The sequence below is a fragment of the Pelobates fuscus genome, chromosome 11 (genome assembly GCF_036172605.1).
Source record: "Pelobates fuscus isolate aPelFus1 chromosome 11, aPelFus1.pri, whole genome shotgun sequence".
Taxonomy (NCBI): domain Eukaryota; kingdom Metazoa; phylum Chordata; class Amphibia; order Anura; family Pelobatidae; genus Pelobates; species Pelobates fuscus.
This window is the reverse complement of record NC_086327.1, coordinates 121,788,711-121,904,268: the sequence shown is the minus strand read 5'-3', so window position 1 is coordinate 121,904,268 and position 115,558 is coordinate 121,788,711. Positions and strand designations below refer to the sequence as shown.

The following is a 115,558-nucleotide window of genomic DNA, read 5'->3' as shown; positions in this document are numbered from 1 at the left end:
GTGTATGTGCCAGTGTGTATCAGTGTGTTTGTATGTGCCAATGTTTATATGTGTGTGTGTGTGTGTGTAGTCAGTGTGTGTGTATCTGATTGTGTGCCAGTGTGTGTATCTGTGTGTCAAGTTGTGTGTATGCGTCAATGTGTGTTTCTGAGTGTGTGTATGTGCCAGTGTGTGTATCTGTGGGGGCAAGTGTGTGTATGTGTAACTGTGTGTATCTGAGTGTGTTTGTATTTGTGTGTCAAAGTGTATGTACATGTCACTGTGTGCATCTGAGTGTGTGTATGTGCCAGTATCTGTATCTGAGTGTGTGTGTGTGTGTGTGTGTGTGTGTATGTGTGTCAAGGTGTGTGTATGTGTGTGTATATGTCAGTATGTGTGTATCAGTGTGTTTGTAAAGGGCCGGTGTGGGTGTCTGTGGGTCAAGGTATGTGTATGTGTCACTGTGTACCTAAGTGTGTGTGTGTGTGTGTGTGTGTGTGTGCATTTATGTGACAGAGATAGAGAAAAAAAAAAAAAGAGCCTTAACGGCGAAACGTGCGTCGGGACATTATTTGTATGGTGTGGCTTCTATGATAAGGGAAGACACGCTTTAATATATTCAGACTATACCACGCATACAAGATTTATTATTTTATTTTATTTTCTTTAATTCTTTATTCCAGTTTTAGTTCTGTGATTTCTAAACATCCTGCATTTACTCTACTTAGAGGAGGGCAGGGCCGGACTGGCCCACCGGGATACTGGGAAATTTCCCGGTGGGCCGTCGGCTCCTGGGGCCGGGCAGACACCTGGGTCTGCTGGCGGCCGCTGGCTGGGGAAGGTCTTCTGGCGGCCGCTGGCTGGGGGGGGGGGTCTTCTGGAGGCTGCATGTTGGGAGCAGGCTGTTCTGTCTCTGCTCCCCAGCGCGCATCTTAATGAGACTGGGGCCGGAATATGGGTCATATTCCGGCCCCGGTCTCATTAAACTGCGCGCGAGGGCGAGGGAGCAGAGACAGAACAGCCTGCTCCCCCATGCGGCTGCCAGAAGACCTCCCCCAGCCAGCGGCCGCCAGAAGACCTCCCCCTGCGGCCCACAGGTAATATGTGTAATTCTGTCAGTGTGAGTGTATGTGTGTGTGTGTGTGTCATGGTGTCATGCTGTCATGGTGTGTGTCTGTGTCCTGGTGTGTGTGTCTGTGTCCTGGTGTGTGTGTCTGTGTCATGGTGTGTGTCTGTGTCATGGTGTGTGTGTCTGTGTCATGGTGTGTGTGTCTGTGCCATGGTGTGTGTCTGTGTCATGGTGTGTCTGTGTCATGGTGTGTGTGTGTCTGTGTCATGGTCTGTGTGTCTGTGTCCTGGTGTGTGTGTCTGTGTCATGGTGTGCATGTCTGTGTCATGGTGTGCATGTCTGTGTCATGGTCTGCGTCTGTGTCATGGTGTGCGTCTGTGTCATGGTGTGAGTCTGTGTCATGGTGTGTGTCTGTGTCATGGTGTGTGTGTCTGTGTCATGGTTTGCGTGTGTGTGTCATGGTGTGTGTATGTGTCATGGTGTGTGTGTCTGTGTCATGGTGTGTGTCTGTGTCATGGTGTGCATGTCTGTGTCATGGTGTGCATCTGTGTCATGGTGTGTGTGTCTGTGTCATGGTGTGTGTGTCTGTGTCATGGTTTGCGTGTGTGTGTCATGGTGTGTGTGTCTGTGTCATGGTGTGTGTGTGTGTCATGGTGTGTGTGTATGTGTCATGGACTCATGGTGTGTGTGTGTATGCGTCATGGTGTGCGTGTTTGTGTCATGGTGTGCGTGTCTGTGTCATGGTGTGCGTGTCTGTGTCATGGTGTGTGTGTATGTCTCATGGTGTGTGTGTGTGTATGTGTCATGGTGTGTGTGGCATGGTGTGTCTGTCATGGTGTGTAAGTCAGTGTCATGGTGTGTGTCTGTGTCATAATATGCAAACAGACATTTTATGGATAATTAAGTATATTTAAACATATTGGAATTTTTAACAAGACATGTTCAGGTAAAAATTACATTGAATTAAATTTTCAATGGCATTGCCTTCTCATAGCACCACGAATACACATTTAAGAATTGCATTTTATTGAATTTGCTTTAAATAAAATGTTATTAGAAGATGCATAGACAGCCTGACAGGAGGTTGGGAGGCACAGAGATAATTTTACTAACTCACTCAATGGGAACCAGTCAGCCTTGAGGGCATTCAATATAGTATAACACATGCTAGCATCACACATTACTGAAACCTTAAAGCTATTAACTAGCTTGCATACATACCGAAATCAACCGGTCTCCCCTCGACTGGCCCTGCCTCTATGGCTGAGATCATCAAGCTTTATGATCTCAGCCAATCCAATGCTCTGCCATAGGATTGGCTGCAAAGGCCCTGAATGTAGGTGCTGCACACTGTGCAATCAAACTGTGCAGCACTGACACAGGAATCACCTCTAGTGTCTGTCTGAGTGACTGTCACTAGAGGTGTCACTAGGAAGCAATGTAAACACTGCATGTGAGTATGCTTAATGCATAATTAAAAGTTTTCCTCTGAAAGACCAATATTATATATTAGAAAAAGCAATATATATATATATAAAACTCATAACTCAACCATCTGGGGTGGCAAGACATTGCCTTACATATTACATAGGGCAATATATGGCACAATGACTTATGGGGCTGGCAGAGATTTTTTTTTCCAGGGCTGCTTTGTATCCCCAGTCTGGCCCTGGAGGAGAGGAGATGGTTACTAGTATTTTTTAAGTGGTGCCCTCGAAGGAACAGCAGAGTAGGGAAGCTAGTCTCTCCACTTTTAGCTTTCTCTCCTGCCTATATATACGATCTTCTGCAGGGCTTGCCGCTCTGCTAGTATTCAAACCGCATTTATCTGTTTCCCTCCTCTCTATTTACTAGACTAGCAACATTTGTTACTTTTGCTAGCAGTTACATTTGCTGTTATTCTGTATCTACTTCTTGCAGTATTTCCTCTTACTTCTAACTACCACTGACTCACAGAGTGATATTATTGAACTCTTATTATTTATTTCTTTATGTTATTTCTTTATGTTATCCAAATAATAGGGTTATATTTCTATATTACTTTATTTATTTATTCCTTATGGGATTTAGGAGTTTTATTTACTACTATCTAAGCAGAAGCTTTATTCACTCTGCTTATTTTTTTTATTACATCAATTTTTTATACTATATTAATGAAAAGTTACGTTTTATCTGGGTTACTTGTCTCTCAGAAGGGTTCACCTACTAAATGGTTCACCCTTTTTGTACCTTCTCTCTATTCTTTCATTTATGTGACAGTGTGTGCATCTGTGTGTCAAGGTGTGTGTATGTCCCAGTGTGTGTATCGGTGTGTTTTTTGTACCAATGTGCGTATCTCTGTGTGTATGTCAGTGTGTGTATCTATCTGTCAAAGATTGTGTAGGTGTCATTGTGTGTATCTGAGTGTGTGTGTATGCCAGTATGTGTGTATGTATGCTAGCGCTACCTACAGTCCTGATAATTATTGTTTGCTTGCAAAAAAACATATGAACAATAATTTGCAAACGTGCATTCTTCTGACACAGTTTTAGCCAGTTTTTAACCAGACACCAAATGCATCTGGCTGAATGGTGCAGAATCAGTCAGTAGTACCGAATTCTGACCAGATTTCACTTTAGTAAATCTGACAATTGAACTTTTTACCATATTTTGCCCTTCTGTACAAAATGTGCTGTTTAGTGAAAAACCCTGTTAGGCTTTAAAATAAGAATGGTAGTTTATTTGGGTGAGTTTATATTATCAATAATATAAACCCACCTGGTAAAACTAACTTTAAAGGGACACTATAGTCACCAGAACAACTTTAGCTTAATGAAGCAGTTTTGGTGTATAGAACATGCCCCTGCAGCCTCACTGCGCAATCCTCTGCCATTTAGGAGTTAAATCCCTTTGTTTATGAACCCTAGTCACACCTCCCTGCATGTGACTTGCACAGCCTTCCATAAACACTTCCTGTAAAGAGAGCCCTATTTAGGCTTTCTTTATTGCAAGTTCTGTTTATTTAAGATTTTCTTATCCCCTGCTATGTTAATAGCTTGCTAGATCCTGCAAGAGCCTTCTGTATGTGATTAAAGTTCAATTTAGAGATTGAGATACAATTATTTAAAGTAAATTACATCTGTTTGAAAGTGAAACCAGTTGTTTTTTTTTTCATGCAGGCTCTGTCAATCATAGCCAGAGGAGGTGTGGCTAGGGCTGCATAAACAGAAACAAAGTGATTTAACTCCTAAATGGCAGTGAATTGAGCAGTGAAATTGCAGGGGAATGATCTATACACTAAAACTGCTTTATTTAGCTAAAGTAATTTAGGTGACTATAGTGTCCCTTTAACCTAACCTACACAGTGTCTAATGTGTTGAAGCCTGGAGTGTCCTGTTAATAATATAAACCCACCCAGTATAACTAACTACATTTACACTTCACTCCCAAAACACTGTCCCCCACACACACTTCCCCACACGCATAATGCACCCCCCCCCACACCCACACACTGCCCTCCCCCACATATACAATGCCCCCACGCACATACTGCCCCACACACATACACACTGTGCAACCCTCCACATGCACACTGCCCCCACACACAATGCCCCTCCCCCCCACACACTTCCCCCTCGCACGCACACATGGCCCCCTCACACACACTGCATTCCTCACACTCACACTCAGGGCCGGTGCTAGGATTTTTGACTACACAGATGAAGATGCATTTTGACGCCCCCCTCCCAACCCCCCCCCCCAAAAAAAATAAACAATGCATCTTCACATCTGTGTCTCGTAGCCCCCTTTTGAATTTCTTACCCCCATTAGTGTGGCATATCCACTCTCTTGAATGTCTTACCCCTTTGGCCCCTTTGTGCCTTACACCCCCCCCCCTTTAGTGTGTCTCCTACAACCCCTCTTATGTATTTCTTACTTCCCCGCCAGCCCCTTTCTGTCTCTTTCTTCCCCCCAGCCCCTATCTATCTCTCTTTTTCTCCCACATAGACATAGGTACAGGCAAAAATACATACATGCACAAATACACAAACATACAGACACACAACCATACAAGCACACAGACATAATTATCCAGGCACACAGTCACAAAGATATACAGACACACAGTCATAAATGGCATACAATCAAACAAACACAGTCATACAATCTACACATACAGGTACATTGTCATACAAACACAAACATACATTCATACAGACAAAGGCACACAGAAATACAGACACAGACATAAAGAAACATAGAGATAGGCATATAGAGACATACATACACAATGATACAGAGACATACATACACAGACAGTCATAAAGAGACATATAGACAAGGCATACAGAGACATATATACACAGACAAACAAAGAACCCTGCACACTGATACCGTGTAAATGCTCCGGCCATCCACAGTGGTGGATGCTCCGTGTCAGGCGGACGTAGCTGGATCCACCAGTAAAGTCTTCAAAAGGAATAAATGCAGGCAACACTCCAATAGTAAGGATGGTATATTTATTGGTAGGTGAACCACCCCTACCAAAGTGTGACGTTTCAGCTCATGCAATAAGGCTCTGCTGAGCCGAAACGTCGCACTTTCTTTGGGGTGGTTCACCTATCAATAAATATACCATCCTTACTATTGGAGTGTTGCCTGCGTTTATTCCTTTTGAATACATACACAGACAGTCATACAGAGACATACAGACTGCATGTCTCTGTATGACGGTCTGTGTATGTACTCAGGATGGCTAAAAGATAGATCCCCATCTGTCGTGCAACTTCAACAATGCTTTGAAAGCTGGGGCTCTACCGATTCCCCATGCTTGCTGGATTGTATTTAGCACGGAGCAGTATTTGTGTGTTTGACTGTAAGCATGTGTTTATATGGAGTATGTTTGTATGATTGTAGGGGTGTGTTTGTATGTAGTGTTTGCGTTTGAATGCAAGCATGCATTTATGTGTAGTGTTGGTTTTTGAACGCAGGTGTGTGTTTATGTATAATTTTGGTGTCTGATACAGAGGTGTGTTTGTATGTAGTGTTGACATTTGAATGCAGGGGTGTGTTTGTATGTTGTGACACACAGATATACACACACATATACAGATACACACAAACACTGACAGACATACAGACACACTGACAGACACATAGATACACACTGACAGACATACAGATAAACACATACACAATGATAGGCAAACACAAACACACAAAGACAAACTAACAGACAGACATACACAGACACACTGACAGACAGACATACACACACACAGACACACTGACAGACAGACATATACACACACAGACAGACATATACACACACAGACACACTGACAGACAGACATATACACACACTGACACACTGACAGACAGACATATACACACACAGACAGACATATACACACACAGACACACTGACAGACAGACATATACACACACTGACACACTGACAGACAGACATATACACACTGACAGACAGACATATACACACACAGACACACTGACAGACAGACATACACACTGACAGACAGACATATACATACACAGACACACTGACAGACAGACATATACACACACAGACAAACATATACACACGCAGAACACACTGACAGACAGACATATACACACACTGACACACTGACAGACAGACATATACACACACTGACACGCTGACACACTGACAGACATATGCACACACAGACACACTGACAGACAGACATATACACACACAGACACACTGACAGACAGACATATACACACACTGACAGATCCCTTACCTGGGATCCAAAGTGCTGCCTGAGGTAGTTGGGAGTTGGAGGAGCTGGTCCTGCCCAGCTCCCCTCCTCTCTGCCTTCTCCTGTTTCAGTCTTCTTGGGAGGAAGTCCTCCCATGCTGACTTGAATGTGGCCGGCTGTTGCTCCGCCCCTGCTGGGCGCCAGCCGCGCTGTGTGCTACAGAGGGAGCAGGGATATGACGTATACATATCACCGCCCCCTCCACACAGTCCGCGGCACTGCATTTGGCGCTTGGCCACACTACAAGAAGTGACCGGCAGGAGAGGGGAGCTGTGCGCTTCCCTCCTGCCGGTCACCCGGACTTTTGCAACCCCGGGCCGGTGCTCCCTAAGGCGGCCGCCTGTGCCGCCTTATGGACGCGCCGGCCCTGCTCACACTGCACGCACATATACACTGTAGGCCTCACACATACTGCCCCTCATACACACACACTGCCACCACACATACTACACCTCTCTCACACACACACACTGACCCCCATACACACACTGTTCCCCCATACTTTCGCACTTCCCCCTCACACACATACACTGCACCCCTTACACATACTGTGCCCCTCACACACACTGCACCCCTCACACACACTGCACACCTCACACACACACTGCACCCCTCACACATTCATTACTGTAGTAGTGTGTGTGAATGTGTATGGATGTATTAAGTGTGTGGGTAGCCTTAATCATACACTTTATGTCTTTAGCCTTCCTTATTGCACAGTGTGTTTAATTTGTGATTTCTTATCTCTTGCTCCCTTAATTATCTGATAGAGCCCACATCGGCCTCCTGTGTGTGCTAAAAGGGCTAGACTAGGGCTGCATATACACAGCGATTAAACTAGTAAATTGTGTGAAAAGAGCAATGAACCTGCAGGGGCATTAAGCTAACGTTGTTTTGGTGCTTAGAGATTCCCTTTATTATTCTGATCTCTAATTATTCTGACATTCCTGGCACAGCTCTTATAGTGTATACAAATACACAAAAATAAGTCCAGCGCTCAAACTCTCATTACTCTTGGGCTGCAACAATGATCACAGCACACATCAGCCCCAATACATGCAATAAGAAACAAAGTAAGAGTTACCTGCACACTAGTCCCGATCCCTATGTATATTTAAATAAACTGAGGTTATTTAGTAACTCCAATGGCCATTAGATGTAAGAAGCCCACCTCTTAGGTGGGTCCTACACTAGCAATTCACCTTGCTTGTTTCATCTTCAGGCAAAGAAATCGCTAATGAGGCAGAGAGGGGTCCTTTTCTAAACCCCTACATACTTATTAACCCTTAATAGGGAACATATGGGATGGGCGGCAGCATTGTAACACGGCTATGTGATACAAAAAGTGAATACAAATATACAAAAATAAGTCCTGCACTCAAACTCCCACTACTCTTGGGCGGCAGCAACGACCATAGTACACATCAGCCCCAATACATACAGTAAAAACCAAAGAAGAAGAAAAAAAAGTTACCTGTGCTCTTCCCAAATCCCTATGCATATTTAAATAAACGGAGGTTATTTAGTAACTCCAATGGCCGTTAGATGCAAGCCCACCTGCCACAGTTTTTGTTACTGGGTATACTCTAGATAAGGATATGTCATGTTAGAAGCAAGAATGTAAAAATAAAAGTAATAAGATAAATTATGTTAAAAATAAATTCTTGTTTTGCTTTCTTCTCCTTTCAGCTTGTCATATTTGATGAAGAACTAGCAGAATAAGGAACAAGCAACAGAATTTATTGACTGGAAGGGTTAAAGGATGGGCATCTGACCTTGATTGACCTTGGATGGAATAAAATGGAATTTAAATATATTTAAGTCACAATCAAATGATATGAAGTAAATTAGGTTGTGACCTATTTTTTTGCCTCAAATGAATTGGTGTAATTTTATTTTTTTTACCTGAAGTTTTGCAAAATACAATGTCCGTATTGCTTTGCCAATTGAGAGGAGCCCACCACTGCCTTTCATTTTATGACCCCCACTCTCTATATTTTATTTCCTATTTCCACAATCCTCCGTTTCCCTATGCATGTCATCATTTCAGTTCTGTTTAATGGCCCTAACTAACCTGTTACCAGTTCTTCCTCTTCCACAGATCTCTGACATTAATGAGGAACCGTGCTGTGTACGTAAGTGAGCAGAGCTCCTGTGAGTGGAAAAGACTGACAGTGTAAATGGTCTGTGTGTACGCACATGCTACACGTTCTTGGATGACTTGATAGGGAAGCTAGACTTCCAGTGTGATTTCAGTGGGAAGGGAGCGAAGTCCAGGTGCTGGTAAAGAACAACAAAAGTGGTGTGGCGTTAAAGGACGAGCTTTCACGGAGAGCTTCCTATTAAAATAAGTTGTACTAGTTATGTTATACAAAATTAAGCCCTGCGCTCAAACTCCCATTACTCCTGGGTGGCAGCAATGACTATAGTACACATCAGCCCCAACATATACAATAAACACAGAAGAAAAATGTTATGTTGTGCACTATCCCTAATCGCTATGCACCTATAAATAATGGGAGTTTTTTTAGTATCACTTCAATGGCAATTTAAGTGTAAGCTCACCTGCCGACACATCAAGGCAAAACCTCTTAGGTGAGTCCTACACTCCAGTCATTTAAATGTGCATACGGATTTGAGGTAGTATGCAGTAAACTTTTGTCCTGGGTTTTTATTGTACTGGTTATGGTACGTGAACTGTCCCTTTAAACTTTATTGCTTCTTTAAACTTTTCATAAATTTGGGCTGAGTACATACAGTAGTCAGCCTGTGAGTAATGTAGAAAATAAATATTAGGTTATTTGACCAGGAACGGCATCATAATTGTAATTTTCTCTTAATAATGTTCTCACGTGTATGAATATGAATATAATGAATAATGTTTGTTTTTTTGCTTTTATTATCATACCCAACAGAATCAAGCCCATAGAATTCCAAATAAACACGGCTCTGTTTTACATTAATTTCATGATTTTCAAACCTCCCAGACAATGATTTTTTTCTGCTGACGCCTACGAATAACATTTTACATAAACATATAGTATCCAGATACAGAAACATTGATTGAGATAGTTTAGTAAGTTTTATTTTATTATTCTGTGTTTTTGTTTCAGTGGTTTTCTGGTCATTGTCATACGTTTTCAGAAATTAAACAAAACATTAGAGAACGCCAGATTCTGGTTCTGCTTTCTGAGTGGATAATTACCTTGGAATCCTGATGAGATCTCTCCCACGCAGCCCTGCGTTACTTAACGCTCTTTGTTGCAAGTACCATGCACATGGCATACCTACTTCCTCAATAATTGAATTTGTCAGGCATTAAGAAAACGTGGCAATGTACTGCACATTAAACCCATTAAGTTTGCTGTGTGCACTCGATTGGGAATATTAACTCCTTGCTTAACTGTGCATATTCCTGGAAGTGACAGAGAAATAAAAACAAAATCTATATGGTGTGATCAATAAACTGTTTCAGTAAATAGATATGGTTATTAACGTAACAGCGAAAGCGAATCTGTAAATCAATTCTTTAACCCCTTTATCCAAGTGTCTCTGAAAGCCTTGCATTCCAAAATTACAAATTACACTTAGTGTTAGAAGGTACAGGAAAAGTGCTGCCCTTCAGAGGAAATTTTATAACAAGACACGGAGGCTCATATTGCATATCCCTTTCTTTACTGTTCACAAATAGCAGCAAAGGAAACAAACAGAATGAAAAAAGAATGAACATGTGATAACATAGGCCCCTCCCCCTCAGGTCCCAGTATAACAGGCAGCACTTCCCTTCCATTTCCCTCTTTCTTTGCTGCTCTGACACAAAGATAAGTACATGCCATATTTTTTCTCCTCATATTCTCTTAATATACTGATTTTGTTCATTGATATTTTATCTTATTTACTTGTATTTATTTATCCACTTATTTATTCGGTTATTTATTTATTCTTTTATTTCTAAAGTTAGTATTTGTCTCATTGTACACTAGCCTCAGGGCCCAGACCTCCCCTGCCTATGTAGTCTTGTCTCCTGTCTGTTTCTTCTGCTCGGGCGCCTTTCTGCGCATTCTCTCCTTCTTGTTTGGTAGTTTTACCGCGTATCTCGCGGGTGCCGCGAATCCCGCGAGATTCCCGGCGGCCATTTTCTGACATCCTGTCCCTACATCTTAGTGTGTCACTGGTCTGGGCCCTGGTGAGAGCGTTTTTTCCTTGCTACTTGCTTAGCTGTTTGGGTGACTAACCCATACGTTCTTTATTTTCCTATTACTCCTGCTAGTTTCCCATCATGCCTAAACCCAGACTATCTGCTGGGTCCGCTCACTCTGGGGAGTCGGATACCCCACTAATTAGAACTGAGGCCCCTGTCACCTCAGATATCTCGCCTTCTATGGCGGATGGAAATACCCACCCCGGTGGGTCACAGTTTCTAACGCTACAGCGCTCAGTAACAGACGCCATTATGGCAGCTATGGGGTCTATGTCCTCCACCCTCTCCCACACCATTTCACAGGCCCTCTTGCCCCGTCCTTCAGACGAGCAACTCTCGGGCCCATTGACACCCCAGGGAGAGGTGTCTAAAGAGGGTTTCAAAAAGGCTACCCGTAAGTCCAAACATTCCTCTGCCTCCAGAAACACCATGACTGGCGTACCTTCGGTCGCCCCAGAAAGCGTGTCCCATCCACGCAAAAGAGCCTTTCCGCGCCAGGTAGAACGGGCGCGGCTATGGAAATGTGCCAGAGCACAGATTGAGAGCGACACCGACTCAGAAATCGGGTCAAATGAGGAGGCTATGAACGAGTCGGATACCGACTCTGATGCGGATTCCGCCGATGGCGCTCTTGACCTCCTTTCCTCTGCTCAGGCAGAGATGCCCGGAGGCGAGACAGGGACCAGGAACCCCGCGGCTGCGGGGCCCTCCCTCGTGGATCCTTCGGGGGTCCCACTCTTCGACCCGGATAACCTACACCATCCGAGGTCGGCGGAGTGGCTCCCGGCCGACCACGTTGCCTCATACCTAGAAAATTGGGTCAGAAAACCCTTAAGCAAGGCGGCCCGCAACAAATTGAGGGCGGAGTGTCCTAGGCCTATGGTGCCCAACAAGGTGTGTGACACCCCAGAGGTTGACCCCAAAATGACTCAGTTCCTCACTAAAATGGGCTGGAATCCCCGTAAAGGACTGGAGTCCGCTTTGAAGTCCTGCCAGGACAAGCACCTGGACATATTCGGACCTTTGGCCAAATTATTTGACTTGGCGGAAGACGCCAGAGCGGAGAACCGCATGGTCGACCCTGAAGACCTTAGAGGTTGGGTCCAGAGAGCAATTTGTATTGCTGGGAGCGTAAATACCTCCCTATCTATAGAAAGGCGTAAAGCCATATTATTCAAAATTGAGCCCAAACTGGCCAACCTCGCCCTTACGGAAGCGGGCAAAGACGCCCAAGGACTCCTCTTCGGAGATTCCTTCATTAAAGATTTAGGGCGCTTTGTGGGAGCATTCACGGCTCTAGACAAGGCCCAAGCCTCCATGAGGCGAGTATTCCAGGGGCGGGTCTCTACCAGGGCCGGCAGACTCAGGAGCCGTCTGTCCGGCCGCAGCTACCCCCAATCCCGTGGCACGGGAAGAGGCTCCTTTCAACACCATAACCAATACCAAGAGGCCTCCCGCCCCATGTTTTTTCCATCCCGCGGACGTCAATGGCGATCCAGAGGCCTTCGGGGTAACCCAAGCTCAAGACGACCATACGGTGAGTTACCTCATACCACACATTTCTTCTCCGGGTTACATAGGGGGCAGACTCCAACATTTTTTCCCAGCCTGGTCACAAATCACTTCAGATCCCTGGGTACTGAACACTATTCGGGGTTTCAATGTAGAACTCACCAGCCACCCCATACACATTCCCCCTCCTCGACCGATCCGCTTTTCCCTCCAGGATCGCGGTCGGATCGACGAAGAACTTTCAACCCTCCAGTTCAAAGGGGCTATAGAACTAGCACCCCCCAACCCTGCGGGCGTAATAAGCAATATCTTCCTATTAGAAAAGAAAGGCGGCCAATTGAGGCCAGTCATAAATTTGCGCCCCCTCAATGCCGTAGTCAGGTACCGCCATTTCAAGATGGAGGGTATTCACCTGCTAAGGGATCTCCTCCTCCACGGAGACTGGCTAGCAAAACTAGACCTAAAAGACGCGTACCTGACAGTGCCAATAGCGGAGGCCTCTCGGGACCTCCTACGCTTTTACTGGCGGCACGAAACATGGCGGTTCACCTGCCTGCCCTTTGGCCTATCCTCAGCCCCGTGGTGTTTCACAAAGCTTCTACGGCCTGTTATGGCCTGGCTACGCAGTCAAGGAGTTCGGCTAATCGTCTACCTAGACGATATTCTCCTCATGGCTCAGGAGCGTTCCACCCTCCTCACACATCTACGGCTAGCCATAAACCTCCTGTCACGCTTAGGTTTCATAATCAACTGGGAGAAGTCATGCCTGACCCCCGCCACCCGCTTGGAATTCCTAGGATTCCAAGTGGATTCGGGGGCAGCAACGCTGAGCCTCCCGATATCCAAAATTCGATCCATCCGCAAAGAGTTACGCAGGGCCCTTATCCGGCCCCAGCTCACCTTACGCCAACTGGCACGCCTCATAGGCCTGCTGGCCTCCTCAATCCAGGCCGTGTTCCCAGGCCCACTCCATTACCGAGCGCTACAGCGCCTAAAGATCGCTCACCTAAGAGCCGGGGCATCCTACGCGGATCTGGTATCTTGGACAACGAGACGAAAGACGAGTTGCGATGGTGGATTCTCAACCTGTCCGCATGGAATGGAAAAGCCATCTTCGGCTCAATGCCAGAATTCACGATCGACTCGGATGCGAGTCTACACGGTTGGGGAGCCCACTGCGAGGGAATCTCAACTGGGGGCCGGTGGTCGGAGTCCGAATCCCGACTACACATCAATGCCCTGGAGCTTCTGGCAGGCTCCTTCGCCATCCGCAGCTTCGCCAAGGACCGTGCCCTATCATGTATTCGGCTCCGCATGGACAATGTTTCGGCGGTGAGATATGTCAACCACCTGGGTGGTACACAGTCGGCGGTCCTGGCCAGATTGGCGAAAGACTTTTGGGAATTCTGCCTGGAACGGAACCTGATGGTCTACGCGGAGTACCTACCTGGTCTGCACAACGTCCAGGCGGACTGGGGTTCACATTATCTCTCAGACACCAGCGACTGGAGATTGGCCAGGAAGGTGTTCTCCAATATATCATATCTCTGGGGACCATTTACCATAGACCTTTTCGCCTCCCGGCTCAATGCCCAACTCCCACGCTTCTTCAGCTGGAGGCCGGACCCAATGGCGGAGGCAGTGGATGCCTTCCTACAAGATTGGAAGGGAGGCCTCCTTTATGCCTTCCCCCCGTTTTCCATGATCCCTCGCTCACTCCTGCAGGCCCGCAAACACCGGGCGGAACTAGTCATGGTCACCCCATTCTGGGAAACGCAGTCTTGGTTTCCCCAAATGCTCGAGATGACGTTGGACTACCCTCGACTCCTGCCGGGACACCACGACCTGCTGCAAGACCCGACGGGACGCTATCATCCCCTCCGGCTAGAGGGCTCTCTCCCACTTCTGGCATGGCGAATCTCCGGGGACCCTGGGAAATCCAAGGAGTTTCAGACGCCACTAGACACTTATTGGCAGCAGCATGGGCTCCCGGCACTAGACGGGCATATGGGTCAGCTTGGCGAGCTTGGGCTGGCTGGTGCATGGCTCGGAACGAGGATCCCGTTTCGGCCTCTGTAACAACGATCCTGCAGTTCCTGACGTCTCTCTTCGAGGCCGGTAAGGCTTACAGGACTATTAACCTTTACCGTTCCGCTATCTCAGCGATTCACCAAGGTTTCGGGGGCCGCCCCGCGGGACAACACCCACTAGTGTGCCGACTCGTCAAGGGTTCTAGATTTTCAAGGCCACCCAGGCCCCGCTACTCCACGACCTGGGATGTTTCCGTTGTATTGGCTTTCCTCTCCTCCTGGCCCGCTAACGCAGGACTCTCCCTCAAACAGCTGTCCGCCAAATTGGTTTGCCTGCTCTGTCTCATCTCATGCAAGAGAGTCTCGGATGTCAGTGCACTGGACGTCGATGCCAAGTCATACACCCCGGACGGGGTAACTTTTAACATCAGCAGGCGCACTAAGACTTCCATCAAAGCGGTATCATACCCTAGTTTCCCTGCCTCTCCTTCACTATGCCCAGTGACCTGCCTTCGCGAATATGAAACTCGCACCGAACCACACCGCTCTACTGTCTCTCCTCAGTTGTTCTTATCTTTCCGTCCTCCTTTTCATCCAGTTTCCAGCACTACCTTGTCACGCTGGGTGAAATGGCTGCTGGCCCAAGCAGGCATTGATACTACAGTATTTGGCGCCCATTCAGTACGGGGGGCATCAGCCTCTTCTATGATGTCGGCAGGCGCCCGCCTAGAAGACATTATGAGGACAGCTGATTGGTCTAGGGAGTCTACCTTCCGAGAATTCTACTTTCGGCCGGCCCCACACACATTCGCTGTGGTAATGGATCAGCTTTAAACTTGCAATATGAGCCTCCGTGTCTTGTTATAAAATTGCATGATTTTGCTATTACATGACGAAAAGTCATGATTTTATTAAAGACACGGAGGCGAGTATTGTCCCACCCTTTCTTGTTGTTCTTACACACTGGTAAGTATATATCTCCCCACCCAAATTACTCATACCACGACACGCCGCATAGTATGGTTTGATACGGTAAGTGGGGCCGTCCTTAGACTTTGTTGTTTTCAATAATACTGGATATATTAATTGTTTTGTGGGACTGTACATACGGGGGTCTTTGTTCTCACTGGTGTAACCTTGAAACTAGTTGCAAGTATCGACTTTAACCTGTTGGCTCCTGTCCTTTATATCTTCACAGCTTAATCCGGCAAGACATCTAGCAATGGTCCGGTTTATTGGTCTCCTCCCGCTGTTCTCCATCGGTCCTATGGATTCTACGGTCACACTTCCCAGTTTTTGATGTTCTACCTTCTTCGGTTTATGCTATTACCTTGGGACTTTATTCTCACACTACTCTAGTTATGGACATTGTTCTTTGGTCGCATCTGCAGAAAGAGGGAAATGGAAGGGAAGTGCTGCCTGTTATACTGGGACCTGAGTGGGGAGGGGCCTATGTTATCACATGTTCATTCTTTTTTCATTCTGTTTGTTTCCTTTGCTGCTATTTGTGAACAGTAAAGAAAGGGATATGCAATACTCGCCTCCGTGTCTTTAATAAAATCATGACTTTTCGTCATGTAATAGCAAAATCATGCAATCAATGACTATGGCAATTCTTTCTGCCTAGTTTGCAAAGACAGGGAAATCCACTATTGGGGGTAATGATTTTATCTATATGCAATATTAATTGATACATTTTTGGTGAAAGAATTGCGTTATCTGATTTCCTTAATGTGAATTACACATTCTCCTGGATGACAGTATTTGCGTTGAAAACACTTCATTACAAGGGGTTATGCAAATGTATTTATCTATACTGCTTTTCATTTGTACCTTCCAACTGTCCTGAATTTGGTGAACAGTCCTGAAAATTTAACAATATGCATAGAGTGAGTGTATCATCAGACATGGTTGTGCAGAGTTCTTCAGAAATGCTCTGTGGCATAGGCTGCTGTGTGTATTGGCATTATCCAAGACACAGTAACAATGACTAGCAGTAGGCATGTGCATGGGGAACATTTTCGGTTCGGTTCGGCATTCCGAAATTCAGGATTTTTGCAATTCGTGACTTCGGCTATTCGGCACTTCAAGACTTCGGAACTTCGGCAACTTCAGAACTTCTGCACTTCGGGAATTCGGCAACTTCGGAACTTCGGCACTTCAGCACTTCAGAACTTCGACACTTCGGAAATTCGGCAACTTCGACACTTTGGAATTTCGGAACGTCGGCATTTCGGAATTTCGGGACTTCGGCACCTCGGGACTTCCCACGGTATTAGGGAGTTATCTACCAAAAGGCTGAAATACCTAAATTGGTCTTTCAGCCAAATTTACTAATACTAAGTAAAAATTACTTAGTTTTAGTACATTTTGCCCCTACTCGCTATACCGCGAGTAGGGGCATGTCTAGTAAACAGTGAGCAGCCTGTGACTGCTCACTGTTTTAAAAAAAAAATAGTACCCCCCCAGCCCCCACCCCTGAGCGGCTGCTGGGGGCCCTAATGTAAAATGATGGGGGGGGACCTATTGTCCTCCCCCCTGGCCCCACCCCTGAGCGGCGGGTGGGGGCCCTAAATCAGAATAAGGGGGGGGCTAATGTCCTCCCCCTGGCCCCCACCCCTGAGCGGTGGGTGGGGGCCCTACAGTAAAATAAGGGGGGGACCTAATGTCCTCCCCCTGGCCCCCACCCCTGAGCGGTGGGTGGGGGCCCTAAATACTAATAAGGGGGTGAACTAGTGTCCTCCCCCTGGCACCCACTCCTCAGCAGCGGATGGGGGCCCTAATGTCATACTAATAAGGGGGGACCTAATGTCCTCCCCCCTGGCCCCCACCCCAGAGCGGCGGGTGGGGGCCCTAAATTGTAATAAGGGATGGGGGGGACCTAGTGTCCTCCCCCCTGGCCCCCACCCCTCAGCGGCAGGTGGGGGCCCTAAATACTAATAAGGGGGGGACCTAATGTCCTCCCCCCTGGTCCCCACCCCTGAGCGGCAGGTGGGGGCCCTAAATTGTAATAAGGGGGGGACCTAGTGTCCTCCCCCCTGACCCCCACCCCTCAGCAGCGGGTAGGGGCCCTAAATACTAATAAGGGGGGGACCTAATGTCCTCCCCCCTGGCCCCCACCCCTGAGCGGTGGGTTCAGGCCCTAAAAAATATGTTCCCCCCAGGTGACTAGGGGTCCCCAAACCTCAATAAAAATTATCCCCCTACCTACCCCCCTCACCTTAAAAACTAATGAGGGGGGACCTTTAACTAAGTACCTGTAAAAAATAAAACTTACCATTTGATGTTTTCTTTCTTCTAAAATCTTCTTTTTTCAGCCCCCAAAAAGGGCAAATAAAAAACCATAATAACCGACGCAATCATAAAAAAAAAAAATCCTTCTTCACCCATGGAGGGCTCCGCGCAGACTGAGCTCTGCAGGGCGGGGGAAGGTTTATAAAGCCTTGCCCCGCCCTGCAATTAGGCTCAGAGCACTCTGATTGGTGGGATTAAGCCATCCAATCAGAGTGCTCTGACAGGTGAATGAAGAGACTGACAGGTAAGTCTCTACATTTACCTGTCACAGCACTCTGATTGGTTGGTTTGAAATCCACCAATCAGAGTGCTCTGTGTCATTTTACACAACGTGGGAAAGTTCTTTGGAATTTTCTCACGCTGTGTAATTTGACTCATAACTCTCTGATTGGTTACTTAATCCACCACAGAAAGCAGCCCCTAGGCTATCCTATTCCACACACATACTGAATCCACTACACAAACGCACACTGCACAGGGCCGTCTTAGCAGCATTAGAGACCCTCCAGGCAAAGCAGTGCAGTGAACTGCTGAATACACACACAGACTGCTGAATACGTACAGACAGACAGCTGAATACACACACACAGACTGCTGAGTACATAAAGACAAACTGGTGAATGTACACATACAGACAGCTGAATACACACACACAGACTTCTGAATACACACACAGACTGACTGCTGAACACACACATAGACTGCTGAATACACACAGACTGACTGCTGAATACACACACACAGACTGCTGAATACACACACACAGACTGCTGAATACGCACAGACAGACTGGCTACTGAACACACACACAGACTACTGAATATACACAGACATATTGCACTGTGTGTGTGGGGATGTAGTGTGTGTGTGGGATGCAATGTGTATGTTGGGTGCAGTGTGTATGTGTGAGGGGTGCAGTGTGTGAGGATTGCATAGAGTCTATAGTATGTGTGAGGGGGTGATAAGGGAGTAAATGGATATCTGTTATGTTGATTAAAAAGAAAAAAAAAACTTGTCCCCCACCCTTCTTACATTTGGTCACGAAGGGGGGGGGGGGGGGGCCGTGCAAGCCCTGGAGGTGCGGTGCAGCTCCTCTGGCTGCAGGTCATGGTAACGCACGGCAACGATCCGAGCCTTACAGCCTTCAAGTACTTTCCTCCCTCTCCTCCAGAGATGTTTGATGGCAGACAGCGAGGCCTTTTTTTTTTATCCCTGGCAGCTCTGACCCAGTCACCTAAATGATGACAAGGGCACTATAGCAGTAGGAATACATATTTGTATTACTAACACTACACTGTTAATTTAACAGGTTAAACCCAAATACAAATGAGGTACTTTCTATTAAATTACTCCCACTGCATGTCAATCTTTCCAGAACACACAAGTTGTCGGTTCTATATTACAGAATGGAATGCAATCAATTTGTTTTACAGAGAATTGCCATATATTTTACATCTTCACTGCATCTCTAATAATGAAAGGAACACTACAGACCCCCTTAAGCACTTTAGCTTACTGAACAGCTTTATGTGTGAAGTGTGTCCTCTTTTTTCAGTTTTGAAAAAGTGCAGATTTCATGAGAAATTTATATTTTATAATTTTACCTGGTTACACCCCCTGGCTTTTCAAGCAGAACACAGGTCCTGTTACTTCCTGGTTTGGTTAGCTTAGTTGCACTGAGCTCAAGAGGCAGCAACTGCCCAGTGCACCTGCCTTGCAAAGACTTCTCATTGAGCTGCATTGAGAAGAGTGTGATTGGACAGCCACAGTAAGTCTGGGCGGGATAAGAAGAGGAGGGCTTGCAAAGGCAGTAGACAAGAGAACTGCATCTGTTGCAAGCTGTTTTCAGATATAACTCCAATGAAAAAATGCATACTTAAATGCGTGCATGTTTTAATTTGGGATATATTTACTAAACAGTGATTTTTATTTAATTTGTGTTTGGCCAGTGCAGTGTTCCTTTAAGAGTTTTTTTTTTTTTTTTTTTTTACATTTTAAAAACTAATTTCACCAAACATATTCAGATTTCAGTTCTCAGATCTATGTTATAGGTTATTTTAAACATTGTTAACACATTTTTTTTTTTAAAATGATTGGCTTTTATTTTATAATATGCTACTTCCATTAACCTTTCTAATGTATAGTATTTTAAGTTATATATATAACAATCTAAATGTTCCACGTGCATAAAGTCATTTCAAAAGCAAAAAGGGCAAATGAAAAAGAATAATTTTCATGGCTTGTTTGACATAATACACATCCATTATATCATCGACACAGCTTGAGGGCGTAGGCAGTTAAAATACAGGCAGCTGGGTGAATGGTTAGTTAGGCATTAACAATAAAATGCTAGCAGGGTGCAGTGGTGGGTGCAAATAAAATACAGAGTGGGTTTCTATAAAAATTGACATTGATTTAAAACAAAGTACATTTATTAAACAACAAGTGGAAACCAAACTGTGAAATTCAAGGTAAATTAGCAAAGTTGTCGCTATAGTGGAGTTGCATATTTTTTCCAAATCGGCTATTTTGGCCTGAATTTACCATTTTATCGGGTTTTCCTACAAGTAGTTTGTTTTGAGAGTATTTGCATGCCGATACTAACTGCCCCAGTGACCAACCCCAAAGCGAGTATTTGCATGCCGATACTAACTGCCCCAATAACCAACCCCAAAGCAATCAGAATCACCATTTAATGACGTCGCGAAAAAAATAATGTTTTTATTTCGTAACATTAAGGTTAACTTCATGACACCAAAAGTGCCAGAATTAATGTAATTATTATAATAAAGTTTGCAATTCAGTTTTTATTTCACTAGGGAAAAAAACAAAAAAACATGTTTATATTCCTTCACCCCCCCCCCCCCCCCCCCCACCCTCCCCGATATGGTTACCCATATAAATAATACACAGTATTCCAGCAATGTAACATCAAGATAGCGAAGCATTAAGTTCGGACAGAGAGGACAAGATATTTTTGACGATCAGATAACTGTTTGGCATATTGAATATACAAACATCAGCTCCCTAGGGATGGAATCTAGAGAGTAAAAGATGATATTTTGCTAAATTGTGTTTGTTGTTTTTTTTTGGTTATGGAGGGGTCAGCCGCTGAACACGGTAATGGTTTTTCTTTGTTTATTATTATTATTGTGCATTATTTTTTATCTCTTTTTCTATATAATGCTTCCAGAAATCAACAGTCTCTCTAAATTCTACACTGCTCTTATATTTAAGAGGCACTGTCACCAAAAAGATAGAATCTTAACAAAATACTCATTTTGACTGTGTTGGAATTACATTGATATTCCAAACCAATAAAGAGGTATACTAAGTCAAAGTAGGGACTAATTTGTCTCTGTATTTCTCAGGCACTAAATGGAGCTATAGAGTCAAACCCGACAGTGACGGCTGCAGGGAATTGGCTCTGACTATGGAGGTTCCCACAATCTTGGGGGAATCTTCCATAGACCTCTCGGCTGCAGTGACGTCGAAGCTGAAGAACCCCTAACAGCGATGTCACCATCAGAGATCTTTGCGTTTTCAGCAAATTCTCCAGACGATGACAGTGCCGCTTTAAAACAGTGCTCACAATCTTACATTGGACGTGTTCTACAGATAGATTATCTTGCATTTTCACAAATGAATTACTTACATTAAGACACATAGATTTAACTAAATTGTCCAATATGTTTAGGTCCATTTTAGCTGTGATTTGGAGCATGTAATAACCTCATGTAGAAGCTGGGTGACCGGTTTTGTTTTTTAAAATATGCATTGAATTATTTGAATCTCTCTTTTATATTTAGATATTTGCAACTTTTTCTTTTAGTTAATCTTATTTTATTAACATATCTCTCTTTTTTTATTATTACCCCCAAAAAAAAGAAAAGGGGAAGAGAAAGAAAGAAATATATTTAATTTTTTCATATATAGTTCCCCTGCCTTCTTAAATTGAGGATTTTCGCATTCCTTAAGAAGCTAATGTAATCATTCGTCCGTTTTGAGTTAATGTCTACCATAATTTCATTAGCAGCATCCCACCTAAAATGTTTTAGCAAAGTTGTTAAACCTAATCATAGAAAAGCCTTCTGACCACATATATTTTATAAATAGAAAGATTCTGTAGGGTATTTCTCATTCGTTCATTGGGAACGCCAGCGCTAGTACAAGGTCACTAGATGTATTGGAGAAGGGCACGAAGGATAGGATTCTGTATCTTATGAAAAGATCTAAACATCAGATCAGATTCCAGTGCTAATCCCATGAACGGCTTCTGCCAAAGATCAGAGACCAAAGATACACAACACTTTGTATCATGTGCTGAAATGAAAACCGTTATTGCAAACATGACCTCTAAGTCAGGGTACAGTAGCGTATAGTGGTGATATTGGTCTGCAGAGAACAGGACACTATTGGAACACCCTGTGTTGTGGGACGTGAGTCCTGGATTAGGACTATTCTGTAGACTGACTGTGTTTTAGGAGTGTCTGCGGGAAACCATACAAATCCTGGAAGATCATTTCTGTCATAGTAACAGTTCTTTGACTATTACCATAAGACAGTAAAAATCGAATGCCCTAAGCGTTATTATATTATTTATTAAAAATACGCCAAAAAAAAATAAATACAGTACAGCTACTCTGTGGATAAGTGACATCTACTAACAATCTATCATAGCTCCTTCAAAGATTAAATGCTGTAACTCAGTGGTTCCCAAACTTTTTAGGTTCAAGGCGCCCTTAATATTTCAATATTTTTCCAAGGCGCCCCAAGTTAAAATAATTTCTTTGGTTGTATATATGTACAGCGTAGCGAAATATACTGGGCCCCTGTTCAGCAGAAATGCTTGCCGTTCAAGCCCAGATCCAGAACCTAATCTAGGGAGGGGCACTGGTAGATTATTTAAAGAAACAATCCAGGCACAATAACCACTAGAGCACTTTGTAGTGGTTATGGTGCCAGTAGTGCTGTAGTGCCCTCCCAGAGTAAGTAGTCAAACTGTTTAAGAACTTACCTGGGATCTGCCAAGATAGGAGCTGTAGTAGGGGATAGGGGCAGTAGTGTGGGGTGCAATATGTGTGTGTCTAAGGGGTGCAATATGTGTGTGTGTCTGAGGGGTGCAATATGTGTGTGTGTGAGGGGTGCAGTGTGCGTGCATGTGTGGGGTGCAGTGAGTGTACGGGGTGAATTGTGTTTGTGAAGGATGTAGTGTGTCTGTGAAAGACATAGTATGTGTGTGTGAGGGTTGCAGTGTGTGTGTATGTGGGGCAGTTTGTGTGTGAGGGGTACAGTGTGTGTGTGTGGCAGGTTGTGTGAGGGGTACAGTGTGAGTGTGGGGCAGTGTGTGTGTGGGGGGCACAGTGGGTGTGAAGGGTACTGTTTGTGTGCATCTAGGGACAGTGTGTGTGTATGGGGGGGTAATGTGTGTGTGTGGTGGCGGCAGTGTGTGCATATGGGGGGTAATTGTGTGTATAGGGGGAGTTATTGTGGGTCAGTGGGGGTCGGAGGGCAAATATATATATACTTTTTTATTTTAATTAATAAAAAGTTTTAAAATTTTAATTTAAAAAAAAATTATTATTTTAATATCCTCCCTCCCTGCTTACCTTTGCCTGGGAGTGGATACATTTCCTGCAGTCCCTGGTTGTCCCAGTGGTGAGAGCACCTGTGTTCCCACAGTTTGGGAACTGCTGCCGTAACTGGGATCAGCTCATTCTCAGCCAATGGCTGTCAGAACGTTCAGACTAAAATTGTACGTATCTGCAATTGTCTGTTTTACTGTACTAGTATTCATGGTGCAAGCAATACCGTAAAAATAAAAGCATGTGAAATAAGAAGCACGATATCTCATAATCAGATACTGCAAAACAAGCAAAAATTGCCAAAAGCAGGTTTTAATAATTTATGAATTAATATGGTATACTCATTACCTTCCCCATGTTGCTAATATATTTATCCCTGAGTGAGTTGAACAAAACATTCCGGTGCCTATGCACTAAACACCGTATTGTAATAAAAACGAAATTGCAAAAATAAAAAAAAAGGTCTAACTTTTCTCGTTTTCAATTCAGTAACATTCAATGTTTCAAAAATTAATTTTTTTAGGTCAAAGTAGTAATAATGTTTTTCCAAGCAATTTTCAAATGTGTCAGGCATATTTAATCAAGATTTCGAAATGAATTTCAAATTTAAGGACAGAGTCACCAAACTCAAAGCATAGTTGTCAGATATTTTTTTCCAGTTTGGCTATTTTGACTTTAAAGGGACACTATAGTCAGCAAAACAACTTTAGCTTAATAAAGCAGTTTTGGTGTATAGATCATGCCCCTGCAGTCTTACTGCTCAATTCTCTGCCATTTAGGAGTTAAATAGCTTTTCTATACTGTCCTAGTCACACCTTGCATGTGACTTACACAGCCATCCTAAACACTTCCTGTCAAGAGTCATCTAATGTATACACTTCCTTTATAGCAAATGATGTTTCATTTAGTAATTCTTATCTCCTGCTCTGTTAATAGCTTGCAAGACCCTGCAAGAACCTTGTGTGTGTAATTAAAGTTCAATTTACAGAGCAGGAGATACAAACTTTAAAGTAAGATACATCTGACTGAAAGTGAAACTATTTTGTTTTCGTGCAGGCTGTGTCGGTCACAGCCAGGGGAGGTGTGGCTAGTGCTGCATAAACAGAAACAAAAGTGATTTGATTCCCAAATGGCAACAAATTGAGCAGTAAAACTTGAGGCATGAATTTTACAGCCAAACTGCTTCATTAAACTAAATCTGCCTTGGTGGCTATAGTATCCCTTTAAATTTGAAATTCACTTTGAATTCTCAGTTCAGTGAATGACCTTGTGTGTGTCCCCAGGAAAAATTGTTGGGTCTAGCAGTCCTAAACCCAGAAGGATAACAAATGAAAATGAGTAGCTTTGGTGAGATGAACCACAATTTAAGACACAAATTCATAAAACGCCTATTAAAATTAATTGCAGAATTTGAGATGATCGTAAAGAAACCATTGTGCTGCGCATGCTTTGACACAAATAATGTCAGATCTTTTCTCATCTTAAACCGATATCATCAAACACAATTCTAAACTTTACAAATTATAATGAAATGACCCAAGATGGGTTCAGGTTAGTAGGTAATAAACTGCCAAAATAGCCACACAGCAAAGTGATTATACACAACATGAGAACGCACTTTAACTTTTGTAGAAATGTTTTGGCTTTGTGAGTTTGAAAGAACATAACAGACGCACAGTGGTATTAATGTATTGCATTATCTAGGTATTATGTGATTTATTAATACTGGCTTGGTTTCCATGGAAACATCAGTGAAGCTGTGAAAATCAGCAAAGGCTTTATAGAATTGAATCCAACTCCTTTATAGATAGGAATCCAAATCTTTATTCTGCTTTCTTACTTAATGAATGTTTTTAACCCACCTTTGACCTCAGCAGCCTCTAAACTACTTTCAATTATTTCCTCCATCAGGCTATCACAGTGGGTCAATTCTCCCATCCATGTAGCTGGCAATACCCTCAACCTCATTTTCTCTTACGCATGTAAAGTACCTAATATCTGCAACACTCCATTTTATCGCCCTGCTGTGGCCATCCCCCAAACTAACCTTACAGCCGATAGCTTTGCATGCTACTTTACCGACAAGATTGAACAGCTAAGGAAAGAATTCTCCCCACCTTGCTGTTCTCTTTCGCAACCACATGTTGATCATGCCTTTCTTACCCTTGAGACTTTCTCCCCGGCTACTGAAAAAGAGGTGACAGCTCTTCTCCTTTCCTCTCACCCCACCACTTGCTCGCTCGATCCTGTCTCATCTCACCTTATCAGATCTCTCTCCCCCTGTCTTGTGCCTTCCCTAACACACCCCACCACAACTGCTCTCTCTCTTCTGGTGTTGTCCCTGCTGACCTTAAACATGCCACTGTACCTATCCTGAAAAAAAAAAATCTCTTGACCCGTCCTCCCCCTCTATCGTCCCATATGCTTGCTCCCTTTTTCCTTGAAGCTTCTGGAAAGACTTGTCTTTACTGTATGTCTCACTTCCTCAATTCCAACTCTTTCCTTGACCCTCTTCAATCTGGCCTCCACCCTCTCCACTCTACTGAGACTGCTCTTATCAAAGTTACTAACGACCTAATCGCAGCTAAATCCAAAGACCACTACTACCTACTAATTCTTCTTGACCTCTCTGCTGCCTTTGACACAGTTGATCATGCTCTCCTTCTTCAAACTCTTCAATCACTCGTTCTCTGTGACTCTGTCCTCTCGTGGTTTTCCTCTCATCTCTCCCAAAGCTCATTCAGTGTCTCCTTTTCTAATGACTCCTCCTCCCCTCGTCCTGTCTCGGTTAGAGTCCCTCAAGGCTCTGTCCTTGGTCACCTTCTATTTTCTCTTTATACTACCTCTCTTGGCAAACTTATTACCTCATTTGGATTCAACTACAACCTGTACGCTGATGACACCCAGATATATCTCTCCTCCCCGGAACTCTTCCCTGCCGTCCTGCAACATGTCACTATTTGCCTTTTTTCCATTTCTGACTGGATGTCCTCCCACTTTCTGAAACTCAATCTCTCCAAAAATGAGCTCCTTGTCTTTCCTCCTCCTAATCCTGATGCTCCTCTTTTGCACTCCCTTCAAGTTAGTGGTATCCACATAATCTATCCTTGCAAGCGTGCTGTCTTGGTGTCATACTTGATTCTGGCCTCACATCCAGTATGTTGCCAAATCCTGTAGATTCCATCTTAAAAACATAGCCCGCATTCATCACTTTCTTATGCAAGATGCTACCAAGGAGCTTGTCCATGCTCTAGTAATTTCCCGCATGGATTATTGTAACCCTCTCCTAATTGGTCTTCCCAAAAGCCGTATTGCCCCGCTACAGTCTGTAATGAATGCTGCCGCAAGATTGATTTTCCTCTCTACTCGGTCCTCTCACACCTCGCCCTTCTGTCAGTCCTTACATTGGCTTTCTGAATCCTATAGGAGTCAATTCAAAGTGCTTACCCATACCTATAAAGCACTGAACAATTCTAGCCCCTCTTGTATCTCTTCACAGATCCATAGGTTGCCCCTTCTTGGTCTCTCCGTCTCCGCTCTGCCCGTGACCTTCTCCTGTCCGTTGCTCACACAGTACAGCCAACTCACGCTTGCAGGATTTTTCGCGGGTGACTCCCTTCCTACCACCATTAGACTCTCCCCTGGTCTTCAATTGTTTAAGAAGCTCTGCTTCACTCCCACCTTATTTGATTGTTATTCCTGTCCTATTGTGTTTTATACCCCACTTCCTATAGACTGTAAGCTCGTTTGAATAGGGTCCTCTTCAACCTATTGTTCCTCTAAGTTTTCTTGTAATTGTCCTACTTATAGTTAAATCGCCCCTCTCATAATATTGTAAAGCGCTACGGAATCTGTTGGTGCTATATAAATTATATAAATGGCAATAATAAATTATGTTGGAATAAATTGGCAGGATGACCATCAATAAATTAAAATAAGAAAATCTGTTGAATCGGGAATATTAAATTAAAAAAAATTTAAGAAAAGATGCAGGAAATTTGCTGGGTTATGGGGAGATTTGAAACAAATACAATGTCTACAACTGGGAGCAGTGACAACTAATGTAAGGGGAAAAAATTAATACAGCAAGCACTGGTTCATTTAACCCCTTAAGGACACATGACGTGTGTGTGTGTGACACGTCATGATTCCCTTTTATTCCAGAAGTTTGGTCCTTAAGGGGTTAAGCACAAGTTGTGTTTAGGAGTGTCAGCACTCCAGAAGCAATCGCAAGGCAAGGTTGCATTCTTATTTTGCTCCAGTGTCCAATATTATTTGTAGCAGCTGGCTAACAATTTATTACAAAATTACTGTGAATAGTAAATACAACTCAATTGCACATTTGAGCTAAAACCAAAGGGGACTTTAATATTCATTGAATAAATCTTATTTACATATTTTACATTTTCATCTGTATCACAATGGACAGTAGGATGTGATTTCAAAAGGGTTCGTAGATGCCCTAGAAATAAATTTAGCACCGTGGCAATATCCTGTATCGTATCTCAACTTTTTATTAAGTGTGATGGATAACGCAAAGCAATGATAAACATCTGCATTTTAAGTGTTAAACTTGTCCACCCTGAACTGGTTGTTTGATTTAGAGTGCTGGGAGAGGGTTGCGGTAAGAGGTTTAATTCACGTATCATTAAAACAGAAAATTTGCTTCATACTTACCGTAATTTTCTTTTCCTGATCATTATTCATGGCAGCATTTACTAATGGGTTAGCTCCTCCACGTACAGCAGAAAGGACAGGAAATAGAACTCTGAAACTGGTATATATAGATCCTCCCCCTTCCCATCAAGCAGTCTTTGTAACTAGCTTCACAACTCCTACAGTATATGGGTGGGAACGTAATGCTGCCATGAATAATGATCAGGAAAATAAAATTACGGTAAGTATGAAACAATTTTCTGTTTTCCTGACCATTATTCATGGCAGCATTAACTCTTGGGTAATACCCAAGCAATATATATATATATATATATATATATATAGGGAGGGACAGAGTTCAAAAACAGCTAATAACTATAAAACCATTATACTGAACCGTTGCAGGCCTGTGTTTCAGCGGCAAAATGGGGATTTGAACAACTGACAGCCTAAACTGTTTAAACTATAGGCTTCCATCTGTAGCCCATATACCATCCATCATCACCATACAAGGTGGAATACATAGAATAGGTATACCCCGGTAGTCACAACTCTGTTGGGCGTCATGTATGCAGTGTACCGCTGTCATCCCCTCAGGGAGAGAGATAGGTTAGACTCCTGATTGCTGAAGGAGGTACCCAGGCTGGCAACTCTTACCGGTATGCTGTTTGCAGGGTCTTCAGGGGTAAGAGGCTGAACCCTGGCCTGGCTTCATGTAGGCAGTATATCACATCCATCCCCTGGGGGGGTACCCAAGCTGGCCTGTTGCTGGGTCTTCAGGGATAAACCCTGAAGACCCTGGGCATGCAGTGGACCATTGTCATCCCTTCAGGGAGAGGTTGGGTCCAACCCCCGGTCACTAAAGGGGGTAGTCTACCAGTGCTTTCCATGGGCCAACCTTCTTCCAATGAGACGGAACTTTGCCACAGAGTGCGTAGTGCTGCAGGATGTAAGGTAAGTAAACTCACCTTTTAAGAAATCACAGGGGAGAGGCACATACAGGCAGAGTAACACTAAAGCAAATACATGTTTCAATTCAAAACGCTGAAGGGTTCCTTTAATATTGCACAAAATGTTGAAGACACTACAAATTTTTTTTTTTTATAAAGTATATTTATAGATAAGCATAAAACATATTGTAAACCTAAACAGAACAGTAATATATCTTTTTACAAAAATAGGTTATTTTTAAATAACGGAACACATGCTATTTTAAAAACACAAAAGTACAAGTAAAAAAAAAAAAATTTGGTTAGCTAGACAAGTTTTATTGTATTGTACACAAAGGATTTTGATGATCTGAGGATTAATTTTAGAAAAGCATGTATGTGGTAACTTTAATGATTGCGTGTTCTATTTTTACAGGCAACGCACACTTTGTTAAAGACTTCATAAAAATATGCATTTACACAATGAAAGCACACAAAATAAAATTCTTCATCACAGATATAAAAAGCATTTGCTATATTTATTCCTGTAGGGAGTGAGGTTGAGTTAGGGCCAGTAAGGAATGTCGTACTAAACATAGAAATTGTAAAATCTCAGTTTCGGAAAGCAAGATCGTGATATCCATATGAAGCTTGATAGGCACACATCTCACATGTAACAAATATGGAAAATACTTAATAACTAAAAAGTGAAAAACTTAAAAAAAAAACACAAACATGTATTCTTAGCACTATAGCAGTAAAATCACTATTTAGCTTCCTGGCCATCCTCTCTTTACATTACAAAGATGTTGTTACTCAACTTTTTTTCCCAGCATCGTGCCGGTCTAGCTGCGGCGGCGGAGATCGTCATATTCCATGATCCCATAGGAAACCACTGGGAGGCTATTGCGCATGTACTGCAAAAGCCACACTGCACCAATAAACTTATCCTCATAGAGATGCAATGAATCAATGCATCGCTATGTGGAACATTCAGCGTCTCCATGCAGAGGGTAGAGACGCTACGCGAGCACTGGCCCAGGAAGCACCTCTATTGGCAGTCTGAGTGACTGCCATTTAGAGGTGTTACTAGGTTGCAATTAAATCCCTTCGTTTTAAATTAGAGATTGACATTTCAACTACCTGTCCTTACTAAAACTGCTAGAAGATGAATCTTGCATATTATCAATTCATGTATAACATGGTGGGAGCCTTAAAACACACTGTATCCACATGTTTTCCGATACAGATATAACCTAAATTTAAATGAAAACTCCATGAAAACAAACCACTATAGCCTGCTAAAGTGGGTTATGGTGGTGGGGTGCCCTGACGCCCTCCAGAGTATGCAGTCAAACCGTTTAACCCCTTAAGGACCAAACTTCTGGAATAAAAGGGAATCATGACATGTCACACATGTCATGTATCCTTAAGGGGTTAAGAATGGTTTGACAATTTACCTGGTTTTTACTGGTCAACTGCTATCGCCTACGCTGCTGCCAGAAGACCTTCCATTTACATTCACGGAGCTAAGCCCTGCCGTGCAGGGCAGTTCTGATTGGCTGTAAGTGTCAACAGCTGGGTGCTCACACCAATGAGTGCATGACCCGAGTTAGCTCGGTAGAAGAGGCTTACAGCAACAGCAAGCATCTAGTGGGACATAAAACATTTTCACTTCTTCTTCTGGGAGGACAACGTGACATTCTGGGCACCAGAACCACTACAGCAGAATATATTATGAGTGTGTTGCTTGGATTGTTCCTTTAAGAGCATTTTAATAACATTTTTCCTCCTCAGCCACAAGTCCAAAGAAAAATTACAGAAATTGACATTAAAATGACACACACACAAAAAAAGCAAAAAACAAAACCGGGAAGTTTAATTAAAAAAATACTTTTCTTTGTGTGGCATCCTTAGAAAATACCCCTTAAATAGGGAGTTAGCATTATATTTTAATACAATATGTTGCTCAGTAAAAGTATATAATTTCATGCTGCAGCAATATCCATAAATATTGATCAGATATCAAACAATCCCTCCACACTGAAAGAATGCGCTATGATTTGCTTTCGTACATTGAATTGTGGGACTCCGGGATCTGTTTACGGTTTTCTCATGTACGTGTAGACTTCACAGTTGGTGCGTGAATCTTCATAGCAGGTTTAAAAAGCACCATTTGCTGAAGACAGTCATCATTGTCAACAGTCATCATCATAATCTGTTCCCTGCAAGTTAAAGAAGGGTTTAGAAATCCTCATTTAATGTGCATCGTGCTGGGACCAAAAATTATACAATTGCTCAAAGTCCATCTGATCTGTTTGCAGTAATAAGAAATATTTTAAACAAATAGAAAAATTATTCTTTCATTTTGATGTTTCTTCAATACAATTGCACCTTAGAAGGCTACAAAACGATAGGTAGGTGCTGACCCACAACATTTTGGAGGCGATTAAGTTGAATAGATAGATTACTATTTTGCAATATAATTGGAACTTTCACTATGAATCAAGATGGATTATTTATAAGCAGCAGTAGAAATGTTTAAGACTTCTGTTGGAATATTACTCCTCGTATCAATGCATTCACACAGCATCCCCCTTCACATGCACCCCTGCAATACGTTTTTTGTCTTTTTGTTTGTATAGTATCTAAGGATTGTAACCTTTATATGTTTATAAGGGCTCGCATATGCAAATTTGTCCTGGTCCCCTGCAAAAGTAACCATGCAAAGAATTTCACCCTTGTATTTATACATGTTGATGTTCCTCACAAACATATTTCTGTATTCACTCAAATACAGAGATTGCAAGTGACCTTCAGGCCTGGTTTGTAAGTTAGGACTTAAAATAAGCCCGAGCTATAGCACATCATCAAGGAACACCAAGACTTTATGTGATAGGAGAATATATTCTATTTAACGACCAACAAGGCAGTGTATATCAGGACCAACCATTTTCCAATAATATTTAACACCGAGGTAGTATTAACATTTAAATAACAAATAAATCAAGAGGGAGTAATTCCTCTCCGATAGGAAGGAAGAGATTATGGTCTAAAAGAGGTGTGTATCCACTAAATAACTGTTATTAACAGCCCCCTGCCCAGGCTGAATATTAAGAAAAAAATAGTAATAAAAGAAGCATACTGATACATTGTACACTTTTTTTTTTATTAATTACTTGATTATTCTTTGTATCCATTTTTATCTTGATATTTGATTCAATTGTTTTTCTACAGTTATCCATTTCTATCAACTCACTGTTTAGTAGATCTACATTTTATTTTTTTGCGTACATATTCAGTTATCGTTCTATATTTATATTTAGACTTGCACTTAGCGATTATTTATTTAGGTGTTTTGTATCTGCTCCTGGTTGGGGCACTAGATTGTTTTCTTTTCGCTTCTTTTGTTAGAATTAACATTTAAGACCATCCTCCCTTTTTCATTAGCTCTATGTGTACTTAGCAGACGCCAGTTAATGGATAAGTTATTGACCTAAACATTCTCCCCTGCACTTTCCAATCTTTGTAAAGATTCACTTCAGCTTCAAAGCAGAACAGATAAAGCTACACAGGACTCTGTTTAAGTGTTGTGAATTATACAGAGGTTTATGGACTACACACACACACACAAACACATTATTTCAAACCATGCCTTAATACCCCATGTCGCACAGTGAGAACATGATTTGTGCATTATTGTCTGTAATGTGTTGATGGCCACCATGCAGTGTGCGGTCTCACCAGATGACATGAAGTCTTATGGAGATTTACTCTCCTGAACAGCATTTGATATTTGCAGTTGCTGCCATTAACTCAGGTTAGTGGAAGGCTGGATTCAAATTGTGGCATAATCAATGGGATGGAATAATCTTTTATACAAGAATCTGAGGCAGATGACATAGACCGTACAAGTTTCCCAGTAAGGATGTTTCCCATACCAGAAAGAACATAAACTTAGTTTGTTGTAATATCTGAAATAGCCTTTAACTGGAGGGGCACACATTGTTTTAAAGAAATTGTCACCATAATAAGAAGTAATACCTAAACCAGCATGTAGTCAAAAAGGTATAAAAAAAAATTAAAAAATCATAAAAGCAAAATAAACTTACCACGAAACGGACACAGCACTGCCACAAGTTATTAGGAGTCTGATCTAATGATGCATTGGGAAGAAGAGGGGATGAGCTGCCACAACTGTGGAAAAGATAGCAAAAAAAAAAATATATCAGTGAAGAGAGAGATTGGGAACAAAATAGACTGGTTATAAAGGATTTTTTTTATACAAGTCAAAACAGTGATCTCTAATTCCACAACAACTACATGATATTACGGTCAGTACTGGTTGTATTGGTTCTTGAGCAAATTACAGGACGGGTGCTATAATTAGTAGAAGAGTTGTGTGTTTTTTTAATAAATACTTAAACAGTCTTCATTCAGTCCTCATATAGTATATCAAGGACTGATATCTCTGTTTTACTGTTATTTAAATGGAGAGCAACTGATACCAAAGCTATTTTGTCTGATTTCAAAAAGCCAAGTGTGGAGAGAGTGGGCAATATCTGTCTTCAGTTACATAAGGTTTAAAGAGACACTATAAGAAGCCAGACCACATTATCTCATTGAAGTTATCCGTGTGCAGTGTCCCTGTCCGTTTAACCCTTTCAATGGGGAAAGTGTGACCTATGACATAGGGGACAAGGCACACTATCACATTAGGAATTAAGGTTTGTATTTCAAACGCTACAGTGTTCCTTTAATGATTCGTCAGGTTAGAACGACAAATTCTCTGGATTGGTTTTTAGAATCTTTAATAGATCTAGATAAGGAAAGTAACAGTAAAAAGGTTTCCCGAAATAATACATTAAAAGATGAGGAATGTAGGATACTAAAAAAATAAATAAAAGAGTAGTCCGCAATCCAAAAAATGATCACATGATCAACACAAGTCAATGGTCTCATAATCATACAATTCAGCACGTGAAACACTTGACAGGAAAGGACTGAAATGATACAACAGGGTTTTTTATACACCTATAGCACTGTAATAAACATACAATACACAAAGAATGCAACCAAAGATAAAAAACGTGACACAGCAAGTCATCACTCACTCTTGGGCTTCAATGGGACATTTCTTTAATTTCTGGTCTTTAGATCTACCCCTCTTGATTGCATATCTCATCCTGATCAGCAAGACTAAAGTAACCAGAAATGCAGGGATGAATACCATACCGGAGAGAAGAATGACCGAGGTGAACTTGAAGTGGAGGCCTGGTGGATACACAGAACACAACATTACTACTACTGAAACGTGTTTCTACAGAGGAGGGGAAAATTTACAGGGATAAGGTTCTCCTCAGCAGGAAAATGACACTATTTAAGAAATATGGACAAAAGGAAGCTATATTTTGATACTACACTGGATACACAAAATGGATAGCCAAACACACTTCCTTTGGAAGATGCTGAGGCAGTCATACGTACTCTCCACAGTTACAGTGAGCTTGGTCTGAGGGACATTTCCATGGACATCTGGTGGATTTCGTACAGTGCAGGAGAATGTTCCATTATCTGTGAGTTTCAGGTCAATCAGTGATATTGAGGCATCTCCTCTTTTCATATCTCCCTCCCACTTCACCCGATCCTTGAAAGCTCCCTGTAGAATGGGGTATGCCTTGGACTGGTAGTGTAAAATCTGGAGGACAGAAAGGAGGGTTTGAGATAGGTTGTTCTCTGTATAAGGACACCTTTTATTAGAAATATTGTTTAAACAAGCAGTGACCAAATGACAGCTGTTGTATAGCTACTACTATTCACATGATATTTTGCCAGTCTCAAGGGGATCTACCAATTCCCTGGTTTCTAGTTTTAAAGATGCAAATTGAATAAAATCAATAAAGCCCTACATCGATATTAGTCTATTAAATATGAAGTAGTTCTGGACCTCTGACAATTCAAATGCAAAAAAACATATTTCATGAAAATCAAGTTGTTAAATATTAAAGGAACAACCCAGGCCCATTAAAGAGACATTATGCACCAAAACCACTTCAGCGTAATGAAGTGGTTTTGGCGCAAATACCCAGTCCCTGCAGTCTCACTAATGATCATTGTACATGCAATCTTCCTCATGAGAAAGATTTGATCGGACAGTGCTCAGCACGAACAAGGAAGTTCAGGTTAGGCAAAAAGAAGGAGGGGCATCATAGCTGTAGAAGTCATTTCTACAGCTATGAACAGGTAGAATCTTTGAGACTTTTAAAGGAATGTAGGGGGAAAAAAATAGCACATGCATATTTTATTTTAACTGTTTTGTTCAAGAGCATTAAAAAAAAAAAGATCTTAATTTGGTAAGTGTATGAGAACTAGGTTAACCCACCTCAGCGTTGTCAGCCAACCCTAACACCCGAAGTTGGACAAGCTAATGCTAAGCCACAGCAGGGAAGCCAGGCTGCAGATGTAATGAGAGCCGTGGGTTCTGTCAAACAGCTTAAAAATGGTTTCACACAAAACAGGAGGATGGCACCCATTGACCGTATGGACCATAAGCTTTACAATGAACTGCAGCGATTATGGTTATTATAGTTCTCCTTTAAAGGAAGTAGTTTTGGTATATAGAGCACCTCTACAGTGTAACCGCACAATTCTCTGCCATTTACCAGTGAAATAGATTATGAACTTCTAATACAGAAATAACCCAATAAATATATAGATTGCAATGTAAAAAGATTCCCATATCATAATTTATTTTTTTGTATTCAAAAGATATTGCAATCCAAAAAATTATTTTTCCCATAATAGGAAATGTAGATAATTCACAAGGGGTTACATTGAGAATTTCCATTGCAAATTCCTTAGAATTTCAGGTTTAATGAATGATCCCTATGTAATTTACATATCTCCTTCCCAGCCATGTCCGCTACTCACAGTGTCAGTGGGACCACCTTCTGGAAGTCGATAGCTCCAGTCCACGGTGACAAAGTCAGAAGTGGGGTAGTTCGAGGAGAAGCTGCACCATAACTTAACTGTTCCTCCTACAATGCCATACACAGCTGTTTCCATTTTAACCTGTATACAGAACACTCCCTGCATGCCTGAAAAAGATATGGAGGAGCAGGGGGTGAAAACGGGGACAAACACAGCTTCATATAGAGTAATAGAAAAAAAGACCAAAAAGTGAAGACAAGTCAGAAAAATGCAGGTGTTTTAATCATCAGCAATTTATCTTATAGGAATACTGCAAGCATTACTGCAAAAAGTTGGTTACATCAGAGTCCATACAGATGTTTAAACTGCAATTGGATAAATACTTCCAAAAACATAACATACAGGGATATAATTTCTAATTAGTGGGGTAATAGCTGCTTGATCCAAGGAAACATCTGACTGCTATTTTGGGGTCAAGAAGGAATTTTTTCCTAGTTTGTGGCAAAATTGGAAGCGCTTCAGACTAGTTTTTTTTGCCTTCTTTTGGATCAACAGCAAAAACATATGTGAGGAAGGCTGGACTTGATGGACACAAGTCTCTTTTCAGCTATGTAACTATGTAACGTCCACATTTAGTGCAATATGCAAGGAAGTTAAACTTAGTAATGCTGGGTGACATTTTGCATTAGTTGTTTCTGATTAACTTTGCCTTTTATGCTCACACTCTATCAGCCTCAGGCATAAGCATGTAAATAAAAGTGGCTTGTGTGCATCAAAAACTACTACTGTTCACAATGTCCTGACTTATGTTTATAGAAGTTGTAGTTCAGCTATCTTCTACAGAGGAAAACGGATACAATTAAACTACAAATCCCAGAAATCCTTGTTGGGTCCATGAAACATTATGTCTGGCATTAGTTGAGCAGTGCTATATAAAGGTAGGTGAGCATCATGAACTGGTTGAGTCACTTCCTAGTTTGCGTAGAGCTCAATGAAAGTAGTCAAACTGCTGCTGCCCACCTCCACTACTTCTTACAGTCAGCTTAGCTTTGAACTCTGCACTTCAGGGCTAGTTTATTGTTCTCACCTTAGCTCAGACATACAGCTTCTGGCTCTGAGTTGGAAGTAATGGAGTTGGAAAGCAGCATCCAGTGGACCCCAGGCAAGTGGACCCCAGGCAAGGAAGTACCAGTTTAACTACTTGCAACAGAGGAGCGTCAAGGCACACCTGGCACCATAACCACTGCAGTGTGCTGTAGTGGTTACATTATTTGAAATGTTCCTTTAACATCCACCAAGCTGGTTATAGTTTTTAATTTTAAGATCAAATAGACAAACGGCAAACAAATCAGTATATTTAATAAAGGAAATTTGTATTTCATAAAATTGCAAAGATATCTCTAAGCAAAATTCCATCGATTAAAACAGGAAGGTCGTGCTCACCAACTCAGCTGTGGACTAGACTAAGTCCAGAAAAAGATCACCCGAGGTCGGTGTAGTAGCCAGCGCTGAACTTGGGTGGCATCCATCGTGAAAACCAACATTTCAAGGATAGAAACTTCTCTTTTATTTAAACTCCATTAGAAAGCATTTCATGATGAGAACATCGAAAACAGTGCACACAAATGTATCAAAATAACTTTATCCTGACGACAACGTGCCTTACGCGTTTCGTGCTACTCACTTATTGATAAGCTGAGTTTGAGTAGCATGAAATGCATAAAGCATGTGGGGTTCTCAGAGTTATGTTATTTTGATACATTATTGTGCACTTTTTTCTATATCCTCATTATGATATACTTTTTAACCCCTTAAGGACACATGACATGTCTGACATGTCATGATTCCCTTTTATGCCAGAAGTTTGGTCCTTAAGGGCTTAATGGATTTTCAATAAAGGAGAAGTTTTTATAAGTAAAAATCAATATACACTTCAACCACACCACTGAAGTCATTTAATATATGTAGTAAAAAAGCTTACATATATTTCTTGTAATGTATAAATACATTATAAAATACGTATAATATATATTTTTTCTATTTATAAAATTAGAATAGCCGTACCATTGTTTTTCCGTTTCATAATCCAGACAATAACTCAGATAGACAAATCACAATGGTTTTACAATCAATATTGCAGTTATGTTGGTAAATAACTATTCCTTGGTGGAAATCACTAAATTGTAGTAAATACAACATTTCTCTGTGTGTCACCATTTCATCTTTAAACTAAGTCAACACAGGGAGATGGGTAGAACACAACACAGCCTAAAAAGCGGTTTGAGGTAAACAAATCCAAGTAAGGATGAACAAAGGAAAGAAGCGAAGTAATGGATTGCATGATCAGTGCAAGAGCATTGGGGACAGGATGACAAAGAATGGGGTGGGGGAAAGGCCACATCAGGGGGAGGAACAGTCAGAGATAGATGAGCCATAGCAAGGGAATAGGAGAATGTTGAGCTAAGGTAGATCAGCCGCAACAGGTGGAGAGGAGGAGGAAGCGCCAAGTGCAGTGAGGCCAGAACCATTATACAGGAACATGAAAATCCATGAATGAGAGCAACGTGGGGGGACGAGGAGGAATAGAAATCAATATGAGTGAAAGTGACAAGGAAAAAGCACGAATAGTGAACCCACAAACAGGGGACATAGCTCCCAAGTGTCCGTATTTTGGAAGGACCATCACTTTTGTGGGTGCATATCCCTCTGTCCCTCTTTTTTTATCCTAATGTCCCTCTTTTCTAGGTGTTCCAGATTGCTGGTGTGTCCAAGTGTATCACAGAGGTCCACAGCCATAATACTCCCAGTAATGTGTCTTTAAATTACAATAAATGTGTTTAAAAGTCGGTCTGTGTAAGTAAGATACATTATTCTTCTTTTAAAATGAAAGTGTCCCTCTTTATCCAATTGAGGAATACCCGGGGATAGCAAGACGACTAATAGGGTGGGGACAAGATAGTGATAGTGAGGCCACTGGGTGGGGGAAAAGACTGAAGGGTCACTGATGATGGGATTAGGATTAGTGGAACAAGGTAGGCGGAGGTGCTGGGCATAGCTTGGTCAATGCAACGGGGGAGGAGTAGGTGGAGGTGAAAAGAGCAACGCAATCACAAGGACACAGTGAAACCACTGAGTAGGGGGGGGGGGGGGGGGTGCAAGATGAGATAAGGATACTGCCAGTAATTGACAGAATGAGCCAGGGGTGCTGGGGACAGAATAAATAAGGGGGCTAGGGGCAGGGATAGTGTGTTGGGACAGCATGTTCCAGCAATGGTTCAGCTCTGTGGGACAGTAGAAGGAGTCAATACAGGGATCGTAAGAGTATTACTATGGAGGATAGGGTTCAAAATTTTCACTCAGCCTCATGTCTCTGAAATGCAGAGATTTAGTCTTGGCGAGTGCCCAATTTGTCCAGTTAAGCAGCCCATATTGCTGTAAGTGAATAATTACTTGGTAAAAAAAATTTCCTACTGCACATACCTTTATTAAATGGACAGTATGCACTAAACCACCACATCTTAATGTAGTGGTTTTGGTGTACAGATGATGTCCCTTTACTTGGATAATATAAACACTGCTGGTTTTAACAAATTACAATGTTTACACTGAGAACATGCATGTCAGACAGACAGCCATTGATAATTAAAATTGGTTATATAGCGCCAACATATACCGCAGCGCTGTATTCAAAAGATTTTCATGTTCACCTTCATCATACGCCATATGCTGCTAACCAGCAGTGTCTATTTTGGATGACATTAACACTAATATTGCATTAGTGTAAACACCATATTAGGTGCCTGTCTGATGTATGCATAGAGAGACAAATGGTTTAGATGATAAAGGGATATTCTGAGCACTCTAAACACTTTCTCTCTTTGAAGTGGTTATAGTTCCTTGACGCTGTCCCTCCTTTCTGTTTTATCAAAACCAACTTTGGAGGTACAATGGGTACAGCTAGAGAGGCTAGTTGGTGATCAATTAGCTATGTTACATTTACTTTTATGTTGAATATAATTTAAGATTTTCATGCAGTGGGGGAGGATTAAGGATGCCCGACCCCACATTTATTTTTGAATGCATTTCCATCCTACTCTTCATGTCAGTTCATGAAAAGTGCTCCACCACAGAACCTAGAATTAACATTATATAAAGAAGGGATTCTGCAGCATATGAAGGCTACAAACGGCAGGTCAGCACTTTTCATGTACCACCCTAAAGGACGGTGCAGTAATACATATACAGGTAAACATGGTGAATCTGTAAAACAAAACATTACATAGACTGTAAGATGTATAATATATAGAACATAGAATGTATAACATATACCATGGAATGTATTGTACAGAATATAAACATATAGAATCTATTACACAGACTATAGACTGTATTATAAAGAATGCATTGCACACAATATAGAATTTATTACACAGAACATATACTGTATTACATAGAATGTATTACACAGAACATATACTGTATTACATAGAATATATTACACAGAATATAGATTGCATTATATAGAATGTATTGCACACAATATAGAAAGTATTACATAGAACATGGAATATCACATTGTTTTAAAGTTTCTGGGACATTACAATAACCCAGATACAGATGGACTGTATGAGCATCAAACTGTCTAAACGTGGGTGGAATGATAAATGACATTAAAAAAAATAAAAAAAAAAATAAAAAAATAAAAATTATATATATATATAAATTTCAAAGGAAAATGTAAAGTGAAGGTGAATTCCAATAAGGCCAGTTTAGAGAATATCAGCTCTGTTTTTATTCTGTTTTGGTAAACAATCTAAACTCACTGAGTTGACACATTAGTAAATCCCGGTATAAACAAGCCAGACCCAGCACAGAGAGGCCGGGGTGTCCCCAGCCCGGGAGATAATGGGTTAATACACTCTGTGCACTCACCGATCAGCAGCGCTAAGAGCCGAGTCCACAGCCCCCCCATCCCAGCGCCCTGTCCGTCCAGCTCGCCGCTTCCTGTCTGCTGGCCAGGTGAGAAGCTCAGGTGAGAGGGCGGAAGTGACACACTGCGTGACGTCAGTGTGCCCAAACCTGTTCGTCCAGGTAGCCCAGAGAGATGGGAACTGGCTAAGCATCATGAGAAATGCAGCTCAAATCCTGGGTACCAAGGCAAGTCACTCCCTACTGTTATAAGATCTATGTTACCAGGTACAAGGAGCCCTGGACTACCAAGGTAAGTCACCCCTATAGGATCTGTGTTACCAGGTACAAGGAGCCCTGGACTACCAAGGTAAGTCACCCCTATAGGATCTGTGTTACCAGGTACAAGGAGCCCTGGACTACCAATGTAGGTCACTCCTATAGGATCTGTGTTACCAGGTACAAGAATCCCTGGACTACCAAGGTAAGTCACCCCTATATGATCTGTGTTACCAGGTACAAGGAGCCCTGGACTACCAAGGTAAGTCACCCCTATAGGATCTGTGCTACCAGGTACAAGGAGCCCTGGACTACCAAGGTAAGTCACCCCTATAAGATCTGTGTTACCAGGTACAAGGAGCCCTGGACTACCAAGGTAAGTCACCCCTATAAGATCTATGTTACCAGGTACAAGGAGCCCTGGACTACCAAGGTAAGTCACCCCTATAGGATCTGTGTTACCAGGTACAAGGAGCCCTGGACTACCAAGGTAAGTCACCCCTATAGGATCTGTGTTACCAGGTACAAGGAGCCCTGGACTACCAAGGTAAGTCACCCCTATAGGATCTGTGCTACCAGGTACAAGGAGCCCTGGACTACCAAGGTAAGTCACCCCTATAAGATCTGTGTTACCAGGTACAAGGAGCCCTGGACTACCAAGGTAAGTCACCCCTATAAGATCTATGTTACCAGGTACAAGGAGCCCTGGACTACCAAGGTAAGTCACCCCTATAGGATCTGTGCTACCAGGTACAAGGAGCCCTGGACTACCAAGGTAAGTCACCCCTATAAGATCTGTGTTACCAGGTACAAGGAGCCCTGGACTACCAAGGTAAGTCACCCCTATAAGATCTATGTTACCAGGTACAAGGAGCCCTGGACTACTAAGGTAAGTCACCCCTATAGGATCTGTGCTACCAGGTACAAGGAGCCCTGGACTACCAAGGTAAGTCACCCCTATTAGATCTGTGTTACCAGGTACAAGGAGCCCTGGACTACCAAGGTAAGTCACCCCTATAGGATCTGTGTTACCAGGTACAAGGAGCCCTGGACTACCAAGGTAAGTCACCCCTATAGGATCTGTGCTACCAGGTACAAGGAGCCCTGGACTACCAAGGTAAGTCACCCCTATTAGATCTGTGTTACCAGGTACAAGGAGCCCTGGACTACCAAGGTAAGTCACCCCTATAAGATCTATGTTACCAGGTACAAGGAGCCCTGGACTACCAAGGTAAGTCACCCCTATAGGATCTGTGTTACCAGGTACAAGGAGCCCTGGACTACCAAGGTAAGTCACCCCTATAGGATCTGTGTTACCAGGTACAAGGAGCCCTGGACTACCAAGGTAAGTCACCCCTATAGGATCTGTGTTACCAGGTACAAGGAGCCCTGGACTACCAAGGTAAGTCACCCCTATAGGATCTGTGCTACCAGGTACAAGGAGCCCTGGACTACCAAGGTAAGTCACCCCTATAGGATCTGTGCTACCAGATACAAGGAGCCCTGGACTACCAAGGTAAGTCACCCCTATTAGATCTGTGTTACCAGGTACAAGGAGCCCTGGACTACCAAGGTAAGTCACCCCTATAGGATCTGTGCTACCAGGTACAAGGAGCCCTGGACTACCAAGGTAAGTCACCCCTATTAGATCTGTGTTACCAGGTACAAGGAGCCCTGGACTACCAAGGTAAGTCACCCCTATAAGATCTATGTTACCAGGTACAAGGAGCCCTGGACTACCAAGGTAAGTCACCCCTATAGGATCTGTGTTACCAGGTACAAGGAGCCCTGGACTACCAAGGTAAGTCACCCCTATAGGATCTGTGTTACCAGGTACAAGGAGCCCTGGACTACCAAGGTAAGTCACCCCTAAAGGATCTGTGTTACCAGGTACAAGGAGCCCTGGACTACCAGGGTAAGTCACCCCTATAGGATCTGTGTTGCCAGGTACAAAGAGCCCTGGACTACCAAGGTAAGTCACCCCTATAGGATCTGTGTTACCAGGTACAAAGAGCCCTGGACTACCAAGGTAAGTCACCCCTATAGGATCTGTGTTACCAGGTACAAGGAGCCCTGGACTACCAAGGTAAGTCACCCCTATAGGATCTGTGTTACCAGGTACAAGGAGCCCTGGACTTCCAAGGTAAGTCACCCCTATAGGATGTGTGTTACCAGGTGCAAGGAGCCCTGGACTACCAAGGTAAGTCACCCCTATAGGATCTATGTTACCAGGTACAAGGAGATCTGGACTACCAAGGTAAGTCACCCCTATAGGATCTGTGTTACCAGGTACAAGGAGATCTGGACTACCAAGGTAAGTCACTCCTATAGGATCTGTTCTTACAGGATCTGTGCTGCCAGGTACAAGGAGCCCTGGGCTGTCGATGTAAGTAACCAATGTTATAAGATCTGTGTTACTAGGTACATATTATGCACTGCTTTCCTGAAATTATTTATTGGACATACAAAGGTTTCCCTACAGCTGATATGATATTACAACTCTCAAAAAGCCTTGCTAGATATCAGTAAATGGCTGGTTTTGTCCAGCATAACACTGAGCCCATCCTATATAGCAGTAAGACTATCTGCATGACATTTACTATACATTCAGGTACTGTGGAATAGGTTGATGTGTTATAAATAATAATAATAATGTGTATATCTGACCATGCAGCATTCCAATCTCTCCTGTGTGGCACAGCACTATAGAAATCCAGTGACTGGCGCCTATGCCTCTGCTACAATAATAAATCACAATAAACTTTTCCATATTTTGGAATTCCTCCCACATCAAGCCCAAACGATACCCTGTAATCATAATGCAGCCAGTAGCAAAAGATGCTGCAGTCATGGTTTATATGAATATTTAGGGAGTTGTGGCTGCAGGGTGCGGATCATTCACATACACCCCCCTTAAAAATGTTCTGTTCAGCTCTTGGCACAGAGTCGCTCAGTTTAACCCCTTAAGGACCAAACTTCTGGAATAAAAGGGAATCATGACATGTCACACATGTCATGTGTCCTTAACCCCTTAAGGACACATGACATGTGTGACCTGTCATGATTCCCTTTTATTCCAGAAGTTTGGTCCTTAAGGGGTTAAGGGGTTAAACAGAACGCTTTGTGATTGTGAAGGAATTATGTAATCACTAGCTGCCCAAGTCCTATTCTTGAATATCTCAGCTTGGGCAAAGCAAACGGACTTGTTTTATCGCTTCTAAATATATACACAGCTCAATATCCACTCAGCACATTTCTCGTATTTTGATACAATTTTATTTCAGACTCTAGGAATACTTAACAACATGTTCAAATCCTGCAAGATACTCCGGGTTTTGGGTTCTATGGGATCTTGTTCCACCATCCTGAGTTTTCTCTATTGTCCTGTTTCTGGGAAAAGAAAAGCCCCCTTAATGCGCAGAGCGATATTAAATGCTCACACTGTACAAGCCTTTTCTGGGGCCTTTTTTGTCCAATCGGGAAAGTGGCAGCCACATTCTGCGTACAGGAAACTCTGGAGAGCTATTATTCCATTTCGATAACGTACCTCTTCCACAGATGTGATCATGTGAGTATCCTTGGTGACCGACGATGGACATGCCTAACCTTTCTCTTCTTAAGGGATGATTTGCATGCTGGTGTCAGACAATGAAATTGCACAGAAATCAGATTGGTCACCCGGAATCCTTGTTGACGCCTCTTTTATCTTTAGACTGTTTAGCAGTTGACTTAACTATTTGCTATCTTTACGTGGGATTGCCATATTTAAGGTCCCCAAATCTGCTGAACAGCAATCTATTTTGGTATCCTTAAATATGGAAATCCTACATAGGGAGTTATCTACTAAACAGCTGAAAGATCAAAACAAAGAATCTTTTTTTAATTTTTATATTTTAGTTGTTTAGTAGATAACTCCCTTATTTGCTATCCTTATAGGGGATTGCTATACTTAAACAAACACTATAGCATTAGGGGTACAAAAGTGTATTCCTAACACTGTCATGTCCCTTAGGCTTGGAAGTTGAAAGAGTAAAAAAAAAAAAAAAAAGTTTTTTTTAAACCTCTTGGCAATGGGTAGAAGTTAATGTACATGCGCAGCAAGGGCCATGCACATGCATTGGAGATTATCCTCCTGAAAGCATTGAATACTGCTTTCCTATGGGGATTTTAAAGATGCCGGACGTAATCATTGAAAGCTTCCAGCGTCCATTCACGGAGTTAAAGGATCACTCCACAATCAAAACATGAGGAAACAAAAAAATAGTAGATATACCCCCAATGAATACATGCATGAATACTTGGGGGTGTAACTTAAAAGAGCTTACAAAAGGTGCAGTTCTTATACAAAGCAGCCTATGCAAGCCCTTCCCAATCAAAGGCTTCTAATTGAGAAGTGAACTTAGAAGTGAAACATGTGAGGAAGGCTGAACTTTTCAACTTTTTCTTTTCAACTATGTAACTTAAAGGGACACTCCAGGCACCCAGACCACTTCTGCCCATTGGAGTGGTCTGGGTGCCAACTTCCACTACTCTTAACCCTGCAAGCGTAATTATTGCAGTTTTTTTTTATAAACTGCAATAATTACCTTGCAGGGTTAACTCCACCTTTAGTGGCTGTCTACTAGACATCCACTAGAGGGCACTTCCTGGTTTATAGAACAGGAAACCTGTGCTAGAGCGTCACTAGACGTCCTCACACTGTGTGAGGACCTCCAGCGCCGATCATTTCCCCATAGGAAAGCATTTTCAATGCTTTCCTATGGGGAGCTCTAATGCGCATGCGCGGCATTGCAGCGCATGCGCATTAGGTCTCCCCGGCCGGTGGGCGGGATCAGTCGCCCACCGGCCGACGCAATCACTGGGAGGAGCGGTGGCGGAGGAAGCAGCAGCGACGTGGGACATAGTCACTGCCTCTGATAAGTTACTGAAGGGGTTTTCACCTGGGGGGTGGGAGGGAGAGGGGACCTGCAGTGCCAGGAAAACTGATTGTTTTCCTGGCACTGGAGTTTCCCCTTTAACCCCTTAAGGACCAAACTTCTGGAATAAAAGGGAATCATGACGTGTCAGACATGTCATGTGTCCTTAAGGGGTTAATGTAGTTGTTCTGGTGTCTACACCCTGTCCTTGCAGACTTGATTAAATGCATCTTTATAAGGAGATGTTGACTGGTGCAATGTTTTGCCTCCCAATGCTTTCCAATGGGAAAGCATTGGATTGGATGAGATCACTAAAACTGATGATCTCAGCCAAGGAGGTGGAGTGTGGCAGAGCCGGCTGTGATGAGACCGCCCGGCGCTGGAAAACAAATTGGTAAATCAACTTTTTAACCGGAGGCAGGGGGGCTGGTGACCTAAACAGCACTTTTAGAACTATAGTGTCAGGAATACATGTTTGTATTCCTGACACTATCATGTTCCTTTAAGAGTTGCAATGGTTTTATTTTCCTTATTCAGTTTTGAGTAAAACTATATCCACAGCAAGAATCCATACAGCACTCATTAGCGTGTTCCCATAGTATTATAACAGCATTGTGGCTCTCACCCAGTGCTTCAGAACAGATTTTTATGAGATCTCATCTGCAGAGCAGGAAGCTAAATTATTTAGAAGCAATTTATACTGTTATTACAGAAACCTATACCAATCCACCTTTTTCAATATCAGCAACTTTCTAATCACCGTAACTATCCACACGTATTGTAATGGTTATAGTGCAAGAAAACTTCGATTGCAGTCCATTAGTATTATCTAAATTATTTGTCTGCTGTTTGATATTAGCAGGGGTCTGCCAAACCCCGTCACTCTGCTTCCACTACTATAACTGCAGAGGAGTGTTTACTGTAGCCACTACACAAAGTTGCAGTGATTATAGTGTGAAGTCTCTACTAGAGGGTCCTTATAAAACCAGAATTATAACTAGGGTCCGATCTTAAAGAAGCGACACAAGGATAACAGAGGTGAAACGGTTTAATGGGTAGAATGTGATAGGAGTTTTGGGCAATTACTTCCTGTTAAACTCCAAGTATGAACCGTAACATCTCATGAGTTATGTCATAATTTGGGACGCTTGTTACCAAACTTTATGGAGTTTTCCACAAATTGTCTGTGGGAACAAGAAGAACTTGATTTTCCAATGACAGCATCTGCCTGATTAAGCATTTGAAAAAAATAGATGTGCGCAAGAATCTCTACATACTTATTACTACTTAATTGATGCATGCACACACCCAAGATGTTATATTTATCCAGGAAGGAGTACAGTGTATTTTCTACTGCATTTTTTTGTCCATCGCATTGTATTTGGAAGATGACGCCCCTGCACAGTTGGTACCCAGAGAATTAATGATATACCAAGCAGCATGTACCCAGAGATTGCATAAAAGTAACATTTGAATGTGTTTGGGGCCCAGGGATTTTCAGATTCTTAATACGTTTTATATTATATATATTCAAAGTGAATTTAAACTGGTTTATTCGTATACTTTTAAAAATCAGAAGACCAACAAGTTATAAACCACATATTAATGCCTTAATTGTAATTTATTTTTAATGCACTTGCAAATCATATCTGATGCAGTTTTAAAGATGGAGTTGTGTTATTGCCAATTTTGGTTCAAAACGAAGTGCAGTATCTGATTTTCTTGCATTTTGTCCCCCCTCCCCCAATGCATATTTTTAAAATAAATTAAATGTAGAATACGAACACAACACACACAAATTAAACAAAAAAACAGTCATAATTATACATCATTGATGTCCAAGCCTGGCCCTTCTAGTTGTTTTGTTTCTATATTTCCCATGATGCTGTGTTTTATGAGAAGTATTGATTAAGATGCTATGTTTTATGAGAAGTATTGATTAAGATCACCTGGGGTCAAGGTTAGCCTCCACTGGTATAGGCTTTTTTTTTTTTTATAAAGGGCCAACACATTGTACAGCATTGCCCAATGACTAGAAATGGCATACAAGTAGTTTATTATTATATAAAGAGCCAACGTATTCTGGAGCTCTGCAAAATAATTGGACTATAAAACAAGTAGTTACATCAAGACAATTTGGATGCACAGCTTAAAATCTAAGAAGTGCAGTATAATGACAAAAAGATAAAAGGTGTAATGCATTTCATATATAGTGAAAGTTGTTTGCTCAGAGAATTTATAATACAATGAGATCAGTTGTTTTGCGTAATTTCTTTCAATTGGTTTTAATTCATGAAAATCTGGAACGGAGTGAATTACTCTGAGTAGCTCCAAATGCATGCAGACTATGGCTCAGATTGGTAACAGCTGTACAATGGTAATCCTGGCACCATAACCAATAAAGCATATTCTCGTGCTTATGGAGCTTGTGCTTGGTGTGTCTCTTGTGAGCCCCCAAGATGCTTGACATACATTCAGGAATACAATTGTAGGGAATTGCTCAGGTCAGAGAGGCTTATTGTCCATAGTAGAAGAACGTTGTTCTACTTGCATCAGCATCTGAATACATGCAGTTCATTAACATTCTGTTGCACATTTAACACCCAAGTAGACTGTCAATGCTCAAGAAGGACTGTTCAGTCTGTGAGGAGACACTGGTTGTTTAAGAAATTTCAAGACACCCCGAAACATTGACATGTGCCCAGATGTTCTACCGGTCTATCCCCATACTGTATAACCACTCAGGGTCATTTACAGCAGAGTGTCCTCATGCACGTATAACTGGCCCAATCAGCACTCAATCCTTGTGAGCAATTCACTTGTAGCACGCAAGCTTTTTGTTTTGTAATTTTTTTCAACTTCTGCAGAAGGCATGGAGAATGGTCCTCACGTAACCTTAGCAGTGTGAAATATTAGAGTATTCTTAGGTAACTTTCTCAAGTAGCTATCAGATGAGATCATATGCTTCTTTATAAGCAATACTTAAAATTATTATGTTATATTTCCATCTGGACTAGTCTCCCATTTTTTTCAAGCTTTGAGTCTTCAACAGTGTTTTGTAGTAAGAAGTCGTGACATAGATATTATTTATAAGCTTTAAACATGAACCATTTGTGAGGATAAAAGAATTGTGGAGAAAGCCCCAAGCCAGTCTTGTCATTGAAATGTATACAGTATTGTCCATCCTCCTATTGGCAAGATGTATAGTACTGCATGTAAAAATATTTAAAGTTTTCCCTAAGCAGGATAACATGCTGTTATTCCAATCCAACCACAACAGCTATTTATGTAAAATTGAAATAAAAGTAGAATAAATCTTTTATTTACAATAAAAATCATTTTACAGTTTCTACAACACAATTTTTAATACAAAATGGAAAGACATTAAAAAAAAACAAAAAACACACACACACACTTTCAGTCTTCAAGATTGGATCCAAATACATATTTACAAATAACGTTTGCACCAGAAAAACTGCAGGTCTCTTGTCTTTGCTATGGAGCAGGCAGTACAGTAACAGCATTACTCCTGAAATAACTACAAATAGGAAGTAGAATCGATTCAGTATCTTAAAATAACACTAATGGAGTATGGAACCTCTAGATAAGGGTTCATAAAGTATCTGGCAGTGCTACTGGTTTGTTATACTGAATAAAACAAATAAAACACATACAAAACACATATCTTTAGACCATGTTCTCCAATCCATCTAATAGGTCCTTTCTCTGGACATCACAATGTAAGGCAGGCTGAAGGAAAGATCCACGGCCTCTGAAAAGACTGAGGAGTCCTAAAGAGAATGAACACAGAAATGGAAACGTTAAAGATCTCAGTCATGATCCAACCCTCTCCCGGATAAACTGTATAGAAAATAAAACCCCTTCTGTAAGCAGCTTCACAACTCTCATGGTGTGGGGATGTAATGCTGACATGTTAATTGATCAGAAAAATACAATTACGGTAAATGAAACAATATATTTACTAAAAGAGAAAAACAAAAACAGTTTGTGTGAATAAAGTGGGGGCTTTTTCTTTTGTAAAAACAACTGAAATTGATCACACAAGAATTATATATAAAAACCAATTACTTAAGTGTTTAGGTGATGTTACTTACTCGTGATCAAAATATGATCCCATCAAAGAGAACCTGTAATGCGCCAACCTCTACCTACGCTCTTTTAAGACCATACATTTCATCTATACATTGTGCGTTAACTAGCAAATGCGTAGATTGAGAGAAAAAAAAATATTTAAAAATAGGTTATCTTCCCACTTGTTAATCAATTCTTCAGCACAGACTCAATGCCGAGAAATTGATTGATAAAGGAGACCACCCACAGACAGGCCTTCTGCTCTCCACCCATAGCAACCACAGCACGTGAACGGTGGTTGCTATGGCAATGCCTTAGTTGGTGCTGCCAACGGTGGGTAGAGAGTATCACAACATCACTACGTCCAGATGCTGGCATATGGCAATGAGGAAGTTTGCTCTGCTTGGGGAAATAAGTGACGAGACCAGGTGGTGTGCAGGCAGACAGACTGGAGGTGGGGGTTACAGAAATGTAACAACCGCCTCTGTAATGCGAACAGAGCAGGTTTCCTTTAACAATGGCCAGTTCAAACAAACCCTTGTTATAATAAGGGAACAATCAAAATGGTTATAACATTTGAAAACAATCCGAGGAAATGGTAGCTATTAAGAGGCTGTAATTAAACCCAATGCCCCATCACTTTTGACCTTTGCACTATCTACTGCAATTGTAGTTTCTGTTGTCTAAAGCAGGATTAACCAAATCTGGCTCCTTGCTTAATCTGGGTAGATTATCACTTAGGCATTTGTTTTGTTTTTTTATTATGGAGGATTAGGAAAGTCAACAACACACTCTGGGTAAAGATAAGGCGAGTTAGAGGGGAACTAAAGGCTATTGAATGATGATTAACAAAATATGCATATTTAAAGGGTAAAACAAAATCTAATCACTGTTCTTAAGATTTTTTGACACCCTCAGAGTTTTCAACTATAAGTGCCAGAAATTTAAAGTGATTTTCAATGTATTTATTCCACAGTCAAACTGGAAACATCCATGTCTACAGTTTTCACTTTGGCCAACTTGAATGTTGGAATTTACTCGACATATACTTTAACCTCATAAAATCGATGTTCACGAGTACCTTAAGTCTACAAAGCTCGGGAAGAGGAAAAGTCACTCTGTTCAATCAGCCGCAAATACATCATTCTCGTGTGCCGTGATGGATGTTATAATTTCTTTCAGGAGTTAATATAATCCATCACTGGAGACATGATGATGATCTATACCACTTACAGTCTTTATAGTAGTTTGGCTAAAGATAGACACAATCATCATATCCAAACATTAATACTTCATATATCATTCCGTTCCCAAGTGCAGGATATTTTGCATCTTCTTTGGACGCCTAACCCAATGATTGACCACACTATTGCCTATTGGAACACTGAAGCCACTTTTTGATTTCTAGAAGATAAATGGCTTACATGACAAATTAGAAGTCACATAAAATTCAAAATTTTTAGTTTTAATAAGGATTTTTGATGTTACTATGGGAATTCCGAAAGATCAGCTTTTTTCCCCCAGTTAATTTATCTTCCAGGTGTGGTCAGGAGTTTTCACTAAAGGGAACATTATTAGGAATTCAACGGGAATTTCACATTTATGGCCAATGTAGCTATACTGGAAAAAATCCCCAAGTCTGTCACTTCCCTAGGTCCAGCTCCGATGTCCCTCGGCACTGATTCGGGTCCGCATTCACTCCTGGCGCCGGTGGGGGAGACCTCATGCGCATGCGCGGCAATGGCTGCTCTCACATTAGGATTTCCCCATGGAAAATCATTATTCAGTGCTTTCCTATGGGTATTCCGGTGACGCTGGAAGTCCTCATGCATAGCGTGAAGATGTCCAGCATCATTTACAAAGTCCCCCTAGTGGCTGTCTTGTAGACAGCCACTAGGGGAGGAGTTAACAGTTGTATTATAAACTGCAATAATTACATGTTCAGTGTGATGGGACACTGCACCCAGATGACTTCAGTGAGCTGAAGTGGTCTGGGTGCCTACAGTGTCCCTTTAATAACTGGACTTACACAGAGCAATTAAAATTAAAATACCTTTAGCAGGAGTCTCTTAATTAGGCTGTGGTTTCCGGAAGCTGAACAGGTTAATGCCACTACCACTCCCTGTCTAAATGCAGTCACAGCTTACACCTTGAGTGATGCATCAGCCTTTGGTACAAGCCTGCCACCTGCTGGCCATTGGTAATACACCCTCACCCACTGTCAACCTTTATAGTAAGTTAAATGGTTCAGTTAAAGGGACACTATTATATGAGAACTAATAACATCTATGTTACACATAGGAAAGCATTGATTCCTATAGAGAAAATTGAAGGCATACATGGTGCTCGCTACACTTTAGGTCCCACCATCTTCGTGATGTTGATAGAGGACGAGAGCTAGCCAGCAGTGAGGAGCATCGGTGCTGTAGAGAGGCAAGCTAAAAAAGGGGGGGGCTTGAAAACTAGGGAACTATAGTGTTCCTTTAAGAATTTTTCGATAGCCAGCAGCTTGAAACGAAACACACTCCATTTCACTATTGGTTTTTATTTACTAAAATAATCAAGTTGTAACTATGCCTGTACTTTTTGATGATGTTTTATGTAGTTATAACAATCTATATTCTTTAATCCCATTAGGACAATATAGGTTAGGTACTAGGTAGTCCTATGATAGAGGACAGTCCAGGCAGGGCATGGCAGGGTTAAGGACCCTATGCAGTGAGAGAACATCCTACCCATTTAGTGATGTCAATAGCCTGTGTGTCTGATTTTGTCTTATAAAATATAACTGGCTATTTAGCCGATGGTGAGCTATGATTTACATAGACTAGATTGTCAGAACCCCAAGGAATTTTACTGATCCATACGGGGTTAAAAGGAACATTATAGCAATACATGGGAAGTTTTGTCAGCAGTTTATGCAGTGAGTACTGCAGTTAGCATGTTAATCTCATGTTAAAATTAGTGTAGGACTCACTGATATTGGGGTACTGTGACATATGGTGACCGGGCCGGTGCAAGGATTTTTGCCGCCCCATTCGCTCCACAGTGGTCCTGTAGGTTTAATCCCACAAGATAAAACATTGCCTTACAAGACTCTAGTAGCGATCACACTGACAGCCACTAGAAACAGCTCCTCTACAATGCCATGTAACTATGAGAAGTATTGGAAGTGCATAGTGCTTGCCACTTATGCGCTTCAGGTCCCCAATACTCCTGTATGAGGAACATTGGACTGGATCAGCGTTGCCCCATCAGTGACATTGATCGATTAAGGAGCCAAGCAGTGCAGAGAGAGTAATTTTTATGGCGGGGCGGGGCAGGTGGGGAGAACTTGAATCTATGTAGACGTAGGGACAAGGAAACTATAGTATTCGGAATACAGGTTTAGATTCCTAACACTATAGTGTTCCTTTAAATGTATTGACTTTTATACATATACATACACACACACACACACACACAAAAAACACACACATATTCACAGACAAATGGTCCACACAATTACAATCAGTGACCAATGCACACACAAAATCACGACTCACCCAGAGTGACACGTACATACTGACCCAAGCAGGCAGGCAGGCAGGCAAACACACACACACACTCTGATCTAGACTACCACACTGATCCATGCATAGACACACACACTGACTGTTGCAGACTGATACACAAACTGACCTAAGCAGACAACACAGACCCAAGCACGCTCACACACACACACACTAACTCAAGCAGATACACACACGGACTGTGATCTAGACACACACAAACACATACTGACCCAAACACATTCACACTGACCCAAGTACACACACACACACACACACACACTGACCCAAGCGCGCGCGCACACACATACGGACTGAAACTGGCTTACACACAGACATACACACTGATCCAATCATACAAACACACACACACACACACTGACTGAAACAGACTGAGACACACACCATGAAGTCCCCAACTGGTCTTTATTTAATATGGTCTCTCTGTAGGTCCCAGTTCAGGCCTGGCTGCCTTCATTCTCTTTAAGCTCCGCCCCCTCTGTACTCCTGCCCACTTGACCCCGAGTGCAAGGGGAGGGGCTGAGCAATCATACGATGCACCCGTTCGCTGCGACATTGGAGGTGTGTAGGGGCGGGCGGCTCTGTGTTTCTGGCTGATTGAGGATGATGGCACTGGGCGCTATTCTGGAGCCATCACCCGTGGCACGCCATCACCCGTGGGGCTGCCAAAACCAGCAGTAAAGCGGCTGCTGGCACCCCCCCCCCTTAAGTTGCGCCCTAGGGGGGCGCCTAATCAGCCAATAGGACGCACCGGCCTGAGTGGTGAGCTTAACGCAATATGACCATATGGTGTAGCTGAATCCCCATATTTCTGTGCCAAGATAGGTGATCGTGCACTGTTCCTTAACCCTTCAAGTTAAACATTGCTCTTACTGCAAAAACCAAAACATTTTAACTTGCAGGGTTAAAATGACAGGACCTGCCTACCCAGGCCAGCCTGTGTTACTTAATGGTCCTTTAAGCACTAATAATGTTGATAAAAATAGCTCAGATGTAAAAGGAATTCCTGGATTTACAAACAGCTGTATCTTTTAAGATGTGTCATAGATTCATTTTTAATGTATTGCTCATCATATTCCTGGGACTTAACTGACAGCTCATAATTAATATTTCACATAAAATTACCTAAATGCACATTGTTAAAGATTCACCACTTAAGGAGGTATATATATATATATATATATATATATATATATATATATATATATATATATATACGCAGTGAGTATTAGTGGTCTATGTGCAAAATCTTTATATAAATAGTCGGGTTGATGAATGATCTCAGCTATCTTAGCTTTTTTGACAGCATGCTGCACTGTAGGGCAATGGGCAGTGCAAGGGAGTATTGACATTGGGCCAGAATGTGTTTAGTTGCCACTCTTCCCATGGAGTGCTGGGAGACAGGTTCCCCTGATCTTTTCAGAAGGTCGGACTTCACCTCAATACACAGCTGGGTACTGGTGCAATTCACAACTGCTGGCAGTAACCAGTAGAGATGCACTGCCACTTATTGCATCTCTGAGTAGTGGAGAGTTGGTCACATCTCACCACTCGATTACTTGTAATCTGAAAGGCTGGCATGGAATCCCAATAATTGAAACAATCTGGATCCATTATTATAGATAGAATGTGATAACATTCTCCATAACAGTCATGTCTCTTTTTAGCAATTTCTAGGAAGGTCCACAAAAATGTGTTTAGCCGTTTGCTATTTTAGGGAAGTTGAAAATGTGAGCATTAAAAATGGCGTTGGTGTCTACGTATGTCAGGTAGACATGATGGAAGGCTTGAGTACAGTGAGAAAAGAATTTTATATATATATATATATATATATATATATATATATATATATATATATATATATATATGTCTTTAGGGGAATAACCCGAGAATTCAAATACTGAAGGAAAGACCCAGAGAGAGGTAAGTTAAAAAAATGAAAGTTTACCGAGATATGGGAAAAGAAGGACTGAAAGAATGTCAGAGACAGATGAGATGGAAAAAAAAATTAAAAAAAAAAAAAAATTCTATGCAGAAGAAGCCCAGAATCAGGAAAAGTTGGAAAAACAGACTGAAACAGACAGAATGTGGAGGTGGCTTTTTATTACTGAAATATAATGTTGCCAGTTTCTCATAGCAATGCAGATACTAATCATTTACTTTGTAACCCTAATCTACCCTTTTAGGATGGAAATGGACCTTACCTGACCATCTGAAGTGTCTCCTCCGGTTGTTATGAGATGACTTCAGTTGGGTCTTGTGGTTTCTCAGTTAACTTCTCCGTACTGATAATGAAAATGATAACAGCATTAGAGAAAACAAGTAGTATGTTCTTTCTTCTTCATATGTTTCACCAACGTTCGCTATCTTTCAATTTACAGAACTGCCACCCAGCCCAGTCCTCAAGGCAAACTGACAGTCTACATTTTGTCAGTATTCACATGGGAACAGAATTAGGATTTAATTAAATGCTATACTGTTTGAGTGTATCGAGGCCTGGGTTAGGAACCTCAGCCTGCAGTATTCTTCCATACTCCGTCTTTCATCTACTCTCTTCCAGTACTATTATGTAGTGCATCACTTTACTTATTACCGTTGCACTATGCGTACTTTCCATTATTTTCCTACACTCATTAAGAATATAACAGTAGTCTCAAAAGAGTGGATATTTATTTTTAATTCTTCACAAAGGAACACCATAATTTACAGCAAACCAGGCTTCAAGGCTTTATCCTCGATTTGTGTTCTCTGAATTAAAGTGGTTTAACATCCTGCGACAGGGAAGATTTGCATTTCTATTTAAAAGCTTTCCACAATCAAGTGCTAGAAGTAATTATTCCTTCTTACCATTCCAGATTAGAGACAGGAGTGCTCCTTTCATTTCGATTCCTATAGTACCGGAACAGAACTATAGCCAAGACCAACAAGATTATAAAGGCACTGCCAACGCCAATTATCAGCATTAAAATATGAATTTCTGAGAACTTTGCTGTAAAAAAACGGCAACAGAGTAACTCAACCAAGTCACAAAATTACTGAGATGACGACAATCACGGAAACAAGACTAAAGAGTAACAACAGAGGTATAAATGATACAACGTTGATGCATTTATTTAAGGAGAAAACATTGTTGATTGCTGTATATTGAAGCCTTTGTTATTGGCACTCCAAGCTACCTTTGTTGACCACTCTGAGCATGATCTCGCCCATCTGTCCATGCACATCTGGTGGGTTCTTGACTTGACATAGGTAAGTTCCATTGTCCATTTCTTGAACATTTCTTAGCATTATAGAGGCATCACCACGGTTCAGGTTCCCATCCCAGAAAGCACGGCTCTTAAATCGACCCGGAGGTGGAGGATATGGTTCCCTGTGATAATAGAACACCTGGAGAGATGAAGAAAATGTAACTTCTTGGGATCATAAATAAATAAAAGTGAATTCAGTTGATCTTGGGTCAAGATTACAACTGTGAAATTTCACTGTGAATCTGAGATGATCAGTCTAAAGACTTTGGGCTACTTTGTGAGGATATTTATTTTACTTTCAGATACCCTACTTTGTCAAATCTTTCATCTCCACAATTTATTCAAACATAACTACTTATAAATGTCTTGGCGTAGGCAATGGTCGGCTTCCTCATACTATATCACATCTTCATGGTTTCCTTTAGCCATCTCTTCCACAGTAGGTGATGCACATGGCACAGTCTGACTGGTCTGCGACTATACAGCACCATAGGCAGCAAACTGGGGTGGACTGGCCTTTGCATCATGGCCAGCATTAAGTTTTCAGCAATTTGTACTACAGTAGCTCTTCTACATGATCAGATCAGACAGGTTAGCCTTTGCTCCCCTCGTGCATCAATGAGCCTTGCACACTTGAAAATCAGGTGAAAAATGAGGGGCTGAGATAAAAATAAACATTTAACACAGCATATGGTTTTTATTGAAAGATGACCAATGCTGCCCTTTCGATAGGTACTAACTACTGCACCCCACAAGTCTTGACTCTTTGGAGAGGCTCTGACCCAGTTGACTAGCCATCACTATTTGGCCCATGTCAAAGTCACTCAGATCTTTTTGCTTGCCCATTTTTTCCTTCTTTCCAACATATGAAATTCAAGAACTGACTGTTCACTTGTTGCCCAATATATCCCAACCTTTGACAGGTGTCATTGTAACGATATAATGAATGTTATTCACTTCACCTGTCAGTGATTTAAATGTGGCTGATCAGTGAAGGTTACAGATACATGTTAAATATACCTTAACACACAATTCTAACATAATGTGTGTGATGGCTTTACCACCCTGGGCACACACACACACACACACACACACGTCATGGGGGCAACAGAGATAAGTTAATGCTCCGGCAGAGCAGACCTAGACCATCACTTTGGATCTTTAATGACAACTAGAAGCTGCCAACCACGTGTGGGTCACTTGTGGTCTAGTCACCTACAGCAGTAACAAGTAGGAAGCATCAAAGACCACCTAACTAGCCTTCGAAGGCTACCTTGCAACAATCCACAGCAGGCAACTTGTATTTTTAACAGCAGAGGTATGTGACTAGAGAATAGCTCTGCTAACATGAATGCATTCACATCTAGAATTCCCCTAAAAAGAAAAGGCATTTTTTCCTTATATTTAAAAAGGTATGTGCGAGAACTTGACAATCAGGCGAGAAATGAAGGGCTGATCTAAAAAAAAAAAAATTATTAGTATGGTTTTTATTGTAAGATGCAGCACATAGAGGAAGTGATCTACACACAATTCCACAAGCAGCCCTCATACACAGCCCACATTCATAGGTATCATACAAAATACCATAAACTACTGATGAACACATGCAATAGAATAGCTCATATACGCACAAATACTACAATACAAAGCAACTGCAGTATAATAACACAAGCAGAATACAGCAACATGCACACCTCAATTTAACAAACAAAGGACAGGCACGCTACAGGACATCACAATCTTATTTCGGCACAATGCTGCTGAACGGTTGCCTACCCCTGGTGTAAACCATGAATCACATGCATGTAATAATAATAATAATAATAATAATAATACAGGGAGGTGCTAAAAAAAAACAACACAATCCCAGTTATATTTACTGCCAGCTGTCTGCATCCACTCATTGTACAGAAACAAGTATTATGGGATTTATATATTATACTGTGAGTTGGGATGAAGTGAAAACAGATTTCGAACATTCAGGGTAGCACTGCCAAATTACAGAGTTTTTACAAGTCAGCTACATTGTCCTTAATTTTTGTCTCTGTCTGGAGTGAGGGGGGGCGTGGCTACAGAGACAGATTTAAGGTGCATATTCTGCAAAATATTTATTTTTATTTGAGCATGCAAAAATTACAATATTTCATGAATCCAAAACCCATCAAATGCATTAAAGTTGTACTGGTGCAAGGCGTGTCCCATTAAGGTTTTATATTAAAGCAGACAGAAGTGAGCTCTTTTTAAAACATTTTTTATTGTTTTAAATTTGTTCTAAAAGGGGGCGGGGCCGGGCGGCCATGCCGACAGGCTGCAAATCCCTTGGGCTCCCGAGGAAAACCTAAACACTGGGGTATATACCCAACCTACCCGACTTGTACCAACCCGGGGGTCCATGGCACGAAGCTCTGGAGTGTCCCGGTGCAGCTGGAGCACCCGTCCACGGGTGGCTCTGGGTCCTGGTGAGAGACTCTGGGGATCGGAGATGGAGGCCTACCCGAGCGGGGAGTGGGGCGGACGGCCGCTGCCTTGCTCTCCGTCCCGATCTATTAATGCCGGCCTGGCTCCTGCCCGGTCCCGTTTCCCCCCCCTGTGGGCCGGGGGGGTCATCCCGGTCCCCATCAGGTGGGCTAACGCCTTGCACGTGTTGCCTGGGCGGCCTGAAGCCGCAGAAGAAAAGCTCCCACGCGGTGGCACCAAAATGGCCGACGGCCGCGCTGGAACAAGCCTTGGAACGAAGACAGGCAGAAAACCCTACAGCCCACACCTACTCCACCTGCCCATGCCAAAGCGATAACCTCCGACTGAGCACGCCTTACCACCAATCGGGGCTGGAAGAAAACACAGGGACAACATCCTCATCCACCGACCACGCAGGGCTACAACCCTTGTCTGAAAACGAGGGTCTGTGAAGCTAGACTCCTCGACGCACACAGCAACCGGGAGGCTATGAAGAGAGCTCAGGGGACCTGCAGGGACTCTCCCCACAACTAAGCACAGACTGCATTCCCATTGCCTCTCACTTTGTGCCCGGTTGGAGCTGGTGGTGACCCTAGCCATCCGCACTAAAGCCTCTGTGCACACTCCAGAGCAGTTATTCACGGTCGTAAGTTAATAGACCCTGACATGACCCACCAGGTTGGACATGCTAATACAGCCTGCACCCATTCTCCATCTTGTCAAGCATGTTTATTGTACTAGGCTTGCCCTTAAAACGCACAGTCAGGGTAATCAGTAACTATTTGCATATAAGAGTGGAACCTAGTTGGTGGCAACCTGTTTATCACGTAGATAGTCACATATGACAGCAATGGCAAGAATGTATGTTTAAAGGTGTGAGGCGCTATCTTACTGCTTAGGCCAGCGACAGATAACTTTGCAGGTGAACCCGTGGGCCGCACACCTGGTGGCTTAATTCAGCTTGAGAAACTCATGATATGTATATCTAACTAGCATGCTTTAAACTTGAAAACCCTGCATTTAAAAAAAAAATTAGTGCACTGTTATGACATACCCCACTGTTCATATTGTTCTGTTAACATTGTGCTGAAATATGCATGCGGACTGCCTTTGGGGTACCGCTCGCTTGTATGTTACCCTCATATGCACTGCAAAAATAAAAAATTCAAAAAAAAAAAAAATTTGTTCTAAAAGAACATAATTCTACTGGAGGAATTTTTATTTATTTTTTTACTTGAGAAAAACACACCCTGTACTTTATATGCCGATTGAAAAGGGTGTGCCGCAGTAGAGTGTCTGAATCATGAAAACTGTATGCACATTACACACCAGATATCCACAACTACTTTAGAATCCCTGATTATTTGTCATTCTGAAGGCTGGCAAAGCATCATGGGAAATGTAGTTTTAGACTTTCTGGGGATCTAGATTTGGGCGCCCCTGCTATACAGTGTACTGTGAGAGCACTTACAGCACTTACCTGTTCACACAGGCATGCGGTGATCAATTCCATGTGCAAGCAATAAGTACTCACATTGACAGCTAAATGTTAGGTGTTGGTTTCATGCACCACACAGAATGGCCCTCGTGTCATAGAGATAAGAACCTCCAAATGTTGAAAAGTAGATCAATTAGGCAAATTTTGTTGCTAAAACATTTGTTAATGGGCTCTAAAATGGCTCCTAACAGGGCAACTATTTGGACAATTGCTCTACATTGTAAATGTTGTGACTTCTAGCTGTGGAGGGAAATGTCGGGGCTCTGGGTGTAGGAAGTTTTTTACCATTCAAGAAATATGAGAAAAACAGGGGGCGGGGCCTGACTGCTGAGCCGAGAGGATGCAGAACAGCACTGCTCCTGCTTCTCCAGGCAATAATCGCCACACACCAGCCACAAACAGCTACTAAACGACCCAAAAGGGTCATTGATCGAGAGGTGAACTTGCAGGGCACACACCGATACCAAGCATGCTACCACCCCTGCAAAAATCACAGGTGCAGCGATTGTGGCCTACAAACCTGGTCGGCGCAGGGGAGACGGCCGCTCCCCGGTGGCACCCAAGGGCAAACGGCTGGCGACTGGACCCTCCTCCCCCCGCCCCCCCTGGATCGGTGGGGGTTATCCCGGTCCCAGCCAGACCTCGGGGGAAGCATCACCAAGTGGAACTAATCGTACTCACAATGGCGGCGGACGCTGCTGGGCCACGAGACACAGCACAGAGGCCCGATTTCCTCACACGGCTGGATGCCATATTCGCAGCCTTCTGGAGGAAATTAGCACAACGGCAAGCAGGGGCACACGCTCCAGGAAAGCACCTGCGGAAGGCACGCTCCCGGCCACGAGGTACATCTCACGGAGGGAAGCGAATGAGAAGATGGCGCCGCTGACAGCAACCCTTACAGCAAGGATACATACCCAAATGGCTATGACTACGAAAGGGCACTCTCTTACGGAGGAACATTTAAGCACACCACCATCTTGTGGTTCCAAACGAGATCCACAGACTTGGGAGACGGCTATCTAAGCTGCACGCCAACATACAAGCATGGCATCCCTCATCCTGCTACACTACGGCAGAACCAAGCCTACACTCTCCCACTCACCATCTGCCCTTGGGGGCGTCGGGGATTGGCTGATCTACCACTTGAGCACACAATCAGAACATTGGTCTGTACAGGGAGACGGCAGATGGAGTCAAGCTGTTGCAGCATAAATATTTTTCTGTTGACCAGTTTGCACTATGAGTTATTTGTTATTTCCATGTTAATCTGAGGACTGTGAGGAGTCCTTATCTACAATACTTCAGTACAAGGGTAATTGTTTTTAGAGTTCTATTTACCCACTAAGTGTGTGTCTTTTTTTATCCACGCTCTGGTGTATCTGGACATTTCTGTATTTACTATGAGTTATTTGCCTGATATAACATATCGATCCCAGCCTTATGCTTAGCACATTAGGGTGGAGCGTCTCACCACCAGTTCGATGCCTGTAAGGCTAGACATATAACACCTGGTTTAGTAAATCAGCACACTACTAAACTACATCAGTCACGTAAACTTATTGATATGGTTATTCATACTTACTAATCGCCTGACTTAATCAGCATTACTTTTACAGTTTAAAAATGTGATATGTGGGATAGTTTTCTCTATGCAATTAGCACTCAGTGGTTTTAGTTCTCACTCTTCTTGTCACCTTATGCCTGCAACATGTTTTCACTCTATCACCACTTGTGTGTCAAAGTACATTGCTAAGCTCCTGCCTTGTCTCTCATGCAGACATGAATGTTTCAGCATTTACTAGACTGCAGTACCCTGTAGCATCGTAACTTTCAACCTATATATATATATATATATATATATATTAACTTCATAGCAGTACCTCATAAGGTATTATTATTGTTTATATTTAAAAATGTGCACACACTCTTGCCAATGTTAAGCCTGTATGTCTTTTTATGTACGTTGTGGCGTTTGGCAAAGTAATGTAACTACCTGCACAACAAAAAAAAGAATAAAAAAAAAAAAGAGAGAAATATGAGTTTAATGCATTCTTCCCTAAGGGGGCACATATTTGTTATGAAATTCTGTCCTTTGCGGTCTTACATTGGCTCCTACACCAATGCTCCTAACTGTGGGGAGCCAGGCGTGAGAATGGTACGACTCCCAGCCGTGGTGGGGCCAGGCGTGAGAATGGTACGACTCCCAGCCGTGGTGGGGCCAGGCGTGAGAATGGTACGACTCCCAGCCGTGGTGGGGCCAGGCGTGAGAATGGTACGACTCCCAGCCGTGGTGGGGCCAGGCGTGAGAATGGTACGACTCCCAGCCGTGGTGGGGCCAGGCGTGAGAATGGTACGACTCCCAGCCGTGGTGGGGCCAGGCGTGAGAATGGTACGACTCCCAGCCGTGGTGGGGCCAGGCGTGAGAATGGTACGACTCCCAGCCGTGGTGGGGCCAGGCGTGAGAATGGTACGACTCCCAGCCGTGGTGGGGCCAGGCGTGAGAATGGTACGACTCCCAGCCGTGGTGGGGCCAGGCGTGAGAATGGTACGACTCCCAGCCGTGGTGGGGCCAGGCGTGAGAATGGTACGACTCCCAGCCGTGGTGGGGCCAGGCGTGAGAATGGTACGACTCCCAGCCGTGGTGGGGCCAGGCGTGAGAATGGTACGACTCCCAGCCGTGGTGGGGCCAGGCGTGAGAATGGTACGACTCCCAGCCGTGGTGGGGCCAGGCGTGAGAATGGTACGACTCCCAGCCGTGGTGGGGCCAGGCGTGAGAATGGTACGACTCCCAGCCGTGGTGGGGCCAGGCGTGAGAATGGTACGACTCCCAGCCGTGGTGGGGCCAGGCGTGAGAATGGTACGACTCCCAGCCGTGGTGGGGCCAGGCGTGAGAATGGTACGACTCCCAGCCGTGGTGGGGCCAGGCGTGAGAATGGTACGACTCCCAGCCGTGGTGGGGCCAGGCGTGAGAATGGTACGACTCCCAGCTGTGGTGGGGCCAGGCGTGAGAATGGTATGACTCCAAGCTGTGGGGGGCCAGGTGTAAGAATGGTATGACTCCAAGCTGTTGGGGGCCAGGCGTGAGAATGGTGCGACTACCAGCTGGGGGGGGAGGGAATGGTACGACTACTAACTCTGAAGGGCCAGGCGTAGGAATGGTAAGGCTTCAAGGTCTGAAGAGCCAGGTATGGGAATGGTACAACTCCTAGTTGTAAGGGGTCATGTGTGAAAATCGTACAACTACTATTTGTTGGGCAGGCAGATGAAAGAATTGCCTTATCTAGGATTAAAATATTTATCCACATTATATTAAGCACAATATCTTGCGAATGACAGACTCTAACTTAGGAAATCATACCATTCTCTAAACATGTGAACAAAGCAAGGACGCATGTGGCTTGTTGCACAAAACCTACCAAAGCCTTAATTGTATTTATTTCTCTGGGACAACTACTTTGGTTTTATTTCTCCTGGACAAAGTATTAATAATTTAGAATGATTGATGTCTTCTTCTCTTAACCTAGAGATGAGATGATTATTATTAGGTATTTTGTCCTCTGTCTTTCAAACATAACGTGAGACCAAAGGTGTTAGCAGTGGATATCCCTCCATCCTATATGCTTGCTTATTGACCATCTTAAACCCAAAGAACTGGTCCATTGGGAAGGTATAAATAAATAATATATATATATATACAAAAATGTAGTGCACTTCCAGAGTTAGATAAAAAATATATTACTAAATGTAAGTCATTAAATATTTTTTTTATCTAACTCTGGAAGTGCACTACATTTTTGTATATATCTTTCTCTTTTGAGATACATACATCCAGTATATGATGAACATGTGAGGAGGGACAACATACTGGACACTGAAAGAAAAGATACCATTCAAGGCTGTTTTAACTCCACAAATTTGTGAGTGACCAATTGTGATTACATACCAGTACCAGTCCCCACACAGTTAAACGCTATGTTTCTTTATTGTATCTGTATTTAGCAGATTATCCCCTATCCTATGTGCATAAGCCCTTTCTCCATACATAAAGTTTTATTGTCTAGCTGGGAGTAGGATACTTAAACAAACCACCCCATAGTTCACATTCCAAAAAGCATTGTACACAGTTACAGAACCAGTTTACACCTACATTTAATCTGATGTATTTATCTTTTATGTATGACTATCATGTGACATCACCTACAGTCACATTAGACTCCAATGTAACTTTTCTTTTGTATATTGTACTACAAGGTTATAACATAAATGGGTAATAGCTAAAACAGCATAACATAGTTAACATAGGACTCGATTTAATAATGTTGGGTAAGCTTTTCGAATGATTTCATATTTTTGGATAAATATCTCTAATGATTGAATGTTATGAAAAAAAAATTGTCGTGTTTTGCTATATTTAAATATTTATTGATACTTTAATATTTAAAAAACAAAAAACAGTTAATAAACAAATTTAAGGTGTATCCAAAAATATTAAATAAAAGCCGTAGTTAAGAAAAATATATTGTTTACCATTAACTGTTAATTAACATTACTCATGTTTTCTTAGCAGGTCATTGAGAGCCTGTACAAAAACTCGTACAAAAACCTGACACATATAAAATTTAAGTAGCTGGGACAGGTTGGACTTTAACAGAAAATAAAGAAACTATAAAAGCTAAGCCCGCATGTGATACGTAGTAATTGTGTAGAATAGTACGAGATGCAATAACTAATAAGTAGCATTGAAAATAATGTTCAAGGACATAATATAAAAAATGCAATAACAAGGAGAGAAAAACAAGAAACAACCAAATTATATGGGAAACCGTGTTAAAAAATAAAAAACAAACCTACAAAAAAAGCAAACAAACATACAATTACATAACATGCTGTATACGTAAATGTTTATTTTATGAAGAATTTCACAATAGCTCAATCTTATCAGCTTTTAATGTTATTTAATTCTGCATTACAACAAATTAGAAAATACAGTCAGTTGACATTTCTGTCCTGCCTAGGTTTTTTTCCCAAAATGAAAATCTTGACAATCATCCGAGGCGGGACTGATACATCAACTGCCTGTACTTCTTGCTACAATGTATCTGGGCACATTACACTGTGGAGATGCTGAGTGTTGAGCTCTTGCGTGGTTATACAATCTATAAAATGTGTATATATACACACATACACACACTCTCACACACGTAGACTGGAGTGGCCTGTGGACCTAAAGTCCAGAGGACACAATAAAGGCCCTATAGGTTTGTATGACAAAATAAAAAAAATACAATTTATTAAAGTATATTCAAAGAAACAACCATAAGTCGCACACACACACACACACACGCGCACTATTAAGCTCTGCAATCCTGAATGGGTACGTAGGATGCAGGAGGCTGCTAGAATTAATCAAAAATAGAGGGTAATAATAAGCAGCAAAAAACAAAGAATACACAAGCCTCTCTCCTTCAGTTTTACGGGCCAGAGTGATGATCCCTGGTACATATATGGCCACCTATTACGCCGGAGCAGAAATAAACTCACAAAGTACTATAGTAAGGTATGTAGAAACAAAGTTGCCACTGGTTGTGTTTGTTATGTTGTGCAGAGTGCTAGGAAAACTGTCCCAGAGAAAATAACACTTCATAACAAGCGTTTCCTAAGCTTGCTAGAGATAAGTAAACTGACTTGAAGGCCGATGTCTAGAAAAAACAAACTAAATAAAGTAAATGAAGGATTGGGATATCAGGATGATTCGCCCTAGTCACACTTCCAAAGCTCTTGCTGTGAATTCACCCCCAAATAACTAGATTAACAAAGTATTCTGCAGGTGGAGATACACCGACTTGAAAGGTTGCTGCCTGGCGAGAGTAACTAGATAAAAGCTGAGGCTGTAGAGAAACTAATAAATTAATAGATCTCATTCATTCTGCCTGCTGGAAAAGTCCGAAATAGCCCCCATTCATGACGGTTTCCCCTCCTAGGATTGCTAACAAAGTCCTCACACCGTAACTCAAAGTGCCAAACATAAAGTGTGCAGTGAGTTAAAAGAAAGAAAAACAAGCCTATTGAGTTTCACACTGTGAATGCCAGCTTCCTATTTCAAAGCTAAATATTATTGATTTACTTTAAAGGATCACTATAGTGTCAGGAAAACAAACCCGTTTTCCTGACACTATATAATCCTTAGGGTCCCCCCCCCCACCCTCAGGGTCCCCCTCCATTGGCGCTGAAGGGGTTAAAACCCCTTCAGCTACTAACGTTAATCCAGCGCCGGGCTCCCCCTGCCGTCAGCTCCCGAGTGGAGTGCGCATGCGCGGCAAGAGCTGCATGCGCAAACAGTCCATAGCAAAGCATTTCTCAATGCTTTCCTATGGACGTTCTGCACTCTGGATGCAAATTTCGCATCCACCGTCGGGGAAGCGCCTCTAGCGGCTGTCAGGAAGACAGCCACTAGAGGTTGGATTAACCCTGCAATGTAAACATAGCAGTTTCTCTGAAACTGCTATGTTTACATCTGAAAGTTTAAAACCCGAGGGACCTGGCACCCAGACCACTTCATTGAGCTGAAGTGGTCTGGGTGACTATAGTGTCCCTTTAATAATACACGCACTTGAATGCATACAAACAGCCGGTACACGAGAAGGTTTACGGGTGTACTGATCACTTTGGCATAGCTTGTTTTGAGATTTGCATTTTCGTGGAGTTAAGTCTAGGCCCCAACATGTCTGTGGCTTGATTAAGCAATGTTGGTATGGAAATTACCTGTTCCTGCATTGCTACAACAGCCCGTCCTAGCTGCTGACAGAGCACAACAAGCAGAGTGATTAAAGCTTTGTTATAATTCAGTACTTACATTCTCAGTTTTCTCTTCTTGGAGGTGTCGATATTGCCAGGACACCGTGATACCTTCCCCAAGTGGTGACTCCGAGCTGAACGTGCACTTCAGACGGACGTCTGTGCCATTCAAAGCTTCTAATTCTTTGGACGTGTAGACTTTCATGGGGTGCGCTGCAGGGAAAATGGAGGAGGCGAGAGGTGTTTAGGTGGTAATAAATAAAGAGTGTATGGCATATTTATCAATCTTTCATATTCAGAAAACTAAAACCGGACACTAAGCAAACACTACAGCTTATTATATATACTATTATATCGGGGGTTGGTAACCTTCAACACTCCAGATGTGGACTATATCTCCCCTGATTTTTTGCCAGCATTAGGCCTGTAAGAGCATTATGGGAGATGTAGTCCACAACATCTGGAGTGTTGAAGGTTGCCTACGCTGTATTATATTATATATTAGGGGACATTTTGGAGAACCTTTTTCCGACCTTGTCAGTGAGATTGTGACTACGTTGTTGTTATTATTATTATTATTATTATTATTAGCATTTCTATAGCGGCCAAAAAAAATCCGTAGTGCTTTACAATATTATAGGAGGGCAAGATGTAACAATAAACAAAACAATTACAAAAACTTACAGGGACAACATGTCGAAAAGTACCCTGCTCAAACAAGCTTACAGTCTAGAGGAGGTGGGGTATAAAATACAATAGGACAGGATAACATAGAAACATAGAATGTGACGGCAGATAAGAACCAGTCGGCCCATCTAGTCTGCCCAATTTTCTAAATACTTTCATTAGTCTCTGGCCTTATCTTATAGTTAGGGCAGCCTTATGCCTATCCCACGCATGCTTAAACTCCTTTACTGTGTTAACCTCTACCACTTCAGCTGGAAGGCTATTCCATGCATTCACTACCCTCTCAGTAAAGTAATAATTCCTGATATTATTTTTAAACCTTTGTCCCTCTAATTTAAGACTACGTCCTCTTGTTGTGGTAGTTTTTCTTCTTTTAAATATAGTCTCCTCCTTTACGGTGTTGATTCCCTTTATGTATTTAAATGTTTCTATCATATCCCCCTGTCTCGTCTTTCTTCCAAGCTATACATGTTAAGATCCTTTAACCTTTCCTGCTGAGTTTTATCCTGCAATCCATGAACCAGTTTAGAAGCCCTTCTCTGAACTCTCTCTAAGGTATCAATATTCTTCTGAAGATACGGTCTCCAGTACTGCGTACAATATTCCAAGTGAAGTCTCACCAGTGTTCTGTACAATGGCATGAGCACTTCCCTCTGTCTACTGCTAATACCTCTCCCTATACAACCAAGCATTCTGCTAGCATTTCCTGCTGCTCTATTACATTGTCTGCCTACCTTTAAGTCATCAGAAATAATCACCCCTAAATCCCTTTCCTCAGATGTTGAGGTTAGGACTCTATCAAATATTCTGTACTCTGCCCTTTGGTTTTTACGTCCAAGATGCATTATCTTGCACTTATCCACATTAAATGTCAGTTGCCACAACTCTGACTATTTTTCTAGTTTACCTAAATCATTAGCCATTTGGCTTATCCCTCCTGGAACATCAACCCTGTTACATATCCTAGTATCATCAGCAAAAAGACATACCTTACCATCAAGACCTTCTGCAATATCACTAATAAAAATATTAAAGAGAATGGGTCCAAGTACAGATCCCTGAGGTACCCCACTGGTGACAAGCCCAAGCTTTGAATATACTCCATTGACTACAACCCTCTGTTGCCTGTCACTCAGTTGACATTCTAAAACATATGTGTATACAAGGCACACCAATGAGCCTACCGGGCATGTGTGAAATGCTATTAATTATGCAACTATAACCCTATACCACCTATTATTTGGACAAGCCCTACAAGGGGTCACAGAACACAGGAGGCACGTGTAGATTGTAAGCTCAGTTAATTCCAGTAATAATAATAATAATGTAGCAGGGCAAATAAATGAGGGAGCTCAACTCATGTCTCGGGCCAGTCTTGCCTACAATAGTATTAAAACAGGTGCCAGTATTCCAGAATTATATGATTAAAGTGTGTATATAATGGGATACAAAATACAATAATAATAATAATAATAATAATAATAATAATAATAATAATAATAATAAAATAAAAACCAAAAAAAAACCATTTCATTACACTGAGTGGCTTAATTTGTGTTTGTGAATGAAAGAATGAATAAAGTATTTAATACTGGGATTTTTATGCCAAAGCCAACAAACTTTTCTGCCCAACATCCATGTGAAAGATATAAACCGCTCAGATTTATAGTTGCTCATTTTGTCTGAAATTCAGTTTACAATAATTAACAGATGAAATACTAATAATAGCATGCATTATCTCAACCTAGAGAAAGAAAGAAGAAAGCAGAATTATTCTAAAGCAAAAATGAAGGGAAAGTGAAAAATGAAAGGAAAGAAAAGTGTAGACAGAAGGGAAAAGGAAAGGGAAACAGAGAAAATGGAAACAGAATGAGAAAATAATATCAAAGAAAAAGTGACAAAAAGTGTATAATAGTGAACAGCCCACTTAAAAAGTGATGCAACAGCTTCTTCTAACACTTGTGCATTAACCTTTCACAAATACACCAAGTGGCAAAGAGTGTAAATGACAAATATCCACGTACAAAAAAATTAAAAACACAAAATATTAAAATATAGAGTGCAGTGTGTACTGTTATAACCAAAGAGTATTTAGAGAGTGAGAGAGGCAGATGAACAAGGGTAATAAAACAAGCTTGAGTGAGTGGACAGATATGATTTGAAGACAGTGTGGGTTCCCAGATCCACCAGGTGATCACGGAGCGCATCATGATGGGCAGCACATGAAAAGAACTACCCTGCTGTATGTTGCATTCATATGCTGCAGGATAGAGCCAACCTAGATTATGATCGCTTAACATCCTTCCATCCAAACATTGCCTAAATTTCTTTCATATGCACATGAACATACATCTATTGGTGCAATATCAGGGCTAATGATTGTCAACTTGCCACAAGCCATTGGCGACTGAATATTTTGAGCTGGCAAAGAGAAATTCACTCCTGGTAACGGTCTTATTGACCCTCCAGGCTTGCAGTGGCAAGTATCTTTTAAGGCCTGGCTAGTAATGTGGGGCTCAATTTCAAGCCCTGAAAGGGTGGGTAGGATTATTTATAAACATTAAAAGGAATAAACTATATAATCTTGTTAGACATGTTGAATTATTAGCATTTAATAGAACCTCTAGCAAACAGTTTAGATTCATTTACTTTGACAAGTAATGAAAACAATTAACTTCAGCTACAGCACTATAACTAGATACACAATTCATATGTAACTGGTGGATAATCAATTACAAATGAATACCAGAGAAATTGCTTTGATTAATTGACTTCCTAGGAATTCTACATTCCGTAGGGCAGCATTTTTCATGTCCTGCCCATCAGCATGATTGAATGATAAGTGTCCAGAAAAAACATTGAGTTATTCACTAAACTGAATTGTTCAGAATTAAAAGCCAAAATTATAAAATGGAGGCTAACATATTCAAGCTGTGACTAGAGCACTTGTAGACAATTTTTTGAAATCCGCAGTTTTTCCTAAATTTTACAAAACAGATTTTAATCTGGTATAATAATGCAGAGTTTGGTGAATATCCTTGATGGCGGATCTAGCGATCCTAGTTCCAAGTCAAGGAATCACAGGGTCCTAAAACCTCTACCATTAGCATACCAGTATGAAAATAGTTGGACAATTGATTAATCTTTAACTCATTTGCAGGAATTGAGATGCTTGTATACTTCAACCTTTTTAAAACTATGGGTGCTATATTTGGGGATAAATATGGAAAAGGTTGTAGAATTAGATCTGCATGGAGGCAAAGAAATGCAGTACGGAGTCATGAGATTGGGATTATCATGCGGGGTAGGGCATTGTAGTAAGAGCAAATATGGTGTAAGAACACTGGTGAGAAATATATCAAAGGCTAAAGGTTGTGTTTCTAAAGAAAAAAAAATAGTATTTCTGGGCTGTCCAAAAAAAAGTATCGATTTACCAACAGTGTATTTTTGGAAAGTTATCATTCAAATTCCACAAATCCCACTAAAAACTTTTTAGTTTAGCTTGTAAAGTTTTTTTTTTCTTTTCAATACACCATTTAGTAAATAAGCTCCCAAATAATGCTCTGGTTCGGCTGCTGCTGGTACATATTAACAGCCTCACAAAAGACTTTCAGTGAAAAACAGATGTTACTCTTTTGCCGACTTCCTGCCTTGAAATTTAGTTTGTTAGATGATTCGACTAAAATCCATTCCCACCTGTTTGGGATTCCCACCTCTTGCTTGGGATTCCCACCTCTTGTTTGGGATTCCCACCTCTTGTTTGGGATTCCCACCTCTTGTTTGGGATCACCTTAACCTGTTTACCCATTTGTCGCGTTTATATTCCTGTTAGACGGCCCTGCAGAATATGTTGGCGCTATATAAATAATAAATGCACAGAACCATTAGAGGTTGAGTAATCCGTGGGAACAAGTGCCTGGGAACGTCACACACTCGTTGAGATAACTCGGGATTTAGTAACAGGATAGCCACACTGACTCCCCCCTCTCCTTGTGCCAAAACAGACACCAGCACAAAGTGCAATATTAATACATATAGTGCAATGTGTACAAAGTTTAACCCCGCCGTACTGATCACATTGTCCACTCGGAAAAAAACAATTACTAACCTGAAACAAACAAGAGTCCCAGAACAGCCAGGTGCAAGGTACAGGGAGCAGACATGTTTCCCTCAGCCTGTAATCACTGAGTGCAAGAATGTCTGAACAAGTCTAGTAGATAGAGGCGTACCCTCACCTGCTGGCTCTGGTTACACAGGAGGAGTTACATTGTTACACGAAATGCCACTGAGTCAAACTCAGGTGTGACTGCACAAGATGTACAATAATCCTTCTATTACCATCCAGATATGATTAAATCCCCTTTCACACAGTTTTTTTCCCCCTTCCTCTTATTTTATCCCTTTTTTTTTTATTCTTTTATATTTGTGTTTAAAAAAGTTTTGTAATAAGTTTTAAAAATTTGTTAAATAAAAATAATTTTAATTTAAATTAATAAATCCTCATCTACTTGGTACGGTAGGGTATATCCACTAAACAGTGAATTCATCAGAATAAAACTACAAGTAATGGATACAGTTTACTCTCAACTGTGTCACTCAAAGCATCCTGGGATCATATGAATCAGTGGTTCCCAAACCAGTCCTCATGCTCCCTTACCAGTCCAGGATTTTGGGATTACCCAATTCTGTATAAAGTGTTTTTTTCCGTTTTTTTCTAAAAACACCTTAGACACAACTGGGTAATCCCAAAATCCTGGACCGGTTTGTGAACCACTGATATAGATATACAAAGGCTTCAGAAATTTATAATTTCGAATTGAAGGCTAAAATAAATTAATTTGAAATAATTCTCCAGATCCACTATTATTCTAGAGTAAACTTTGCAATTCTCTTATCGTATCTCTAGATTTCTTTATTTAGTAAATAACTCCTTAATGTAGCCAATGCTTTTCAATGAAAACGATTACCTTGTTTACATTTAAAGATCTTCTGTGCCTTTCTCTTTTGCTTGTTTGCAGTGTACCTGTCAGGACACGCTGATGATATCATTGTGAGCACCTCTTCCTAGATGTTTGGGGACTACAATTCCTATTACGCTCATTCAGCCTGTAGTGGGAAATGTGATCGAGGGATGAAAACTGCTCCGGGTCGGGCTAATTAAGCCATATCCAAAATTTAAAAATAACCGTGCGCCCGAATGCCACTCTTACAGCCTGAGGTGTATTATCCATGCTGAAATTAAAGAAATAAAGGATATCCGGGTGGAATGAATTTCAAACAAAGCACTACTGTTGTCCTTTTTAAAAACAATTTAAAATACAATTGCAAACTTATTAGCATTTATAGTGCACCAACTGACCAATTATAGAAAGGGGATATTTAGAAGTGAAGAAGGACCTGCTCAAACACGTTTATAATCTACAAGACTTGAGGCAGGCAGATACATATCGTTAAATCCTTGCACAAGAACACTTACTGGTAAGGTGGTCTGACTGGATTCAAACTTGTGTTTTCCAGTTCTAAGGCAGTGATGTTTCCACTGCTCTTTGGGCAGGCAACTATATAGGCCACTATGTTAACAAGCAAACTAGTAATGAATACCTGAAAAATAAGTCAGTGATTTGGCTGTTGAACTCTGAACTCTGTAAACAATGATTACTCAAGCCAAACATTTCCAGAAATGATATCACGTGTTCATTCAGATATATTGATCAAGAACTTGTACGTTTCATCAGGGCCGGCCTTAGGCATTTTGACGCCCTGTGCGAAAAATCTTCACAGCGCCCCCCCTCCCCCCCCGTCATCCATGTATGCTGTAATGTTTGTGTTGTCTGTGTATGTGATAGTAGGTGTGATGACTGTGTGTGATATGTATGCTATGTGTGATATTTGTAATGGGTGTATTAACAGTGTGTGATATGCGTGTATTGGTTGCATGTGACACACACACACACAGAGTCAGACGGCCATACACACACACAGGAAGACATCCACACACACACACAGGCAGACAGTCATACACACACACACACACACAGACACACAAAGGCAGACAGTCTCACACACACACACACACACACAGACACACACAGGCAGACAGTCAGTCATACACACAGACACAGACAGTAATACACACAGACACACACAGAGGCAGACAGTAATACACACAGACAAACACGCAGACAGTCATACACACAGACACACACAGGCAGACAGCCATACACACAGACACACAGAGGCAGACAGCCATACACACAGAGGCAGACAGCCATACACACAGAGGCAGACAGCCATACACACAGAGGCAGACAGCCATACACACAGAGGCAGACAGCCATACACACAGAGGCAGACAGCCATACACACAGAGGCAGTCATACACACAATCACACACACAGAGGTAGACAGTCATACACACAGAGGCAGACAGTCATACACACAGACACACACACACACAGAGGCAGACAGTCATACACACAGACACACACAGGCAGACAGTCAGTCATACACACAGACACACACACAGGCAGACAGTCAGTCATACACACAGACACACACACAGGCAGACAGTCAGTCATACACACAGACACACACACAGGCAGACAGTCAGTCATACACACAGACACACACACAGGCAGACAGTCAGTCATACACACAGACACAGACAGTAATACACACAGACACACACAGAGGCAGACAGTAATACACACAGACACACACAGAGGCAGACAGTCATACACACAGACACACACAGGCAGACAGTCATACACAGACACACACACACAGGCAGACAGTCATACACAGACACACACACACAGGCAGACAGTCATACACAGACACACACACACAGGCAGACAGTCATACACAGACACACACACACAGGCAGACAGTCATACACACACAGACAGTAATAAACACAGGCAAAGAGTCACACTCACCTGACAATCCCACAGTTACCTGTGGAGTTCATTGTGGAGGCAGTGCAGCTCCTGGTGACTGTTTGGTGGGGAAGCAGGGACTCCTCCCTGCTTCCCCTGCAGCAGTTTTCCGGCGCTTTTAGCTCCGCCCCCGCCGCACGGTAAGCTCCGCCCCCGCTGCAAATTTAAAAAAAAAAAAAATAATAATAATTTTTTTTTTTTTTTTTTTTTAAATCCACGGCGCCCCCTGCTCCATGGCGCCCTGTGCGGCCGCACAGCTCGCACACCCCTAAGGCCGGCCCTGCGTTTCATTATAAAAGCCAGCAAGTCGAGAACAAAGTCAAGATCTCTCTACGCAAGAAATGGAACCACACATTTCCCTATTGATCTAGAACGCAAGTAGTATGTGTGCATCTTCTCTGGGGAGTTACCTGACTAGCCATGGATATAATAGATCTTCCAGACCTAGCATTCGTCTTCAACACAGTGCCTTTGATGATGACAATGTCCTCTACACTAAAGTGGATATCAAGGACCTAGTCCTGTGGTTGTCAACCTGGTCACTACCTCCCACTAGTGGGCAATTCAAGCTGTTATGGTGGGTGGTGGTGTATTTTATCTGCGACCCACGGTTCTCTGTCACAACCACGTGCTCCACGCAGGCTTGCTCCTCCCTCCAGCCATCGAGAGACCTCACAAAAATGCCCAACATGGATTGCATGAATGCCTATGTTTGCTAAATATCTCTCAGTGGCTTAAAGGAAGCGCATAAGTGGCTGCACTCCTGATCTGGATGGATGGGGGCATGATGTTGTAACACACCAGAAGAGGAGGAGAGCTAATGCACTCGATGTGAAAACAGGGACAGGAAGAAGTGAGGCGTTTAGAGTGGCTGATATTGAACTTGGCAAACTAAGTTCTGTTTTTTTCTGTTTCCTTGATTTACTTAACATAAAATAAAAGAAAGAAGGAAGGAAAAGAAAAAGTAGTAAAGGAAGGAGAATGAGAGAATAAAGAGAAAGGAAAAGAGTCCCCTAATATATAGATATTCCTTTTTTATGTTCTATTTTTTCTTGTTGACTAATAATAAAGTGGGCTACCTAGTTCAGCCTTCCTGCTGGTGGGCAGTAAGGTCATTTTACCATCAAAAATGATTCATAAGTGGGGGTTATTGAGGGGGCATTAAAAGATGTTTTCAAAGCCTAAACTGTTACCTTCAAAGCCAGGGTTTTGCAATATTGCTGTGATGAATGATTCACAAACTCTTTTAATATCTTCCCATGAGAAATCCCTTTTCTACATTTTGCCAATAACTAAATGATATGTCAGCTGGTTGGCGCTGGGGTAACCTCACTGCCTTAAAGTTGAGAAACACAGGTTTGACTCTGGTTGGACCACTTTACCAGGAAGTGTCCTTGGGTAAGTCACCTAATGATAATCATCCACCTACCCCAAAATCCTCACGGATTTTAAGCTCATTTGAGCTTTCTTTAACTCTAATATTTCATTTCTATGTATGTAAAATGCAGTGGAATATGTTGGGTGCTATATCCTCCTGGGAACCAAGGAAAAAATTGTCATCCATTTTTGATGAATAGGAAGAGAAAGTTCCCAGCGTCCCAGCCTATCACATGACATGTCACTGGCAAGCCCAGGATGTCCTCTTTACAATATAGCAGGGTTTGATAGAATAGCTCAAAAGAATAAAAGTGAATGCATGTGAACAAAATGTCCAGTTCAGAGAACAAAAGTTACTTGGGCTGGTCTCAGGAGGATATACATTATAATCTTATCTGTCATATTACTGAGTCTGGAATGTCTCAATTTTGCATTTTGGAGTGACTCACCCAAGAAACATTATTCTGGTTCCTCATAGCACCCTTTATCAATTTCTCAAATTACAGAAATGTGGGGGGGGTTTATGTCTGCTTGTAAAAGAACACTCTATTCTAAAAATGTGATCGATGTGGGAAAAAAGGTATTATCTCACTCTACACGAGATAACGAGATAATATCCACGTGGACTCTCACGGGATCCTCCATAGACATTATAGTTGTACTCTTGTGCATGCGCACAGTGCTGAGGTGGGCTCCTGGAGAATGAAGCACCGGAAGCAGAAGAAAGAAGATAGCATTGCCTGCAGGGGGCAGTATCAGGTAAGAATAACGCACCATAAACCTGCCCCCAAAAGGCAATGTCATCATCGGGGGGCTTCGCAATATATGCAAAGAACCCAGAATGTGACAGAGCCGCTTTACAAGTCGAGTAAGCTCTTAATTAATTTTTTCATTGTAGTTGGACTATTTCAGGCTCAGCCTTTGTGGAAAAGTAAACAGTTTTGTCCAGAGATTTCATGCAGCGTGAATATAAAGTATACACAGTACAGTTTCCTGAGCTGGTGAAACAAGCTTTGCCAGTTACATCTGCACCCCCATTGCCTGTGTTCTATAGTTTACTTAGCACAAAAAAACACACATTACAGATTTATTAAGGGCGGAACTCACTAAACTCACATTTCCACTGAAATCAGAAAACTGCTAATCCTGATTTTGGGGGATCTGAGCAATGTCGGAAATCCTCACATAGGCTGTGATTCCATTTCCATGTTGTTTAAATTGCACGCAGGGCCAGATTTATACTTCCTATAAGAACAGATTGCTACAGTAAAAGTGGGGACTTCCACTCTTGGTTAATGCCAGTGGCGTACATACCAGGGTCGCAGGGGTCGCGGCTGCGACCGGGCCCGGCCCAGCAGGGGGCCCGGCCGCCCCTGCGACCCTGCATGTACCCACTGGGCCAACCTCTTCTCCTGGGGGGCCCTGAAGCCGGCCACCTCTGGGCCCCCCGAGGCTGGCCCTGCTTACACCCAGCGGGCAGTCAGGCTGGCCGGTGCGCGAGGGAGCACTCTCCCCTGAGTGCTTCCTCTTCAGCTCCCTTGCGCACCGCACTGATACCGGAGCCGGAAGATGACGGTGCGCGAGGGAGCTGAAGAGGAAGCACTCAGGTGAGAGTGCTCCCTCGTGCACCGGCCAGCCTGACTGCCCGCCTAGGAGCCCAGCAGCACCACTGGACCCCAGGGAATCCCCTCAGCACTCCAAAAGGTAGGGAGGCTGGGGGGATTAAATTTAAAAAAAAAAAACATGTGTAAGTGTGTGGGAGTGTTAGTGTGTGTGAGTGAGTGTGTGTAAGTGTGTGTGAGTGTTAGTGTGTGTGTGAGTGTTAGTGTGTGTGTGTGTGTGTTAGTGTGTGTGTGAGTGTGTGTGTGTGTGTGTGTGTGTGTGTGTGAGTGTTAGTGTGTGAGTGTTAGTGTGTGTGTGTTAGTGTGTGTGTGTTAGTGTGAGTGTTGGTGTTTGTGTTAGTGTGTGTGTGTGTGCTAGTGAGTGTCAGTGATTGTGTTACTGTGTGTGTCTGTTACTGAGTGTGTTTGTGTGTGTGTGTTAGTGAGTCTGTTTGATGTCTGTTAGTGAGTGTGTGTTTGTCAGTGAGAGTGTATGTTTTGTAAGTGAGTGTGTATGTATGTCTGCCGCTGAGTGTGTCTCTGTCAGTAAATGTGTGTGTCTGTTAGCTAGTGTGTATGCATTTGTTCGTGAGAGTGTGTGTGTGTGTCTTCAGCACTTACCTTTCTCCAGCGCCGGACTCCCATGGTGCTGGGGATCCCTCCGCCTCTCAGCTCCGAATGCGCATGCACGGTAAGAGCCGTGCCCGCATTCAAACCGCCCATAGGAAAGCATTACTCAATGCTTTCCTATAGACGTTCAGTGTCTTAAAATGGCGGAAGCGCCTCTAGCGGCTGTCAGTGAGACAGCCACTAGAGGCTGGATTAACCCTCAGTGAAACATAACAGTTTCTCTGAAACTGCTATGCTTTCAGCTGCAGGGTTAAAACTAGAGGGACCTGACACCCAGACCACTTCATTGAGCTGATGTGATCTGGGTGTCTGTAGTGGTCCTTTAACCCCTTAAGGACCAAACTTCTGGAATAAATGGGCATCATGACATGTCACACATGTCATGTGTCCTTAAGGGGTTAAGTGTGTGTGCATCTGCATGCACTGGCGTACATACCGCGGTCGCAGCCCTGCAACCCCTGCGACCAGGTGCCCGCCGCCATGTGTTGCTGCCCCGGCCCGCGCAGAGTAAGCGCGAGGTGGGGGGGGGCACGGATCAATTTTCACACCGGGGCCCCATGGGTCATGTGTACGCCACTGGTTAATGCTCCATTTACAAACTCCCAGTCTTTAAGCAGGATCACCCCTCAAAAACCCTTCAGGTTATTAAATACTCCCTAAATATATATATATATATATACATATATTCACGTTATTTTAGAAATTGAAGTGGATTGAAATACAGCAACACGGTTCCCAACAGTCCCACTTTTGGCAGTACAAACCCAATTTTAGCTTCCTCTCCCTTTGTTCCAGTTTAGTTCTATCTCGTCTCGCATCCGGAGACACCAGTGAACTATCCTCGGGCAGCACAGTGTTAGAGCAACATTAGACATGCTCGCACTGTGCAATTGGCATTAAGAACATGCAGAGAGCATTTCAACAGCACTCTCTGCATGATCCTGCAAGTAGGGGCCCGGCCGAGAGTTTGTGACAGTCTGACATGCTTGACACCAAGCTAACACAAACCCAAGTTTCATCACTGGTCGGACCCTCTAGAGAGCCTGTCCACCTGTCCTGATTTCACACTTCCCAATGTTGGGAGGTATGCGAGATGGCTGCTGAGACCTACATACCCTGATTTCTCATGCAGCATTTGACAAATGCTCTAACCAAACTCCGTCACAACTGTTACAAGTGGGCTGGACTGGGACGCATTTAATTGACATTTTGCTCATTACAATAGCGGGTCATGCATTACAGAGGAAGGAATTAGACAATAATCTATCCTTCTTTCAATCTGGAAAGATGAATTGCCTTATTGTTTTTCTTGTACTGGATGTGAAAGGGAGAGTGAGCACATTTTCATTACCCTCTAAATATTGCATCTTTACGTAGGTGCCTACTTTACCTATTGACAAATCCAGCCTTGTTTTTATATCATTATTTTGTAAGCACAATTTATACTGAGGCATGCAATACAGGGTTAATCAATAAAAAAAAAAAAAGAAAATCAGAGACAAAAAGAATTACTGTATTACTTTACAATAACCATACATCCAAGACTATTTACTAACATATGAATTTTCAGGAATTAAAAGTTATTTTCAAATACAAAATAGTCAAAATTAAAGAAATCATGATGTCAGCTATGTTTCTAGATTGACTATTTTGGAGTAAAATGTTGAATTCACATTGAATTATTTGCTATTGAGTAAAAAGCCTCTATCACATAGGTAGACATCATACAAAAACCTACAGCTTAAGCACAGCAAGTGTTTATCTTAGTAACAAATGGACAGTTAGCAAACAACACAGACAATTCAGCCTTATCTCTCCATGAATTAAGATCTTTGATATTGATAAGTAACATTGTTTGGCCGTTTAGCAAGAATTAGTTCATGGCGTTTTATTTATTTACCGCAAAGTCTAATCATTCTTGATTTATTTATTTACTGCAAAATCTAATCTTTACAGACTTGTGCTGTTTTGTTTAAAAACATTTGGAGTGTGTGAACCAAAGTATCAAGATTTCATTCAGACACTTTGTTTCAGAGTAGAGGATGTATCAGTCCAGTAACATTCTAATGTTTGTGCACGTTTTATTTGTTTTAATAATCAGCCAGCTAAACAGTTCAGCCAATGGACGCCGTACAGATTTGGACGTAATTGATCTTGCTAATGCGGAAGTGTAATTTCAGCTATAACATTATGATGATCAAGTGGGCTGGTCCAAGTGACCATCAGCTTGTGTCAAACTGCTCAAAAATGTAGAAATGGGGAATGGTGACTTTATTATAGTTGTGGCAAGTTATGATAACTTTTTCACTGTTTGAAAATGTTAATTGCTACTTAATTGCTACATACTCCAGGTTATTGGGGTAGATCTGTAGATCTGCTAAAAGAGCTGTGTTTCATTCATATATCATTAAAATGTTGGTTGTTTTAAAGGTGCGCTCTAAAAAGAGGGACAACATTTTAGCCAAGCACACAGTTGTATCCAATGCTACCTCAACGCTAAACTCCCCTAACCCTAAAATGCCACCCTGCCAGGATTTAAACCTATGACCTTGCATTTTTGAACAGACTTTGTAGTCAGGGAATTTACCAGCTGAGCTACCTCACAATAGTTTAACAATAATTGCAGACTTATTATCCCATACGACTTACCACCAGTATTATATAAAGCTTTATTCTGACAGTGACTTTTGAAATGTATACATTGTACCCTGTCTTTTATAATGATATAAACCGACCCTCATTTTAGCTCATTCATTGATTACTGTATTACGGAATATGTTTGACGAAGGGCAGAAAAGATGTATTTGTAATAACCATTATTTGGAAGAACAGTCAGGCATATGTCATGAAATTGATTTTATATCTTGGATACTGCAAATTAATTATACCGTTGATTTTTCTTGGAAGTCTTCGAAGCTTTCAAATACTAATTTACTATATTAAAAGGGTCAGACTTATCAAATAGTCTCAAACACTTATTTAATAAGATCGGATATGACTATTGCTATATATGTAATAATATACAGTGCCTGATATATCACATTACAGGAATAGAAAATGTCTGTGTTCCTGAAGTAGATTAAAGAACTATTTTCCATTTTAACAACATATTAAACTAGGAAAAAGCTTTATCTTCTGAAATCATTTCCTTTATACTTGTTATTTTTTTTTCAATAATAAAGAGACTGTCTGTCGTCTGTCACCGGCATGCTATGCGTAGTAATGACAAACACCAAATATTCGCAGAATTACCAGCCCAGAACTTCGTTCAGAGTTAATGATGCTGTCGGACGTGGATTTAGACCTCCGACATTTAAGGGCTTTAACTCTGTACATGCAGCGACACATACAGACCACAAGCACCATGACTACTTTAAATCGCTGAAGTGGTTATGGTGCTCGGTGTTACCCTTTAACTATTACATGGCCAGTGAGAGGTTAAGCTGATTGATGACCTATACTACTGACCCTTATAGCTTGCATCCATTGTCAATACCTATCTCACCTATACTTTTGTTCCAAGTCCTTAAGCTCCCACTCCCCTCTTATCATTTTTGTTACATCACCCTCCACACTCAATGTCCATATCTCGCATTTATTTTACTTTCCTCTGTACTTTACTGAGCTATTCTAGTTCCCCCATCCGATTGCTCCACTTCTCTATCTACTTGTGCTTTTTCTGCCCATGGTCTTATTCATGCTCTTTTTTCAAATTATTTTCTTTTGATATGCCTGTGTCTTTTCCCAGGGCCAGATTAAGAGCCCATTGGGCCTGGTGCTGACTATAATGAATGGCCTAATTACAGAATATTATCGACAGAAAACACTAAAACACCTATACCTCGCCAGAGTCATTGATCTGGTGGAGGTGGTGCTGGAGGAAAACTCACAAGATATAGCTATCAGAAAACACATACCCCGTGCTAATCTCTCGCTTTCATCTCTCAACCAAATCCCGTGAAAAAAGACATCGGTGGTCGGAGTAAAAGAGTGGGCCACTGATGCGAATCACGTAACCGGCACTGCATAAAAGGACAGATTTGCCCAGAAAGGGGGCAGGACTACACAAAAAATTGGAAGAGCCTGGTGTGAATTAATGTCAGCCTGTCTGATAATCATGCCAACTAAGGGCTTACTATGCAGACAGTGCCCTGACCTTGTCCCAAATGCATGGTGTGCTTGCTCAGCGCTTTCTGGGGATTGTCCTCTAGAACTCACTTGTCCACTCCTCTCCTTACATTCTAAATTTTTCTTTTTTTAATCAATAAAGCTATTCCATAAACCTGGAGCTTCAGCTCCATCATCCCCTATGTTAATCTGGCCCTATCTTATCCCTTGTTCTTATTATGCAGTTTACCTTTCTCCCCTCGGGGTTGCTTTGTATCTTCTCTTCCTTCTTTATGCTTTTTCACTGTCGTATTTGAGCGTTTTGCCCCCTATTCCTATTGATTCTTTTTTTTTTGTTTCTTTACTTTTTATACTTTTTGATTTTTATTTCAACTTCTTCTGTATGCTAAAATCTTCAGTTACTATTTTCTTTGATCTCCTGAGTCTTCCTGATGGTGAATTTGATACTTACTGGAGTCAGCTGACCTGTTTAGCCTCCACAAATGTGACCACATGAAGGTGTACTCCAGTCCTGGTGGTGGGCTGAAAGACACTGTAGCATGTAAATAGAGACAATGTCCAGTATAAATTGAACACATTAGGGGCAGTTTGGGCGGCCACTGTGTGAGTAACTATGGTGCATTCCCATTGAAAAAATTTTTACTTTGGCTTTACTTTCACATTTTTTTTCTTTAATTAAATTGTGGGATTTTCTTCAATTACAGGATTACTCTAATCAAAAGAAACATTTTATTGAAACACTTGTCGTAGTAACCCTTTAAGTGTTATTCATTTCCAGTAAAATATTTTACTTTAGACTTTTTCAGTGTCAGCCTTGTGCAGACAGTAAATAAAACAAAACCTGTAACCACACTCACATATGAAAACAAGAAGAAAAATAAGTCAACACACTTAAAAAATAGGGGATCGCTTTCTCAGCAACTGACGGAACTGGTACCACGGGGATCTATCCCTGCAGTTTGTGCTGAGCGAGCATGTTGTTTTCCATTTATTATTAAATTACAGTTATATTTGTATGAATATGTTTAAATGTTATATTTGTCGATGAGCTGCATAGACTCAGTTTTTGTGGTTTGCGTATTCTTGTGTAGGAATTCCTTAATTTTGTATGAAGTGACATCTAGTGGTGAAATGTTAAAAATGCAGACTGTTGATTTCACAACTAGCAGTAGCCTTTATTTTAATGTCAACTCTTTATATAAACCTAAAGCAGCCATTAGAAAAAGCATTATAAATGCTTGGAGAGAGAAAGGAGCATGAAACCACATGTAATGAAACCATATGCATTTAGGATACTATTTACATAGTTACATAGTTACATAGCTGAAAAGAGTCTTGCATCCATCAAGTTCAGCCTTCCTCACATATGCTTTTGCTGTTGATCCAAAAGAAGGCAAAAAACCCAGTCTGAAGCACTTCCAATTTTGCAACAAACTAGGAAAAAATTCCTTCTTGACCCCAAAATAGCAGTCAGATGTCTCCATGGATCAAGCAGCTATTACCCCACTAATTAGAAATGATATCTTTGTATGTTATGTTTTTGGAAGTATTTATCCAATCGCAGTTTAAACATCTGCATGGAGTCTGATAAAACCACCTCTTCAGGCAGAGAATTCCATATCCTTATTGCTCTTACTGTAAAAAAACTTTTCTTTGCCTTAAATGAAATCTCCTTTCTTCCAGCCTAAATGTGTGACCTCGTGTCCTATGTATAGCCCTGTTTATAAATAGATTTCCAGATAAAGGTTTGTACTGGCCACGAATATATTTGTATAAAGTTATCATATCCCCTCTCAGGCGCCGTTTTTCCAAACTAAACAGATTCAATTTTTTTAACTTTTCTTCTTAACTAAAATGCTCCATTCCTTTCATCAATTTTGTAGCTCGTCTCTGGACTTTTTCTAGTGCCATGATATCTTTCTTTAGAACAGGTGCCCAAAATTGCACAGCATATTCAAGGTGTGGTCTCACCAGCGATTTATAAAGAGACAAAATTATATTTTCATCCCGAGAATTTATGCCCCTATTTATACATGACAAAACCTTACTGGCTTTAGCAACTGCAGACTGACATTGCATATTGCTGCCCAATTTGTTGTCTATAGCAATTCCCAAATCCTTCTCGTGTGTGGTTATCCCTAATTCACTACCATTTAGTGTGTAAGTTGCTTGTGCATTCTTAACCCCGAAGTGCATAACTTTGCATTTCTCTACATTAAATTTAATCTGCCATTTTAGTGCCCAGTCCCCCAATCTATCCAAATCCCTCTGCAGCAAGGCAATATCCTGCTCACCTTTTATTACTTTACAAAGTTTTGTGTCATCTGCAAACACTGATACATGGCTTTCAATGCCTATTTCAAGATCATTTATAAATATGTTAAATAGAAGTGGTCCCAAAACAGAACCCTGAGGGACACCACTTACCAATTTTGTCCAGCCTGAAAATTTACCATTAATTACAACTCGTTGTACTCTATCCTTAAGCCAATGTTCTACCCAAGAACAAGAATATTCATCTAGACCAATTTCTTTTAGTTTGAAGACTAACCTATTGTGAGGAACCGTATCAAAGTCCTTGGCAAAATCCAAGTAGATCACATCCACTGCAATTTACTTCTCTGCTATTTACTTCTCTGTAGAATGCAATTAGGTTAGTTTGACATGACCTATGTTTCATAAAACCATGCTGATTATTGCTAATAACTAAGTTCTTCCCAAAGAATTCCTGAATATTATCCCTTAATTTATTTCTCATGTTAGTTGTTTAATGCTGGTTGCTGTGTTCAGTCTTTGCCAAGGAATAGTTCTGTGAGCCTGCCTATCACCCAATCTAATTCTGTCATCAGGACCCTGGTACTAACTTTTTTTTAAAAATTGTACAAATGTGTATTCCCAATGCTATAGTGTCCTAGTTATATGAGCCCCTCCCCATAATGGTTAAAATGTAAAATTAAGTATTTTTTCTCCTGTGCAGTGCAGCTCTGTCTGTAGCTGGCCCCGTTTCCCTGGCTGAGATCATCGAGATTGATGATCTCAGAGAATCCATTGCTTTCTCATATAAAAGCAGAACACCACGCTGCTACAATCAGATGTTCCATGAGACCATCTAATACAAATAGCCATCTGACAGACCATCTTGAAAAAAGTCCAGTTAGGACACTTCGTATAACCTGCACAAATAAAGCATATTTGGTTCACAAAATAAGTCCTATGATTGCCATCTGTCAAGGATAATTATAGTTACAATCTGGAGTTTGGCACCATTGAACTAACAAAAAAACGTGAGAAGTGAGTGCGGGGCACAAGGGTATCTCATAGATACATAACATCACAATTTCCTGCTGTAGTGAACGGTTTATTGAATAAGCCTGGTCAAGGATGGATGTTGGATCGCTGTGCCTGCTTGCATCTCAATGATGCAAGCATCTCAGTTGCCATCTCAATGATGGCTGACTGTATTTCCGAATCTACCGTTCTGTAGGCACCCTAGTATCCATGCCTACAGAAAGCTAGCCGGTTAGACCTCGGTGGCAGCAAATGAGCAGAGAAAACATGTCACAGAATAAACAGAAACTTATTTTAATTCATGATCTGTAAGTAATGGACATAACATGAATATGCAATTTTAATACATGTTTATTCTATTCTAAATATATATAACAAAATGTCTGCAGGTTCTAGATGGGAGAATAAAATATATAAGAACTGTTTAATAAATGAAATAACAGAATTGGAAGGTTTAAGGTAATGTTTACGTAGTGTTTACGTGTTCTGTATCATACAGATAAATTAAACAGTTTCAGACACCCTAAAATCTATTAATATGACAAAACAAGAAGGTGAAATTTAGATTAATTTACTACATTTATTGTATTATATAATATTACTGTTCATAATTGTCACTATGCACTAAACAGACATAACATGTAGAAAATGGAAGGGGAGAGAGTCAGACAGTGAGATGGAATGAGAGGGAGAGAGAGTCAGACAGTGAGATGGAATGAGAGGGAGAGAGAGTCAGACATTGAGATGGAGTGAGAGTGAGAGAGAGTCAGACAGTGAGAGGGGGAGAGAGTCAGACAGTGAGATAGAGTGAGAGTGAGAGAGAGTCGGAGTGAGAGGGGGAGAGAGAGTCTGGCAGTGGGATGGAGTGAGAGTGAGAGAGAGTCAGACAGAGAGATGGAGTGAGTGTGAGAGAGAGTCAGAGTGAGAGGGGGAGAGAGTCAGACAGTGATATGGAGTGAGAGTGAGAAAGAGTCAGACAGAGAGATGGAGTGAGAGAGAGCCAGACAGTGAGATGGACTGAGATGGAGAGAGAGTCAGACAGTGAGCTGGAGTGAGAGAGTCAGACAGTGAGAGGGGGAGAGAGAGTCAGACAGTGAGATGGAATGAGAGGGAGAGAGTCAGACAGTGAGATGGAATGAGAGGGAGAGAGAGTCAGACGGTGAGAGGGGAAGAGAGTGAGAGAGAGTCAGACAGAGAGATGGAGAGAGTCAGACAGTGAGAAGGAATGAGATGGGGAGAGAGTCAGACAGTGAGAGGGGGAGAGAGAGTCAGATGATGAGAGGGGGAGAGAGTGAAAGACATACAGTGAGTTGGAGTTAGAGTGGGAGAGAGTCAGACAGTGAGATGGAGTGAGAGTGAGAGAGAGTCAGACAGTGACATTTTTTTTCACAACCTTCATCTACAGCTTCTACACGTCATATTATGTTGTGACCTTACCCAAGAAATAGGCATACTAACCAGACCTCTAGTGTTTATTGCTTGCTGACCAAGTTTGTTCAGAATCATTCAAAGTACAGACGTTTCAGGACCCCTCTTCCTTTATCAATGATAAGGGCATTTATCGCTGATAAAGGGACAGGGGTCCCGAAACGTCTGTACTTTGAATGTTCTTTGAATAACTTTTCCTGCACTAGTGGGTTCCTCTAACTAGACTGCGCTTTGTGGATGAATACTTGGGATTGCTATATTTTGCTTGCTGTTAGGGCTACAGCAGCTTATACACAATAGCTGCACTAGCGCAAACTATTTTGCCTTTTGGTATTGTGCTATACCACAATCCTAGATCATAGTTTTGCTTTCATTGTTTGCTGAATTAGAATCACATGTTTAAAGCTCATACTTATTAAAAACCAAAAACTTGAAGTGAATCTCTGGGTACCATAACAACTTCAAAACAACATCATTGGAATGAGGGTTGGGGTTTAAACCATTAATGAACAGCTTAGTGTTGAACCCAGCACTGATTAGCTCTGTCCCTCTCCTTCTTTCATTCTGATCAAGTTGTTATGGTCCCCAGAGGTTCCCTTTAAGGGCAGCATTTAACTAATTACAATAAAGAGGCACAATAGGGTAAATGGCACTCTACTTGAAAATAAATGGTACATGGAGAGATTTCTTTTAATGACTGTTAGAAAATTCTAAATTCGTTTTTTATTTAATATCAATGAATTAGTATTTTGGAATTTCACATACCTAAACAATATTAATATCTTTTTTCTCGGAACATAGCATGACATACCATTTATGGCAAATAGAAATGACTGGGGAAAAATCACTCTGTCTCATTCATTGAACAGCTAATTGTAGTGAATTGTAGACTAAATTGCAAAGTTGAGGACAAAATAACCTTTTTGGAGAAATTCATCATCTCAGCTATAGTTACAATTTGACAATTTTAGTTTGAACTTTGCATTTTTTCTCTACAATTCCAAGGTTTAGTAAACAAGCTGTCTCAGTTATTTCAACAAGGTGGCACTCTGATACCATAAAAAAAAATCTCTCCATATTATGAAAAAACAAAGCAAAAAAACAATATAATTTTATTTGTCACGCAGTTACAAAAAAATTAACTATCAAACTAAGAACAGACCTAAATACAATTTAAGGACTTTGGAACAATATAAAAGTAAAGAAAAAATTACTTTAGAATTTATACTCAACATTTTCAGGGTTATTCACTAAAATTAGAAATGTAAAGTAAATTAAAAGAGAATTTCAAATTTAAAGCCAAAAATAGCTGAATTAGAAAAATTCGGTAAGTTAAGCATGCTGCCAGTTCAGACACTTTGGCCGTAAAGAAATACTTTAAGCATCAACACAACATTAGCTTAATGAAGCAGTTTTAGTGTATAGATCATGCTTCTGCAATCTCACTTATCTCAATTATCTGTCATTTAGGAGTTAAATCACTTGTGTTTTTGTCCATTCAGCCTGTGACAGACCCTCTGTCCCTGAATTTTAAAGTTTATGTGTCTTTTCGCCTATCCGTTTGACCAAGTACAGTTATGCCCTATTTCACCATTGTCTATTCGACTGACAAAAGAACTACCGAATGGCCGACCACCCAAATGGGGAGTGTGGCGCTTGTTAACCTTATCGACCCCTCTTAACACCTCCAAAAACCGCAAACACTGGGAGAGGGGACCCCGGGCAACGAAAATATCCCATTATCATCCAACTGACCTGGAACTTGGAGGCTCTGCCGAGAGATCCAAGATGATTAGGATGGTGGAATCACCTTTGTCTCTCACGATAAGGAGATCATTTAGCACTCTGACTAGCGCTGTTTCAGTGCTCTGATGGCTTCTGACTGGAGAGGATCAAAGATGTTCAAGCTTGACAGATGGGCCCCCAGTTGAGTTGCCACTACTTTTTCAATTATTTTTGGACCATAAAAGTGGACCATAAACTGGAACAATTTGGCATTCCATTGTAGTGGTTCTGGTGTGTAACTGTTTGGCATGCTCTAAGAGAGGCTAGGATTAAGGAAATCATGTCTCTGAAGAAGATTGCAAGTGCTTCACACGTATCCTAAGAAAAGTTGGTGGGGATATGCATGCATGGCGGTTTGCAGAGCCTTTCTACTACGCGAAACAGTTGCCTAGGTCTATTGTGGGAGAGTGCAATTTTGTTTGATAAAAATGAGAACAAATTCTGAGTTATCTAGAATAGTGATGTACCGAACTGTTCGCTGGCGAATAGTTCCTGGCGAACATTGCGTGTTCGCGTTCGCCACGACGGGCGAACACATGCGCGGTTCGATCCACCCCCTATTCGTCATCATTGAGTAAACTTTGACCCTGTGCCTCACAGTCAGCAGACACATTCCAGCAAATTAGCAGCAGACCCTCCCTTCCAGACCCTCCCACCTCCTGTACAGCATCCATTTTAGATTCATTCTGAAGCTGCATTCTTAGATAGAGGAGGGAAAGTGTAGCTGCTGCTCATTTGATAGGGAAATTGATAGCTAGGCTAGGGTATTAAGTGTCCACTACAGTCCTGAAGGACTCATCTGATCTCTGCAGTAAGGACAGCACCCCAAAAAGCCCTTTTTAGGGCTAGAACATCAGTGTGCTTTTTTTTTTGTGTGTAATGTAATTGCAGTTGCCTGCCTGCCAGCTTCTGTGTCAGGCTCACAGTGGATACTGTGCCCACTTGCCCAGTGCCACCACTCATATCTGGTGTCACAATAGCTTAAGCTTGCATTTAAAAACAAAAACATATTTTTCACTATAAGCTAATAGCAGTTAGTTGTCTGCAAGCGGGTGTCAGGCCTTCAGCGTGTACTCTACCAACCTCTGCAAGTGCACTTTGCCACTCATATCTGGTGTCACTATAGCGTGCCTTTAAAAAGAAAAAACGTTTTTCACTGTAAGCTAATAGCAGTCAGTGTCCTTAAAGCGGGTGTCAGGCCTTCAGCGTGTACTCTGACAACCTCTGCAAGTGCACTTTGCCACTCATATCTGGTGTCTCTATAGCGTACCTTTAAAAAGAAAAAAAGTTTTTCACTGTAAGCTAATAGCAGTCAGTGTCCACGCTACTAGACCCCCGGTATAAGCAGAAAGTGGCGGAAATGTTACCAAATTACAACAAGTCGGAAAGGATTCAGCATTTGCAAAATAAATTAAAAAGTATGCTTTACACAGCGTATAAGGGTGATGTCACAGCACAACGGGAATCTAACAGGGGAAGAGGTGAAAGTCATCCTCCTCCTCCCACCACCACGCCGGCAAGGACAGGACGCTTTAAAGACGTGTTGTTGATGGAGGACATGCGGAGCTTTTTAAGTCCTACGCATCTCCACAGCCCTTCGGGATCCACCCTCAGAGAACGACTCGACCGACAGGTAGCAGACTACTTCGCCTTAACTGCAGATATCGACACTCTGAGGAGCGATGAACCCCTTGACTACTGGGTGTGCAGGCTTGACCTGTGGCCTGAGCTATCCCAATTTGCGATAGAACTTCTGGCCTGCCCCGCTTCAAGTGTCCTGTCAGAAAGGACCTTCAGTGCAGCAGGAGGTATTGTCACTGAGAAGAGAAGTCGCCTAGGTCAAAAAAGTCTAGATTACCTCACCTTTATAAAGATGAATGAGGGATGGATCCCGAAGGGACTGACAGTGGGCGATACATTTGACTAAAAAAGGCCTGATGAGATGAGCTGCCTTGGGCTAAAAATGGTCCACACGCTGCTATATTTTAGCTCTGAATGCCGGTTGACTTGCGTGACTTATCCGCCACCAACTAGGGTTCAAGCCGCAATGTTTTAGGGCACTTTCTGCCTGGGAAACAAACATCAATTTTTCTGGCCGCTGCTATAGCAGCGGTTGCAACAATACCTAATTTTTCAGGCATGTGTACATGCCTAATTTTTTGGGCCTCTGGTGCTGCACTGTGGCTTCAAAAACCAAACCCCCAAAAAAGGCACATAACAGGGATTAAACTGATAGGAATAGTACTACTTAACACACCACTCCTATCTGGTGGCACATTAGAGTGCACGCGCAGTGCCCCAAATTTGAAGTAGGAGGACCGACCAAGCATCTTTTTCCATCTCCCGATTCCTAAAATCGATGCCATATACACGTCCCCTGATAGGGCGCCAGCTCGTTATTCTCTTGGGCGCCAGCTCGTTATTCTCTTTTTCACTTCACTAGGGACACTTTACTGCACTATGGGCACTTAGACCCACTCTTTGTCTTGCACAGTGTTATTCCTAGCCAGCATCTGTGATGGGAAATCAGGCAGTCATCTAAACGTTTAGATTAAGCTTTAGCTTAGAACACCCTTGAAGGTGTTTAAGGAGATTAGGGTTTAGAGGATTCTTCTTAGACCTCTCTGAGTCTTTATAGCCCTTCTACCTATCCAGCATTTCTGGAAACTAGCTAAGAGAAAGGGTAGCTGTGTGTCTGTGATACATTTAACTTTATATCACCTTATTGACACTTTATCACTCCGGTCTCCATACTCTCTGCCTATACCCATCTATTTAGAGGGAATTTCCGTGCCCCTGCCAATATTATATAATAGGTAAGTATTACCATTATTACACAATTAGTCACTATAGGGGAATGAGTATAGTATCCCTTTGTTATGTATAAATGATACAATAAAGACTTTTGTCCATTACTCAATTTACTTTAACAAAGGGTACTAACCACGGTATTAGGAAGCATTACTCTGCTTTCCCTTTCTCCCTCTATTATACACCTATGCTCCCTTTATTATAGTTGTCTAACCTTTTCCTATGCCAGTTTTAGATCTCCTTCTTGGGAGATTTTTTCTTTTTTCAGTTTATTAGCATACTTTCGGGGACCCTTGGTGTTGTACGTGGCTGGGTGGAGGAAGAGACCTTCAATGACATCAGTGAGGACAAGGAACGGACATGGCTAGCTTGGTATCCAACCTTGTGCAAATGGGGAGTTTGCGGTTGTGCAAATGGACTGTTTGCGGTTGTTTGCGGTGCGTTAAACGGGGAGTTTGGTCTGTCACTGTGTTGCGGGCGTAACCCTTACACTACCTGATCGATACAACATCATACAGTAGGCCCCCCCCTCATTATTTTTATGGCCCCACCCACCGCTCACGGGTGGGAGCGGGTGGGAGGACAGTAGGTCCCCCCATTGTGATTTATGGCTCCTACCCACCGCGCAGGGATGGGGGCCGGGGGAGGACAGTAGCTCCCCCCTTATCCTTATTTACTGAATATTCCCCTGTATAACAATGTTTGGCATTTAGTGAATATTCCCTATTCTGCTCTGTGTCAGTATGTATCAGGGTCTCTGAGGACAGGTGTCAATCCATATCTGCCAAGTGACCCTATGTAGGGGGAACAGTCCCTATTCTGCTCTGTGTCAGTGTGTATCAGGGTCTCTGAGGACAGGTGTCAATCCATATCTGCCAAGTGACCCTATGTAGGGGGAACAGTCCCTATTCTGCTCTGTGTCAGTGTGTATCAGGGATCATTAGGATAGGTGTCAATCCATATCTGCCAAGTGACCCTATGTAGGGGGAACAGTCCCTATTCTGCTCTGTGTCAGTGTGTATCAGGGATCCTTAGGATTGGTGTGAATCCATATCTGCCAAGTGACCCTATGTAGGGGGAACAGTCCCTATTCTGCTCTGTGTCAGTGTGTATCAGCGTCTCTGAGGACAGGTGTCAATTCATATCTGCAAAGTGACCCTATGTAGGGGGAACAGTCCCTATTCTGCTCTGTGTCAGTGTGTATCAGGGACTCTGAGGACAGGTGTCAATCCATATGTTAAGGTGTCAATATGTCATATGTCAGGTGTCAATCCATATCCATTGTGATTTAGGAATGTTAGGTGATTTATGCCCTTTATGGATTAAAACCAGACTCTGCATCAACTGTGTAATTTTCCATGGGAGTTTTGCCATGGATCCCCCTCCGGCATGCCACAGTCCAGGTGTTAGTCCCCTTGAAACAACTTTTCCATCACTATTGTGGCCAGAAAGGTTCCCTGTGGGTTTTAAAATTCGCCTGCCCATTGAAGTCAATGGCGGTTCGCCCGGTTTGCCGGTTCGCGAACGTTTGCGGAAGTTCGCGTCCGCCGTTCGCGAACCGAAAATTTTGTGTTCGCGACATCACTAATCTAGAATTGATATTCATTTAGATGTTTTGTAAGAGCGGCTTTATCCTTTGGATCATGTGTCCTGCACCACTTTCTCTCGGGTTTATGGCCTGCTGTCTTCATTTCTTGGATAGTGCTATCAAACCACAGTGAATTGCTATGAGTTGTGACAGTGCGCATGCGTGTTGGTGCAATGTTTTCTAGGGTATCTCTCATCGTTTTGTTGTAGAGTCGGACTAAGGAGCGGGGGGTCTTCACAGGTGCCCATTAGTTCACTTAGATCCATATATGATGTTACATCCAATGGCTTCACCCCTTTTAATAAGCAATGTTAAACCAGGTTCTGAGGCTGGGGTCTGGCTGATTGTGATACAATGAAGAAGTGAATGGAGTGGTGGTCTGACCAAACTACTGGATTTACAGTTACTGGTGACACTTCTAGTCCAGACTGGAACACTAGATTAAGTGTAATTGGGTGGAAGTGGCGACGATTTGTGGGGAACTTCTCAGTCCTGGTCCTGCTTTCTACCACTGAGCCACAACAGGTTTAGACAGTGACAACTGATTCCGGTCCTGTTCATCCTGGCTTGTCTAGTCTCTGGGGGCTGCACCTTGACTTGGCTGTGTTTCACCTGACCCTGATCAGTCATCAGCAGGGTATTTAAACTCTGCCTCGCCCTGTGCTCAGCGTTAAGTCTTTGATCCTGTTTCGTACCAGTGTTCCTGCTGTTTCATCTGCTTCGTATTATTGACCCCGGCTTCTGACTACGTTTACTCTGACCTCTGGCATCCCTTGACTTTGGCTACTCCTCGTTGTTCCTGTCCTCTGGCATCCCTTGACCTCGGCTATCCCTCGACAATCCTGCTGGTTCAGTCCTTTGCTGTACTGCGTATTGGTTCTTCATCCTGCACAGCCCCCATGCACAGACCCACAGGCCGGGTGAATTCTTACCTGACCACCTTGGCCTGTGGCTATCTGCAAGGGTGAGCAACATATCTGCGCTACAGACTCCCAACTCAGGTAAGACCCTGACAGGATTCAGGAGTGAGGTGTGAGATTTTACACTTCAGGCTGCATTGTAGATAACAGATAAAAAGCAGGCATGCAGGTCAGATTACAGGAGTTCAAAACCAATGTGTTTTATTAAAATAGTTTTCATCAATTAGTTTTCTTGGTGTTTAGAAATGAAATATGAGCATTGCTGAATGGATGATCAAATCCAAAACCCAATTTACAAATGGAGGTGAGTCGTTTTTTTTTTTAGTTTAAATGTACCTTGTTTGTGGTGTTCAGCTGAAGGTATCTCTTCCTGGTAGTAAGATGGTCCAGTGGAAGTACATTTCAATCCATTGTGTATCTCAGTTTAGTAATGCCATCCATTTAAATTTGGTAAATCCAGTTGTGTGAAATGTGGAGTCGATATTGGTCCTTGAAATATTTGTGATAAATTATGAGTGTAAGGAGGTTAAAATTAAGATAATTCATGGAGAGGTCAGGAGCCTGAGAAAAGTGTGGCAAGGGCGCCTGGGAGATAGATAAATAGATAGCTCTTGGTAGACCAATGGCATCTCTATTGGATTTTGAGGTCTATCCTCGATAAAGCAAGGTTGAGTCTTCCATAAATCTGAATTTCTTGATAAAAAAAGGCTCCAAAAGTCTACATGAATCAATTACTTACTTAAATCATTACGTATTGGTGTAAGAGTACAATGGAAACATTTAAGAAAGCAGTGTAATAATAAAGAAACACTAAAGGCACCACCAACACAAATTAATGCTGTAGTGGTTATGGTGCCAGGAGTGCTCTGGCACCCCCTACCCCATTGTAAATAGTAAAAACATTTTAGAATGGTTCGATTTCGAACTTGGGTTTCAGTTTCACTGGGTTCCACTCTCCACCCTGGAGTTTTCCCTCTGTAGGTGATATATATTTTTTAAAAGGTTAACTAAATAGGCTATCTGAAGGATTAATATAAAAACAAATGATATCATCACACAAGGTCATGAGCACATTGTAATATATTTGTGTTAATATTGATTTGCATTGACTTATGATAAGTCCCATGCCAGTTTGTAAATAGGATACACTAACGGTTCATATTAATTTAAATACATTATAGGTATATAACAGTTTGCAGGTGATATTAGCAAGACAGAACGCCGCGGTTATTCAGCATGGATCCCAGGTGTCACAAACGCTATCATGTGCATGACTGTGATACAACAGATTTTTTTAATACCTATTTTTCAGGAACAGTTGACAAATATATCATGGATGAGGTTGTAAGATTTCCAATTGAACAACTTTACAAGGTGGCGGCTCAAGGTATGTTTAATGTTTAATTCCTTAATACTGTTTACATTTTAAATTATTGCACAGACGTATGTTTTCTTTTCAGATGTCCCATCCTATATTCGGGGCTTTTCCTGATATAATGAAAAATAAATAAATAACACTTCGCCTTTATCTTTAACCCCTTAACCCCTTAAGGACACATGACATGTGTGATATGTCATGATTCCCTTTTATTCCAGAAGTTTGGTCCTTAAGGGGTTAAGGACTGAGCCAAATGTACAAGTTGTGAACGAAACAAACGTAAACAAAACCTGGCATTTGCGCTATATGTCTGTCCAACCGTAATTCACCTCTTTCATATTAAATGCACCCCCCCCCCTTATTATATATAATTTTATTCAGGGGAAACAGGGCTTTCATTTAATATCAAATATTTAGCTATGAAACATAATTTAATATGAAAAAATGGGAGAAAATAAGAAATTTTGTTATTTTGTTAGTTCTACGTGACATTTTAACTGTCAATGTCATAATACTGTTTGCTTTTACTGCAATAAAATACACATATTTGTATTCAGCAAAGTCTCACGTGTAAAACAGTACCCCCTATGTACAGGTTTTATGGTGTTTTGGGAAGTTACAGGGTCAAATATCGCACGTTACATTTGAAATTAAAATTCGCCAGATTGGTTACGTTGCCTTTGAGACTGTATAGTAGCCCAGGAGTTAAATTTACACCCATAATGGCATACCATTTGCAATAGTAGACAACCCAAGGTATTGCAAATTGGGTATGTCCAGTCTTTTTTTAGTAGCCATTTGGTCACAAACACTGGCCAAAGTTAGCGTTAGTATTTGTTTGTGTGTGAAAAATGCAAAAAACGCCAGTTTTGGCCAGTGTTTGTGACTAAGTGGCTACTAAAAGACTGGACATACCCCATTTGCAATACCTTGGGTTGTCTACTATTGCAAATGGTATGCCATCATAGGGGTAATTTTTATTTTTGGGCTACCATAGGGTCACAAAGGCAACGTAAGCAATCTGGCGAGTTTTAATGTGAAACAAATGAAACACAAGCCTTATATTTGATGCTGTAACTTTTGAAAACACCATAAAACCTGTACATGAGGGGCACTGTTGTACTCGGGAGACTTCGCTGAACACAAATATTTCTGTTTCAAAACAGTAAAAAGTATTGCAGCAATAATATCGTCCGTGTAAGTGCTGTTTGTGCGTGAAAAATGCAAAAACCGTCACTTTTACTGGCGATATCATCGTTGTAATACATTTTACTGTTTTGAAACACTAATATTTGTGTTCAGCGAAGTCTCCCGAGTAAAACAGTACCCCTCATGTACAGGTTTTATGGTGTCTTGGAAAGTTATAGGGTTAAATATAGTGCTAGCAAATTAAATTCCCTATACTTTCGGCATGGGTTGTCAGGCAGGTCTTGCTAATTGTATACCTAATTATGTAAAATTATTACATAAATATATGTGTAGAATTATTATATGTATATATACATATGTGTGTATATACGTATATATATATATATTTTTTTTAATATTTTTATTTATATATAGGTATATATATAGTGATATATACGTATATATTTATGCATATAGATATATATATTATTTTGTTCTACATGTATTTTGATATAAATATATATATTAATATCACAATACAGTTAGAACGAAATAACACATCTATATATTTTTTAATTATTTATTTTTAATTATTTTTTTAATTAAATTTTTTTACGTATTTACATATTTTTTTATATTATATATATATATATATATATAACAATAATTATATATATATTTGATCAGTATCGGTCTACGTGTAATTTGATATTAATATATATATATAATTATATATATATATAATAGTAAAATACACCTAGACAGTGTATGTCTGTGTGTATATATAAAACAACTTCCAAAGATAGCACTCCAAGGTCTTGATAAAAATTAACTTTTATTTTTCTTGCTAAAACAACAAAGTGTCAACGTTTCAGCCTGATCCCCTCAGGCTTTCGTCAGGACATGTATATATATATATATATATGATCTAAGTATAATAATTTTTTTTTTACACTTCTTTAACTTTTGTTTTATTTGATTTCAGCCAGCAGGGGGACTAACTGTCATTACAGTTAGTCCACCTGCTGGCATTGCTGCAGCCAGCTATCCTGGCCATGTGATTGTGAGGTCCTCGCAAGGACCTCACTCTCACATAGCCCGGGGGGGCTGAGGAGGGCGGACGTGCCGTGGGGGGCTTCCTGGGAGTCCCCCGAACCGCGATCGCCGGCGTGGGATTGCCGGCGACCGGGTAAGTAAAAAAAACAAAAACGCAGGGCGTACAATTACGCCCGGCGGCGTTTAGAGCCGCTTCAAAAAAGGACGTAATTGTACGCCCTCCGGTCTTAAGGGGTTAATCAATGCTTCCTTGTAATATTTGTATCTAAAGGATTGTATCGAAGGCAATAATTACAGTTACTGGTGACACTTCTAGTCCAGACTGTACGTTTATGCTTACTTGACATTGTATCCATTTTATTATTTGACTTTGTTAGGCTAAACAAACAATTCCTTTTAATGTTTATGGTTCAAAAAATGTCAATGTTACATTACTGCATATATTGTTTATCATCTGACTAAAAAAAAAAATGTAAATAAAAATGACATATTGCTCATTCCCTGGTAGTTCACATTTAAGGTCTACCTAAAATTCGCTCGGCAGGTGGAGATTTAGAGGTTTGCATAACACTTCAGGGCTGGTTCTGTTCACGTGCCATTTTCATAAATTAACAGATACGTGTTCTTTAAAATGGTTACTTGCTATATATAGCTACTGGGCTAACATTCTTATTTGGCTCAGCCAAACACTGGATTAGATTGATCAGTGTTACCATGAGCTATGTAGCAAGCGATTGCCTCAGTACCAGATTAGATCAGATGTATATTTGAACTCCACCTGCCAGAATCTCACCGTGCATGATATGACTTGTAGTCCAGTAGCGGCAGACAGCTTTTTTCACTCAAGTTGTTGGGAAACCGTTTTCAAAAAAAGTATCTTGTTTTTATTCTGTTTTTTCCTCTCTCCTTTCTGTTAAAAACAGAAACAATTTATGGTTTGTTTGTTTGTTTTTCGTCAGGGAGTTAGAGTGTTAATTTACCAAAAAGTTGGTCCTTTCAAATTTAAGACTGTTGGGAATAATACACTTTGCCTATACTGACCCAAGGCTCAAGCTACACATGACAGGATGTTCAGTCTGTTTAAAATTGGAAGAATTAAAGTTATATGAACTATTTAATAATAATCCTCACTGATATTCAAAATGTAGTACAGAAAATTCTCTCTTCCATTTGAATCCAGATGACCAGATTATAAATAAAGAAAAAAAAACATTTTTGATTACTTTGCTTTATTTGTTTACTATTTTATGGTGTGTCCTTTTTCTCCGCAGGTCAAATTACAGGAGAGTGTCTGATTGACATTTCTGTTGGCCCGTATATTTATCACCTGTTGCCAATTTTTGAGTATTTCAAAGACGTCACTATTTTAGAATTTAGTGATCTCTGTGTGAAAGAACTAGTGAAATGGAAGAATAAGGAGTCCGAAAGCTATGACTGGACTCATGCCTTTTTGATTATGGCAGAATTGCAAGGTACAAGGTAAGGATCAAGCTAATGGCCATGTCTGTTTTTATGTTTTGTTTTTATGAAAGAGATCCTGTATGTATCTGTTGGGCAGATTAAACAAAGCTTGTTCTAGGATTCATTTTACAGTAACTATGTCAGTGTAGTTATTATACCAAGGATATATTAACACTGACTGGGATAGTTTTTACATAAACTATAACATCACATTGTAGTGGTTATGGTGCTATTCATAAGACTATTAATTGAAAGAAAAAAATGTTACTCCTCCCCTCAGCAAATAAATATTAAAAGGTCTCACCTCTTGTAATAGATTTTTTTTTTATTATTATTATTATTTTTTCTTTTCTTGAAAGAGAACCTGGCGGAATGCTTTCCTAATTGCTCCATGGAAGAGCCTTGAATATTATTTGTTTTTAAAGATAACGTAGTTTAGCAAAATGACTTCATACCATTCATTGCAAGTCTAGCATTTCATGCCTTGACGTAGTATTTAATATTAGTTATATTTTACATGGAATTTCAAACATTCCTTCTAGGTATTGGTAACGGAATACTTTCAACAATTTAGCAAGTTGTGTAACTATAATAGACAATTCCAAATGAGGACAAAATGTTGTAGATCACGTGCTGTATTTGTATCCATTGTATATATGTATTAAATATTTTTCAGCTTCAAAGGGGAGGAAATAGAAAACGCTTTAAGAAGAAAAATTTCGCGCATTTTGAAATGTGATTTCGCCAAGGAAAACGTTACAGATCCGGTTGTTTTACCAAAAGCTGACTGCGTGCTCAGTATGTTTGTCTTGCATGCGGTTTCTGAAGACCATGACGAATACGGCAGGAACCTGAAAACAATTGCATGCATGCTAAAACTGGGTGGGCATCTGCTGCTATTTGGAGTATTCAATGCAAAATTCTACTCTGTAGGCGAGAGTAAATTTCACATATTACCATCTGATGAAAAGTCCATAAAGAAGGATCTGAGAGAAGCAGGATTTGTTATCGACCACCTGGAGGTGGTAGAAAGCAAAATACGCAATGAGTCAATATATTGTGAACATGTCTGGTTTATTAAGGCCTTAAAAGTAAGCAATGTAGTTGTATAAAATGTTATTTCTCCTAATATTCCAATCCTAATTATACTTACAAAATGAATCCTCCTTTTCCAGAATGCATTATGAAGATAAAACATTAAATAATAATTAAAATATTATTTAAAAAAATAAAAAATACTTACCTTTAATATTATTAATGCTATTGACACTTGCACAGTAGTAAGCAGACCCTCCTTCATCAGGAGGAGGCTTACAAATCTAGATCCAGTTGTTGTGGTCTAGGTAGGAGACCGGTACCCATCGAGAGATGACCAAGAGCTCAGTTCACGTGGCACATGTTGAATGCACGTATTGCATACCGGAGTAACAGGTCTGGTGGTTGAGTGCCCCTTTAACATTGTTATGGCTAAATTTAGCATGAATAACCAATCCATGACAGAATTAATTTTGACAAATTTTACTCTATTGATTTTGCAGAACATTCACAGTACATTTTGCTAGTATGTTGTCATGACACACGACAGATAGGATTAATATAGGTACAAATAAACAAAACATTAATAAACACATTTTTTTAAAAAAATCATTTTTTTAGATTGTAAGCTTTTTTGGGTAGAACTGTCAAAATATACTATTTTGTTCAATAGAATCTGTACTTCTATATACTATATGTGTACTAGTACTGCTATTACTAATAATTAATAACATGAAGAAGAATTTTTAAATTATTGAAATCTAAAAGTATATAATAAACACAAATAAAGTTTTATATAAACAGTTCCAAAAATAATTTTTGTTGAATAGTTCATTTATGGCTGTTTTTATATTGATTTCAACGCTAAGCCATCTTTGTTCTAAGAGAAGTTAAATGGAAAAAGAAGCCATAGGTATATTATTAATTATTATGATAAAATAACAAAAATGACAAAAAAAATATATATATATGAAATCAAGAAGAAAAAGTGAATAAATTGGAAGAAGAAAAACATGCCTTTTTTATAAATAAGTATAAAGCTTCAGGTGTTGTGTGCAGTATATATATTAATAAAGCAACATTTCAGTGGACAATCCACTGCCCAAATCAAAATAAATAAACATTAATGTTTAGTATATATACCCCAAATGAATACTTTGATTTTTTTTTAGGTTTATCTAAAAACATTTTGCAAAAGTTGTAGTTCTACCTTTTCCAGCATTTCCTTTCTAACACCGCCCAGACTTCCTGTGGCTGTTCAATCACAGACTTCCCAATGCAACTCAATGAGAAGTCTTTGCAAGGCAGGTGCTCTGGACAATTGCTGCCTATTGAGTTTAGCTCCACTGAGCCAAATAATCCCGGAAGTAACAGGACTGCTTGTCTGATTGACAGCCAAGGGGGTGTAACAAGGATAATTCATAAAAGTGTCAATTTTTATTAAAAAAAATAGGACAACATTTGCAAAATGAAATAAAGAGGACACAATCTTCACACCTAAAGCTTTTCAGCAAGCTAAAGTGCATTAGGGGTCTAGAGTGTCGCTTTAAGTTATCAGGCAAAATGACAAAGATTCTGAGTTTGAGGCACATGAAACATTATTATCTTCTGGTTAAACTGGCATAGGAATTGTATATTGTAACAATATATTTCCAGGCCTTTGGGGCAATATGGTTAGCGTTAGGACCCACCTAAGAGTTCTGCCTTGACGTGGCAGGTGGGCATATCCTCTCATGGCCATTGGAGGTAACTAAAAACCTCCATTTGTTTAAAAATACATAGGGATGTGGAAAGAGCGCAGGTAACTTTTTTCTTTGGTTTTTACTATATGTATTTTGGCTGATGTGTACTATAGTCATTGCTGCCGCCCAGGAGTAATGGGAGTTTGAGCGCAGGACTAGTTTCTTTGTATTTGTATTCACATTGGGGTAATATACCTTTGCTGAAGGAACAATGTTTTAGTTTGCCCATACCATACCTAAAATTCACTTTACGAGTTAACAGACTAGCATTAGAAAATACCTATATTATATAATACAAACTTGTTTCTCTCTCGGAAAGGGCATTACATGAACACTCCCATCCCCATAACAATGTAAGTGTATACAGTAATATGTACAGTACATTTTTTCCCAATGGGCACCTATTGTTAGACCGAGAGCATCAGTTGCCTAGCTATCCCTTCCTCACACTACACCGCATAGAAGAATAAAAAAAAAAAATTAACCCCAGAGAACAGGCTGTAGATATCAGAACCACTACTTTAAGCTATTGTGGTTCTGGTGACTATAGTGCCCCTTTAATGTCTACAGGCTTGCAACATATAAGGAATGCAAAATCTCCTTCTTCATAGACTGTAGTTGGATCCAGAAGTCTGTGTGTTATCGTATTGTACAGAATTGAAACTGTTCCAGGAAACAACACCTAAAGATAGCATGCAAGGCAAATATTCTTGTTAAAAGTATCATGTAAAAATGTGCCTACTTTGTTTTAACTGTATAAATATGCACCGTTTGTGCATTAAAATTTTAATCATTTTATACTGACTATACTTTATCTGTATACTAACTTGGTGTCTGTGTGACTGATTCTCTAAGCTCGTAAACTATGAATGCTGATTTGGAGCCTTAAATCATACTGAAGTCAGAAGTTCGGTGACATAAAACTTGGTGCCGAAACTCGGGACCTAGCGACTGCTACTCCTCCAGACCTCGAGAAACGTGGACCCTCCAGTGACTGTGAAATAAAAGCTGCAGCACGGTAAGAAACTTTCTCTTGCAATCATTGTTTCACACTCACGGGAAGGCCCCTTTTGTCCGGGTAAGTGTGCATGTTTTAAAAATACTAGGTCCCAAGAACAAGTGTTATGGTATGATTTAATGGTGTTTTTCAGTCTAATAATAACATAATGGTCAAAAATAAAAAAAGAGGGTTGCACTCAATCACAAAAATATATACAGGGTGCTAAACTGAGCATGGGTCAGCATACCCCATATAATCTACATATAAAAGAAAAAAGTCTAAGGCACTCACTGTGATATATTCAAAGTGGTTTTATTGGATCCGCAACGTTTCGACCTGTACCCAGGTCTGTATCAAGCTCTGCTAAACAAGGGGCTCTGGACACAGTCTGACATATTAGTAGTGTTGGTCTGTCACTCTCCGCTAACCCATGTGCGGACTCACCGATGCTTAGTTCATTTACATCCAGCCATTAGGAGCATCTCAATATGGATGTGAACTCTCTGGCTCGATTATTCCTTTAGCTATTGTTTATTTTGTATATACTTTATTTTTCGTTTTTCTGGGGGGAGCAGACTAGAGCAGGCATTTTTATAAGTGGTGCCATCGAAAGGCACGAGATTTAGGATATTCAGTACTTCTTTCTGTCCATATACCAGACTTTTTGATTCATCTATGATAATTCATTTAACGGCTGTCACTGTGTCGGCGGAGAGTTAACACCACTAGTTAACTATTTCTCATCCTGCCATTTGACTTTACCAGTTTAATAACACGAATATCTATGCCGCCATCATCTCGGCAGTCTGTATAGCAACTGCTTATATATTTATAAAGCATTGCCCTCCAGCTTTTCTATCTTTGTGGCAATCTATTACCAAGTATTAACCCCTACACCCCTATCTCACCTACATCTTGGGGCAATACCGCTGACAACTGGTCGGCTCCATATACCAGCAATAATAATATTTCTCCCTTTGGTTATATCTAGGCAGAATTTTACTATCCATGCCATCATTATCTCGGCAGTCTATATAGCATATTGCTTATACATTTGCAAACCGCTGCCTTCTGGTATCTCCATCTTTGTGGCAGTCTATTATCAAGTATTAACCCTTTACTTAATGTAGTATTTCACTAACAATTTGGGGCAATATCGTTGGCAACTGGTCGGCTAAATAAATCAGCTGTAAAAGTATTTAGTATTTTCCCTTGTCGCTATATCTAGACAGTATTTTACTAACAGCATTATATACCACATTAACACTGTCACATTGTCGGCAGTAATGAATATTCATCACCTAGAGTAACTGGTTATTCTATACCGTTATAACTCGGCATAATAATGCTAACGTTACAAATTAATCTCATGATAAATCTCATGCAGCAACTAATTGGCTTGCTCTCCAATTTCACTCTGTAAAGCAATAAGTGGCAACAAGATATCACTCCGCCACTTGATTCTGTTCATTTCCACCACGAGTTTGTGTAGACAGTGCTACCAGTGTATTCACACTGATACTATTGTACTTACCATTGCAGCCTGTCTTATCCGTTTGAGCCATACTACAGAGAGTCTCTTTTTTCCTATTTGGTTTTAGCTACACCTTTTTCATATATTATTTTTATATTTATCCAATAAAAGTTATATTTTATGTAGGATAGGTGAGCATATTTACAACATTAAAAGAAAATTTGAAAAACATCAGGTCTCCCTCCATTTTAAGGACCACCACAATGGTGGCCTTTTAAAGGCCTTCAGAAGATATATCAAGATTGGAGAGGGGGTGACTTTAACCAGAAAACGGGGAAGGCTGAGATGAAGAAAATACATGAGTTGAACACACTAATCCCATATGGAATGAATAAAGACTTTAAATTGTGTCTTTTTTTCAATTAGCCATTTTTTGTAAATTAGATATTTTTTTAGAATTGGGCATTTTGAACTTTATATCTCCATTATATGGATTTAAACTTCATGTATTTAACAACATGTTCACCTTTTCTGGTTGTATGCAATGTTAATGTCATATACATGAACCCTATCCATTGGTTTCCATATGAATATTGTTTTTTCTGGATGGTATACACTTACTAATATATATATATATTTTCTTATATAGGATTTTTAAAATGAGATTTTTTTATATAAATTGTACATATATATATATATGCATTTTATTTATGTTTGGTGATGATGTTTGTGGCGAACAGAACCTTGCTACTGGTTCTTGGAGGGGCCTGTTTGCCAGCCTCCTGCCCTGTGACTATGACCCCTGTATAAAATATGGTTAAAGACACTGTTTGTGAAGCAGCACTTCGAACTCCCGAAGTGGTTCGAGGCGACACTTCGAACTCCCAAAGCGGGTCGAAGGGGTCGGCTGGCATTCGAACACGTGGCGTCGGCCATACTAAGCCGTGAGCACAATGAGCTTTGTTTGGTCATCGAGTACATAGAACCCATATCGGACACTCGACGGCGCATACACTGCTAAACACATATCTTCCACTGATGTTCAGCTATTCGAATGGGAATCAAACAGCGTTCGATAAGAATAAACTCCTGAATGAGAGACCTAAACTGAGCCTACTCCCGAAGCTATACGTTCGGTATTTTATATGCTACTTCGAATCCCCAAAGTAGACTGACCACACAGCCTGATTTCCTGGAACTCTTTTCAGACAGTAATTTTGTGTGCGGTCGTTTAAAATAAGACCTCCATGGAAATCCCGAACCCCTGAACTGTGGGTGATTTTTGAATATGTCGTTAGCCCAGATTGAGGCTATCAGGGGATATAACCTTTAGGGTTTCCATGAGTTTTAGGGGTACTTTTGGGGTTTTATAAAAATATGTTTTTTTCTGCCTGGAGATAATTGAGTTAATACAGTATCTGACTCAATTATCTCCCAGGCAGAGGGGGATTGTATGTTTGTATATGGGAGTGTCATGCATTTAAACATTGTTGTTATTGGTCTGTGACTTTATACCGCAGTTCCCCACAAGGTCCATGTGGGAGTTTTTTTTAACAACATAGGTCATATGTTTAAAAAAAGGCAGGCAGGACACCTTCAGGCAGTTTAGATTATCCCACCCTCCACACAAGAATAGGAATTTGGCAACCCAGTAAACGTGCACAGCTTTAAAGCACCTGATGAAATTAATCCATCTCCCACTGTTTTGCTAACTCTACCAGGTGACTGAACCCTACTTTTTTAAGTAGATACTGGGGCAGCCAGATCTGTTTCCATGAAAAATATTTGTTCCACTTTGAGAAATCAGATAAGATTGTCACCTGTGTTGGGGTAGATGGCTCACCTGTTACTGCCCCAATCATATTGTTCCTAACCCACACATTCTATTATCCCAGATACCTGAGATTCAGTGCAGGGGATTCAGTGTGTCTATGTGTGTGCTGGGGATGCATTGTGTCTGTGTGTGTTTGTTGGATAGGCAGTGTGTGTCTGTGTGTGCAGGGAATACAGTGTGTGTCTGTGTGTGTGTGCAGGGGATGTAGTGTCTCTGTGTATGTATGCTGGGGATGCAGTGTGTGTCTCTGTGTGTGTGGTAGAGATGCAGTGTGTCTGTGTTTGTGCTATGGATGCAGTTTGTGTGTCCTGGGATGTAGCATGTGTGTGCTGGGGATGCAATGAGTGTCTGTGTGTGTGCTGGGTATGCAGCGTGTCTGTGTGTGTGTGCTGGGTTACAGTATGTGTCTGTCTGTGTGCTGGGATGCAGTGTGTCTCTGTGTGTGTGTGCTGGGGATGCAGTGTGTCTGTGTATGTGTGCTGGAGATGCAGTGTGTGTCTGTGTGTGTGGTGGAGATGCAGTGTGTGTTTGTGCTATGGATGCAGTTTGTGTGTCCTGGGATGTAGCATGTGTGTGCTGGGGATGCAATGCGGGTCTGTGTGTGTGCTAGGGTTACAGTATGAGTCTGTCTGTGTGCTGGGGATGCAGTGTTTTTTTTGTATGTGTGTGCTAGGGACGCAGTGTGTCTGTGTGTGCAAGGGACGCAGTGTATCTGTGTGTACTGGGGTTGCAGTATGTGTGTGTGCAATGAATGCAGTGTGTATGTGTGTGTGTGTGTGTGTGTGTGTGCGTTAAACGGTTGCAGTGTGTGTCTCTGTGTGCAGGGAATGTAGTGTGTCTGTGTGTAAGGGTTGCAGTGTGTCTGTGTGCTAGGGATGCTGTTTGTCTGTGTTTGTCCTGGGGATGCAGTTTGTGTGTGCTGGTATGCACTGTGTGAGGTCTGGGCATGCAGTGTGTTCCTGTGTGTGTGCTTGAGATGCAGTCAGGGCAGTCTTTAATGTGGGGCAAACGGGGCAGAGGGCCCGGGCCCAGTTGCTTCTGGGGGGCCCCGCGGTTTGTGCAGCCCCCATGGACCCGGCGGTGCGGCTGCACAGAGCCGCACCATCCTGCACGCTAAGGAGGCCCCCCCGGTGACCTATGCACTAAGGGCCACCCGGTGGCCCGGTCGGGAACTGTGACGCTAATACACCGCGACCGGGCCCCTTCATGTACCGGCTGGGAGAAAGTAAGTGATGTGCGTCACTTCCTCACAGAGGAGATAATAGCCCCACGGGAGGAGGAAGGCAGGGAGGAAGGGAGTTCCAGAGGAAACCACCCTCCAGAAAAAGGTAAGAACCTGGAGGGTGGCAAAATGTGTGTGTGTGTGTTTGTGTGTGTCTGTGTCTGTGTGTCAGTATGTCTGTCAGTGTGTGTGTCAGTATGTCTGTATGTGTCAGTATGCCTGTGAGTATGTCTGTGAGTATGTTAGTATGTCTGCGTGTCAGTATGTCTGTGTGTGTGTGTCAGTATGTCTGTCTGTGTGTATGTCAGTATGCCTGTGTGTGTGTCAGTATGCCTATGTGTGTGTCAGTATGTCTGTCTGTGTGTCAGTATGTCTGTCTGTGTGTGTCAGTATGTCTGTGTGTGTATGTCAGTATGCGTGTGTGTTAGCATGTCTGTGTGTGTCAACATGTCTGTGTGTGTGTGTGTCAATACGTCTGTCAGTATTTCAGTAATGTGTCAGTATTTCTGTCAGTGTATGTGTGTCAGTATATCTATCAGTATATGTGTCTGTGTGTGTGTGTATGTATGTGTGTCTGTGTGTGCCAGTATGTCTGAATGTGTGTCAATATGTCTGCCAGAATATATTTGTGTGTCAGTATGTATCTGTGAATGTTTTAATATGTCTGTCTGTGTGTGTATGTGTCAGTATGTCAGTGTGATTGGGGGTTGGCCGTAATCGGGGCGGGGGGATTGGGAGGGTTGCAGCGTCCAACAACATTTTTTGCCCAGGGTCCTATTCATATTATAGATGGCCCTGGATGCAGTGTGTCTGTGTTTGTGCTGGGAATGCAGTTTGTGCTGAGGATGCAGTGTGTGTGTGCTGGGGATGCAGTGTGTGTGTGCTGGGGATTTGTTCCTATGTCAGCACTCTCGGTGTGCACTGCAGCCAATCAAGGTACTTACTTGCTATATCCACAATGGTTTGGCTTTTGTCTGGAGTCTGAACTGACTCCTAGCAGCTCCGTTCTTTTCCCCACCGCTGCTTGCTCCTGCCCTTCTCCCGGCTTCCGACTGTATCAGGGAGCTCTGTGTACCTGATGCCTGTGGTGACCTGTGGGTGGCCGGTTTGCACATAGTCTGATAAGGAGGTGGACTTTGCCACTCTGACCTGGGCTCTGCGTGCCGCAAAGTGCTGTAAGTAGAGTACAGCTGAAGGTCCTGGCAGCGCAGCAAGTGATGTCAGAGCGCCAGAACTTCAGTGGAAAACATGAGCACAACCCTGAGTCCCCGGCTAACTCTAGCTCCGATCAGGGAAAACGAGGGCGTTCCCCAACTGCTTTTAGATTATGACAGATGGGGCAAAATACGCACATGCATGGGCATCCACAGAAATTTTTCATGGGGGGTTCATAATTATAACGACATCCTTGCTTGGCCTCTTTTTGACAGTGTCATGAAGGGGAGGGGCATAGTCATTATCACATAAAGCCAGGGTGAATAGCGTTTTCACAACTATGGTGTCTGGAATACATGTATGTATTCCTCACACTATACACCCTGTTCCAAATTATTATGCAAATTATATTTTTCTCATTTACCTAAATAATTGATGTAAATAACGGTCAGCATAATTCTCATGTTATCAACTATTAAGAGTACAATTCAAATTATATTGAACAAACCTCCTAATGATAACTTTTAAACATAAAAACTTACAATGCACTGTTCCAAATTATTACGCACAGTAAGTTTCAAAACACTTTATAGGTTGTAAGGAACTGAAAATTGTCATTTGTTGTGTTTGCAGCATATATACTGAAATCAAAAGCTATTTCAATCAAACTTTTTAATTTTTTAAAAATTTTAACAGGTCACGTTACATTTTAACATAGGACCCCTTATTTGATAGCAGCGTCACAAGTCTTGCATCCATTGAACTTGTGAGTTTTTGGACAGTTTCTGCTTGAATTTGTTTGCAAGATGTCAGAATAGCCTCCCAGAGCTGCTGTTTGGATGTAAACTGCCTCCCACCCTCATAGATCTGTTGCTTGAGGATGCTCCAAAGGTTCTCAATGGGATTGAGGTCAGGGGAGGATGGAGGCCACACCATGACTTTCTCTCCTTTTATCCCCATAGCAGTCATTGATGCAGAGGTATTCTTTGCAGCATGAGATGGTGCATTGTCATGCTTGAAGATGATTTTATTACGGAAAGTATAGTTCTTCCTTCTGTACCAGGGAAGAAAGTGGTCAGTCAGAAACTCCACATACTTTGCAGATATCATCTTTACACCTCCAAAAGGGAGCAATTATAGTACACTCCCAGAATATGTGCAACACTAATCCATCCCCTCCACGGCAACTCCAACACAGAGAAACCGTGTTGTGAAGCTTCTGAGGGGTGTTATACCAATTTATAAGAATTTTACAGCTGATCTTGATATTTAGAGTACAAGTTCTAATGCAACAGTGTTGAAATTTCCATCCACTGTTGTTCATTGAGAGTTGTTTGCTATGACTTTTACTAATATGACAAGAATTTAAGTGGAGCATCCTCCCTCAAAAGATGTCAATTGCCTGTGAAGTATGGTCTGAGTTTGGATAGAGTTCTAGAAATGCATCCGTTGATGTAATCGAAATAATTCAAAGACTGTTGGTGGTCGGTCCTTAACTAGATCAGACGGGGCCTGTAAATCACCTTTCAAAATGACACTCAACACAAAGAGGAATGGACCTTTCTGCAAAAATGTGAATGAATTTGTGACGGACCGCCTGGCACCCTGACTGGGTGAGTCTGCCAATCTGTGCTTCCTAGTAGCCTGGAGTACTATAAGCACTGCAACAGACACCATAAGCACCATAGCCCCTTAGCCGCCACTGTCCTCCACCCACCCTGAACCTAAGACAAGGATCCAGCTTCCAGGGAGTTGACCTCTCCTCCTCCAGAGAGTATAGCAGGTATAGCTGTACAAGAGCTAGTAATTATAGCCAGTATAGTAATCCGAAGCAGGTATAGCTGGTATAGCTGTTCCCTACAATCATGAGACAAGGCTGCATGTTGAGGGTGAAGTGAACTAATTTTAATGGTACCACACTTGGCCTTTTATGACAATCCCCATGTAAGGGGTACTCCCACCTGGACCTGATGGAAGACTGTATTACAAAGTCACAAACCAATGACAAGGTTGCTAAAATAAAAAAATAAATGACACTCCTAAACATAATCATACAATCCCTCCCCTCTGCCTGGGAGATAATTGAGTCAAGTAGTGTATTAACCATAAAGAAGACATAGAGACATTTTTCCAAAAGATAACTATTCCAAAAATAGTGTCAAATCAACAAGAAAGTATAAATCAACCAATAACAGAAATGGAGGTCAGCAGAGCGATAGAGAAGCTCAAATTAAAAACCGCTCCGGGCCCAGATGGTTTCACTAACAAATTCTATAAAATAATGAAAGACCAACTTAAAGGAGAATTGGTTAATACATACAACTATATAATGAAAACAGGACGATGTCCAGGAGAGTTGCTGAGAGCAAACATAGTTCCTATCCCAAAAGCAGACAAATATGTGGAGCTGATCAGTAACTAGAGACCGATTTCTCTAATTAACACAGATATTAAAATCTTTTCCTCCATTCTGGCAGAAAGGTTTAAAAGAGTTATTCCACAACTAATCAACTACGACCAAGTAGGGTTTATACCTGAGAGGTCTCCTATTAATAATCTTAGAAAAATAATTAACATAATAGAAGAAACAGAAAAAAAATAAACGCCCTTAAGTTTACTATCGAAAGACGCAGCGAAAGCGTTTGATAGGGTGGGGTGGGACTTTATGTTGGCAACTTTAAAACAATTTGGAATCACCGGTGCTATGTTACAAGCAATTTCAGCCCTGTATACGGAGCCATCAGCAAAAGTCATAGGGTCGGGATTTACTTCACAAAACTTCAACATAAGAAATGGGACAAGACAAGGATGTCCGCTGTCTCCACTATTGTATATAATGGTTTTAGAACCTCTGGCTATCGCAGTCAGACAAAACAAGAGAATAAAGGGATTTACTAACAAGGTTGGGCAATCAGAGCTCAATATATTCGCAGATGATATCTTACTTACATTAGAAGATCCAGAAACTTCGGTTCCAGAGTTATTGGAGGAAATAACAATATACTCCAAAGTTTCAGGCTATAAGATGAATTTAGAGAAATCAAATTATATGTCTAAAAATGTGGAAAGAAGAGTAATGAATTTTCTTGTACAAAACCTTGGCCTTCCAGAGAATAAAGACAAACTATGTTATCTGGGCGTAATGATAACACCAAATTTAAGAGATTTAATTGAAGCGAACTTCCTACCATTACTAACACAAACAAACAAAAAAACTAAAGGACTAGAAAGTATTGGTTTTCTCCTCGTCCAGCAGAATTAATATCTTAAAAACATACATCCTACCAAAATGGTTAGATATATGGAGAATGATACCATTGAACTTTCCAGAAAATTGGTTGGCATTACTACATTCATCGTTTTGCAAATTTGTGTGGGGAGGAAAAAAAGCCAGGGTAAAAATGAACAATTTAGCTAGGTTAAAACAAGATGGAGGTCTGGGGTGTCCAGAGATAATGCAAAGCTACATGGCAAGCAGACTTTTCCACATTTTGCTTACCCAGAATAAGATGGCCACCAAAGAAACCTGGTACAATATGGAAAAGATAAAAACAGGGGTAAGCAATTTGTCATCGCTATTCTGGATTTTAGACCTGAATAAAAAAGCGATCAAAGATGCACGGACTAAATCACAGATACTCGCAGACCTAACAAATTGGTGGGACAAAATTACATCTAACATAGGCTTGTGAAACAAAATTATATAGGAGCTCCCAATTTTTGAGTGTTTCCAGACATGCTGGAAAATATAAAAATGGCTAACTGGGAAACCAGGGGGATCAAGGAAATTAAGAACATAATAGTGGAGAAAAAAAATAAAATCCTTTAGGCAAATGCGAGAGGAATTCAACATCTCTGAAAATGAAAAATTCAACTACCTGAGAATTAAGGGTTTTATCTCCCAATACCTAGTTAAACACAAGGAGGAGGAAAACTTAAAACTCAGACATCTTCTGAACTTAAACAATCATAGAAATTTTATGACAAAATGTTATACACGGATGGAGGCACGACAAACCAATAGGTCTGATCAAAAACTGGGAAGAAGAACTGCAAGTTTCTATAGAAGAAGAGGACTGGAACAGCTCTCTAAATAATAGTTTATAAATATATACACTGTTTAAATCTTACAGAAACACAATTTAAGGTAGCCAATAGATGGTATATAACACCTAAACGTCTAAACAGAATTTTTTCCGGAGACATCCGATAGATGTTGGAAATGTAATGCTAACGAAGGCAATTTAATCCACATTTGGTGGAACTGTCCTCTGATAAAACAATTTTGCCAAAGAATGAACAAATGGTGATTATACATATCATCACGGCCGCCAAACTCTTATTAGCACGCAATTGGAAAACACCGACAATTCCACATATCCAAGAATTATCATCCCAGGTGACTTGGCAAGCGAAAATGGAAAGGGGCATACTAACGTACTTGGGAAATAGATATACTCAGATAGAAGACTGGGATATGTGGATTAATAAATTAGAATCTTTAACCCAAGAAGCGGTATAGTGAAGGATTTAAAGGGCCTCCGAAGATCCCAAGAAACGGGCAAATAATATAAGGAAACAAAATAAAAAACGATACTACAGTAGTTAGAATAGGGGGTTCTTTCTCTCCAAAATAGGAAGTTAAATAGACCAGCAAGACAACAGCTACCATAGGAAGTCACAAGGGTGGGGTGGGAGGGTGGGAGGCAACAAATAGAGTTTTAGCACTTATCTCCTCCGGTGTTTCCTTTCTATCTTTTTACTTGATTTAATAATACAATAATTAATTAGGAAAGGAATATATAGATATGTAAATATATGAATGAGATGGGGAGGAATATTAATGATGACAAGATATCGAGGCAAAAAGTAAGAAGCTTTGGGGGGGCGGAGCTAGCGGCGTACTACAGCGGTCGCCATTTACAACGGCTCGATCAGCTAGCGCAAAAAACTCGCATTCACTCGGCACCTACAGCTCACCGGCTAAAAAGAACCGCAGAGACATACCCCGGACACCCGGATCCTGCAGATGCCTTTTTTCAAAAATCGGGCACTAAACGCCGCACCAAGGGACCTGGGGCCTACCGCACAAGCGACCTCCACCTAACCAGGGAGCTGACATCGTGGCTCGGCGGGAACTCACAATACACTGACGCCGACTTCTACACCCCGGAAGAAATGGGACGGAGATCCCACAAACCGATCCCGAGCACTCCCAAACCGCAAAGGGACATTAGCAGCATGCTGCAATCCCCTCCGCCTGCACGGACCCAAGCCGTCGAGGATGCATCACCCGAGAGGTCTGAGGACGGGGAATCCACACAAAGCATGGCTACGACAGACGCGGGAAGCGCACACACACACACCCTGGATGACACGGCACCGGCAACGAGGCAAGACATCCAGAATATGCTGGCCGGTCTCCAAAGGAACTTGCAGCACATGTGGCAAGCTGACCTGAAGGGGCTGGCGGCGGAGGTGCAGACGGTGTCGGTCTGAACCCAGGCCGCAGAACAAGAGGTGAGAGACATACGCCAAGAACTCACTTCACTTAAAGACACAGTCTCCCAAATGCAATCCGCACAAGCAAATGCCATCAAACAAGTTGCCATACTGGACGACAGGGGCAGGAGAAAGAACATCAAAATCAAGGGTGTATCAGAGGGGGTATGAATAGAACTTTAAGAGATCAGAAGACAGGAGAGAAAACCTCAACTCTGTCACTGACTCAAAAGGTAAAAAGTGATCACCTGGACTGGGTGGAGAGGGGATAACCCTCGGGAAGACTTGAAATATAAAGAGAGAATCTCCTTAGGTTATCTAACTAAGGGACAGCCATATGGAGAGGTACCCAGTCCAATTCCGTAAGTATAGTAAGGAAAAATAATAAATAACTTTATTAAATAGAATTTGTATATAAGAGCACAAATCTAAGTAGATAGAGAATTGCCCACCATCAGGACATAGAGAAAGTGGCTAATGAATAGCCTACTCTGGCTATATATTTATAGACCTTCTAACTAGAAGGACAAAGTACTGAATACTACTAAGGGTACTCCTAGAAAACCCACAGGGGTATATAACTCAGGACTCTATCTAACATAGAAAAAATGCACACAAAATTAAAATATAATACCTAATGGAGAAACGATCTCA

General features: G+C 41.4%; 3 protein-coding genes across 3 annotated transcripts; 1 reads left to right on the top strand and 2 right to left on the bottom strand.

Annotated features, from left to right (window-relative positions):
• Window positions 1–30,481: 30,481 nt before the first annotated feature.
• MPZL3 (myelin protein zero like 3) lies at window positions 30,482–41,014 on the bottom strand. Its single transcript, XM_063435406.1, has 6 exons — window positions 40,901–41,014; window positions 35,969–36,135; window positions 34,526–34,736; window positions 34,153–34,312; window positions 33,151–33,235; window positions 30,482–31,263 (listed from the first exon to the last, which is right to left on the bottom strand). The coding sequence occupies exons 1-6, from the start codon at window positions 40,938–40,940 to the stop codon at window positions 31,237–31,239; spliced, it is 690 nt and encodes a 229-aa protein (XP_063291476.1). The 5' UTR covers window positions 40,941–41,014; the 3' UTR covers window positions 30,482–31,236.
• An 8,357-nt stretch (window positions 41,015–49,371) lies between these two features.
• On the bottom strand, window positions 49,372–72,668 carry LOC134577914 (myelin protein zero-like protein 2). The gene is made up of 6 exons (XM_063436848.1): window positions 72,532–72,668; window positions 67,795–67,949; window positions 56,912–57,122; window positions 56,583–56,724; window positions 55,940–56,020; window positions 49,372–49,862 (listed from the first exon to the last, which is right to left on the bottom strand). Exons 1-5 carry the CDS (start codon window positions 72,584–72,586, stop codon window positions 55,969–55,971), a joined length of 615 nt encoding a protein of 204 aa, XP_063292918.1. The 5' UTR covers window positions 72,587–72,668; the 3' UTR covers window positions 49,372–49,862; window positions 55,940–55,968.
• A 22,501-nt stretch (window positions 72,669–95,169) lies between these two features.
• On the top strand, window positions 95,170–101,052 carry LOC134576978 (nicotinamide N-methyltransferase-like). Its single transcript, XM_063435631.1, has 4 exons — window positions 95,170–95,221; window positions 96,230–96,304; window positions 99,751–99,958; window positions 100,617–101,052. Exons 1-4 carry the CDS (start codon window positions 95,170–95,172, stop codon window positions 101,050–101,052), a joined length of 771 nt encoding a protein of 256 aa, XP_063291701.1.
• The last annotated feature ends 14,506 nt before the right edge of the window (window positions 101,053–115,558 follow it).

Bases quoted from the DNA above. Each gene is read 5' to 3' on its own strand.
- LOC134576978 (XM_063435631.1), top strand. From the start codon at position 95,170: ATGAGCATTGCTGAATGGATGATCAAATCCAAAACCCAATTTACAAAT. The intron at 96,305-99,750 runs GTATGTTTAATG...TTTTCTCCGCAG, and splicing joins TTACAAGGTGGCGGCTCAAG to GTCAAATTACAGGAGAGTGT. The intron at 99,959-100,616 runs GTAAGGATCAAG...AATATTTTTCAG, and splicing joins GCAGAATTGCAAGGTACAAG to CTTCAAAGGGGAGGAAATAG.
- MPZL3 (XM_063435406.1), bottom strand. From the start codon at position 40,940: ATGGGGGGGCTGTGGACTCGGCTCTTAGCGCTGCTGATCG. The intron at 36,136-40,900 runs GTGAGTGCACAG...TATCTTTTTCAG, and splicing joins GCTCTTAGCGCTGCTGATCG to GCATGCAGGGAGTGTTCTGT. The intron at 34,313-34,525 runs GTACGTATGACT...TGTATCCACCAG, and splicing joins GCTCACTGTAACTGTGGAGA to GCCTCCACTTCAAGTTCACC.
- LOC134577914 (XM_063436848.1), bottom strand. From the start codon at position 72,586: ATGTCTGCTCCCTGTACCTTGCACCTGGCTGTTCTGGGACTCTTGTTT. The intron at 67,950-72,531 runs GTTAGTAATTGT...TTTTCCCTGCAG, and splicing joins GGGACTCTTGTTTGTTTCAG to CGCACCCCATGAAAGTCTAC. The intron at 56,021-56,582 runs GTAAGAAGGAAT...TTTCATTATCAG, and splicing joins CCTGTCTCTAATCTGGAATG to TACGGAGAAGTTAACTGAGA.